Genomic DNA, 143,374 nt, shown 5'->3' on the forward strand with positions numbered 1-143,374 from the left:
ATGAAGATGAGCATTAATCAAAAACTACCCAGGCGGCCCATGGAAATTCTCGTTTCCAGGTTGCTGTAAGTCTGAACACACCACCCCCCATGCCCTGAAACACGGGGGTGGCTGCATCATGCTTCAGCAGAGACAGTGAAGGTGGTGAAAGCTGATGGGATGATGGATGGAGCTAAATAAAGGGCAATCCTTAAAGAAAACCTGTCAACCTTCCAGCAGGACAACGGCTTTCAGCATAAAGCCACATCCAAAATAAGAAGTTTCATTTGAAGCATATTCATGTGTTAGAATGGTCCAGTCAAAGTCCAGATCTAAACCAAATTGAGGAGATTTAATAGATTAATTTCCACAGATTTTCTCCACTCAGTCTGACTTTGCCTTTTAAAAAAATAATAATAATACTTTACCAAGTCATTCTGGATGACTTAGAAATGAGATGATTTAGTTGGTTAAAAAAAAGAAGTTTGTTTTTGCTTCCTTGCGGAAAGTCAGCTGTTACGAGATAGGAGCCATTTTAATTTGCAGCAGATTATGTAATGTCTGTTAAGATTCAATGTAGGCTTAACCCCCAAACCTACATGGCAACAGGTTTTCTTTTTCTTTCCCATGAGAATAACACCACAGCAAATAAGGGGACATGATTTTGGCAAATGTGGTTTGGAACGATAAGAGCATATCTCCTGTGCTGTGCAGTATTTATTTCTTTAGTCCATCCATGCAACTAAACAATTCCAAAACCAGAGGCACAGACATGAAATACCTCCACACATGGTCACTGCACAAATTCACCAGAAAAATAAAAAAAAAACACCATTCATCCTCACATCCCCTCTATCACAATTCCACGTCATGCATCCGTGAACAAACATTCGCATTCAGTTTCGTCAATTCAGACAAACTCATGCACAAAGACACACGCAGGGATCCATTTGCAAACAGATACCGCATTGTGTGTTTGAAAAGGTGGTGGTGGAGTTTCTAAAAATAAAATGTTAATGAAGTTAACAAATATTCTCTGCGTGCATAGAAACTGCTGTTCAACAAGTTTTGGTTCAATGTGGCTAGAAAGAACATCATCCCGACATTGCAAGATGTTACCTAAAGTAATATGTAAAGGTTTGTCCAAAAGTTTTTTGTTTTTTTTTTCAAAAAAGATGTTCAGCTTCCCTCCATTGCACGATCTGACCAGTAGCGTGGTCGTTGGAGGAGAGGTCATCCTGAACAAAGAGGCTTTTTGTCTCCGATTAACTCGTGCAGGATGACCAGAGATCCATCTTTGCAGAAGGAAACGAGGCAGATGTGACATGTTGTTTCTCATTAGTGGCATGCAGCTCACTTTCTCCTTCCGCCCCCCCCTTTGTTAAAAAAAAAACAACAAAAAAAAAACTCAGCTTTGAACGCATGTGTGACAGCTGGAGACGACTACTTGGCTAAGTGGAGGAAAATAAATCAAAGCACTTTCCATCTTTTTGTAATGATTTGTCTAATTCTTGTCCACAGAGGAGAAGAGATGGAGGGATGGGATGGGAGGAGGGGGGGAATTGAGGATGTGTCGGGAGATATCGAGGAGAGATGGGAACAGAGCAAGTCAAAGAGACGGTTGGGAGGGAACTGTGTCGTTAGACCAGCTGCACAGCAAATCTGTTTATTCTGCACAATTTGGCATCAAACACAACAGACTGCTGAGTGCTTGCTTCTGCTCGTGGAGCCCCATTAAAATGGAATTTATTGCTGCCTTAAGAGTAAGTCCAAATTACACATTTTCACCTCTCTGCTCCATTCCTCATTTGCACTCATTCTTCTTCTCCCTCTGTGGTGACGTCTTGTAGTTTTAGCCCCCCCTTCACCTCCCGATGTAGTTCGAGCTGCAACCGTGAAGGCTGCTCATTACGGAGCGATGCAGGCTGTCATGCCCTCATGCAAGTCACCCATCAGTACCAGCTCTGCTGTCACCCAAATGCCACTCAGGCTGAGATTTGAATCGAGTCTGTGCTGGAATCTCATGCGGCTTAAGCTTAGCCCATCCATTTATCCATTGTCCATAGTTGTGAAGCTCAGGGACAATAATGAATGATTTCCTAAGAATCTGAAAAGTCTGGCATGCTTGTGCATTCAGCCTGCTTGAGTCAGATATGTAGAAGCACTGCTGCAGGTTGGCTGGGGGATGTTTCTACAGGCTTTACACATTTTTAGTGACTGAGATATCGTCCTCGTTCTTTCTTGCAAAGTTGCTCAATTTTTAATCGGTTCTCTTAACTGGGTTTGGGTGTGAACTTTGGTTTAGATCAACACATGAATATGGGGTGTTCAAACTTTTTTGTCATGTGTGCCAAAATTGACAAGTCAACGGTACTCAAGGGCCAAGAAAATGTAAGTAAAAGTTGTAAAAGTCATCTGATTGTGTTGTTGTTTTGTCGAAATTGGATGTTATTCATTATAGATGTAAGACCTAAAAGAAATTGCATATTTTCTGTATTAAAGGAAAATTAACCTCATTTTCAAAATCTTTTGGACTTGATTGAACAAATTTATTGTAAGACAACGATTTGCGTCACTTTGTTTCATAACACTTAATATTAAGCCAAATGAACTAAGTTAAATTAAAAGTGACTTAGGGGCAGCAGCGTTGGCTTTTCAGTAAAAGTTTCTGCATAGACGTGGTACTGCTTATAAAAGTTTGGTTATAGAAAGACAAATGCTTTGTGTTGTACTCAACATTTTCTATTGTAAGAAAATGATGTTGGTAATAATTTTACCCTAATTAAAAACAAACAAAAAAATTGCTTAAAGTTTATCTCACTTGAGCTGTAAGTCTCTGCAGCTCCTCCAGAGATGCCACAGACCTCCTGGCTGCTTTTTAATCAGTGTTTTCATCGTTTTGCCGGTCAGTTCAGTGTGTTGGTGAGGCCTTATAAACTAACTTGGCTCCTAACATCTTGGATTTCTTTGATTTTCAAGATGCTGCTTGTTCACCAATGTTCTTCACCAAACCTCTGGGACCTCCACTAAATAGCAGCATTTATACTGTGAATGAATTACAATGCGACGGACGTTGCTTTCTACTTTGAAGGCAATTGTTTGCACTAGATTTTTTTTTAGGGGTAGCATAGTGGTAAAGCACACCACTGTGCTTACGAGTCACATGTGACAAAATGTATAAAAATCAAATGGTGTAAATACTGCAGCAAGGAATTGTAATTAGTCTGAAAACCATTTATTTTACAAGTGTAACCAAAACTTTTGGTGTAAAGACAGTATGAACTCTGGGCCCACATCTCTCTCCATAAATCTCCTCAGCCAATGATGAATTCATATTTAATGACCACAACCATCGTCTGGGAAGGAGGAGCATTCTTTCATTATTGCCTCTTTCCCCTGCTGCTTGGTCGAGATAATTGATTTCTCTGTGGTAACAAGGTATCGACTATCCACGGCAGCCAGCTAAGACTGTGGTTCGATTCAAAGGAGGAGTGGAGGGGTGTGGGGAGGAGGTGGAGAAAGAGTGGAACGAAGGATGAAGCTGAGAAAAGAGAGCTAGAGCGCTGAAAGCTAACAAGGCATACAATTATCTACAGTTTAGAAATACTCACATGTTTGAGGTGTGTGCATAGATCAGGGCAGGTTTTCTGTCTTTTACCAGAGTTTTAGCAGTAAGTGTAGTTTGGTTTAATGTAGCCGTTGGCCTGTGTTGAGTGGAAGTGCCAAATGCAAATGAGACGAATCATCTGTTCTCACTGAAGATGTGTTCAAAGAACAACCTGCCAAAGACATAAAAGATCTAAAATATGTAAGATAAATTATTTGTAAGTGAGCAAAGTGGGAGTTGTCATTTGATTTATCAAGTGCATATTATGTTGTTCAGAAGCTCGGTGTAAGTTTAGTGCATGACTTTTTCTTTTTTTTTTTAATCAGTGGAGTCATGATTGATGTTAATCTTTTTCAAGACTCTTAATGTGAAATATTATGATTTTTACTGAATAAACTTAAACAGTGCTCTTGAATGGTGAATGAAATCTGTAAACACAGAAAGACTTAGAACAATGTTAAGTCAAAAGATTTGCAACGTTTACCCTCAGAGGTAAAAGCGTGGTGGTGCAATAAAGACCCAATTTGCGGATTTATTTGTATCTTTCATATTTGTCAGAAGCCAATTCACTGCATATCCTCTTTCACAAAACAGTTGCCTCATGAAGCAGCAAATAGATCCAACGACCTTTTTATTCTTCCTCTATCAGTTAAATCACCAACTAAGTCATTTATCTCCCAATCAGACATTGTTAGTTTTAATCTTTTGTAAAAAAAAAAAAAAAAGAACCTGGCTAACCCTTATGCAAGTTAACTGCTGACAAGCCGTGACTTCAACACCAGGTCACTCAGACCGACTTACCACACTTAACACCGGCAGGTGGATTCAACCCCCTTGCCATTTCGGTTCTGTCAGAAAACACTCTGCGATGTCTAAAGAGCTGTCCAACTTCCATTTAGCTCAACTAACAGCCTGAAAATCTTTTTCTTTCTTTCCTTTTTCCACCAAACTTTTTAACTTTCCCACTCAGGAAAAGCAATGGTGACTGAAGTAGGAGAACAACGGAGGGAAGGTGGGAACATTAGGCATAAAGTCTGATAGAAACTGAACAGTAAACATAAAAATATGCATTATTGGTGCTGTTCCTATTAATCCATAAGGTTCTTTCAAACCGTACCCAATAGCTATTTTTTTCTGCTGCTCATTTCAAGCAATTGTGCTGCATCTATTGATTCTGATTCGCTTGAAACCTCTCGCAGGTGACAATGTTATTTCCATGAAGAAAAAAAAATATTCCGGTCAGAATTTAGTTTATTAATTAAATGATCAGATGATCAGATCAGTCTTCAAATTGCACTTATTGAACCGATGTCTCTGCGATGCTGCCAATATTTACCCTGAACTCAAGCAGACGCCTGCTACATGCTCCACACAGCAAGAGCCTGACATACATACAGTGCAATTCCAATTAAGTCAATAACCGCAATAATTAACTTTATGACTCGGGCAGTTATTGATTGCATTCATGATCCAAAAGAAGGTGCTTGTTCCGATCTCCTCTTTGGCACATCCGCCCGCAGTTCGCTGTATAAATAAATAGAGGAATTAAGCGAAGCTCTTGTTGTTACGCGTTTACCAGCTTACATTGTAATTTATTTAAGAGCTCTTAATTGGACTAGTTACTCATTTGGCCCTCGCCGGTCCCACAGCAAAACGGAGCTCGATCACTGCACGCTGGGGCATGCTGGAATATGGAGCCACAGAGACGCACTGTACACAGCCAGCTGTTTGATGTCTGCAGCATGCCAGCGTATGCTGCACCACACAGCATAAATAAACACAAAAATCCCCCGGTGAGAGGACAGATCGACACACAGGAGACCTTATTTCAGGCTAATCAACTATTAATGTTGATTTGAAATTCGGTTTCTTTTTTTCTTCTTCTTCTTCTTCTTTCTTTCTGCAGGCTCTTCTCTGCAGTTATTTCTGGCTGATTGGATGTTTTAAGCAGGAAGAAAGAAAGCGAGAACAGACGTATTTGGATGAAACTGAGCACCATATTTTCACCATCACCACTTCCCCACGCGCACACATGCTTGCACGCCCCCCAACAGCTGGACTCGAATCTCAGAGGACCAAATGGGTTGCTAAGGCGCGGTATTAAATGAGGCCACATAAATGTATGTCAGCGGGTTCTGCCTGGCTTAGCACTCTCCACAATAAGTGCTAATGGAATAACTATAAGATGTATAAATGATCCTTGCTTTAATTCATAATAATGTTGGACCTCATCGCCTGCCCATTCAGCCCAATAGATTATGGAAATAGCTCTAATGACTATTGGAACAATGAGCTGAAAGGCAATATCATTCAGGGACGCGTCAGCTTTGGAATAGCTGCCACTGTGCTTTTGCCCTTTCGCTGAAGATCCGAAATACCAATAGCCTTGCATTCAATTAAAAGAAGAGAAATTAAGAATTACACCCAAGCTTCGTGGAACATTAATAACACACTTTAATGTGGTAATAATTATCTGCGTCAAAAGGTGCAAAAGCCTTTTGTTCGGGTTGAATTACATTAAATAAAAACTAACATCTCCTATTGTGTATACCGACACAGCCTTAAATCAGAAGGCTTCCTCCCCCCACAGACCTACTTCATGCATGAAGACAAAGAAGCAGGATTACAATGTTTTATTTTTAGCTTGGCACTGGATGCAGAGACAAATGAATGTTAACCATTCAGTTGTGAAATCTTTGGTAAAAGTTATTTAGGTGAACAATGCCACAAAAAAGAATAAATGCATCTAAAAAATGGAATACAATATTTGCCAAACATGACCATACAATCAGGGCCTCACATAAAACTTTAGTTGATTTAGTTTTTTTAGTTATTTTTACGCGTCACGCATGCTAAACATCCCTACAACACTTTAAGGAGACAATAAAAGCAGCATGGGAGGATGTTATGTTATGCATTTTTTTCCATCATATGTATAGAGTAACACGTTAGTTAAACATATATGCAAATAAATTTGATGTCAAACAGAGCAGATGGAGGTTTCACTTTAATCTCACATGGGTGTGAGGCTTTGGTTTGCAGAAAAATATGCATGCAAGTATGTCTGAGTGATAATGTGCAGAATACATATAGTAAATCCTATTCACTCCTGAAGTATTGCATGTATTTAATGGTGCAACAGCACCCTCTAGTGGTCGAAGTTACCACAAAGAAAACGCCTCGTCATTATTAGAGTATTATAGCATTAGTAAAGTGTTCTAGAAATAAAAGTCATTATATTTTTATATAGCAAAACACATCAACAAAGAAAAAAAAAGTCTTACATATAAGAAAGAAAATACACTGGCCTCTAACAAAACAGTTCCCCATTCATTGTGTTAGTTGAGTATTTGATGTGCTGGCTTGACATTATGATCACATCTCACAAAAAGCATGATTTGTTTAAAATGATTGCTTGCTTACTAAAGGCTTCAATGTTTCTATAATTACAGAGAAGAAATCAACATTTTCAGGAACAAAGTATTAATGATTAAAGATTGTCAAATTATATGTTTGAAAGAAGAAAAAAACAAGGAAAGTTCTAAAAAAAAGAAAACAATCAAAACATTGTCACATGTGATTGCACAATCATTTCCCTTCCCTACATGATTAGACAAAATTATACTTTGTTTTTGCACTCAGTAACATTCATATGGATCAAAACGTTTTGGCTTTCCTGCCTTTACTTCAGCTGTGGGGAAGCGAAGAAGCTTCCCTGACGGCTGGAGGCTGACGAGGCTTTGCTCTTGCTCCCAAATCTAAGAGTTTGAAATCAAAGAGTTAAAAAATGGACAAACAATATTTGCAGTTTAGCATTAAAAATAATGTAGTTATACACTACACAACATAAAAAAAATAAATAAATACTGTGGATAAATGTCAACAGTTCTTGCTTTAATGCCCATAGTGAAGCTGTAGGAAAATTCAGATACTATTTATACTAATAATAATATTACATAGAATTGTCAATTTAAATATTCTGATTAGATTAGAAAAAACAGTCAAGTCTTGAACCTTTCCACATTTTTCCAGCTTACAACCCACAAACTGTAATGTACATTTTGTGATAGACCTTAATACCAGTTCAAGAGAGCAAACAACCTGACTTAAATGGAAAGATTTAGATGAAAGCATATTTGTGTATTTTATAATGTCCCAGTCCAAACCTAAATCCATTTGATGTGTGGCAAGACTAAAGAAAAAAAAAATTGTTTGCAGACACACTTCAGCCAGTCTGAAATAGTTTTGGCTACTTTGCAAAAAGGAATGGGTAAAATGTTTAGTTTCTAGATGACTAAATCTGGTCAAAACATTCTGACTGAAATGTACTTTCATTATTAACTCAGGGCTGCTAAACACAAATGTACCCCACACTTTCCAGATTTTTACTTTCAAAAAACTATTGAAAACCACAAATCCCTTTACTTTACAACAACGTACTAAATACGAACACAGACAATCGAAATGTGAACAAGTCAGAGTGTGAACACTTCTTCAAGGCACTGCAGTTATATTTTATCAATAGAAAAAAGCAATATATTAGAGTATAAAAGTGTATAAGTGCTTACATGGTGGTACTGGTGAGGGTCTGAATGACCCGCTGAGACAGTGAACTGGAGGACGGTGTTTTGGAAAGCATCTGGTGTTCTGGGGTCGTCACTGGTCCCAGTATGCTCACTGGAGATTCAACAAAGATGAAGAACTGGTGTCATTAACATAAAGAGCCGCTCTTTGCTTGGTACAGAGAAAATTGAAACTGGTGTTAGAGCCTTGGGGATTGACTGAGGTTTTGTGGGTTGATTTGCATATTGATGGTGCTGGGAGGAACTGAAACAAGAACACGAAACGCTTCCTTGAGTTGTCCCAAAAACTACAAGGAAACTTAGAGGTTGGGCTTTTTTGGGTTTGGCTCTCAAAACAGGAAAAAAAAAAGTCTTTTAATGCGACTGCATAAAGACAAATGTCTTTTTTACCATTAGTGTTTGGCCTGGTATGAGTTGACATGCACAATTTAATATGCGTTCTATTTTAGTTTCTTAAGTTTTTCCCCTTATTTTTCTTCTAAGTTAAATAATAGCAAGTTAAAGAAATTTCTGGTTGCCAAAACTCAGTACAAGTTAAACTGTGTGCATATGAAAGGAACTACAGTGAACAGACAGTCATAACTCCAGAGAAACTTTCACAGGCCTCCTGCTTGATTTAAGCACAAAACTGTATTAAAGTTTAAAAAAATAATCCCATGGAAACACTGACGAAAACCCCCTGAAACCGTTTTGTAATATGCAGTTAACAGGTTGACAGTGAAGCAGACAGGAGCCCTGAAGCGCACAATGGAAAGGCACCAGAAAGTCAGGAAGAATACAACAGGGAAAATCCATTCTATTCACCCAAATCTACTTAGCTAAAGTATCTCAAAACTCAAGAGATTCACTATTTATTTTATTTTATCTTATCAGTGTGCAGTGATCCACCTTTTTGGCTTGGAGTGTCGGTGTTCTGAGGTGTCTCCATGTCTATGTTATCGGGATGGGCAAACCGGCTCCAGTAGCTCCCAGGAATACTCAGCAGGCGCTCTACGATCTACGGAAATAGAAAATAAGCTGCTTTCTCTGTCCCACAACCTTCAGAGAGCCACAACACGTCAATCAAACCAAAAGTAAAAATATGAATTACCTCAGCTGTCAACATTAAACACTTCTAAGCTAAAGAATAAGGTTGAGAGTATTTTTGTTCCTGATTCACTTTAGCTCATACATTTTTTATTTATTCATTTATCTATTTCATTTTTAACCTTTCCATACAGAAGTCAAAAAAAGTAAAACACACAATGCTGCAAAAAAACAAAAACAAACAAAAAAATACCAAAAGAAAAGAACAAGACAAAACTAGTACAGAAATACACTAAATTTAAATTCCTGTCAATGTCAAGAACACAAAGTGTAGACCTCTTTACCCTTGGTTGTCTGCTGGTATCATGCAGGATGGTCATGGGGTCTGGGTCAGGAACAGCATGACCCACCAGCGTGGGACCAAAGACCCTGGCCAGGTTGCTTACATCCATCTTAGTGTCCGCACTCTGAGACACTCTAGAGATCAAATGCAAAGTTTTAAGTAAAATTAAAGTTTGTACAAGCCTGATAGTATGAAGCTTTGCACGCTGCTAAAACCTAAAAGTTGAAAATTACTTGTGCAGGTGAATCATCAGACAGGCCAGTGTGTCCCGGTTAGGTGGGGGAAGCTCACTGATGGCCCGATACAACAGGGCGAGGCTGTTGTCATCATCTTGTATCTCTACACAGAAACATACAGGTTCCATAAACTGTTGGACAATAAACAAAACAGCCAGTTATTGCTGAAAGTCTCAGAGACTCACCGGCTGCTTCCATGAAGACTTTGTTGAGGCGGAAGGTGAGAAGTGGCTCGGGCAGATTTCTTAAGAAGTCTTTGAGGACACCGGTGATGACATTGATGTCCTCGACTTTATTAAGAGAAGGCAAAGTTTTGCCTCGGTTTAGCTTCTCCTTTAGCTCCTTCACCTGGCGCTCATGGCCAGAGATTCTGTAAAGGCCAACCTGTAGGAACGGAAAGACTATCTGTACCTCAACCGGCATCGTGTTCAACTTGCGATACCATAGTAACACTCAGGACTAACAGGAGGGGAATCACTACGGGGGAGAAAATCACAGTGGATGCAGAAGCTATTTAGTGCTAAAGTTTTTCCACATTTTGTTATGTTACAACCTTATTACAAGATGGATGAAAATTATTTTTCTCTTCAAAAATTATATATGTAAACCCCTTAATGATAAACTGAAAATTGTCCCCATACATTTCCAGCCTTTGCTGACATTCTTCCAGGTGTGTCCTGTTTCCATTGATCATGTTCAGATGTTTTCATATTGCCTGGATTACACAAAAATGGCACTAATTTTTTCAAAATCCTTATTTTTCCTGCGGGTAACCGGTGGGTAACGTGAAAAAAGTGTATGGTCTGAAAACTCAAGCACAAGATTGTATGTTGTTCACCCGTCTAATGTAAGAATATAAATTCTCTGGTTTTATGAACATAAAATACAACTTCAAACCCAAGCATCATGACTGGGGAAAAAAAAACTGCTTATCGTCAAGGTAACACCATCTTTTCTGTAAAGCATGGTGGCTCATCATGTTGTCTAGAAAGACATCCCCAAATACAGCAGCCAAATGTATAGAAAGCCTGTTCTGGAACTCTAATTAAATCAACAAATTAGCTCCGTACACTTAAACTTCTCTGAAAGACTTAAAAATAATCGTCCAACTGCAGTTGAGAGAATTTGCAGCAGATAACGGTACAAAATAGTGATAATAAAAGCAAGGTGTGCCTTGCTTGCAATACTCAAGAAGATTTGAGGTAGTCTTTGTTGCAAATGTGCTCCAAAATATGTTGAGCAAAAGATAAATCCTGTCCCGTTTTTATTAAAAATATATTTTTTTTAAAAAGAGAAAATTACCGTACCTTTTTTCTTAATCATGACAGTTTGTGTATCGGGCATGTAGAAAAAATGAGATTAATTCATTTCATTACATAACAAAAAATAAATAAATCAAAATGCTGGGAATGGTCCACATGCACAAGTTCATAAAACTGTTTGTTGTTTTTGTTGTCTGACCTCATGAAGGCCTCTGCGTTCAATCTCTTTAATGCAGTAGATGACCAAGGCCGGGATCCTCGGGGAGGTTGCTGGAGCAAAGTCAGCCAGTGTACTCTGCGCAGAAAGGACATCTTAATGAGTACATGACCTGGAAATACTTGTTAGAGTCCATTTATCAAATCAGTGTGTATTTATATACAGTATCAAATCAACTTTATAAAACTAGCTTTAAGAGTGAGGTATAAACTAATAATTTAAAGACCTGTGTTATTATTTTTGCAGTTTATGTTGTTTTGTTCTTGTTTATGAAAGGAGTCGCCTGCCTGGTCAGGGTGGTCATTTATGCCCACAGGGGGGATATTTTGTAGTAAACGCAGTCAACCTCAGGAAAATACCAGGAAGACCGAACACATAAAAGCAAAGTTGCTCCATTTTGTTCTTTTATTCTCACAATGGATTTAGAAATGTCGGCAGCCTTTCAGAAATCTCAAAGTAAAAGGTAAACGTCTCCATTGTAATAAACATCAATCTGACTGAGAAGCTTTAGTTCAGTGCACCTGCCATGTAAAGGAAACATAAATGAAGCGATCAGAAACATACCTCTGTTCCCCTGACGGGCGTTTCAAGAGCCGAGGGATTACACGGCAGGGGGCAGTTATCCCGGCACTCTGGATGGGTCACAGTCCTGCAGTCCTGGCAGCGAAGATAAGTCTTGCCGAATTTTGTTCTTCTTCCACAAGGTGCACAGAACTCAGACTTGATCACCTGATATATAGATACGTAGTTTATTAAAAAGACTGAAAAACACCAATAAATAAAGAGAAGAACTTAGTCCAACCGTTTTTTGGATGAAGTGGTGCTTCTTCCCTCCTTTAATTCGAGGAGTCTGGAACTGAACTGGGGTTTCGGAGACCGGCGTGCTGGGGGCTTCACTGGCAGACTCAGAGTGGTCAGTGGTGGTTGTGTCAGCCATCGCTGGAGATAATCATTTGTTGGTCAAATGGCAAAGATCAGCCTAATTAAATTTAACCACACATTTCGCTTTCATTGATAATAAATCACACTGTAAGGAAGAAGTGAAATGAAAAGAAAAGTCCTCACCACTCCTTCTCCTGCTGCGGGTCCAGTAAGGCACCGTCTCAATGGTGGAGACCGCCTCAACGCCTCCACTCGCAGGCAGGGTGATCGTCGTTTTGGCCACGATAGACTCATTATTCTGAAGCATAATAAAGAAGACATTTTTATGCAATCTTCATCAAGAGCAAGCTGAACTTTTAAAGAACAAAAACAGGTTGTGTTTAAAATGTTGTGGAGCCCAGCGGGCTCCAGGGGGCAGCATTACTCTTTCTGATGGACAGCCTGTGGAGCGGGGCTTCTTCGATGCTTGTGAAGGACCGTCTGTGAGTTTTCTAGAGGAACGCTGAAGTTTCAAAAGTAAATTGTGCAAACCAAGAAAATAAGAAATTAGAGTCAGTGAACTGAATCAATAATTAGACCTCAAACAAAAAAACGACTAAACTATTAGGTCATCAGTGGGAGAAAACACGGTTGAAAACGATGAGTAATGACGTGACTCACTCGTTTCGGCCGTTTGCGGAGTCTCACATTCTTCATCACAGAAGAATCCCAGTCCTAAAGGAGAGAAGGTGGGGAAGTATAGAAATATTAAGCCACTTTATTAATGAGGTCCTTAAGTTATAGCTACTGTAACTATTTGACACAGAAAGCTTACCAGAGAGTCATCCGTTTGGTCATAGCTGATATCTGACAGCAAAGATGTTGATTCCTCAACTCTAGTTAGTCTGTAATATAAAATCAGCATCAGTGGACAAACCATGTGTGCTACTGGCTAGTTGGAGAAAGGCCACATTCAGGGTTAGAAGAAACTTTTCACACATTACAGTTGATTTACATGTCATGACGCAGAACAAAATATTGACTCTGGGAGGAGGAGATGCCCCTTAAAATTGTATTTCTGAAAGGTTTGGAAAAAAACTAAAATAAAAACAAAGTTTGTGGTATAATGTGACAAAATGTCAAAAAGTTCAAAAGGTGTGAATACTTTTGCTATTTGGAATTTTCTTTTCTTTTTTTTTTTTTTTATCAAACCTCCCACTTGGTATAATAGCACTACCTTGAGCGCTACACAAACTCCATTCCTTATTATCTAAGGAATTTGGCTGCAATTTCAAATGGTATTTAACGGCTACATTAAATACCATTTATGTGGAGGGAAAACACAAGGAAACATGCAGCAACTTTTCAGACCATGTTGCGTGACGCTGACCTTCGGCTGGAGTTGAGGTTGGTTTTGGTGCCTTGTGCTGCCTGCGAATGGGTGCTGAGAAAGGCCAGGGCTGACCGCTGCTCCTCACTAAGATGAACGCTGCTGCCATTATTCTCTGCGATCAGCATCTCCCGGATCAGCTGTAGCTGCTGCTCCTTTTATCGTCACAAAGCAGCAGGATGACAGCATAAATGACTTTTTCTGTTGTTGTTTTTTTTTTTAAATACAATGAACTATACAGAACTCTACAAACAGAAAACATAAGAAATCAGTTAGACACCAACTAGTTTCTCATAGACGGCCTCTGCCTTCTGTCGTCGACGGATCTCCACGTCCACCTGGTTTCGCGCGTGTTTTAGTTTGACCTCCAGTGCCCCCCTCTCCGTTTCCACTTTGGCCAATACTTCTTTGCAAGAAACCAGCTCTTCACCCGCCAACAGCCACTTCTTACGACAGTCTTCAAAGTTTACTGCCATCTGGAGGAACTCTGCAGTACAGGAGAAAGGTGCAACAGACTTACCAACAACATGCATTTTAAATAGCCAAACAAAATATAAAATCTAATTTATTATCACAACAACACTATGTAATACATCAAAATCGCAAAGATTGGATGACATTTTTTTTTAAGATTTTATCTTCACTTATGCTCTGCAACCCAGTCCTATATTTGGCCACTTTCAAGGACTTTCTCTGCACTGAAACTGAATTTAGTGACCAAGAGGCTAAAGCTTAGAAAGAATGTCGAAACACCGCCATGACGGAGAATAAAGATTTGAGTGTTGATGCAGCAAAATCACAAATATTGCAACTGAATTCAAGACAAGAGTAGCATGATCTTGCTTTTTAGAATGGGTCAAGAGAATGGCAACAGAGTTCTCTGATTCACAAATGCCATTTGAGAAGCACAAATAAAAAATAAAAGTTGTTATGGAAAAGAAATGCAAAGTTTATATAATGTGGCGAGAAAACAAAAGATAAAGTATGTGTCGTACTGTTTCCTTTTTTGCCGCACTTATCCAGACAGTGTAGCAAGATTTACTGCTGTAGCACTAAGCAAGCTAAGTAAACTACAGTCGGTAAATACCACACTGAGGTCTGGTGGTAACTTACGTGGTTCAATGTTCTCATTCAGAGCGTCCAGGTGAGCTTGGAGACTCTGAAACTGGTTGAACAGGTTGACAAGGGACATCTCCATGTTGTATCACTGCGTCTGTTGGCAAAAACAAATGAGTTATTGAGCTATGAATTTATCTTTTGTTGTACGTGATCTGTATCATTGTTTTCCAACTACATTGTTTTCCAGTAGCCCGAGTACCTGCTGGAAAGTACTATTTCAAACACTCCGTTTATGTACAGTTATAGCGCAAAATACATCGTAAAACTACGTTACACACATATTTAAGGCAGACACGAACTTTTTAAAATGAGCATAAAAAAAACAAAAGTTGCTAGTGTGCGTTAGCACCCAGCTAACTGTTTATCTCGACATTAATTAATCACGTCAAAAACCACAAATCAGTTACCTGTCCAATAGACAGTCCGTGGGATAGTTAGACGGACGTGTATAATATTTGTGTCCTCAGCGGAGGTCTGGTCGTGTGTTAGCACAGCATCAACACTGCCACGCCTGGCATAGCTTCCACATTCCTTCTGTTCAAAATCAGCGCCGGTTTTCTTCTTCGTCAGCTAAAAGCTGGCGTCAGGGAACTCTGCCGCCCCCACAGAGCCAGACTTGTAACTGCACAGAGGACGGCAATTAGTTTCTGTCAAGTGAATAGTTAAGGATTTTTTAGATGTAATTCTCTTAAAGGACTACGGTATTATAATAATGAATATCTTATCTACCTGTAGTAAGTAGATTTTTAATTTGGAGTATTTTTTATGGGTCTTCCGCACCTGGAAAGGTTTATCACTGTTCCATGCTTTCTCCACTTGTAGATAATGGGTCTTTCATTTTGGTTTACTGGAATCCCAAAGCCTTAGAAGTGGATTTGTAAGCATTTCCAGACTGACAGAGCTGAATGATTTTGTTTTACTTCTCTTCTAGGGTTTATTTTCAGGGCATTTTATAGGCGCTTTGAGGTCTTTTATTCTTCTTTGTGTGAGACGAGTTACATTTAAGTGGTCTCTTGATTATTCAAGTCAAACAGTAACGAGACCTAGTTGTGGCTCAAATACTAGGAAAAATGAGGTTAATCACATACGTGCAGGTTGGTTTGACTAGCTTTTTTCCTTTAATGTATGAAATCCATTTGATGACTGCCATAGAAATATCAGAAGATACTCAGAATATCTTTTGTCTCTTGCAAGTATTTGTTTGGTGATCTAAAACATTTCAGTGTGACAGAGAATTTTAAAAATATGTAATTTCAAGAGACTTTATTTTGAATCTAGTTTTTTTATTTGACAGTCTGGATCAACAATTGGCTTTGTAGCCTGTGTAAAGTTTACCTAAACATTAAAAACATCTGTAATAATGTTCCATTTTGTCTGGAACTTCTTAAACACCCCTGAAGGATTTACATCAAATCTAAAGACAGATGTATAATATAAATAGCTCCACTAATTAAAAAGGTACTCTTGACCTAGATTACTCCACCATGTTTACGTGTTTCAATGTAAGGTGAATTGCAGGGAGAAATTATGCATTTAAGCCTGTGAAGCAGCCAGTATTTGTGTGTCATTGTCTTTGTCCTGGCTCTTGGGATGCACAGGGCAGCTTCATTCATCAGCCACTGCTGGCATATCTGGGTGAAGCAACCACTATGCCATGCAGCATTTAATAAGAATAACACTCTCACCCACATGCAGAGTATTAATTGTCCAGATATACATGTATGTATCTAGTAAATCATTTGAACAATATGTTAATAGACTGCAGCTATTTTGTATGCATCTGTTTGATTTTTTCCTTGCAGTACATTAGTCATCTGATTTAGCCTCATACTGTTTTTTTCCCTCAAGTACAGCATCCCTACTGAGCAGTGCAGGTCCATTATTGTTGATTTGAGATAATAGGAACTGTCAGTCAATACAGCCTTTCTGTTTTTATCAATAATTCATGTCTAAAGGTACATTTCCTGCAGTCAAGGATCATTTAACTCCTAACACTCTGTTTTACACTAGTCACTGTCTGACTCTTCAAATCCGAGAGGATACTGTCAGTATGCAGTGGTGCCTTGCAAATGCATTCAATACTCTCTATGCTGATTCTCTCAAAGAAAGCCCTGTGCGATCAATTGCCTTCAGAAGTAACCTAATTTATATAGAGACCAGTCCAACTACGTAATCTGATGCACCTCTTTGGGGTAGAGAATATTAGTGAACAAACATCATAAAGACCAAGGACTACAACGGACAGGTCAGAAAGAAGAAGTTTGAAGCACATTTAAGCTTTGAGCATCTCCCATATCCTCTATCTAACATCAAAATATCTAAAAAGTATATCTCATCTGCAAACTTTGAAGGAGCTGCAGAGATCTACAGGTCAAGTGGGAGAGGCTGCTGATAAGAAAACTATATTAGTCATGCAACACTAATATAGCTTTCATGTGAGAGTCACGTTGAAAGAGAGCCAACAAAGGTCCAAGTTTGTTCCATCCCCTTTAAATCACATGGGAGACACAGCAAACAGGTGGAAGGTGCTTTGGCAAAATAAGGCCAAAACAGAGCAATTTGGTCAACATGCAAGGTGGAAAGTCAACAATGCATGCTGCTCTGCACACAATCCCCAGGACAAAACATTGTGGTGGGAACTCTTTTCTTCAACAAGGAAGCTGGTCAGACTTCACTAGAAGCTGGATGGAGCTACAGTAGATACAGGGGTTTGAAAACTGTATTTCGGTCCATCTGGCTTATGTAAAATCCATGTATCATTTCCTTCAACTTTACAATTATGCGCCATTTTAAGTTAATCTATCACATATCACATAAAATCCCAATAAAAAACGTCAAAAGTTGTGGTTTGAGTGTGACAAAATAAAGGTTTTTCCAATGAACATTTGTGGAGCACTTTTCGGAATAAGTCTGCAAAATAGTTGCCACTGTTTTGCCACTTTTATGCGGAAAGATATGATACATCAACATACCTACACAAAATTGTAAAGCATTGCAAACCAGTGATATTTACTGCAAAGGTACGATATAATACAACGAAAACTTCCTAGTTTCAAATAACTTTCAATTTTCCAGTGGGTGTAAAATGTAGCAGGATCCACTAATGCCTGGAAGTTGGAGTAGAAGCACCTGCAGATTGTGCTGACTCCTGGGTTTGCCCTCCTCAGTGGAACCATTGGAAGGGTAATGGATCCATAAACAGCCTCATGGGTAACACTTGGCAAATATGCAGCTGAGCTACTAAGGGCTGTATATTGGAGCAGAACACACCCACCTAACATACTTGTGGGTGTACACAAAGTAAAGAAAAAATCTTTAGGATATGAGAAACAATCAATGAATTTCTGCCTGTCCTTACTGGTTCTGTATGCTATAGTTTCTTTAATGAGAAAATCCCAGAAATGTGGGTCATTCTAAAATTGCAGCTTAAATAATAAGCTTTTCAACTTATATCACAACACTTATATAGATCTTAATAGCTTTGCAACAGGACTTAAACTTTTCCACATGAAGTTTCATTAAAACAATCACAACAGCAACAAAAACTGCAGAGACATGGATTGCTCTTAGCTTGAATTGCTAACACCAGTTATCCTGGCTGCCTGAAAATGTCAGAAAATTCCCCTGTTTTTTGAGATGGAACATGGCAAGAGCTGGGTTAAAAGTTGTTCCTAGAGGCAGTTTTTTATTTTAGAGGTAACTGGATCATTCATTATGGGTTCAATATTAACCACTTCTGTGTGTTAGAAGGGTTCTCATTTTCCACCAAATGCACTTCTCTTTGAAGTGAAAGCACACATCAGGGTGCTTGAAGTTTCCTCTTATTAGCTCAACATCAGTGTTACTTTGTATTTGCCGTGCAAAAACACAAATAATTCCTCTGAGTTTAGCACAATGGTTCTTGAACCATTGTTTGATTTTAGAGACGGTGGAATGCAATCCTGTTGTGCAACTATTCATTCACTTGGACCTTATTTAGGTGTACCTTCATAGTACCTGTCTGGATTTTTTTTCTTTATTCAGAACAATGATAATTCTTTTTTAGGGGGGTGTTCCATCTGAGATTCTGATACATATGAAATCATTTTGTGCAAATATATCCATGCGCAAATCTCCTAACATCATGTTGTTTTCTTTTGAGACCTGATGGCTATGAAGGCTTTTGATGTATGGTGAACTCATTATCATGTTCAAGAAACCAATTTATGACCATTTGAGCTTGGTGCATTATCATTCTGAGAACAGTCATCAGAAGAATGCTATACTTTGGTCATAGAGGAATGCACATAAGTACCAATAATCAGGTAGGCTATGGTTTTTAAACAATGTGTAATTTGTGCTAAGAGGCCCTGAGTGTGTCTGGAAAATATCCCCCATGCCATTATACCACTCCAACCACCAGCCTGAATCCTTAATTAGATCCATGCTTCAATGTTTACTCCAGATTTAAACCCTATTATCTGAATGCCACAGCTGAAATAAAGACTTATCAAACCAAACCACATTTTTAAAGTTTTTATTGCCCAGTTTTAGTGAGTCTGTCACACTAGCCTCGGTTTTCTGTTCTTAACTGATGGGGGCGACACCTGCTGTCTTCTCTTCAGTAGATTGTCTACTCCAAGGGTTTGACATTCTTTGATTGACTCAAGTGGGCTTTGAAAGCCTAAATCCTTTGAGTTACTTCCATAGCTCAATCTCAGACATCTTGTCAAATATACCTGTTTTCCTAAGTTAACCTTGTGACTGTTAGCAATTAATAGAATGTGGCCTACAGGTGAATGAAAACCAGAAGACTCTGATGGTCCTGAGTGAGTCTGCAGGTATGTAAAGAAGAGCTGGCCAAGTGAGTCCTGTCAAAAGATAATGTACACATTGGTGCACTTCAGTCTTCCCATCAATTGAGTTGCAAGTGGAATCTCCCACTCGGAGAGTGTTTACTGGAAGAGGCATCCGTTCTCCTTCACTGCTCCACATCCAAAGCATCATCGACAACAACCATCTTTGACTGTTGAAACCTGACCCATGGTAGACACCCTGCACCCTAGATAAGCGGATTAAACAGATTACGTTTCCTGTTTGAAAGAAATGGGAGAGAACTCTATAAAAATAATATTTTTATTGATTCCAGCCTGTTTGAGCAGTGTGTAATGTAGCTTAAAGGAAGTTCAAGTACATTCCAACTAAAAAAAACAACAACCCTCGTACACGCTATCCAATACTACAAATCACCCAGACTCTCACCTATTGGTAAAACTCTTATCTGACATAAGTGTGAAATTAGCCCTGGATTGTTCTTAAAAGAACAGTAGGCAGTGCTCAGTGCTGAAATACAATGCAAATGTACCAAAAGAATGGATAGAAAACAATAAAATAGATAGAAACCATTGTCAATTGGCTCAGTGTTGTTAGCTTCAATATGTTCAACCAGAACTGTTCTCATATATAATGAGTTCTGTTTGCAACCATCTGCTATGTTGATATCATACATCTTCAAATAAATCCCAGCAATGGGTAAAAAATGGTTACCCATTGGTGGTGAACAAATGGTTGAACATATTGAAATAATTTTCAGGTTGTTTTATTTCTGATGTAATAAGCCATGGTGTATCATGCTAAGAAATAGAAGAACTATTACAAATCACCAGTCTAGTTTTAGAGTCCAGGGTCTCTCGTTTATTAATCTTCATTAGGATGCCGTGCAAGTTTCCGAGTACATGACATGGCTACTGAAAGTTAAGAAGGAATAAAAGAAAATAGAATAGGCAAGAGATTATGTTCTCTGTGAGGGTGTTCATGTACCCATGGTGCAAATGAGAATGACAATGATGAGGATAATAGCCACAACAGTGGCAATGAGGGCAACCAGCTTGCATATCTTGAGTCGGCGGAGGTTAGCTTCTTTACGCCTGAGCAGACCATCGTAGCCTGGAGTGTAGATGTCATCCATCCAGAACTCCATGTTGTTAGGGTTCAGAGACTCCTGACCCTGAAAAATAAAATTTTATTTGTTTTTTCTTTATTGACAGACTAAGTTACTGATGTGATATAGGTACTATATAACAAAGAGAATATCAATAAATGCTTGTAACACTTATAGAGTCAATATTTCCTACCTGTAGGTCCAAAGGGGAGATTCGTGCCTCTCTATCATCTACTGTCCATATGGCTCTCCCTCTTCCCTCAGCCAGTCTGGGGTCAATGACCTTCCCAGACCTAAGCCCCCCTGTTAGGCTGCTATCTTTGTGACGGAACAGGGACGAGTTAAACACTTGTTCCACCATGCTGGTAGGCTTTTGGGAAAGCAGGTTAGTAGTGCTGTCTGACTGATCTCCCTGGAATAAAAACAGACCAAACATAGATTTTATATAAATCATAAGTAAATGCAACTAATTTTTTCAATTTAATCTTTCCAACATCCACATAATGAACCTCTATAAGGTACAGAAAGAATGGACACGGATGGATACAATATAGAAATTTGCAGACAATGCAAAAACAATTCAATTACTTTTGAGAAACTTAAAAGATACATAGATTGCATCATGATGGATTGTAGAAACTCATTAAAATATATAGTGTATTTTGCAGGCCATAAGTTACTCCAGCGTAAAAGACACACCAGTCAACAAATGCATCACGAAGGGGAACAAAGCATAAATAAGTTGAACTGGACTATAAGTCGCATTTATTTAGAAATTGTCATATGTGATGGGGACCTTGTCCATGTTGATGATATCACCCAGTGACTCTTTGTAGTTATCTGCTTTACAACAAACTTGCGGAAACTGTCAGCCTTGGCTTGGAAGTCTGCTGGCAATTTCTGACGCACTAATGTCTGTGTTATAAATGAGGGTAGTCCGAGTGGAGATGCATGCAGTGAGTTTATCGGCGTAATTTAGAGAGGTGATTGTGTGACAAAGCAGCAACACCAAGAAGGCCTGCTTGCAAAGTCATTTTTATTAATCTCCTTGGCAACTACCAGGATGTGGAGACGTAACTCCTGCCTCCCTTGGCAGCACATTCTTTAAACACCCAAATGTGGACACATTTCTTGAGCTTTGGCCATCTAGCCAGCCTGCAATTAACTTTCCGGCAGATGGAAATGTTAAATCCTGAGCTTATGTCAGTCAGTATGAATTTATGTTATGTCAAAACATCTGTCATGGAGATAAAAACAAAACCTATATAAGTTGCAGGATCAGCAAAATTATGAAAAAAAGCATTGCTTACAATCTGTAAAATATGTTATATAAGTTGACTGAGATAAGCAGAAGTTCATTTACCTGTCCAATTTTTCCTTGCGATGCTTTACCATTTTTATTTTTTGAAAACGACACCGACCAGTCTCTTGCAGAGTTAGGGATGTTCAGTTGTTTGCTATCAGAGGGACTTTTTTCATCAAGCTGGGTTTTGGAGGCACGTAGAGATGATGCGTCCTTCTTCCCTTCTTTCTGCCCTTTGGAATCTGTTTGACCTTTGCTGCTTTCCGTTTGATCCCCAGTGGTGTTCCATCGGCTCCAGTCCAGGCTACTTGTGCTGGTCCCTGGAAACAGATGTCCGGTTGCAGACAGTGGCTGAGGCTCTGATGAGTCAGAGGGAGTTATAGGGTGGCTCATAAAAGAGGACACACCACTGAGAGGTTCAAGCCATCTACCACCTGTGCTTTGACCACCACCAAGGACAGGCTGCTGGATCTTTTCATCCAATCGCTGTAAAGCAGAGAGTACCTGAGAAATCTCAGCCTTCACATCATTCAGTGACTCCAGTTGTCTTTCTATTTGACTCATACGAAGCAACAGCTTGCAGACGCTGGCCTTTAGCCCATCATCACTGCTCTCCAGGGAATGAAAAAGTCTTTGGAGTTGACCCAAGCGACCACGTCGAGCCTCAGGGGTGTCCTGGTTAGCAGTGCCATCGTTGGGGTGCAGCACTCCTGTGGATCCACACATGCTTATGTCATCTAAGAAGCGAAAGATTGCACTGATGTCATCTTCACCAAACTCAGGGTCATCTAATGAAGTCATGAAAGAGAGGCGATCAGCGTGAACCAGGCTCCGGAGTCTCCGGGTATCCGGTGGGTCAGTTTGTGTTCCCTGAGCCTTTAATTTATCACCTCCACTTGGCAATCCACTGTCTACACCCTCACCTCCCGAAGACCCACTTATTACAGGGGTAGATCGCCTTGGAAGTTGTGCTGTCTGTGATTCCATCCCCAAATCGATGCTGCCAATGCCTATCCGGTCCTCCAGGCTGTGACTCTTATTACTCCAGATAGCTCTCTGTGTCTTGGGTGGTCGAAGGTGTCGTGGAGATGGCTCTGGCATTGAGCCTGGTCCAAAATAGGTTGAATCCTGCAGATCATCAAAGCTCTCATGTTTAGCTTTAGCACGCTGTTCAGGTGACATATGAACTGCTGTAGGCGATGGATAAGGATTTGGGATCATTTCAAAGCTGTGATTGTCAAAGCCTGCATGCCCTGATTTAGGACTAGGAGACTCACTGCTGACTGTCACCTGTGGTATCAGAGGAGGCTGGTTGTGAAAGTCTTTCCTAAAGGCGCTTCTCTTCTGGTCAACTGATGATCCCGGTTCAGCTTCAAACACCTCCATTGCTGCAGATTCTCCACTTGACTCACTGTCCGTTTCCAGAGGCAGGTAGATATTCTTCATTACCTCATTAAGATTTGGACTGCTGGAGTATGAGTATGTAGTGTGAGGCAAGTCAAAAGATACAGCCCTCGTCCGGGTAGGAGGGGAGGACACAAATGAAATGGGATCCGGGGGAAGACTTCCGCGCTTGCGAGCAGAGTAATTTGATTTTGGAAAAAGCAAGTGCTGGTCGATGGGCCTCCCACTGGAGTCAATGTGAGTGCTTGCTCGTTCTCGACCAGGAATGTTCAAGGGGTGTAAACCAGGCAGATTGGGACCAGGCGACTGGTCGACAGGGATTACTGTCTGGGCTCTCATTGGATGGTTGCTTTCAGAGACCCCACCTGTCATCTGAATGAGATTGAAAATAGTCACAATGTCTGCAGCGACCCCTATGGGTGAAAGTCCCTGGCCTCTGGTGGAAACCCGATCTCGGAACAGAGTGGCGGGGAAACAGGGGTCCCTGCTGGCGGCAGCAAACAGCAAAGCCCTGAGCTCGACGAGGTGCTCGAGGTCGAAGCGGGTGCTGACCATGCGACAAAGGTCCTGGAATGTCAGCCACTGCCGCATGTTGGCCAGCTCCTCCAGGATGCCCAGGAGGACCACAGGATATTTCTGCTGCAAGTCAGCCATTGCAGCTCACCTGTTAGGGAGAGCAAATAGTAAGCAAAAAAATTAATATGTTGTAGCTTAATCTTGAAAGACTTGCCCTTTAAACTGTGCTTAGTGTAACTAATCATAACAAGTCCTTTTGTTGTAAATGACAGCCAAAAAGAAGCAGCCACCAACAATCAAAATGACACAAACGTCTCTATAGCGTAATTAGCAATATTACAATAGCAGATTTAAGTAAAACATAATAATCAATAGAATATTTAATTTCCGTACTCTGCAATTTTCTTCCAGCTATAATGCATCAACTGAACTGATACTGCAACCTTCTAAGCATAACTGCGGGAAAAATGCCTTTCCACTCCTCAGATGGAGTGAAGGAGCGACCTTATTTTGTGGTCCTAAAATAACTGGTCATCTGATTTAATGACGCCGTCACACTGCGCACATCTTTACCTCTCTGGACATCTTTATTCCACTTATTTCTATTAACAGCTTCAGGCCATAAGTGCCACTTTGCAACTGTACAATATAATGATGATTATTTGATACTGTATTTAAAGACAGCATAAGTTTAATTAGGACAAGCCATTACATCCAGCATTTAATGAAGGTACATCAACACATTTTTTGTTCTAGGATATCACTGAAAATCCAATAGAAGTTGTAAACATACAGCAACTCTAGCTCCATTTACTTGTGTCTATTTTTACTCACCTGAATCTACTGGCATAAATTTAAAGCCACTCTTGGATCCATCAACAAAATCCACATTAGTGTGTTTGCATATTCCAAGAAGCTCTGGCTGGGTCGGCTCATCATCCCCTCACGGTCCCTTCTCAGGCTTTCTCCGATTGTGAAAGCGAGAAGCCCAGAGCCCAGGCAGGAGAGGAGAAAATTAGAAATCAGGTCATCTTCCCACAAGTCCCTGCAGGCCCCAGAGGGACCTCAGAATACATCCAAATGGTTTCCCCTCATCACAGATCAGCAGCAACCACACTTGCAAAGTCGATCATACGAACACATCTAACTGAACACGCAGAAATAATCGTGGCAGGTCAACACGGACGTGTGAGTGGATCTGGTTTATATTTTCTCAGGGTACCATAACAAAAGCTGGTGATGGGTGCAAGCTTAGCAATACAATTGAAGGGGCAGATGAAAAATTGATGGTTGTTAATTGACACACATAAAACATCTGCGCTGACAGGAAACACAAAGGTCTGGGCTAAAATTTCCCACTAGATTCCTGCACACAGAGATGTCTGCCAGACTCACAGACTTTTCACTATTACTCTGCATTATCATCCATAAGGGCTTGTACTTAAAACTCCATTAGAGCAAGAAAAAGGGCGAGGCTTTCATCGTTGAGTAGCAGCACTCTGCTACAATCAGGAAGGACATCTCTAATTCATCTAACAACTCGCTGAGAACGAGGGCAGGGCATCCATCATCTCCATGCACTCAAAAATCAATGCAGTGAATGAGCCACGGTAGGGGTGTCAGTATGGCCAGTAATGCATTAGTGTCAAGTCCGCTGTATTGCAGTTTTAATCGCAAGATGAGAAGAAGAAACAGAGCTTGACAAGATCAGTCCACTTCATTATTTTTGACTTTTATTGTTTCCTGGTAGATAAAAAATACATCCAAACAAAGGATAAACTTACATTAACCTAATTCACATAAACTAGTTCAGTCCAGTTAGCATAAAAATATGAATACTATAAAAGTACTCCAATTGTCTTTTATAGAGAGAGATGAGATTCTTTCTCTTCTTTCTTCTTTGGCTTTGATTTCACCACAGGAGTTGCAAACAGTGGAGTCAAAGAAGGATTCAAGGCTGGATCTAATGCTGGGTTCAGGGCCAGAAGGTCAAGTATCTTGGCACTCTGTTCACCTGCTGAAAAACATGTGATGAAAGACAGGAGATACTGGTAGGTTCACCAGTTTGACATTTAGTTTGGCTATGTTGACATTTCCTGCCATACTACTCCCACATTTTTAAGTCCTATTCATAGGATTACAGATAAAGTGATGGGATGACTGGATGTTTCTCCAGTTGTATGAAGCACTGCCATCTGTTGATGCAAACTGGAAACTAAACAAGCTCCATCATCGCTTTAAAGCGGTTGTAAAACTACAGATGGTAAGCTGCGAACAGCTCGCTTGTTAAGCAGCAGAATGCAGGCTGGCTAGCATACACACTTTCAGCACAGGTTGCAAGTAATTTAAGGGTCTACTTGCAGAATAGAAGAATAGAAGGTTTGGTGATAACCCCACAACAATAATTCAGAAATGCCAGAATAGTTCTACAGTGGATTGTTTTAAAAGACAAAAAAATAAAAAAAATCAGCCTGAAAAAGAATGATAAAAGGAAAAGATAGCCCAAAGAATATTCGAAAAGCTTTCAAAAACTTTATGTTCAAGCTGCCCGTTTAACGTGGGTTAAATTCTGACATCTTTAAAGGTATACTGCAAGATTGAATTCGTCCAAGAGTCCAATGATCCAAGATTAAAGGATTCTCTCTGCAAAGTTTCAGGCAAGAGCTCCATATTATACTGAATTTCAATCATCTTCGCAATATCCATGTGTGCGTTATTACAATTGCAAGACTGCTCAGATGCTATACTTGTCAGGACATTATAGGTGAAGTGTCAGGCATGCAAACCCAGCAAGACATCAATATATTTGACCAACTGGATGAAGTCTAACTGCTAAAACCTAATGTTTACATTTAGTGGTTGAGATGCTACAGCTAATGGAAGGAAGTAGAGAAGTTGTGTGATGGTAAAGGAAGAGAATTATCCAAAAACTATGGATAATTGATTTTATCATTGCACCTTACTGTATATCAGTAGTATCACAATGAAATACTTAATTGATATTGTGTGTGCCCTAGTTTAGACAATAGAAATAAAAATATCAGAGAAAGTTTAAGTACATGTGACTTGTGATACAAATAGCAATGAAAGGATATTTACATTGTCACCGACCAAGTAATCACTCGATTTAAGTCCTATTGAGATACACTCTACTGCTATAGACAAAAACTTAATATGGACACAAAAGGTAGAAAAGCATATTTATGTATTGTACTTAGTTTCAATACTAAAAACATGATTTTACATCGTTCATTTCTGAACCTTTACATTGGACATGAATATAGCAACCAAAAATCTTTAGACCAACATCCAGAAATAATCAGGATTGCATAAATGTGTTTCTGTGTGTGGCAGAAAGAACATGAATTCTCTCAGTGTCAGAATGACCTTAAACTTTCCTACCCCTGGGTAAGATTGCTTACCAGAGTTGTCCTCCTCGCTGCTGGACTTCTGGTCTGCACTGTGGACAGAAACGCGGGCTATAGCTGCCAGCTCAGTAATGAAGCTTTCTTCTGCCTCCTAATGGATGCAGACACGCAGCGCTCTCAGTCAGCATCGTTGCAAGATAAACAAATTCACTCACCTGCCAACAAATGGAAAATTACAGTGGCACACCAACCATTAACTGGGCTTTAATCCGGTCCATGCTTTGGTCCAGCTCTACTTTTTTCTTCCTCAGCTCCTCGTAAATCCTCTCCTGATCCAGATGACTTTGCTGAAGGAGCGTTTTTTTATTCAGTTCCACCCTACCATGCATGAAAACAAGCACAAAGAGTTAATTATTCTTATTTACTTAACATAGTCCATCTAAAATTGTAACTACTGTTAGCGTTTTTCTGCACTGCCTCTCAAAATACTTTCTTTTCTATTTTATCCAATTACAACGGCAAACTTTAATATACTTTAGTGTGATTCTATGCTACAATTTTGCTCTATCACATAACACTCTTAAAATCCACTATGATGGTCTTGATTAACAGAATAATTCCTCTGATGAACTCTACCTTTGTTGAAACTCTGCAGAAGCGGGTCTCTTGCCCCAGTTCACAAGTTCTCTCAGCAAAGCTCTGCTCAGCTGGCTCCTGCCATCTTTCCTCTTATTCATCTCTGAAAAAGTTTGCAAAAACAAAAGGAAATAGTCAAGCGTCTTTTTTACTTTTTGGTTTAGCAATAGCGTTTTATACATATGGCAGCCTGCGTAAAAAAGGCAGAAAATCAGTCAATATACAACAGACATCAGAACATTTAGATCAAGAAGCTAAATATTGTGCTGGTAAGATAATCCTACCGTGGTTTATGTTTGACTGATCCAGCTGCAGATTACTAGAAATGTCTCGTAGGTCAGAGTAATAGATGTGAACCAACGCCCTGAGAGAATCTTTGGTCAAGTAGACACTCTCTGCTGCAGCCTCAGTCAGGTGATGCTAAGGTGAAGGGACAAAATGGAAATAAAAACCTGTTATGTTCTACATTTTGGTTCAAACCAATTACTCCTACTCTCAAATTAAGATATTCAAACAAGCCCCTACTTTCAGGCCCAGGTCATGTTTAGAGGAACTATGTGACTGTGTGGGCACAGCCTCCATCTTGTGATGGATGGCGTGGCTGAGGGCGTTGCCTAGAGCCAGCTGTGCATGGCTCTGAAGAAGCTCCGTGGCAGCTTCCAGCTCAGACAGGAACTCCTGCTGGAGGTTGTTCTCCAGTAGCTTGCTTTCTGGACCCAGGTGCCTCTCCGCGAGGCTGGCCCGGCTGTTCTGTATGGAGACAATCGGGGGGATTAAGACGGTGTGTCATCCCAGAGGAAACTTGTGCAATCAATCAATCAATCAAATTTTATTTGTATAGCACATTTCAGAAGCAAGGCATTTCAAAGTGCTTTACATCATTACAAACAGAAACACAATGCAATATAGAATCAACAATCAAAACACAGCATTAAGTCAAGTTCCATCAATAAATTTGTAATTGATTACATTTCAAATAGAATCCTAAACAGGTGGGTTTTTAGTCGAGATTTAAAAGAAGTCAGTGTTTCAGCTGTTTTACAGTTTTCTGGAAGTTTGTTCCAAATTTGTGGTGCATAGAAGCTGAAAGCTGCTTCTCCTCGTTTGGTTCTGGTTCTGGGGATGCAGAGCAGACCAGAACCGGAAGACCTGAGAGGTCTGGAAGGTTGATACAACAACAGCAGATCTTTAATGTATTGTGGTGCTAAGCCGTTCAGTGATTTGTAAACTAACAACAGTATTTTAAAGTCTATTCTTTGAGCTACAGGTTTCAGATAGAGATGCATCAACAACCGACTGCAGGCTAGAAACTAAAAATCCTATTTCTTTTTTTCTGATCAGTGAACACATCATTTATAAGTGCAAACAGATCGTGCATCACTTTTCCTACCTTGAGAGCTGAATCAACACAGGGTTGGGTTTTACTGGGCTCTTCCACTAGCAGAGCTCTGAAGTCAGTCTGACAGAGCACCTTTAGTTTGGAGAGCCTCATCTCTTTCAGCATCTGCAGACTGAAGTGCCGGACAGTAAAGGACCGCTCCATCAGCAGCGAGAGGTGCTTGTGTTTCTTCTCTATCAGTTTCCCTATGTCACTAAGAGAAAAATCATGCAGCATTAATAAGGGAACATATCTACACCGAAAAAAATCTACCGTTAATTTAAATGTGCGTTTATGTAGGTCTTCAGTGTGGTTGCAATGCTGACACTTCCTCCCACCCCCAAGTTTCACCTGCTAAGAGTGTAGCTCTGTCTGGCTACCATAGCTTGAATGATTTCCATCTGCTGCTCACCCAGATGTTTGAGACAAGTCTGACCCAGAGCCATCCCTTCAATCCACACCTACAAAAAGACAGACTGAGTTTCAAACTCTGTAAAGGAGCGAATTAAAATGAAAACAAGATAAATACATAATTTTCTTCATAGGAATCAGGCAGTCAAAGAGACATTTGATTCACAGCCTGGTGTCTACCGGCTGATCCCTCTCCAGCTCGGTCCTGATGTCGTCCAGTTGCTGCCTGGCGGTGCTCTCTGCCTGCTGCAGCTGATCAGCAAGCTTCTGCTCCACTTCCAGCCATAGACTCTCACAGTGCTCAGCAGTGAGGTTCAGCTGAGTGGGAACAGAGGCCAGAAAGATGTCCCTGGCTATCTCACTCAGCCTGTTCGACCAAAGGGCCCGAAGTTTCTGGAGGTGCAGGATTTCTCATCAGCTTAGCACATATACATGTACAAATACACACAGTAGGTAGGTAGACTGAGTGACACAGCTGCACATTTATAACGTGTTAAAAAAAGAAATCTTCAACAATGACTTGCAATAATATGCACTGATCAACAGTGAGAACTTTTTTTATGTTGTTTCATAAATCTACTAATCACAAATCTGAGCTATAGTTTATATAAAGAGCTTTTCCCCTTTTTTATATAATTATTAGCATGCAGGACCAGTTTTAGGTTAGTGTGAAGTATGATAGGAATAGAATAGAAACGCACCAATCAATTTTGTTATAGCTAATTTCTAAATCTCTGACTTGCCGATACCGACTTTTTGCGTATTTTGAATAGTCTTAGAAAAACAAAATTATTAACGCCATCTAGAAAATAGCAGACTTTAAATCGTCTCTCATCAACTCAAACTTCTGCACCAAAGAGTTATTGTTGGCTCACCTGGTAGCATAAGGAACTGATAGAATTTGCATGTCGCTGGAATGCACCTGCATATGTTAATGCTGTTTTTATATAGTCCATATGTATAATAATTGTCCTTTCTTCAAACAGTGTTCAGGCCCAAAGGTAAAGCTGCTTTCATATCGCTGAGTTACATTGTGGCCAATTTATAAACTATGAACTATTAGTAGAAAGTTATCTAGGAAAAGGAGGTTAACCCCTTATGTCCTAAATTTAAAATCTCCGCCTGAATACTTTTTTGCTTATTATAATTGTACGCAGTTCTTTAAATGTCCTGTAAGTAAATATATTTGCCCATATATCCATAACAGGAGCTTTCAATATCTAGCAAGTCATTTTAGCAATTTACGTTGCCCCTCAGATTAATTTCACTCCCTGCTACGATGGGAGTAAATTTACTGTAATAACCCCATTATTGGCTGGAGAGCGCAACGTCTCCCCTTTCAGAAACCGTTGGAATTTTTCAGATAGCGCAAAGTGTGGCAGAATTACGGTACTGCAAATTTGGCTGCACCGTCGCCGTTACGTTTAGGATTTATAGGGTTAAAGTAAAAGGTACTTGAAGAGCCTTGGTATTTCTATAAGTGTTTATACGGGTTTTTAACTTGAACAGATGTCAGCCTCTGACAACCAACAACACCTACAGCTCATGGGTCAGCTCTTCATAACCAGCAAACAATTAACTCACAATTGAATTGCTTTACCTTCCAAAGGCTGCAGAGGGTCTCTGCAATTTTGTTATCCTGGTGCAACTCCAAATCGGAAATCTCCTTCCTGTGTCTCATCAGTACCTCCTGGTAGATCTGAGGTCAGAGTTAGCTCAGAATCAGCTACAAGTTTCAATACATACAGCTTTAAAAAAGAAAAAAAAAAAGGCCAACAGATAATTATAACCCAGGAAACATGCAAAGTATTCTAACAGAGGTTTGCTCCTGCAGGTCACAGCGAGTCAGTCCCATCTCCAGAGCTTTACTCCTCTCATTCATCTGACTCTTCTGAAGCTTCTTCTTCTTGGACTCCTTTTTGCGGCACTTTTCAGTCACCAGCTCCCTTGTCTTCTTTGTACATTCTGTAAAATAAAAAAAGCAAACCCGGAAACAAAGCCCTTTTCATGATTATGCCTAAAACTATTTGCATAAATATAACATAAACAGGCTTCAATACAGGTAGAACATAGGAGTTTTAATTGAGCAATCAGTAACAGCTTCGCCACTCTACAGACTACTGAGATTATCCACATCAGTAATAAAATGACTAACAAAATCACTAAATGTGAGTAAAGAAATAAATAAGTGATAAACTGCTGGTTGGTTATGTGCTTCAAATCCAGATTACTGTTATCACTTCATTGAATACCCATAGTGCCTGCAGGACAGTTTCACAAGAGGCTGCATAAGAATCTGGGAGACATTATTATGAATGACATTGTGTGCTCTCCTAAAATAACCTGGCCTTATTGGAGGAGCGAAAGAGGAATCCCAGAAAATGCTCTATTTTAAAAGAGTAGGTCCTTAAAGTTAGAAAAGTAGGCTGAATGTTGAGCACTGCAAGATGCAGCCACAGAGGAGCTGAAAGACACACACGTTATTACACTGATGCGGTTATCCTTTTATATTTGGAGCTATTCCTTCATGATATGTTCAGGTTCTGCATCTTACCCTCAGTGCTCCGATGAAGTCCTTCGGTCAGAGCGGCCTGAATCTCAGAGAGAATCGTTTCCGCTGGGTTAAGCTTCGAGCTTTCACCGTTCGTCAGCTGCTCCAGTCTTGTGGCGATCAAACCCATTCTCAGAGTCACTTCCCACCTCAGCAAGGCAGGCTGGGACTGAACGAGCCCTGACAACTCCTCCCACCACAGCAACCTCTCCAATGTTCTCTAAAAATTTTTTTACAAGGATTTGTACAAGTGTTTTACGAATGTAAAAGAAATTCCAGTGCAACCAACTGTCTTCAGAAGTTAGATAATGTCAGAGAGCGACGATCTATCCACTGCTAGCCTGCCAAAATATGGCAATTCACCAAAGCTGGTTGGCTGGACAAGGAGATCAGCCAAAACAGCAATGCTAACTCTGGAGGAGCTGCAGAGATTCACGGCTCAGGTTGAAGAAAGGATTAAATGTTAGAGATATATCCCCAAAAAACCTTTAGATGTAATAGCAACAGGTGGCCATATGAAGTATGAACTAAGTTGGTTGAATACAAATGCATGCCACACTTTTCAGATTTGGATTTGCATGAAGCTTTGAGAACTGATAATTTTTTTCTTCCTCTTCGCAGCTATGCACCAACTAGTGTTGGAGTCTCTCTCTGAAACATTCTTTTTTCTTTCTTTCTTGGAATTCATGAAGTGTGAAATTCACTCAAAATTTTAAGAAATCAGACTAAATAATTCCTCAAAGGACTAGTAATCTGATCCAAAAAAGTATGAGACAAGGAAATGACACACCGACCAAAAATATACTGCGTTACCTTCAGATCAGCTTCCTGTAACATCGTCAGATGCTCCTCTACTGACAAGAGAGTCTGAACGATGGACAGGATGTCATCATGTGCTTCCTCAGGAGAGAAGCCACTTCTCCTCCTCAGCAGAAGCTGACACAAATCCTCCAGTTGTGAGCTGAAACTTTTAGACTATGAAGACACAATAATGTGAGTCACACTCCTTCTTTAAGCTATCTAGCAGATTTGCGACACTTTTTTGGGGAGGGGGGGGAATCAGGGCTCCAGTTACCGTTTGAAGGTTGCGTTCAAGGAGATCTTTCTGAGCTCTCTCAATCTCCTCCAGGGAACAGGAAGCATCCTGGATTGTCTCTTTGGTGGTTTGGCCCGTCATCAGCGGTTTTCTCAACTCATTCAGTTTCTTAAAATGAGAAATTAATTTCAATGCAACCAAATGAAGGCATGCGCATTCTTACAAAGTGCCACAGATTTTAAACATCTGTTTGTACCTTTTCTTGCATCATAAGTGTGTCCTTGGCGAAGTCTGCGTCGTTTTTGTCTTTTGGAAACCGAGAGCTGAATATAACTTTAAGCATCTGCAGAAAAATCTGAAGTGCGCAGTAAAACAACATGGTAATTAGCATCATTTGTGCACGTTTGTGATGCATATTGACAAATTAATCTACCATCACAAGCTCACCAGATACTTTTCTTCCTGAAGCTGGAAGCTGTGCTGTTGTACTTCCTGCAAAGCCAAACAGTACAGGCTGATCCTGCCTTCAAAGCTGTAAAGACAACACAGTTACCAGGATGCCGGGTTGTCTTGGTAACACGTAACCTCCAGAAGGTGTGTGGCTCCCACCCGGTGTGTGTCAGTGTGTGGGGGTAGTGGAAGACTCTGGTGAAACTCTGGTTCTGCAGGCTCTTAGGGAGCTTCATGTTGGAGATGAACTGACTGCTGTCATTGTTGTCCTGCTCCTGGCTGAGAGACTCTCCATCGGAGGATGAGGACGACTCCTCATTAGGCATCGGCGGCAACTTTGATTGCTCATGAAGGGATGGGTTTGACGCGCCGTCTGCTAAAGGCTGACGAGTACATGGAGAAAAAAGATTAAAAATGATAATTTTGTAACTGTATTGCCATTAAAATGCATGCTACGACTTGGAAAACAATTCATAACGCCACCATGGGACTTTGTGTGACAGACCAAAAGAAAGTAAACCATAATTGTTAAGTGAAAGGAAAAGTTAGCACAGATTTGGAAATTTTCTTTCACAAATAAACATCCTGTTTCTATTCAAGACCCCTTAAATCAGGGGTCTCAAACTCGCGGCCCGCGGGCCAACTGCGGCCCTCGGGACGATAGTTTGTGGCCCCCACCTTAATATGAAAGTTTAATGTTAGTGCGGCCACGAGTTTGATATAATTGGCACTTTTCAGTGTTGTGTGCAGAGCTGAACGAACTTACCAATCAAGGTGGAGTATATTGCTCTCGGGGGCGGGACATCGGCCAGGCCTATTTGCATTTTCTTTTTTAAAGGTTTTATTGGCTCTAGTGGCCTTTATTTGATAATTAATTGACAGGAAAGTGGGTAATGAGAGAAGGGGGAAGACATGCGGCAAAGGTCGCCAGGCCGGGAATCAAACCTGCGACGAGGACTAAGGCCTCCTTGTGTGGGTTGTGCTTAACCCCTGCGCCACCACAGCACATCCCTATTTGCATTCTCTATTTGTCATTATTTGCATGCGGTACATGCGCAATTTCCGCGGCTGCTCCCGCTTCACGTGCTTCAGCATCCAGTCTAGACCCGGAAGTTGCTGATCAGTGTAACGTAATTAAGGTTAGGCGCTGTAACGCTTGGGTTGTGTTTAAGGGAGGAAAGGAGGCGGCAGATTCGTCAGGACGGTCAAAAACTCACAACCACACTGGTACTGGGAATTCCACAGTGTTGTCCTGTAATAAATACGCTCTTCACCAACCTTACAAAGCCCGGTTGAACGGCTGCTATATTATCAGACATGAAAATTGAGCAGCGTAGAAAACAACCCGTAACATTACTAAAAAGTTAGGGAGCTAACATGTCCGTCTAGCACGTTTCTCCCACGCTCTCTACAGAGAAGCCGTGGCGCATACTTCTGACATCATTAGCAATACTAGAGTATCTTAAAGAGACACTACACAATTACGGCTGTTACAGCGCCTGACTACGGCCAAATATGGTAATAGGCAATCAGAAAGGTTCGGCTGAGGAGACCGTGTGTGTGAATGCGGCCCAGCCTCACCCAGACTCTACCTCCAGTGGCCCCCGGGTAAATTGAGTTTGAGACCCCTGCCTTAAATAATACTTTGCAGATACTATTATAAATCATCATCATGGGGAGCTGCGGGAACATCATGGAGTGAAGACGTGCTTCTCGAGGCTCCGCAAAAGCAGGGACAAAACATTTATTTTAAAGCACACCCCTCTTTATAAATCAGCCTCGCATATGTATATAATGGTGCGCTTCTAATCCCTGGTTCATTTGACACCTTTTTTGGTCGATAAGTCGTTTGTTTTAATAACTTTTTGTAACAGGCCGCGGTCGTCGCCTCGAACCTAGCCAGCGTGCACTAGCTACATAGCGCCCGACCCGGGCCCGAAACGGACTGGTTTGTCACTTTTGGGTTGATCCCTTGTCCCCTGCACGGTGGTACTAGGACTGATATTACTGCGGGCACGGGTGAGCATAAAAGAGTGGTTTCCGTCCTTGGATGGTCCATTGTGCTAAAGCTAATTATTGGTTGCGCTCGCTCGTGTCGCTGAACTGTGACGTCATCGTTTACGCCAACTTTCTTCGGCACTGTTTGGGACCATTTTCGGTTTTAAAGTACTGCGACTCTTGTAAAATGGACAAGAGGGAAACTAAGGGACCTCGTCAGAGACGTGCTGCCGCTGAGACGGGCTCTGGATCGGGCGCGCTCCGGATGGATGAGACGCCGCTGGGGAGCGACGAGCGTGGATCAGATACACCGCTCAGTGAGGCAACATTCATCAAAGCACTGCAAGGTCTGAAGCAAGACATTTGTGATACTTTTGACAAGAGGATCGACTCTCTTACTCTCACATTAAGGTCAGAAATTAAATCCGTGAAGGCTGAGCTTAATGCTAATATAAACTCCATCCAGTCTCTTGTTGAAACTCAGGGAGCCACAATCAAAGAGCTTGAGGTCTCTGCTACCTCTTGCAGTGATGATTTGTCCTCCCTGCAGACCTCTGTATCCGTTTTAGCAGGGGAAGTTAAACAACTACAGGCTAAATGTGAGGATCTGGAGGGGAGGTCAAGGCGTAATAATATTCGTCTCATCGGGCTGGCTGAAGGACTGGAACTGCCCAGTTCTAGAGAATTCATCTCACAGCTTCTGCGTGACCTTTTGGGATTGGAGGATGTGCCGCTTCTGGACCGAGCTCACAGATCTAGCAGGGAAAAACCTAAAGAAGGAGCTCCACCTCGACCAATTATCATCAGAGTGCATTATTTTCATGTGAAGGAACTGATTCTGCGCCGGGCAGGAGCTGCTGCACCTCTTCTCTATCAGGGCAGGAAAATTTTTATCTTTCCAGACTTTACGTCATCAGTGGCCAAAAAACGCTCACAATTTGGGAATGCCAAACGTCTCCTACACTCGTGCCCTGGCGTTAAGTTTGGTCTGTTCTACCCTGCTGAGTTAAGAATCACACTGCCAAATGGAGTTGTGCGCAAGTTTTCCGACCCCGAAGCTGCCACAGACTTTATTAAGAAACTGGGAGGTGGTGCTCCTTCTGACTAATAACTTTGACTTGGTTTGAGGCTGATGTTCGTTATTTCTGATTTATATTTGTGAAATGGTAACCTAACTGAAGGTTGGTTTTTTTTTTGTTTTTTTTTTGTGATTTCACAAAATGTAGGGGGTGCTTTTAGTACCAGATTTTGTTAATTTTTTATTTTTTTTTTTCTTACATATTTGATTCTAATCATTTACTTATCTTATTTATGATGTTTTATTTATTTTTGTTTAATTTTTAAAATTTATTTTATTTTATAAATATTACTATATTATTATATTATTTATATTTTATTAAATCTCCTTTTTTTTTTTTTTTTTTTTTTTTTCTTTCAAATACCTTTTTAGTTTTTCTATCCTTACTACTGATTTATTTCCTATATATACTTTATTTGTTTATTTATATTTCTGTGTGTGTATGGGTATGTAGATGCATATCTATTTATACACTTAATTAGATAATATAATTTGATCCACTTTTTTTTTTTGTTCCTGCTTTGCACTGGTGGGAGCTTGAGTTCTACTGGGTCCGTGGATGCTTGGGGAGAGGTATCTAGTAGTTAGCAAAAGGGGGTATGCGCGCATCTTGTTTGGGAAGATGCTTCAGCAATCAGGGGTAAGTTCTAACGTTCTTGTTTTGTCGTACTGTATTTCACATGTTATTTGGTCTTTAAGTGCTATCAATGGGTCATTCTTTACACAGATTGATGGATGTCACAAGCTAATTGTGATAATTTACTAAAGGGTCAGGTTTTCAAGTTTTGTAGCTGGAATTGTAAGGGTTTAAATCAACCCATTAAAAGGAGTAAAGTGCTCCATCATTTACAGCATTTGGGTGCTCAAATTGTGTTTTTACAAGAAACCCACTTGAAAATTTCAGATCATTCTAGACTCCGGAAGGGCTGGGTTGGCCAAATGTATCATTCAACTTTTCAAGGTAAATCTCGAGGTGCTGCTATTTTAATTCACAAATCAGTACCATTTGTGTCCTCTAACATTATTACTGATCCTAATGGTAGATACATTATTGTTTGTGGGAGCATCTTTAATACAAAATTAGTTTTGGCTAATGTGTACGCACCGAATTGGGACGATTATAATTTTTTTAGTTCCTTTTTTACCAAAATTCCAGATTTATCTTCACATTTTCTTATCTTGGCTGGCGATTTGAACTGTTGGCTGGGCCCTTTGGATCGGTCATCAAATAATGTTAACAGACAATCACATTCTTCCAAAGTTGTTAATAATTTTCTTAAAGAATTCTCAGTTATTGATGCCTGGCGCTTTCTTAACCCTACTCGTAAAGAATATACATTTTTCTCCCCAGTTCACCATACATACACTCGTATTGATTACATTCTTTTGGACAGCCGACTGATACCGCATATCCGATCTTGTTCTCACAATGCCATTGTAATTTCAGATCATGCTCCTGTGACATTGGACCTGGTGATGGGAGGTGGCTCTCCTTCTGTTGTTCCTTGGCGCTTGAACACACGTCTGTTGTCTGATGATAAGTTTGTTGCCTTTGTTACTTCAAAAATAGACTTCTTCATTGCCACAAATGATACTCCAGGTACATCACCCTCTCTCTTGTGGGAGACTTTTAAGGCTTTTATACGAGGACAGATTATATCCTACAGTAGTTTCGAAACTAAACAGAGAAAGGCAAAGTTGTCAGAACTTACAACTCGAATTCTGCAGTTGGATGAACTATACGCAGCTTCCCCCTCACCCGAGGCATACAATGTTAGGTTGTCTTTACAGGCAGAGTTTGACCGATTGGCATCAGTACAAGTGGAGGAGATGCTTTTGAAGTCGCAGCATGCCCAATATGAATATGGTGACAAGGCCAGTAAACTACTTTCTCACCAACTTCGTAACGCGTCAGCAACACATTTCATCCCACGGATCCAAACTCACAATGGCATTTCTTCGGATCCACAAATAATTAATAACCAGTTCCAAGAATTTTATTCGTCATTATACGTGTCTGAATGTCCATTTGATATTTTGTCTCTGGACTCTTTCTGTGATAACCTTGTTTTTCCTGTATTAGACCGAACTTATAGTCTTAAAATGGAAGAGCCCTTGGCTGTAGAAGAAGTTCTGCGTGCTCTTAATAATATGCAAAGTTCAAAATGCCCAGGACAGGATGGATTTCCTGTCGAATTTTATAAAAAGTTCAGTCTTAAATTGGCTCCCCTCCTACTGAACATGTTTAGGCACTCATTTGAAACTGGAACTCTCCCAGCATCCTTGTTACAGGCTTCTATTTCTTTGATCCTGAAGAAGGATAAAGATCCTTTATCTTGTGGCTCCTATCGCCCAATTTCTCTTTTAAATGTAGACTATAAAATTCTCGCCAAACTTTTAGCCCTCCGTTTAGAAACTGTCTTGCCATCTTTGATCAGTCCTAACCAGACTGGATTTATTAAGGGGAGATATGCCTTCTCCAATGTTAGACGGTTATTTAATGTGCTCTATAACCCCACAGATTCTTGTGAAGCTGAATTTGTGATTAGTCTGGATGCGGAGAAGGCGTTTGACAGGGTGGAGTGGGGTTACCTTTTTTATGTACTTCAACGTTTTGGATTTGGTAATAAGTTTGTTTCATGGATAAAGCTCTTATACACTTCCCCACTTGCCTCTGTCAAAACAAATTCCATTTACTCTAAATACTTTCCTCTTTTCAGAGGCACTAGACAGGGGTGCCCCATGTCCCCATTACTTTTTGCAATAGCTATAGAGCCATTGGCCATCTCACTTAGATCCAATACACATTTAAGTGGGGTCACAAGATCAGGCATTGAACAACGACTTTCCTTGTACGCCGACGACTTGCTTCTCTATATTTCTAAACCAGCCTCTTCAGTCCCTATTGTACTTTCAACTCTTGATCAATTTAGCCGCGTCTCTGGCTATAAACTAAACCTTGGTAAAAGTGAAATTTTTCCATTAAATTCGGTGGCTCGAAAATATTCACTTGCTTCTCTCCCATTTAGGGTTGCCCTTGATGGTTTTACATATTTAGGTGTTAAGGTCAAATGTAAACTTTGCGACCTTTTTAAATTTAACTTTGAGCCGTTGGTGGACAAGGTCAAACAAGACCTAGATAGATGGTCTTTGCTTCATTTATCCGTTGCTGGGAGAATTAATACGATTAAAATGAACGTGCTTCCCAAGTTTTCTTTTCTCTTTCAGTGTGTCCCTGTTTTTATCCCCGTTTCTTTTTTTAGTAAACTGGACCAAATCATCACTGGATTTATTTGGGATCATAAACCCTCTAGAATTCGTAAATCATATCTTAGGAGACCAAAAAGTGTGGGTGGAATGGCATGGCCGGACTTTATGTTTTATTATTGGGCATCCAATATTAGAATTCTTAATTATTGGTTAAAGGCAAATGATTTGGACAGTGCCCCGGCTTGGTTGGATTTGGAAGCCTCATCCTGTATTCGATCGTCTTTGTCTGCTTTAGTTTATGCTCCCAAATTGCTATCAGGAGCTGAAATTCCGAACAACAAAATGGTGAGAGTGACTCTGAAAATTTGGTTTCAGTTCCGCCGCTATTTTAAATTAAACTTTTTTTCTTTACAATCTCCTATCTTCAAGAATCCTTTATTCCGGCCCTCTATGATCGATAATGCTTTCTCCGTTTGGTTCTCTCATGGTATCAAAAGCTTTAGTGACCTCTATGAGGAGGGTACATTTGTCTCCTTTGATCAGCTTTCTGCAAAATTCGACCTCCCAAAGAGCCACTTTTTTCGTTACCTACAGGTCCGAAGTTATGTTAAGGAAAAAACTTCTCTCTTTCCCTCTAAACCTCCTGTTAATGATTTGGATAATCTTCTGTCACCTTCCCCACCGAAAAAGGGTCCTATTTCATGTTTGTATGAGAGATTGTGCTGTCTTCGTGAGTCCCCAATTCTCTCAATCAAAGCGGCATGGGAAGAGGACTTGGGTTTTCTGTTTCCAGATGACTTGTGGGATAGAATTCTTTACCGTGTTCATGGTTCGTCACTGTGTGCCAGACACGGACTAATTCAGTGTAAGGTCCTGCATCGCACTCACTGGACTAAGGCCAGGCTTTCTAAAATATACCCAAACGTTAGTCCGGAATGCGATCGTTGCCATCAAACACCTGCCTCACTGATCCATATGTTTTGGTCATGCCCATCACTAAAGCAATATTGGACAAACATTTTTGCAGCCTTGTCTGAAGTAGCTCATATGTCCATCCAGCCTGATCCACTAACTGCATTGTTTGGTGTACTTTCTGAGACGGTTTCTTTGTCAAGACTTGAGGCTGATCTGGTTTCATTTCTCACTTTGTTGGCGAGGCGTAGAATATTGCTGTGCTGGAAATCAGCTTTACCTCCCTCATTTGAAATCTGGATTAAAGATGCTTTACACTTTAGTAAACTTGATAAGATTAAATTTACCCTACGAGGTTCCACAACTAAATTTTTAAAGATTTGGCAGCCGTTTTTTGATTTTGTTCAGACATTGCCGTCCCGTATGGTGCCCAACTAAATTTTGCTTTTGCCTGACCTTTTTATTTACATTATCATATTATTTATCAAATTATTTATTTTGTCATTAATACCCATTGATGTACCTTTTTCTTAAATCCTTCCCCCTCCCCCCTTTTTTTTTTTTTTTTTTTCTTTTTTCTTTCTTTCACTATTAAGACCTATATTTATATCATTGTACTTTGCACACAAGACTAATGTCTTTTTTATTTCTTCTTCTAACATATCTACTTTTTGTTTTTTCTTGTTTTCTTTTCTTATTCCTCTGGATTTTATTTGGGAAGGCTTATCCATGTGTTCTGTACGACTTATGTTCGGTTCTGTTATAGAAAAAAAGTTTACATATCTTGTTCATATATTTTTGTACATTTTGTATTTTGATGTTAAAACCTAATAAAAAAAAAAATAAAAAAAAATAAATAAATCATCATCATGAAGAATAACTTACTGCTTGGCTTTCACATACTTTACTACCTACAAAATAACATGGAGTTAAATAATTTTGCCACTTAAATGTCTTTCAGTAAACAGTATTTTGAGTTCTTTTTGTTTCAATATTAATGTTTTCTACAAGCAAAACTATGCTATTGGTTAAAACACATGTTGCTTAGGTCGGGCCAAACGAGTATTTTGGTAAAAAATAAAAAAAAATTGGGGTTTTCAGTCATGCGTGAGAAGACAGAAGAAGGACTTACCCTGTATTTCTGGTTGATTGGGTAAACCACCTTGGCTCTGGAAGCAAATGCAGCCACATCACTATTCATAGGAGGACGCTTCTTTTCCTGCACATTGTACATGAACAATGGGAAAGTGACACTTCTAAAGATGTAGATACTGATGCAAGGTATGAACTAAAGATAAACAATACGATATTAGATCATCATGGATTAGAACATATCAACAACCTGGTGTTATTGTAGTGATTTCTTCAGAGGTTCACAAACTTTTCAGCTTCTGACCCCCAAATTAACAATGGAAGACACTTGATACTCTGTCTATCAGCTGATTATAAATGCATTATTGGTAATAATAGAGGTGACAACACAAGCAGCAACAAATATTAACACACTGATGCTTTTCGTTCTAAATACTGTATTTTTCTCTTATAAGACTTCCAGTAAAGTGTATTTTCTATTCTCTTATTTTCAACACTTTCTGTTCTGAAATGCTTAAAATAATTACGAGAGGATTATTGATGTCCTTTATATGTATATAAATTGATATCACCCAGCCTTGGGTTAAACTACTTTTAAATTTGCAGTAGGTATGATATTAGATCAAACTGAACATGACTTACTAATTAAGAGTGCTAAGAAAACATTTGCAGGGCTCCCTGAATGGATGGATGAATGGATAGGGGTGGTTAGGTTGTGCTGGAAAATTACTGTAAGTTAACACCTGCTGATCATGTTAACTTAAATGCTTGTGAACTCTCACCAAAAGAACTTGTTTGGGCTACACACACAAGGTTGGAAGTTGTTTTGCTGCAGCTGCAAGGGAACCAGACTGTATCTCCCATGTTTTGGATTCCTTACCTTGGTATAAAACCTATGTGTTGTCTCTGCGTGCCAGAGCTTTCACCCAGAACTGCTTAATTATTGATTGTCCTACAAGCTCTCTGTATTGTGCACGATATATGAATAAACCTGATTGAGTCATTTCACCTGACAGTGCTTGGAAAACAGTTTTATTTCCACGACATACAGTCGTGTACAGTCTGTACTGTAGGTCAATGGACAATTCAGTGGAGGACAAAGTGTGAATATTTTTATTTATATTATAATATTCATATTTATGATATGAATATTTTCCACTCTGATATGCGCGTCCAGATCTGGAAAACACAACATTTTAATTCCTGATTTTTCCAGAATAGAAACCCTTGTAAGTCACTTTGAGTGACAGGAAGCCAGATAAGCACCTTGTCATTGGCGGAGCCACTGGCGGCCTCCTTCTCTCTGTTGCTGACACAGTCACTCTGATTATTGTCAATATTTCCAACATCAGGTTCCAGCAGCCTCCTTGCGTTGTAAACCTGCAGGAAGACGGGTAAACGCAGCCTTTTATGTTTAAAGGAAATCATTAAGCGGGATAATGCTATTCGATTTGTACTCACTTGTCTGGTCAACAACAGAGGCTTCATGCAGAAGACATAGAGGAGAGCTGCAGCCAGGATACCGGACAGTCCGCCACACACTGCAGCCGCTGTCAGCAGTCCTGGATACACATGCAGCGACTCGGCGACACTAACCAGAACATCGGTGCTGCATTCCGGAGACACTTCCGCCGTTGTCATTTCAGACAGATTTAATCTACATAGACAAATCACGGACCTTGTCTGGGGTTCATACTGTAACACCTCAAAAGATCCGCAACTTCATCGCAGAAGCTGAAATCCTCGGACTCAAATCTTTCGTAGAGACGTTCATGTTGTTTAAATTCTTTAACTCACTTCAAAACTTTTCGTTTCTACTTTACAAAACAAAGTTCAAGCTGTAGTCGATGGACGGACCAGACTCACAAAGAGGGACGTTCGTGCGTCAATGCACAAAACCCAGCAAATTAGGTCTGAAATCTTAAGTGTGTTTTTTCAAAATAAAGGCACAAACAAATAGTGTGGATATGGCTTTCTGCTGCGATGGACTGGCGACCTTTCCAGGGTCACTGGGGATAACAGTGCAAGATGATCGATGGATGGATGGATGGATGGATGGATGGATGGATGGATGGATGGATGGATGGATGGATATGGCTTTCTGCTCAGGGCAGCATTGCCTGGTGGGGCACACGATGCAAAAAAAAAAAGTCAATCATGACATATTATATATTAATATCTTCCAACATTTGTTTTCAATTTTTCACAGAATAAAGTAAGTCATTAATGATTTAATATTTTATGAATTCTGGCACTTTGTGATAGGTTTCCTATCTTCTATTTGTGTGTTCTATTCATTGAGAGAAATTATCCACCTTTTGTATGTACAGTACAAGCCCTATAGGCTATTAGCTGTACACTTCAAAAGTAGATGACTCTGAAATTGGAATCTGGTTAGGGCTTTTAATCCCAGAATAATTAAAAGGCTATTTACGTCTCTTTAATTAGTCTGAGCTGCACTGGAGCATCTCAGATAATCATAAATACTAAGACTCAACTGAAAGTTTTGACACAGAGTCTTTGAACCCCATTTAAGATTTAAAAACGTTTTATTTTACATGTAAAAAGACACAAATAAGCATGTTCAAAGAATTATTATATTTTTTTTTTGGACATTAGAAAAGGAAGTCCCTAGGGGCCATTTATGCAAGAGCCTGATACCTGAACACTCAACGTCAATGTATGTTTTATTTTGAAAGATGTAACAGGAAGCTTCATGGTGTTGTCGTTGTTTTGATCATTTTTAAAGGAGTAGTCTGTTTTTTCCATCTTTTCCAACTTTTCGAGACATTTTTTTTTCCAACTATAATTTTGTCTACGCCGGAGAAGTCTGTTGTAAGCGGCGTGTCTATTACCATGCTGCGCCATTAGATTAAGACAACCAGGAACGATGTTCTTGTGCGCTACGCACCCTCATACATTTATTGCGAATAAAGCAAAGTTAAGTAAATATTTAGAGGATTTTAACCGCGGCGCAATGCAGAAACAAGACGGACAGTTAGCTAGCCGCTGGTAGCTCGCTAAATTACGGATGTTTCGGGTACACTTAATCGCACAAAGGCGCACATTATGCTCGTTTTTCTTGCATATCAAAGTTTTGTGTTTGTTTTCGCTCTCTTTGAATGTTGCCTGCGGTCACAACGTCAAACTGCGCGCCGGTGTCACGGAGGACAATGGTGAACATTATTGCTGTAACGGTACAAAATGGGACACAACACCTTTTACCTCAGGGAAATGTGGCGTAAGTAGCTTAGCTTGTTGTTGTCATTTGTTTGTGTTTACATATTTATTTTCGCCGTGTCGTTAAAGCCACAGAGTTGCGCAGTATGTAATTAGTTTATTACTTAATCCTTACAGTGGATGCTCTACTTAAGCAGTGTTATTTTTGACGATATCTACACCCGTCAGAATTGGCAGAAAGTATTGAAACGCTTACTTTTATTGACACACAAAGTGTAATTTCTTCCCATTCTCAATAACCCGCCTTTCACAGGGATATTTTAGTATTCTCCCATCAGAACATTTGTGAGGTCAAGCACTGATGTTGGACGAGAAGAACTGACTTGCAGTGCTTTGCTCTAAATCATACCACACATGTTTTGTCAAGTTGATGTCACTGTGTACTCAAGTCAAGTTCCTCCTAATCCAACTCGCTCATTAATGTCCAAATGGAGAGTCATGTTGAAAGCAAAAAGGCCACCAGCAAACTGTTTCCACATAGTCTGAAGCATGAAATTATCCGAATTGTTACTGTGTGCTGATGACAATGTTTGGAAATTATTTCTTTAATTATTTACTTGCATTGTCTGAATACTTTTGATATATTTATGTAATCCATGAAGGGTTTTTGTGTTCTTTTAGCTACACATTTTCTCAATTAATGTATAATAGTATTTTTCCCATTGGCAGAACCTCTGCACCCTTCATGCAATGCATCAAGACCAAGGAGGAACGTCAGCCGACCTAACGATGCTCAGGATTAATGGTTTGTGTTAGCAATAGCAGACAAATGCTGACTCTATATTTTTCTAAATACATGCTTGCATGTTTAATGTAAGACATTAAGACTTTTCAATAAAAATCTTCCAGTGCACTGGTAAAAACTAAGAAAAAATGCATTTAAATGAGTAATACTCTTAGAATTGACTGTCATTTCAGACATTTTAACTGTGTTTATTTCAAGTTTTCTCCAAATACTCTCTTCTGGTCTTTAGGTAAAATGGACAACGGGCTCCTGTCTGTTTATGGATGGGACCCATCTTTGTCGTCGGCTTCCCTAGAGCCATGGGGACATTCTATTTACTCCCCCTTTAGCTACATTTCAAACATGCTGCACCTCAGAAAGAGCAGAAGCACACTCATCAGACACACCCCACACCAGCCTCCTCCTCAGGTCATCTGTTTCTGATCTGAATGTTAAGCTTATTGGAATAATTTGATATATTTTTTAGAAATAGTCAGAAATTAAATTTTTTTTTTATTGGTTCCACAGGTTCAGAATGTTGTACCTCCATCTTTCTTCGAGGTTAGATTTTATAAGTGTGCCCAGGTACATCAGCCGTGTGCATTATAAATCTGTCAAACGTTTTGTTCTTTTGCTTGTCCATGAACTTTATTGGTAGAAAAAGACATACCTTTCCTTGTCAATCAATTCGACCTAGGTGAAGCTCGACACCGACCCCCCCCAGTTGACGTTCTTCCTGCTGATCCACAACCTGAGCCCCCTGGGTGGGACCAACCTGTCTCAGGTGGCCATAAGAGACTCCATATCTGGGATCAAACCCATCAAAACTGAAGGCAGGGTCGTCGAAAGAGGCTACCAGACGTTTGCTATCGATTCACTGCTGGGTGTGTGACTGCATCAGAATGTTCTATAGTATTATTAACATTTAAAACGTGTACTTTCTGGGAACCAGAAACTGATTTGGATTTTGTTGATTTAGCCGGATCTCATGTTGTGGTTAATTACACTGCTCACGTAAGGAGTCACAATAATGAGCTCCTTGATCTTCCTGCTTTCCTGACCTTCTCTAATGCATCACAGGTGAAAAAACATTTCTCCTTCTATTTAATCATATTTTATTTACTCTAACTAGTGCCTTTGCCAAACCAACTCTTTCAAAATCTCAACATTTGTTCAGAATAAAATGATAGGATTATTCACTGCAATCTTACTAAGTATGTTTTCTGTGTTTTGACCTTTTTACCCCACAGAATGACGTCAGTATGTTTGGGCCACTGAGAGCCAATCTGACACTGAGAGTAAATTCAACTGATAGGGTAAGTTACAAAGAGTGCCCTTTTTCTTGCATAATTAAGCATTTGTTTGTGAACTTTCTTTAAGTTTTCTCTTTCATGAGAATAAGAAATCTTGTCCTGTTGAAACTCTTTCCAGATTTATCCCAACCATGGAGTCCATTTTGCTGGATTTGTTGCTGGTTTCTTTATCACATTGGTGCTGCTGTTGCTGGGGGTTCTCGCCATTAAATTCACTAGTTCCAGAGAAAGATTTTGCCTTTTTCAGCGAAAGGTATCAAAATTCATAGTTATTGTTAAGTTATTCATTCATTTGTAAAAATATATATAGATATACAGGTAAAATCAGAAAAAAACAATATTTTTTCTTGACTGTCTAACATTAAGAGTTGTTGCCTTTTAAATAATATGACTTGTGCCAAGTGTTTTGGCTTGTAACCTTCTCTCTTTGTCCCCCACATGAAACTATTTTCATTGTGGCCAAATAGTTGAATTTTACTTTGATCAGACCAAAATAAGTGTTTGAGTTTTTACCATGACATAATCCACTCATTGCCCTCTAATCAAAACATTCTTAAAAAGCAGAAGCTTAAAAGCCATGGCATCATCATCATCATCATTCCCACACTGTTTAAAGACATATTCATTGTTGTATATGCAAACTTCTAAATTCATTATTCTGCCATTTAGCAAATACAAATCATTCTTACTGATCTAAAACTCGGGAAAAATTTGCTCTATTATCAGAAGGCAAGAATAAAAGTTTTTGTAAATATTCCAAAAGACTTAAATATGGTGTTTCAGCTGCAAGTATTTATTTTTTATGTGGTTTTAAAATGCACATATGTTTGTATTTATTTTCTGTGAATGTGTGATTTATTATTCATGCACTTGCTGCATTTTGTTCTGCAGAGAAACAGATGTCATTTGGACCCTGAGTATGCTGAGTCCAGCATGAGTGAGACAATCAAAGATGAGGCTGCATTTGAGGACAAGATGGTGGACGTCATGGTGCTGGAGGATCCACAGAACATGTACCAAGCTCTGGATAAGTCAGTAAACTAATCTTCTATTAAAACCCTCAATTTAACTCTGAGGATAATCAAACTGCTTTACTTTTTTCTGTTTTTCTTCCTGAAGCCTTGAAACGTCTTCCCTGCTACAAGCCTCCAGTAACCTGGAGGCCACCCGCATTCAGATGTACAAAGACCTGATGTCCTGCTTGCTTGGGGGGCTGCTGTCACGGGGCCAGATCAGCGCCCAGGCCCAGCAGAGGCTGCTCAGTGTGGTTCATGGTCAGCTGCTCGGAATGGAGGGCCGCCTGAAGGAAGAGCGGGGTGCCCGCATGGCTGCCCTGGCTGGACAGTGTAACCTGGAAACGCATGAAGAGATGGAGGCGGAGCATCAGGAACAAGCGGCTGAAAAGGCCGAGGCCGAGAGGCTTCGTCAGCATGCGGACCAGCAGGTAGCAAGAACGTGTTTTGATTGGAAGAAATACCCTTAAAATGACCCCATTCACTGACCTTCTGTCCGTGACGTTTCCAGGAGTTCCTCCAATGCAGCCGCCTCCTGGAGAAGCTGCACAAGCAGAGGCAGAGTCACCTTCGCCGCGTCCTCTTGGTCCAACGTGAGGACGCTTCAGCGAAAGTCCAGAGAGAGATCATCGAGTGGCGGCGGGTGGAGCTGCACAAGATCTTCTCCGAAGAGCTGGAGGAGGCCACGAGGATGGGCGAGTTAGAGAAGAGCACAGCAAAGAGACTGCAGCATGAGTACTTCACTTGTCAGGTGAACATCATTTTAGTAATTGATTATTCTATTGATTATTCTGATGATTAGTCAACCTTCTGCAGATTTTTCATTTAACAACTTAAGCTTATTTTATACAAGTTAAAAAACATATTACAAAATCCAAATAGAGTTAATCCAATTCCTTTTCCTCCTTTTTTTTTAAATCGAAAGCTTGTTGATTTCTGCAATCGATTCATCATGATAAATCTGATTGTTTCAGCCCTACACTGAGTTTCATAAGCATTTTGCCTTTCATGAAATTGTAATTGAACATGAATATGTTATGAACCTGGGATCCAGTTTTTACAACATTAGGAAGCTCTTTCTTTTAAATTTTTTTAACAGTAAAAAATTTTAATGAAAACAAACAGGAATTAAAAACACACAAAAAAAAGGTCTCCAGCAGGGCATGCACAGCAGATTCACAGATTTCTGAATCTTTGTGAGATGGCTTCAAAATTGTACTGAAGATAGAAACCATGGATGTATGACTGTCATTAAATACCACATCTACACATGTTTTTTAAATTTTATTTAAGAAAACATTTATTTTATTAATTCATTGCAGTATTATGTAACTTTCTGACCAGGATCAGCTGGAGGAAGTGCTGGATGTGGTTGTTGCCAATCAGCGGTACATCCTGACTGAACGCAGCGCTCAGAGGAAGTTCCTGGTGCACAGCCTGCACAGCCTCGAGGACCTGATCTCTGAAACTTTCTCCAGCGCCTCCAGCAACCTGGACAGCTGGTTCTCCCACATCAAGAGGTCGGCACTGCAGCCCATTTCTCCCCATCCCACTAACACCAGCATGTTCACTCAACACAGCGTTCAGATACTTCTCAAACCAACCTACATCACATTTGGGTGAATGTCATCATTTTTATACGTGGGAGTTGCAAAGATGCCCACAACTTGTTTCATTAGAGAGCCAATGAAACTTCTGGAAATCCTTTTCTGTCGTATTTTCCATTTACTTGTGTCCCACACAACAGCTGGCTCTATTCACCCATCACCCCTAACATGTATCGTAGAATCCTTACTTTCTGCCACACATTAAAATCACTGTGGATCCCAGACATTATTTGAAGTTGTTGCTTGCATTGACCACCAGTGGGAGCGCTGTACCTTCAGAGCAGCTGGATCAACTGCAAGAAAAGGCCCAGAAAGACCTCGTTATGGTGAGGCAAAGACTAGATGAGACCCTGAACCAGGAGAAGAGAGCGATGCGCTGTGGACTGATCAATAAGAGGAGAGAGCTCATCTCAAACATGGTGAGGAGATTAAATGAAGTTACTTCATTCAGTCAGTTCATTTGGGCACAGGCAGGGAGACCGGTTGTTAAAAACCATTTCTAAACTAAAATTGCATTGTTAGTAATCTCCTCGTTTCCTCCTTTCCAGTTGAGGGTCCACAAGCAGAGACAGAGGGATTTATCCAGCATTACCAAAAGTCTGGAAGAGAAGATGGACGAAGCGCACCATCTGCAGTGTTGGCAGAACTTACTGACCGCTCGCAGCCTGGAGCTCGCAGAGCTCATCAACAGTCTGGATGAGGAGGCTGCTGCTGACATCCGCAAGGTGCCCCTCTGACAGCAGACGCTGTAATATAATTGAGCTGGATGCTGAAATATGAACAAGGTGAACATCTTTGGTTCACCTTTTGCTTTCTCTTTAGGTGACGATGCGAGGGATCCAGGGAGTGATGGCTGATGTGAAAGCCATCCAGCCTTCCGCGGCTCAGGCCGTGCTGACGCTGCTGCCGCCGGGTGCCAAACACCCCATGCTGCAGGAGGAACCCGAGGCGGGGTCTGGCAAGTCTGCGGGGCACTGGCCTGGTGCTCTGCTGCAGGGCCAGGAGAGGCTTCATCGGGAAGGCAAGGCAGCGCTGCGCACCCTCAGCTGCACCAGGGAGTCTCTGCAGGAAGGCATGGAGCAAGAGCTGCGGAAACAGAAGGAGCTCAGGGCTCACTGGAGAGATTTCTTTCGGTCAGCAATGTGATAACATGAATCATGAAATCCAAATATAGGAAAAGCTGCATTAAAGGAAGTAAAGAAGAGCATTATTTTGTAGGAGTGCACTGGTTTGTCGGTGCCAATTCCATTAATTTTGGGAGATTGGTGATCGGTTGATACTTGCATGTGAAGCCAATCTTATTCCCCGATCTTATCAACCTCAGCAAGGTCTAAAAATTGACTGTTAGCTCCGCCCACCAAGTCATGCCAATTGGTAATCAGCGATCGGCCAGAAAACTGCAATCAGTTCACCCCTAGTATTTTGTATGATAGATTTTCTGTCATCACAATATGAATCCCTGTTTTCCACATTACATGTTGAGAAATTCTCCAGTAACTACTGGAGAATTTCCAGTATTAGCTGAAACTAGATGATTGACTGGCTAAAACAATGAATAATGGAAATAGCTTTTTTTTTTACCATTATTCAGCTCAGTTGTCAAGAAAGCTCTTACCTCAAATGTATAAAGTTTCCTGTTTATTTCCAACTTTTCCACTTAGGTGTCTGTGTTCGTCTCAGCTGACGCTGTCTGAGGACGACCGGCTGAGGATGAAGCTAGAGTTTCAGAAGAGTCTGTCTGTCATAGACCGCTGTCTGGTGCTTCCCCACGCCGTCTCCAGATCTAAACTCCACGCTGCTCTGGCTGAATGGAGAGCAAAGAGCGAAGAGGAGATGGTGAATAGTTAAACACATTTTACAGTGATCAGTTTATTTGCTTCTACAGACCCAGTTAAAAATCGTTGACTCTAGTGACCTCTGTTTTCTCAAAATATATACTCAAACAAGTGTTGTACATAACCTCTGTTTTAGAGCCGCAGGACTTGAATACTTTAAAGAATATGACAATAAATAGCACAAGTTAGTCTTCATGAAAGACAAAAAGCTTTTTGAGTCTGGAGTCCCTCTGCAGGGACATGCAGCAAAAGATAAACTTATTATGTGAAGAAAAGCAAGTCTTGTGCAGTTCCTGTGTGGCTCCCTAAAATAAAGCATTCTAGTGACAAAGTTGTTTGGAGAAATAAGAGTCCTGGAGCAACAACGCTGATTAGAACAGGAGCAGAAACTATAATATGCACCTTAATGTCGTAATTTTCTTAAATTAAAATTTCTATAGTCCTTTTCTTTAGCTGTAACTTCCAAACTCAGCTACCGTATTTTCCGGACTACAGAGCGCACCTCACTATAAGCCGCACCCACAAAGTTTAAAAAACAAAACAAAACTGAGGTTGTTTTGTCACAAAACAAAACAAAAGCAAACGTACATATATAAGCCGCTGGTATCTCCGCCGCTCTCGGTAAGGACGCATCCCTTCGTCTCCAATGCAGAACCATGGATTCGTTCACGCCGTGTTTACGTGCGGCAGCTCTACTACCCTCCTGTACTACCAGATCGATAGCCCTGAACTTAAAAGTGCCGTCTTATGAACTTCTTCGTGTGGTTTTCCATGATGAGGGGGTTGCTGCTAGCATGTGCGTGTTCTTTGATTTCCGATTTTGACTGCCAATGATTCACTTTCTGCTAAAGAGCCCCCTGGTGGTTGAAGAAAAAAAATGCACTGGGCTATAAACTGCATGGTTCAAAGCGTGGGGAAAAAGTAGCTGCTAATAGTCCGAAAAATGCGGTATATATCCAATTTTTCCTTGATATTTTCCATTAAGCCACATCTCTTAGTCTACATGAAAAGCTGATTCTGGCTTATGCTGCTTTAACTAGATGAGAAATGGTGAGCGGTGTACGCTGGGAGTACAAGACAGATGTAGCCTATTAGTACGTGGCTTCTGGATGACTCCGTGTTAAGAAATTAGACGTGACTTATAGGGTGGCTTCATTTCTAATCATAACATAACCCTCTACCTGGAGTTATTTCACAACAATACTTGTGGTTTCTGTTTTTTCTTTTGTTTTGTTTTTTTAGGAAAATATGCAATCAAAGGGGAGAAGCACGGAGGCCAGAAAGAAAGCAGATACATCTGAGGTGGTGCGTTTCCAAAAACGGCTCCAGGACAGGATTGATCTGTTTGAGAAAGAAAGGGAGATGGAGAACAGTGTTATGAACAAGGTAGTGCTGTCCTCTTTTTGATTCATTTTCAGGTGCTTTTACAACTAGTCCAATTGGAGTAACATTTACAATAAATTCTCTATATCAAACAATTGTTTGTGATTTTGGCAGGTGTTGGAGGAGATGCAGAGGGAGAGGGATGACTATTTGCTCTGTCAGGCAAACAACCTGGCAATGCAGATGGCTACAGTCGTCTTCCAGAAGGCTGAGCGATGGGCCAAAGTGTTGGAGACGTCCAAGGCCATGGTCACCCTGCAAAGCCAGCTCATCCAACAGCTCAGGGAGAGAAATGTCTCTGAACTACAGGATATGGCTCAGAGTATACACAGCCACTGCTTGGTAGGTAGATCCTGTCTGGAGAATCATCCATTGTCTCTTTGTATGCCTTTTAAACTAAAAGGGGTTTTAATTTTTGCAAATCTTGCAAAAGAGCCTAGAAGAAGCAGAACAACAGCTTCAATCGGAGAGGACAGAGCTGGACAGGCTAGGAGTACTGTCACACAAGATCCAGACCGTCTTTGAGGGAGAGGAGGCCAGAGAGGAAGATGACGTGTTCGAGCTCCAGCCCGATTGCAGCATGACGTCTATTCTCCAGGATGCGCTTCACAAGTGTGAGCAGGTCATTGCTTTGACGTTTGAAAGGTGAGCTATTGAGCTAACTTCTAAATATCTTTCATTTTCCCCCCCAAACTGCAACAAATAAACATATGTTAAACACACCCAATCTGTACGCCTCATTAAACAGGCTCTTTATCTACAAATGTACTTGTTTTTAGCTTTTTTTGTAGCACACCACATCACTGAGATGGCTCTCAGTATTAAATGTAATATTTTTGAACAGTGATGCATCAAAAAGGCTTTGATTTTACTGGATCGCAGTGCCGTGTGGGAGTAAGATCGACTGGTAGCGTTGAAATGATTTAGATTTTAGTTTGCAACATTGGCAATGGCAAAATCACATGTGGAGTTCCTCAAGGCTCCATCCTAAGACTGCTTGTATTCAGTATTTGTATACCTGCCTGCTCAGATTAGGAGGCATTACAGTATGTCTTACCATGCATATGTTGATGACATCTGACCAGACTCTAAGTGTCAGTAGGAGGATGGATCCGAATTTTCTCCATCGTAATAAAGAGGACAGAAGCCACAGAAGCCTGTGACCACAAGGTTAGAGAGTCAGTTCAGTTAGAAACCTCAGGGCCAGCAAGGTTGTGATCAAGCTTGCTAGTCTGCTAAGTATGTCAATCAGTTAGTACCTTAGGAAATTAGAATAATTGAGAGCTTCCTGTGACAAAACAACCTCAGCCCATAAGCTCTTCTCTAAACTTTACAGTGGACTTGGTTTTGTAAGGCAAATACCGTTCCCCTAGTAACTATGAAAATATGTCTGGTCTTTACTATCAGGACTGAAAACCTTCATCTTTTAGAGTAGCTTACTCATGAAGTTTTGGTTTTAATTATTCATTTGTTTTAAATTAGCATTCAACTGTCTGTGTATTTTAGTCTTAATAGTTTAAAAATTTGTTTTTAATGCTGTTTACTTTACATTTTTTCCTCTATCTTTATGTAAAAAAAAAGAGAACTTGGAGGTTGCCTTGTGTTTGGATGTTTCTATAGAAACGGTGTTAAAACGGTTTAGGGGTCAACTGAGGCTTTAGACATTCCCAGTGTTGAAACTGTTCTTCTCTTCAGGTTTCAAGAGATTTCCACCAGCAATCAAGTCAAGGAAGAATTAAAAGAACAGATCGAGCTCAAAAGGCTTTACTCAAACTGTGACCAGGTCGGATTTTATTCTCTGTTCATTTCTACATTAAATACGCGATGGAAATCCTGCTGATGGTTAACAGAGCGTAAAGAGAGTCTATACTTGACAGGATCTGGAGTTTACCTCCCAGCTGGTGAAGCAGAGTCGCGTCTCTGACGGCGTTCTCCTGGAGGTCCTGCGTCTCCTCCTCCCAAGTCTGCCCGAGAGTGAACTTCTCTCGCTCAGCGACGCGCTCTGCCGCAAACAACATCCCGTTTCTGCTTTTACAGAGCAAGAGCACTCTGGGTAAGAAGAGAGTCTGTGGTTTATTATCTGGCAAACGACCAAAGCCTCGTTTGGGTCACGTTCTTTTTGGATTTAATCAAACTGTATTGGATGACTTGATGAGAACAGGTTTGATTTATAGTGAGACTCATTTTGGTGCAGATGTGAAAAAAAAACATTTGAGATTTTTTCTGGCAATCTGATGTGATTAGGCAGCTCCAGAGGAATTCTTTGTTTTCCCTATCTTTTCTCCCTTAAGAACAACCTTTGCTCACCAAATCTATGTCCACGTCTGTGTTGTGTGTCAAACACAAAAACCATTCCGTCAATTTAAACAGAAACTCCAAACATTTTAACTTTCTTTCACATCAGTCAGTGCCTTTTGAAAGTAATCTTACTTATCAGAACCTGTCTTAGATGGCATCTAACCAGTTAAATCTCTCTGCTTGATTGTCTGTTTTTGAGATGTTTTTTTTTTAATAAACTTTTTCAGGATGGCAAGAGGGTGTTAAATCGGGTCAGTGTACACATTGGCAACAAACTGACATCGTGGAATGAATTGAAAATCAGCAACTTATTTTATTCTTTGATGGAAAGTGGGTAGAAGTGTTTTCTTTTGCTTTCTCTGCAGTGAAAAAGTGTGAAGACCACCAATTCATGGCTCTACACCTGTATCTTGTTGATCCTTTGCTGAGGAATATTTGCTAAGAATGGATTGAAATTAAAAACTCTTCAGAAAGCAGACTGAAAAAAAAATAAATCCAAAATAAGTGGACAATATGACCTTCATTTTGAAAAATAGAAGTGATAATGAAGTTCTTGAGGTTGTTACTCAGTAACTCAGAACCTTCTTGCTGCGAACACAGGTTGTACCAGTGTTACTTTGAGTTAACAAAAGCAATCTAGGACAGTCGAAGATCTTCTGTTTGACCCCCAAAATAATCATTTTTGCTTTAGTAGCCTTTGGAGTATTTCTCAAAAAGTCATTTTAACATATTCTAAAACAAAAGCAAATGGTTATCATTCAAAAACTGAGATTTATCTTGAGGCCTTGGCAAACTAACATGATATAAATTTAGTACGAAAAAAAAAAAACATATTGCAAAGTTTGAACTGCATGATAAATCTGTGGAGGAGTTTAAAGCAGTTCTCTTACTGAAAACAGAGCCAGCTGTTTCTTTCAGCCCTTTTGGCAACCAACAAATTAGCGCAAGCTAGCACACATCTTTCTACGAATCAGCTGCTTCGCGTTGCTTCTATTTCTAATAGATTCGTTAAAACAGTTTTCTAATCGAAGCTTGTTGAAACACAACCATCTACAAGTGAGATCTTTAATTTATATAACCTGGCTGCAGTCTGCTTCCCCTCAGCTAAGATGAAGAGATAAACTTTTTTACTCCTCATTTCGCTTCCTTCTCTTATCCTAATAGCCTGGAACGCTGTTTTATGTCTCCTGCTGAGTTTGGCTTGCCTTGCTGATGAGGAATGCCTCCAGCAGGAGTTTGCTTAGTAATCCAGCAGAAAATATTGTGTCTGGAAAACCATGCAGTATGTTTTCCCTTTCAAGGTCTTTCTTATTTTCAAAGTGTTCAGGAAAATGGCCTTTTCTAGCCATTTTATACTCCTGCTAAAGCGAGATGACGTGATCAGTAGGGTTTAGTACCAAGATGTACAAGAAATGAAGTAGAGATTCAGATAGTGTCACATTATGACAATGGTAAATGGACTGAACTTACATAGCGCTTTTCCAGTCATTTTGACCACTCAAAGCGCTTTATACTAGAGTCACATTCACCCAGTCGCACTCACACACACACACTTATACACCGATCGGTAGGCAATTTGGGGTTAAGTGCCACATCATGTGGCAGGTGGAATCGAACCTACAACCTTCCGATCGCAACACGACTACTCTACCATAGAGCCACAGTCGCCCTAAGTGTTGACAAGTGTTGATCCCCTGTTGATCCAGAAACTGAAATTAAGTTGTATTTGAATTTGCTTTGCTCAGATCAAAACTGACTGGCTAAAATTGAAAAAAAAAATGCTTTTGAAAACTGACTCTAACCCAGGACAAACTGTGCTAACTTAGCATTTGTTTACATCACTGTTCCTCTTATACATGTAATTTGTTTATCGTCAACTTTCGTCAGCTCTTTTGACATGACGAATTATATCTGACAACTTCATTTGTGTCCTATTCCAGCTCAAAATGCTCTACGTTCCTTGAAGTCCAATATAGTTCTATCAGTCTGCACTCAATTACTTTTTTATTTCATCTTTCAAGAAGATGAGATACAAAAATCAAATGTTTCAAATCAAATTAAGTTTCAAAATATTAAATTCAGTTGTGTTTTAGTGACAATTATTTCCAAACCAGTACATGGATTTCAGATTACTCTGATTCAGATTTAGTCTTTAAGTGCCTTTATTCATGTTGAGTCATCCCGATTGAATCTGAGCAACGTAAATTCAAATACAACTCATTCAAAATCAGCTTCTGATTTCACAATGTTCTGCTCATAATTTAGCTCCTCGCAAAGAAATGAACGGTGTAAAAGGTTTATGATTGACAGACGTCTGTCTGTGTCTCCCGCCTCTAACATGTGTTCTTCCTGGGCCTTTGGATTTCCAGATGATAAATTGAGCAGTACTCTGTGAGAAGAGAAGTAATATTGTTTTATCACCTGCTTTAAAATCCCCCAAAATGTTCTCCCTGACCCGTTTGCTGCGCTCCTTGGTCTTCTCAATACTGCTGGTTCACGAATGTTCCCTCAACAACCTGTGAAGCCTTCAGATAACAGCTGCATTTAAGATGAGATTAAATCCCTCACAGGTTGAATCTGTTGACTAATTAGTCTGATTTATGAAGACAATCTGTTGCAGTGATTTCATGAGATCCCAATAAAATACCGTGTGTGGTTGTAACGTGTCAAAAGGACAACAGGTTTTAGGGATATGAACATGCCTCGCGGTTGCAGACTTCCGTTTAGAGGTTTGCCGTAATGGGAACTTTTATTCCACTGGGCTGTGGACAAGAAAAGCTCCACTCATGGCTGCTTTTATGCTCTCAGAGTTTGACTTTTGCATCATGCAGTTCACGCCTCACTCTAGCTGTGTGAAGCGAACTGAATGTTTTTACTTTAAGAAGTGTCCCTGAAGTCATCTCTGAATGAGAACACCGCTTTGTGGGGGAAAGGCGCCTGACGGTAGAGACGTGACATTACAGTTTTTTGGTGTAAAGCCATTGAGTTGCTTTAAGACCACGATGATGACGATGCCTCTTTCTGCAGATGTGCCGGGGAGCAGAACAGAGCCGTTCCTGTCAGGCTGAGAGAAATTGCGGTGCGGAAAATCATCATTAATACGCCAAACGGCGCTGTGGAAAGAGAGAGGTGGGTTCAGCACGTTTCTGCGATTATCTTTGCTTTTAAATGAAGGCCGGATGTTCAGCTACCACCGAGAATAACTTGTGGATCAGTGGTTCGCCATCATCATTGACAAATCCCAAATTAAAGTGAAACATGGCTTTGATCAGAGGAATGTTTGTGGCTTGGCGCCAGTGGCCACAAAGCATGAGGTACGCACAGAAATACTCTGACCCAGCTAACAGCGGCCCCTTTGTTTTCCAACTCTGTCAGGCTGGAGGAAAAGAGACTGAGCGCGGTGGAAAAGCTGCTCCCTAGGTCCCGTCTCCTGCGTCCCAGAGATGCCGGACCGTTGCTAGCTGACGACAGAGGAGCTCGGGATGTTTTGACACCAGCCGCACTTGTTCCGCAGCTGCGGAGCGACACGGCGGAGGAAACGGCGCATGGCCCCGCAGGGGAAAGCGTGACCTCAGACTCCGCCTGCGGTGCGGTGGGCAGCCTCGCCACCGGAGAGCGCTTGTTTGTGTTTCGGGATCCACCGGAATCCAATAGCTCTGTTGTTGTCCCAGAAAGGAAAAAGAAGAGGAATTTTCTCAATTTCAAGAAAGGCTCAGTTGCTCCTGCAACCTGAGGCTAACACAGTGCCTTTTCTCATGTTTATGTTGTAAATATATTATATAAAAAAATAAATAAATAAATCACCAATAAATTCATAGTTTTACTTTGGAGCTGAAAGAGCATATTTTTGTACTTTTTATTATGTAGGCAGTGTCTGGCTTTGTTTCAATTAAAGGCAGCTGACTTCTTATGCCTAATGTCATTTATTTGCATTAGACACTGGAACATTTCAGAAAATGTTCATTTAGTTCAGTAATTCAGTTCAAACAGTGACGCATGTAAATATGGATTTGGTATAAACACACTAATGGAACTGAATAGCCTTGCTGGAAATATTACAATATCCAGTTTTGGCTTTTGTTTCTTAAAACATATTCTTTACTTCTTATCTCTTTAGCTGAAATATGTCTTGTTTTCTGCCTGGACAGCACTCCATAGTCTGCATTTACAAACCAGAACAGTCAAAAACTAAAAAAAATACTGGATCTGCTTTTTGCAGAGTAAGATTAACTCATTTCTACAGCTGTGATTTCCTTTCCAACAGTCAATCTGTTTTCCCTGCTGAGCCTTCCAGTTCTTCCACGTCATCCTCATTTTTCTTTTTTTTTTTTTTAACTCCGTCTCCATCCTTAAAAGTGGAGCCAGTCGTTCTCTCTGCAGCCTACTCGTTGAACTCCCGTACAGGCAGCCGGACCTCTCTGGAGCTGACAGACATGAGGCTGGGACTGACTGCTCTCCTCTGCTTCTTCAGCGTCGTGCTTCAGTGTGACTGCACTCCTCCGACCTGCTACTCCAGATCGCTTAGCCTGAGCAAAGAAATCATGACCCTGCTGGACAAGATCCACAATTCCTATCGCACCGTAAGAACGCTTCACTGCAGCAGTGGTCAAGTTAGACCCGAGGCTTTTACTTTGTCTAATTCTTGCTGTGTTGATTGGTTTGTAGAAAGCGTGTGCTGAAGTTCTACCTGTCATCCACATTGATGTGCATGTAAGTTGGAAAAGCATCTATAGAGGAAACCTGTGGGTTTTTTTTGTCTTTGTATAGTATTAAGGGTTGTTTCAGGTGAACATGATTGATTGTCAGATAAGAGCTACATTCAATCAAACTGTTTGGTTGTTTGCATCAAGGTTAAAACATCGAATTAAATGAAGCTGTTAGTTCAAAAACATACCATTATCTCTCTAGAACGCATGCATCACCAGCAAACTGCGTGACTTTCTCTACGTGGTGCTGAACCATCCCAGCCAGAGCTGCAGAGAGAAGCCCAGAATGGTCCTGTTGAAGCGGAAAACCCAGAACCTGTTCACCATCATCACCAGAATCTGTTACCGGGTGAGAGCCTCTCAGCCGTGTTTTCCTTACTTTTAAGCCGGAGTAGCTCGACCAAATGTAACCTTGCGTTTTTCTGCTGTTTTTGTTGTTTCTGTCCCCGTAGGACTTGGTGTTTTTCACAGACGACTGTGAGGCCATCGACACCGGACGCAGCAGCCCAAACCTGGCTGAAGACAGACTGCAGCTGCTGCAAGAGGACAGATGAGACAGCTCACACTCATTCACACAGACATATACCTTCGTAGAAATCTATTGTATCCAAATGTAGAGCAGTAAAAGGAAGCATATAACACCGAAGACGAGGCTGTTTAACGTCCTGCATGTTCGCTGGCTGAGGGCTGGGCGACAGGCTGCATGTCGGGGGACACGTGTGGTCACATTCCAGCAGCAAGCGGAGAACTTTCCACAGGAAATTAGCTGAATACCAGCCATGCCGATGAAAACCAAATAATAAACCAGTACAAGGTGCTTGTGTATGCAGCGTTGACCTCTGCTTATTTACCAGGGCTGATCAAAGGTTTGTGTGCAATTAGCAGGAATAGGTTGTGTTACTGGGAGCTCCCCAGTAACACAACTGTGATGTTTACAGGGTGGCCTCCTGTAAACAATTGAGGGCTTCGACATGGACGTCAAACATGTTGGAGAAGAAATGGAGTTTTCTTCCTCTTTCTTGTACCGTTTGTATCTCTCTGAATGTTCTTGAATAGGTTTTGCATCTAAGGAGCTGTGATGTTTCTGCTACTTTGTTATTATGAATAATAAGTACAACGACTGTTCACATCAATATGTATACACTCGCAATCAGTAGAGGTTGTTATTCTTTTCAAGTAATAAAAAAGTTCTTTTCCTATCAGTTTCCATGTCCGTGTTTTCTTTCCATCATTCTGCACTGCACATCATTCTCTAAAGTACACACTTCCATTAAAATGTGATGTTTTTGTTATGTAAAACAAAATCTCACATCTAAATCACTTCAAAACAAACAAATTGATTCAGACTCAGTAGCTGTATGCCGGACACTTGTGGGATGTAGCTCTTTTTTTTGCTGCCAAAATGTTTGGCACTAAAGGAGAAAATTATAAAACAGCACAGAATCAAAATGACCAGCTCTCATCTGATACGCAAACAATTAAAAATAACTACATTTATAATTCAGTCTTTACTTTATTGCTCTCTCAGCTGAATTAGTTACTTTTCATACCCCTTTGTATTTGTGCCAGTCACTAGGACATCATCCATTAGCATGCGCTACAATTTATACTATTTTTAGCTCAGAGATAAAGGGTTTTCACTGAAGTTTCCTGATAATGCACTGGCTTGTAAACTGAGCTAAAGTGCAAGAATGAAAGGATTTCTCACCAGAATATTCGCGAAATTGTTGTATTATATCCCCAAGAGATGATTTCTCCACACTAAGAAAACAGCAGATTTCTCGTTGGATTTCTTCCAAAATAGGTGTTGTGTTTTTCTTCTGTAGCTCATGTTCTCATCTAATGTTTTCTTCATCAGCTCACACAGGGGCTTGTGGTCTACCAATGAGTAGAGCGGACTGGGTAGATGTACTGTAGGTGTAAATCAGGCTTTGGTGCACAGAAGATTAAACTCTCCTTTGAAAAATGTGAAACCATTGAAAGAAACAGCAAAGGGCTTTTTAAGGAGATTTTCTGTTCTTTACTTTTGGGGAATATGTTGCTCTGACAAGAATATGAGAGCTGTGTTAAAATGCTGGTGAAAAATCAGTCAGATTAAATTTATTCTTCCTGTCTTTGAATAAACAGTGGAAAAGCCAATGAATTAACACTAAATGATGTAAATGGTAGGTTTTACGGAAGAAAACAAAATCTGATATGAGTTCAGTGCTGGGCTGGTTTAAACACAAGCTTGGTTGCATTCGCAATTTTGTGAACAGGGGCTATTAAACTCTCATCAAAACCTTTGTAAGTGTAACAGTTGATTTTTTTTTTCTTTTAAGTCAACTGGTTGTAAAAAAAAGTACCCAGTGATCCAAAATAGACAAACTTTAGTGCTTGGTATAGTTTGACATTTGTCCTGCATGAAAAAAAATTAATAAATCTTTTAGAAGACAAAATCTTATAAACCTTTTAACTATTTTGTTTAAATGCCTTTCGATTTGATTTAGGTGTTCAGCTATCTTTTTTTAGGAGTCTATCAACATCCCACTTATGGACATTATGAACTCTGCCTTCCCCAAGTTCTCCTAAAACCATTAGACAGTGCTTGTTGATTTCAGTCCTAACTTTTGCTGGCCTCTGCTGGCGGAACTGCGTTATTGCATTTCGATTCACGGGAAAAGTATGAGTCTGTTCTGGGCAAAACTAACACATATGGCAGACGGCTTTATCTGCTGGTTCCCTCTTGTCATAATTTTGGTCTATGCGTGTCACAATCGACTCAAGGCAAATGCAAATGAAGCTGCTGCGTAAGGCCTCCAGGCCGCCAGGGGCATCCCATAAATTCATGAATCTTAGGCATAGATCTAAAATCTTTAGATTTGCTTATTGATATAATGAAATGTAATCTTTCCTTTGTGTTTGAGCTCAGTTTGCTCACAAATACAGCAAGTATTATCCCTGATTGATTTTAAACATCTTACTGAAGCCATGTTAGCTTTGGTGATATTCTTAACAAGAAGAAGGGACATTCCAGTCCTCTCATCATCAAGATCTCTGTGGATAAAAGGAGCAGCTGGGTGACCACTCTGCCTGTGATGTGGAGTGAGGCCCTTCAGTGTGTTTTCTCTCTATTGAGTTCTTATGTTCTCTGGTCAGTTTTACTTCCTTGAGTTATCCCCTGCCCACATTTCACTCTCCCAGGTTCAAGCTAGTGCTGAAAATGCTTTCACATTAGACCTCTAGAGCCACATCCTCCTCGTGACATTAACTTACTTGGAAAACTCACCTTCTCCAAAGTCGTTCTCTGCAGTTCTGCTCACCACTGGTGTTGCCACCTGCCCAATCTATCAGTTCTGCTTCTCTCTGAAAGAACCACCTTTCCCCTGATGCCACATACATTCCCCCAGGTGCAAGGATCATTCTCTCCTCCTACAAAACTAAACCCACTAGCAGTTTCCCTGAACAGCTAGAGTGTCGTCTCCATAGACAACGCTCTAGAAAGGATTCCCAATCCTCTGCAGCATATTCTGGTCAAAGGTTCCCTGAATATATTTTTAGACAGAAAAGATCAATTTTGAATAGAGGACCCAGGTTTGTGGAATGTGTTGCCTCCATTTTTGGTGCTGTTTTGAATCTAAGTGTTTTAATGAACCAGCTGGAGTGTCATGTTTTGCAGTAGTAGAGTGGTGAGGTAGACGCAGTGGAAATGATGGTTTAATAAAGAATTAAGCACTAAATCCAGGCAGCACAGGTGAGCAGAAGGCTAAGAGCTCAGATACCAGAAGCGACTGGTAACTCAGCTAGACACAATGTCAATCGAGGACCCAACAACGAACAAGAGACACAGGTGTATTTAAATACACAGAGGGTAATCAAGGGAACTAGGCACAGCTGGGCTCAATCAAGGGTAGACAAAAGGAAACTCAAGATAGAAACCTAAATAAACACACAGAAAACTCAAATCCTTACATGGAGACTGAATTAGACTAGCTCTAAACTCGATTTTGGCTGTATGATTTTCAATGTATGTGTTTTGTGTCTACCTTTATGTTTTTCTGTTATTGTCTTGTTACGCCTATTTACAATGTAAATCACTTTGTGGTTTATTTGAACTATTTTATATACTTTCAAATAAAGTTTACTTCATTATCACTTACTTACATGATGGCACATTTTTTATTGTAAATAAACCCCTTACCATTTTCATCATGCATCACAAATGGATTTCTGGATTTTGGTCAGAAAATTTATCATGGATGTGACAGACCTCTTTTCCGATGCCGCCCTGGGCAATAGCCCACATGGCCCATTACACAAATTGCTGGTGGAGTCAGTTTCACTAATGCTTAAGCTGCTTTAAAAATGTCTGACCTCAACATATTGGAATAACAGAAATAAATACAAGAGCTAAAACAGTGGCTGTTATCTTCTTCCACCCTAGTGTACTCTACCACCCATCACATTAACCTTTGGTTATCTGATACTAATATTGCTGCAATGGCTAATAACCAAACGTTATTGATATATGTTTGCCTACCCTTTGGACACCTGGAAAAAGCAACCACATAGGTGACATTTATTCTCTGGTTCAGTTAAACACCACACCCCTTCCCAAATCACATACACAAGGATAACAAGATAGCAATAAGCATTGGCTATGCTTCTTAAAATTACTGGCACAGACTGATAGAAATATCAATGACGATTCACTGCATATCCTGATGTGACTTTTCACAATTTAAACGTACATTCAGATCTACTTTTGACCAAATGAGCCATGACTTATTGATTTAAAGGTACACGAAGTGGTGAAATCCTGAGGAGAAGAACGTTTTTTACGACTCTATTACTAAAAACAAGACTAGTTTCAGCTGAGTCAGGTCTTTAACAATAGAAACTATTCAAGGGTCACAGTGTTTGTTCTATAATAACGACTGAATCATCAGTTCACTGATGTCATTTAAAGAAATATACCAACTATTCTAAATATATACTAGTATACTTATATACTATACTAACCAGAACTAGTACTTATCTGATTCAATACTTACATTATTGCTTCTGCTGCTTTGTCTGAGTGGCTTCATTCCTCAATAATTCATGTAAAAATCTTCATTCTGACCCGAGTTTCCATGGTTATGTTTCACCACTGCAGTCTATCCCTTTAGCCAGCTTGGCCTTATGGTTGCTGTAGTAATCACACAGTTGATCCACCTTTTAAGTTAGAATCATGAGAGCTTTCAGGAACAGGTAGAGTTGCAGTCGTGGTCTTCTTTTGGCAGCAGGTTTAAGGTGCTCGGATTGATCAGCAGATGGTGCTAGTCAACCAAGTACCACATTTTTAATGCTTCATTAGCTTAAGACAAGACTTTATTGATTATTAATCCTCTCTGACTATGAACAGTGCCTTGAAAAAGTATTCACATCCTCTTAAGTTTTCCACATTTCATTAATCAACCATAACCTTCAAGGTATCTTGCTTAAATTTTGTTTAGTAGACCAAGACAAAGTGCTGCATAATTGTGAAGCAGATTGAGAAAGATACATGCCCTGTTGACCCTGGTACCTCTAAATAAAATCCAATGAACCCAATTGCCATGAAATGTAATGAGTAAAAAAAAAGAAAAAAATCCATCCATCTATAATTCCTTCTCAGCATAAACACTGTGAAACACGGTAGTGGCAGTAACAGTCTGTGGGGTTTACTATGGGCTGTCAGGTCACCACATGAAGGTAAGGCAAGGCAAGGCAACTTTATTTATATAGCACCTTTCAGCCAAAGACAATTCAAAGTGCTTGTACAAAGAAGTTAAAAACAACATACAACAGAATAAGGTGATACATCCATGTAAGACCTGACAAATTCTGAACACGTTGTAAAAGCACTATATATTTGAATAAAATCATTGTCAAATTTTAGCACTCCAATATTTAGTCTTTTCAAAATATTGATCAGTTCTTCGATACTTTTATCCATATCCGGCAGGCAGTTTGCCATGTTGAAAACTGTTTGATGGAAACAGAAACCGAGTCACATCCGCTCCGTGAAGAATCCCTAGAATCCATCAAACCAATTCTTACTTTGTTCCAAGTAGACCCTGCTTCTGAACCATCATGTCAGAGCTCCTCGCAGCTATAATAAACTGACCCTGAAAGGACTAAACTGTTAGTCAGCACCATGTGGCTTATTGAGAAAACCTGCCCACAGTACGCTCATAAAGCCTAATTGCTGTTCTTATTAATCATAATTATAGGGCAGCACAATGCACCTACTCTTAAAAGCAAAACTAGAACAGAACATTAAAACCGCAGGCGGCCGTGGCGATGTAATGTTCAGGTACTGCACCCAAAAAAAACCCCCCAAATGCTGTGCAATCAGTAATCATTCTCTGCTTTGTTAAAATAAAATTCCCTTGTAAAGAACACATCACAAACTTATTCACATTAAAGTAGCAGCCATGCGGTTTGAGATTCCGATTCTTTTATAGGGCTTTCAGGCAATTTTCCATCACATTTAGCGCTTTTATTGCATTTTTTTAGAGAAGTGTTGCCTCATTAGTGTGCATAAGGAAATGTTTCCCCCAATAGATGACCGGCACATTCTCTACTCTGTTTATAATAATTGTGCTCGTCAGTAAACCAGGCGATTGAGAGGCTGTGTTGTGGTAAACAGTGTTGTCCCCCTGCGTACACTAAATACACCTTATTAGGCTGTTGTTTTATATACTGATAAGGGCTAAGAGTATGTTTTCAGAAAATCCAAGACACTAGTGACAAGACTAAGTGTTCACTTTATCTCGCTGCGGAGCCTTGCTAAAGTCTCCCCCTCTACCGTTTCCACTTTTGGTGACACTATAGCCAAAGGTTCATCTATAATATTGGGATTTTAAGTAAAAAGAATATATGGTTTTGAACGTTCTTATTAAAAATATTAGGCAAAAGAGTGCCATTTGTTGTGTATTTATCCCACTGTACTCTGGTACGCCCAAATAACTTTCAGGGTGATCAAACCGTATTTGGATTAAAGTGGGTGATTAGTTATTCCAGTTTTTTTTGTTGTTTTTTTTAAAGATTTTCCAAAAAATAAAAATAAAAAATCCCACTGTCCTACTACTTTTAGAAGCATTTCTGCACCTGAATCAAATCCTCTCACCTCCTGATGTACCTCCACAGAACAATGCTGCCACCACCATGTTTCACTATGGAAATTGTGTGCTCAGAGGCATAGTGTTATTTTCCCACATTTTATTAGATGAAATGTTACCATTTTGTGTCATCTGACCACAGCATTTTGTTCCATGTGTTTGTCGTGACATACTGGAAGTCAGACTTATGACTTTCTTTGAACAGTAACTTTCCTCTCGCCACTTTTTGATTTTTGGCAGCTTATCAGTTGAGTTTGGACTTTTTCCTCACTTTTCTCTGATGCTTCTAATACAGCACAGCCATACGCCGAACTGGCGGTCATGTGTTTTGTGTTTCAAAGTTTTTTAGAGGGGTTTCATAGCATTTAGCTCTTTCATTGCCATTTACAGTAATGTTGTCTCAATAGCAAAGGACATTATCACGTTGTTCTTATTCTTCTCCCGCTAAAGACATCTTACATGGTTTTGGCTTACATAATGATGAATAATACATTTAAGTTTAATTTAGTGTGAAAAGATTTAACAAATTCATCTTTGAAAGCTTTATTCTTGTCTCTGCTAAGCACAAAAATGACTGAGCAAAGGGTAAGACATGTCAACCTTTCATGGCATGGAGGTCAAGACGGTGCTGCCCTCTAGTGGTATCCTTTACCTAATTTTCTCATCATTGCAGTAAGGTTAAATTTTTGTCAGCCTACATAGACCATCATATCCTATGTAGAATAACTCAAATAGCGTATACACTTGAAATAATAAAACAACTATATTGATTGTGTAATAATGTTTATCAATAATATTATATTCATCCGCTTAAATGAGGTTTCAGCAGCCGAATCACAATCACGCAAAAAAAAAAAAAAAAAAAAAAAAGTAGGTCGATTTACATCTCTTCTTATCTCTTCTTTTCTCTCAGAGCTGACTCCATGGTAAAAACCTACTGCGGTTTTTCATTTCTGAAAAAGTGCGTTGTGATATTGCTGTACATTCCCGTCAAAACGTGAACATCTGGTTTTCTGCAGGAGGCCAGGTTTTATTAGCCTCCTCGCTTTTAGCGGAGAGACATCCGCAAGAAATTGCCGATGATGGCTATCTTTGAGCCATGATTTATCACGTTCATGTGGAGTTATTATTATTATAGGCTGCACGCGGCGCTGGACAGGCATGCAGTTACACGCATGGACATAAACAAGTGAAATTGGCTCACTTTTTTTTTTTTTTTCAATTCAAATGATTTTATTTTTGCATTATAAGTGATTGTATTAGTTATATGGTTTTTATTTTGCTTTTAGGAAATCGTAATGAGATCAAAGAAGGGCTGGTAGTTGCGTGCATTATATGTATAATAATAATAATATGTGTGTTATGTAAATAAAATGAGCCTGTAGTGCACTAGTGGTTCCACATGTGTGTTTACTGCTGCGGTTCTGTTAATCTGCCTGTGGACAGAAGGTGGTGGTGTGGGATCTGCCTTGGAGGATGCCGGTTGTGAACCAGCGAAAGGCCAGTTCTTTAAAGTAATGCTGAAAAAGAAATACCGCTTGTGAGTTCTTATTTTATTTTATTTTATTTTTTTGGGGGATTTTATTGATATTTTTATGTTATTTCGTAAAAGTAAAATCACAAAATATGATTTTACAGTGTAATAAAAATTCGCGAATACGGTTGGTCTTTTCAAAAGTGAAGCCGTTTCGTACCTCCCTGATTCCATTTCGTACTCGTAAAACGACACCTAAACCACTGCTTCTCAATTGCTTTATTTGTTGTTAAGCAGTTGTGATGAATTAAAATATTTTTTCCCAAAAATACTCAAATATCACTTAATCTCACATTTAATGCCGAATTATTTTTCCCCCCGCATAATATGAGACTAAGCATAGCTTATTATGACCGAATTTCAAAGTCTTTGGGGTTATTTCAGTCATAGTGAGTCATGCATGTAATTGTGTACAGTATTAGGCCTAAAAGTGAAAAATTGCTCAGGGATCATTAGATGTTCTTCAATCACAAAATGAGGAAAAAGGTAAATCAACGGCTCATTTGATGAGTTTCTGAAAGAAATATGAGAGCTTGCTTTATTTGTCAGTCTCTTTCAATTATTTTTTTTTACATATAACTCTAAAAAAAAAAACACGGGCTTAGCGGGGAAAACAAGCTTTTGAAAAGACACTCTGGTTACATTTACAAGCTAAACTTGCCCATAATACTCCGTCCATTCAACGGTTAAAGTCGTCTTCTTTTTATAATCATTTATCCAAGATAATAACCTATTTGCCTCCTTTGGGGATCAAGAGGTTTTACCACGGAGTTAAGAGAAACCTCCTGTGATCTTTTCCACGACATAAACAAGCGACTTTTGTTTTGTGTTTGGCCCCTGGCAGAGAGCGGTGGGGGACAAAGGAATGAAAGGCTTCAGAAGAGAGGACCGGTCTCCTTTGGCTCCTTTGTGTCAAGTTTCTGCTCTTTTCAGAAGGAGCGTCCATCCGTGTGATTTGAACTTATTGTCGGGGATTATACGTTAGTTCGTGCCTGCATGCTGGACGAGACGGAGCGGAGGTGATCTGGGGAGCCGAGTCGAAGAAAAATAAAACATTTTTGAGATGAGTCTAAACGATAAATAATGAAAACGAACAAAAGGATTGTACCTGAATAAGTGAAAAGGCTCTTGCCCTGGTTGCTTGCTTTCACCACAGCGCTCTGAGCTGAGCGTGTTGCCCGTCCCAGTCCCCCGTTGACATTTTAGGAATGATAAAAGTTCCGCCTTGCCTGGAGCTACAGCCTCGCTGGAGCCGGCCTCTGTCTGCGGCAGATTGCCTTTGCTCATTACAGCAATTATTTTACTCCAGTTTAACCCCTGCCTGAATGGCAGGAAAGTCCGGAGAAAGCCTTTAAAAGCGCCGCGGAGCGGTCTGTAATCCCCCCACCCCGAACCCTCCTATCTGATCCCTCTCCTCTCATCCCCTGATGGCAGAAAACGACCTTAAGTTTCTGTTCGGATACTTTTCTGCCTGCGTTTACTCCAGGGCGTCAGAAACTCTCCTCCAGACTCACACCGACACATGGCTCAGTCCACCTCATGTTGTAATGAATTGCCACCCGGCTCACTTTACACCCTTAAACGCACGTAATGACAGTCACACGGCGGATTGTTTACGAGCAATTTCCACCCAAGAGAGGCAATTTTCAGAATGTATCTCTGCGGTTTGAAGTCAGCAAAAGTGATTGTCCACCACCCACTCTTCCTCCTGCTTCCATCTGGCGCCTCTAATATCTGGGTTAGGCGATTCAAAGGCGAAAAGAAAAACACGCACAGCTAAGAAAATATCGAGATGTACCGAACGATTGGCTTAAAATCGAACTGACCAGTTTCCCAATCGACCCTGATCGATCAGCAGATCAAATGTTCAATAAATCGAATCCTGCCACCACCATCATTCATTAAACGCATCAAAACTAAGAACATTTTCAGTCCTGAAAATCAGAAAGACTTCCTCTGAAACCTAAATACTCCTAGTGTTCAAGTTCCTTCATTTCAGTTTCAAAACCACTACCTCCAACAGGGGAATGTCGTTTTCTCAATTATACATTATAGGGAAAAAAAGTAATCGGTCAAAATTGGAAGAAACCGAAAAACTGGAATCGGTACAGAAACATTATCGTTGTAACTTGATCGCAGAAAAACATGGAATTTGATTAAATCCACTTCCAAACGACACTGAGATGAGCCGAAACAGAGACCACGACAGGGATCGAATGAGATCAGAAGTTTTCTTTGTGATATTTAAGTAACTCATTTTTTTACATATATCTTGTACTTAATGCACCTTGTTTTCATCTAATATACATTTTCCTGAAGATGTTTAAGTTTGACCAGCGAAAATGAGTCTCATCCTCCAACTTGTCAGATTTACACAAGTCTTTTGTGTAGACAAGTCTTTATAAAAAAGAAAAAGGAAAAAGTTGAAAATTTGCCCTTTTTCACTTCATAACCAGTGAATGTAGACATTGAAAGTCACACGCTTGGAAGAGTTCAGCTTTTTAACCCAAATCTCTTGTTTAAACTCTATAACCCTAAACATAATTTGTTTTCGGTTAAATGGCTCTAAAATATATTTAAAATAGGTTTAAGGAAGACCTTCTGCAGTTAAAATGAAAAAGCGCAATTTAAAACGAAAAACATGGGAAAAAAAGAATAAACAATTTATTGTTAAGTTATGTCACAAATATATTCAGAATATAAATGAGGATTTTTTTTTTTCAAATATACATTACTTTACAGTACACTTTCCCCTTCCAAAATAAGGGAACCAATGAAACAACAGACAGTGCTGTTATTAAAAAAAACAAGAATAAAAACAAACGCTGTGATTCTCCAGATTTTACGGACTAAATGAGACGCTGCGGTTGCGCATTTATATGAAAGTAAAACATGAAAACAAAACAGAAAAACACCGATTCCAAAGCTGTGGAGTTGTTAGTGTAGTTTGACATCAGCTTGTCTTTTTTTAAGCCCAGTCAAAGTTCGTAGGTACAAAAAAAGTATGTCAAGCTGCGCCTTGATCTCTGGGGAAAAAAAGGCTTGTCACCTTTCACCTGGCTGTCATGGACGCCCTGTTTAATGTCCACACTTGACTTTAAGGTCAAAACACGTTTGAAGGTTGCAAGTCGTCTTCCATATTTGCAAAAAAAAAAAAAAAAAAAAAAGGAAAAGAAAAAAAAAATCCATCTTCAGAGAATCTTATCTGACACAAATGACACACACACACTGTGGGAGTTTACTGGCCAGGTCGAAACGGAAGAGAACACAGCGTCGTCAGAGTGGGTCCGTTAGGAGGCCTTGCTCCCACCCTCCCTGACCAGACGCGACACTGACCTCCCCACCTGGATGCTTTTCTCATTTGTCGCATCATTGGTCCAAAAGGGGCCCAATCTCTCTTTAAAACGTAGTCCTGCTGGTGCCCTCTTTCTTTTGAGTGTCCCCCCCTCACCACTGTCAAGCCAGGTGGTACATACTGTATCCCACATGCGCGGCGTACAGTCCCACAGGAGACACCGGCAGCGAGTGCCTCTGGAACGGGTGCGACCCCGCGTAGGACGCCGGAACGTGTGCGCCGAGGGGGAAGGAGATCCCGAAGGCCGGGGGCAACATGGGCTTCGCTGCCATTTTCAGTTTTTCCAGCTCTGCCTCCTGGAGGCGCTTGGCCTTGGCTCTTCTGTTCTGGAACCAGATTTTCACCTGGGTCTCCGTGAGGTTGAGGGAGCTGGAGAACTCCGCGCGCTCCGCGATGGAGAGGTACTGCTTCTGGCGGAACTTCCTCTCCAGGGCCAGCAGCTGGGACGTGGTGAACGGAGTCCGAGGCTTTCTGTTTGTCTTGTGTTTGCGCAGCGGGCAGGCGGGAGGACTCAAGCGTCCTGCAACGACAACAAAGCGACCCGGTTACCAAAATAATAAAAAAATAATAATAATTTAAAAAAACATTTAGTACCTCTTCGAAACTGAACACTTTGCGAAAAAAGAAATTGGGTTGGCACATGCTGGTCTCTTAAATGTACGCGTTAGTTTTACATTATGTGCAATATAAACTCTACCCATGCGTAATTCTCACACCAAGCATTTTTAAGTGGGACTTACGTGGGGGTGTCGGGGAGAAACGTGGACTTTGGATCCACGAAGTCCTCTCTTGACTATCCGGACTCTCGGGTTTAATCAGCACATCGTCGGACATGTTCATAATGTCGCCGACAGAAAACGCAGAGTTCATCGGCAAAGCGGGAACAGAAGCGTCTAGACCGGCGAAGGCGCCCATCCGCGTCCCCTTCGCCAGTGACTGGGACGTCCCGGCCGCGCCGTCCGGAGATGGCACTTCTCTGCTGGGCTTCCTGTCAGCCATCAGCGCCTCCACGCTGAAAGGCAGGATCGCGACTTTGGGCTTCCCGGTCTCCTCTGCGGGGCTCAGGCTGGTCTGCATTTCGCCTCTATTGACGAGCACCGATCGGGGGGAGAGGTCTTCGCTTTTCACACCGGCGGTCAGTGCTGACATGGCGATCGATGGGGCCATACAGGTCCCGACTGTGCGCAAGTAAAATATATATATATATATATATATATAAAAGAGAGACGACTTTTTTTCCAAGTCTCGACTGTGACTGCGAGCCGTGGGAAGAGTTCTGCTAAAGTGACGGCATCCTCATGTTTATGCGGCCAGATTGGAGCGAAGAGCTGTATAATAAAGCAGGCGTGGAGAGAGAGGCGGCCAATCAGCGTGGACAGGGGGCCGGACCGAGTGAGATGTGGGGTTTAAAAAAGAAAAAAAAATCTGACAGAAGAAATATAGCAATATAACCGACTTCAAATGCACGTAAACAAAACAAACTCTTTATGATCCGTGGTTTAAATCAAGAGTAAGAGCTCCCAAATGGCGTTTTAGTCCTAATTATATCCGAGAACAGAAAGAATAAGATTCTTATACTGCTAAAACACACTGTTACATTTTAACCAGTGTGTTTGGACTGACTCCAATCGATGATTCTGCTGTATGTTATGTAAAGACAACTTTAAAATATGCTTGCTCAGCTAAATTACTGTAATTCTACATAGTTGTCGTTTTTGGCACCTGGTTTGTCCTTTTATGTCAAAATTAGGGAGTGAGGCCAAGCTACTTCAATCATAACATGTTAGTGAAAAAGACATAAAACTTTTAAAATCTATTCCAAGAAGTCGCCATTTTTTCTGAAACCAGCAGCTAGAAGGGTCATTTATGGGAGCTAATCAAATTAAGAAGATCAGCTTCTATTCTATTCTATTCATCTAACTAGGTTGACCTTGTCGTTCTTTTTTAGTACTGAAACGTGGACAGATTTCTTGGCACTCTTTGTTAAGACGAATAATAAATTCACATCTTATTGCAGTTGCATCATTGAACACAAAAGGTGTTTACTCTACAGAATTTGGCAAGAAAACAAAATATCACCAAAATTTGATGAGCAAAATTTAACACCAGCAAAAGTTGCAGGTTGCCAAGGTTTGGTTTGGTGTACAATTTCATTTGTCCAATAGGGCAGCCCTTTGGCTAATTTACAAGATTGAAGCACACACCTCCAAATTGTCCAGAGAGCATAGGTTATCTCCCTACTCTTCAGCTCACCAGTGGGAGAAGGTTGATATTGCCTCTGATAAGTCCTGAATAAGTATTAGAGGCATGACCCACTTACAGGTTTTTGGTAGAGATCACCAGATTTTTTTTTTCTTATTGAAATGAAAGAGTTCGGTCCAAGATTTCCTTCTGCATTCTGGTGAGGTTTCCATGGTTACTGGAAGAGAGGCCGCCCCCACAGCATCACAGATCCTCTACTGTGCTAAATTGCGCTTTCTTTTCCACATATCTATTTTCTGCTCTGCGCCAGACAGTCCCGTCAAGAGTTTTGCTGTCTAATAATGCATCATGAAAGTCTACATGTTTACGTTTGTGATGGTAGGGCAGAGAAGTATTTCTGTTCCAATTACTCCCAAACAAATGCATATCATATCCAATTCCCATTAAAGGACACCACAGTGCACAATAATCCTTGGTGAACATTTTTTGATGCAATGCCAGAATAAGTCTGTGGCCAGCCTTCTGTTTTCACTGATCCAGGTGTTTTAAATTTTTTAAATGACTTTTTTAATGACTGCAGGGTATGGACAGTTTTATGCAAGAAGAAATACTGACGTCAGTCTTCCTGGAATAGCATGTACTCATGTCTTTTTCAATTTGAAAGAAGGGATGAAGAAAAATAGGATTTTTACATCTATCTGTCTCTGTCTGTCTGTCTGTCTGTCTATCTGTCTATCTATCTATCTATCTATCTATCTATCTATCTATCTATCTATCTATCTATCTATCTATCTATCTATCTATCTATCTATCTATCTATCTATCTATCTATCTATCTATCTATCTATCTATCTATCTATCTATCTATCTATCTATCTATCTATAACTAACTAAACTCCCTTGCAGTGAAGGCAGGTAGAGTCTTTCTTTTTCTTTTTATTGCATCAGTTCTCAGGCTTTAGCGTCAGCACCGCTAATTACCACGCATAAACAATCTGTCACGATTTGTCAGTCTCTCTAATGGGCAGACAACTTATGTTGTTTTTAGGCGCCAGCAGCGGCCCGGATCAAAGGGCTGCACTTTTAGGGAGACTATTGGGAGAAAGGAAAAAAACAAAAAGAAAAACGTTTTCGCTCGCACCTCCTCCTCCTCCTCTTTCCTTTTCTCCTTCTCCTCCTCTTCCTCTGTCCGCCCTAGCCCAGGGACACTGAGCCATTCAGCCCGAGAAATTAGTCCGCCCTCTGCTGATCACATGCCGCTGCAGTCTATTCAAATGAGCGCCAGAGTCGTGTAGTGTCAGTCTACATGTATATGTGGAGGAAGCTGAGTCGGCGCCCACAGGTTTGCGCGAGCGGCGCAGGCAGCAGCTACGTAATGAAGGATTCCTGGAACTCGCGTAATTACATCGCCACACCGCCGCTGACCCGTGGCTGTGGATGGACGGAGAGCTGCTGGTGCGGCTCTCCGCGGTCAGAGGGACATCTCCCTCCTTTTTGGTGGTACGCCGCCTCATTAAGTCTGGGCTTGTTGCGGTGGTTTGAAATGGTTAAAACATATTTTTTTAAAAAGACCCGCTTCTCATAAAGTGCAATTAACATTCAAGGTGACAATGATTTGCGACCGAGGCGCCCGGCCGACCTTTCCTGCAAAGCAATAAAGATAGCCAGATAAGGTAAATAATCTGCTATTTGTGTGTGAGAGAGGCTTGTCGTGACCGGTTGAGAGAGACATGAAAACCGATGTTAGTTTTTAATGAGAACTTGACTTCTAAAGTCATGAAAATCAAGGTGCGTACCCGGGTTTTTTTTTTTGTGGTTTTTTTTACTTTAACAGCTGCAGGTGATTATTGTCTTAGTTTGCATTTGCAGATGATGCATGTGCTTTGTGCAGCTGTGCGTTTGGAAACACTTAAAAAAAAAACAGAACATGCAACACGGAACACTTTTAAAAGAGCCCCGATGCTCCAGGGCTCCGTCAGCCGACGGAAGACCTCTCTGCCTGGGGGCTCAAACACTTACCTGGTCCTTAGTGCAGGAGTGTGCCTTTACACTATAGGCTTCAGGAGGCATCAGCTGATGACTTCTGAAGCTCCGGATCAATTGGCCCCCGCCAGCTTGCATTGCCACTTCGTCCCTTCATACTTCCATTTCGCACATGTAAACAAACACGTTTCGTATTAATGTGAATAACCTATTGCTTACCAATTTATTATTCTTGGTCGTTGCAAGAATTGTGGAAAACATATTTGAATAAAAATGTTAAGAAATTGCTATTATCAAGTTGAAATGTACATTATTTTCTGAATACCCCATTACACTATTTACATTTACTCTGCTTTTGATCCACTTTAGGGCCAACTGACTCTTAAGAAATGTGACAATAACATTGTCACATCTGAATAGTTGTAAATATCTCCTGCTAATATTTACAGGACTTATAGTTCAAATTTCATTCAAAATCACAAGTGGAATCCAGAACATTATAATTCGCCAGCAGTCAGAATGAGTCGTTTACTACTAAAGGTTTAGTACCTTTAGTAGTACCTTTAGTAGTACCTTTAGTAAGGTACTAAACGACTATTTATTACTTAACTTAAAAAAAAAGATGCATAACAACAACAGAGGTATCAAATAAAAGGCGAGACATGACTAATGAGTAAAATAATTAAGGGGCGAATTGAGTTGACTAATGTTTGTAATGTTTGGCACGAAGCAGCCTCAGTTTAGGCGGCTCATATTTATGCAGAAAAAAAAGAATCAAATACGAAATTGTGTGTATGTTTGTTTTGTAACATTCTAAACATGTCGAGACGATTTTCATCTCTTAATTATAAACCAACAACAAATGTCTGCTTCACGGACACATTTTCTTCAGTCGTCACTTACACGCAATTTTATATATTTAAAAAAATAATGCATTTTTGAGCCCCTACCGGGCTTCACTGCAGACTTTTGTATATTTTAGCTTCATGTGGCAGCAGCGGGACTTTGGTGCCATTCAACCTCCCAAACTTGAGCCTTTATAAAAGAAAAAAAAAGAGAGAGAGAGAGAGAGAGGGACTGGTGTGCCACGGAGAAGACGATTACCATCCCGTTTTATTTAAATCCCGGGGCAACAAATGAGGGCCGAGTTAAGTTACAGAAAAAAGGTTTAAGGCCCATCGGGCCTTTCTTTAACTTCATAAACTACCTTTGATTCCTCCTCAGGGGGCAAGGGGCTGCAGACAAAGGTCTCATTGTTGCCGCCTCCGAAAGTTGTCTTAACCCTTTTCATGCGAGCTCTGTCAATTTAAACTGTAAAGACATGAAAAGAGAAGTGGATGTAAAAAGGAGTTGCTGTTGTTTTAGGTTAAATATTTGCTCTTGGTCCTTGTAAAGTGACTTTCATCCGGGGACAGTAACACTCACGCGCGGGCAGGTATGCTGTCTAATTTATTTACTTATTAATGAGAAGATTCAAGTGCACGTGCGAAGGAAAGGGACTTTCGCCGCTTCCGTGACTGTTTGAGTGGATTTCTCTTGGCGAGTTTCCCCCTGCGGAGAGATGGAAGCAGCAGCCTTCGGTCCGGCCCAAGGTCTCTATAATTATACATAATGGATCCTGTTTCAGAGCAATTAGCGCAATCAGGCGGAGCGGGCCACTTTGTTGCCACTAAGCAACAATGCCTCTCGGTCATTTAAGCTTCGGGATGCGCTCCAGCCAATCAGCGTGGCAGGTGTAGCTGTACCTGCGTGAACGTGCATCTACGGCAGAAAGAAAAAGTAGTCCCGGATTAGTTATTTCCAAATTCCTGGATTAATTGTTCGTGGCTTTAGGTGGCAGCATAAAGGATCCGTTTAATGTTGCGAATAACTGTTACAAAAAAAAAATCAAAAAAATACAATTAATGAGACTCTCGGTCTCTCTGTCTCTCTCTCTCTTAAAAAAGCACATCATATAGTTTTTAAAAATATAAAAATGGAAAATGTACTTTGCTTTATTTTTTTTAAATTAGTGTGAGCTATTATGTGTATAAGACGTTTAAGACGACTCCTATAGTGAGTTTTTTTACTAAAATAAATAACTTACTACATAAGCAAATAAATAAATAAATAAATAAATAAATAAATAAATAAATAAATAAATAAATAACTTTGGCCCATGTAAATTGCGACATTGATCCTCTCACAGTTTTGTGTTGGTTTCACAAAATGACCGGTGTAATATGGACCGGCTGCCAGTTCAAATGTGTGGAAACAACATTAACTTCCAGTTTGATGTGATAACCCAGCCCCTGTCCGCCATACTGTTTGGGTTCATATGGGAACTTTTTTCTTTTCTTCTTTTATTTATTTTTTTATTACAGACTTGGAGTTGTTCTTACGATCAAATATAAGTAACAATGAAATGGCTCACAAAAAGTCGGCATGGAATAATTTTGGACAAGAAAGAAAGTATTAAAAATGCCTCACTTGTTCCGCCAGTTCTTGTCAGTGTGACTGAAATGACACGTCTCCATCAAGTCACGACGGAAACAGAAGGCACAAGTTATTCACTTTATACTTTATGTCCAGATTTGAATGTTACAGATAATAAAGCTCGCAGAACAGCAAACAGGAAGAAGCAGAGAAATAAAGTCCCGATTTCGAGGCACGCCGAAAGAAATAAACTATTTTAAAGCTTCCACAAATAAACTCCTCCAAAAGTAGAAGAAGGTTTTTTTTTTTTTTTTTTTTTTTTTTACCTGCTCAAATGATTAACTTTCTAAGTCTATTAAACTGACCAAGAATAAAATACCTTTTATTCCCCATTTATCTTCCCTCACCTTTTCCCGAGCTGACAGGCTGGATGAACGCGTCCCTGTGGAAATGGGGATGATTAAAAACAAGAAAAAGAAAAAAAACCTTTGCGCTTCAGAGGAAAGGGAAGGAGAAGGCGGGGGGGGAACCCCTCTCTCTCAGCTCGGCTGTCGCCAGACTAGCGGGGGGCATATTGTCTGAGGAGAGGCGCTGCGCAGAAAAATGTGCCTGCAGAATCAGGCACGGTGATTTAAGAAGGTCCGAGGTGAGATACAGGTGGAAATGTTATCCAAACTTCAGGTTTGCGGTTGAAGGTTTTCAGAGAAAGTGTACAGTTCTGTTGTAATCGGCGCAGTCAGAGGTGCTTAAACTTTAACTGATCAATGAAGCACAATTTTAACTGTTAACATTTATGGACAACGCTGGTGCTCGGTCTGCGAGAAGGCTAATATTTGGGGTAAGAATCCAACTAAAAGCAACGGCGACCGCAAACAAGAATCCGTCGTTATAGCAACACTTGCAACACTTTATTTTGAGCTGGTGAGTTGGAATGTGATTGTAATTTTAACAGGAGTGACGGTTCCAGTATGTCCACCTCAAAAGAAATGAAAGTTGCTTCGAAACTGATCGGTGTTTGTGGGGGTCTGGTTGTTTAAGGACCCATATAAACTCCTACAAACCCTTTCTGTGAGTAAACAGAAAGGGTTTACTCACAGAAATGCATTATGCAGAAGAGGGGGGAAAAATGCAAAGTGCATTTAAAAATGCCATTATGTAATCAATCAAGTGTTTGATCTAACAACAGATATAAATTAAAATGTCGGAGAGATTTCCCTCCTTTTTGCTTTTTAGAGATTTCAACAGTTTGAAAGAAGTCGTGGTGTTTGGTTAATATTTCAGTTTAACAAGCCTAATATTGAGCTGTTTCATGTTGATTTTATTCTAAAGTATCTGGACATGATTATTCAGATATGTTCTCTGTTGAAATGCTTTTTATGTTGTCAGTTTAATAAATTATCATCAATGGATACACTTTTTTTTTTGTATATTATTTCAAAAATACTCCTATCACGATTATTACAATAAAAATGAAACATGTATTTAAAAATGTCAAATAATTCCTGGCGTTTTGCGTTTTTTTTACTCCCTTTACCCCTCGGTCATGCCCAGAAAGCCACAACACCCAGACATTTCGCTTTTAGCTGGTTAAATCACTTTTATCTTAGTATAAATAATATTTCTCATAAAATATGACAGATTTTTAATAGAAAGGATATTATTATTACAATTACTTTAAATAATAATAATAATAATAATAATAATAATAACGCTGGTAAATAAATTATCGGGAATTTTGTATTCAGTTTATTTATATAGCGCCAATTACAGGTGACGTCATCTCCAGGCGATTAGAGCGCAATTCGGTCCAAATTCCTTTTATATCAACTCAGTTCAATTCACATATACATTCAGTTTACATGAAACGATCATTTGGGTTCATTTTGGATTTAGCGGTCACATTACGGCCCAGTACTGTGCATTCGGTGCGTTGCTGAGAGGCTCCATAGGCTCCACGTCTCTTCATTATTCCAGCATCACTCACACGCTCCCGCCCAGCCTGATAGGATCAGCATCCCTCACGCTGTGACCCCTGCTTGACTTCCAAATCAAAATCATTTCACCGTGCCAGCAGCCGTATCACTCCCTGAGCCTGTCGCCCAAACGCGCTGTAAAATCCAGATAAAAACTGCTGCTTTTTTCTTTCTTTCTTTCTTTCTTTTTTTTTTTTTTTTTAAGATTTACAATATTTCATCGCTCAGCCATAGAAATCTCAATTAACCGCGGTGCAGCTTTTGGTGTGAAATTAAATGATCGCCTTCCCCTTTATTTCTCTCACGCCATTAAACATCCTTGCACGGTGAAATCGTTTGCAAATCACTGGTCTGGCTAACATGATATCTAAAAAGTGGATTGATTAACTAATGGCGAAGCGTTTGATAACTCCATCATTTCGGTGGGAGCCCCCAGACGCGGAGTGCGCTTGTTGATTAGAAATCAAATTAGCGCTAAATGCTTAATAAGCGCGAAACAAGCAATAGCTGCGGGAAACAAATCATCCCGGTGATTGGTCATTAAAAAGATGCTCGGTGATTGGCTAAATGAAGTGGAGCGGTGAAACGCCACCACACGCATTTGGAACTAATAAAAACATGTACAGTTTTATGCTTATTATTATTATTATTATTGTTGTTGTTGTTGTTATACTGTGTGAGAAGAGGTATTTATCAGTTATTACCTACCAATGCAGTAAAACGTTATGATAATAATGACAAGAAAATTATATTCTTTTTATTTAAGAGTCACTTCTTAATTATTTTTATTGTTTAGGAATGTTTTTGGAAAACAGCATTTAAAACAAAGATTTTTTTTTCATATTTACAAAGTTTACTCATTAAATAAATTTTGTTCTATAATTACAATAAAAATCCATATAATAGATTTTGGGGTATGCATATTTTCTTTGGTCAAATATATTTAAATACAGTTGTAGAGATTCAATATACACACATATATACATACATATATGTATATATACTGTATATATATATAGAGAGAGAGAGAGAGAGCTTGCCAAACTATTTTAAAAATATCTTGCTATCTTGCCTTGCCCTTGACACAATATACATAAACTATTCTTTAAAAAGTTTTAAGTTTTCCTGACCATCATGCTCTCTTTGCTTTTATCTTGTGGATTTGGTCAAAGAAAACCAAACCAGGGCAGAAGAGGATGGGGTGAAATCGAGGAAGGGGAGGTTTGTCTGAAAAATTTCAGGGCTGAGCTGCGCCGTGCCCATGTCCCTCTGACCAGTCTGCAGCAGACCTGGCTCCATTCTAATCTCACAAGTCTCAACCGTCTGCATCTCAAGTTTATCCAGAGGGGTTGAGGTTCCTGTATTGCCCCACCCCGACCCCTCTCCCCCAGTCACCACCCTTCCTTACCGACCTCCTGTCTTTCGTTCACCTCTTCGCACAACAACACACAGCCAGTGACCTTTCACTGACTCCTGCTGCCTAATCTTTTAAATGTGGGCAAAGCCTGAAATGATGAGGAGTTTCTGTTTCTTCATACAGGTGATGCTCTTCTGTGACCGACAGTATGGTAATCCTGAAAGCCCAAGACACCCAACCTTTGGAAATTACAGCACACGTCACGTCTAAAAATATGGATGTAGTAAACACATATTCTTAAATCCACATTTGAAATAGCTGCAGTGCTTTGAAGAAGTAAAACGATATCGGAAAATGTTGTACAATGCATTACCCAGAACTTGGAAGAGAACATGGTGGTGGCAGCATTATGCTGTGGTGGTGTTTTTCTTCAATGAGGAGAGGGAATCTGGTCAGAGTCAATGGAAATATTAATGGAGCTAAGAAAGGGGATTACATTGCACTACAACTACAGTGTATTGTTTTACGGTGTGTACTTTTAAATTGCATTAAACTGCAATAAGATGTTTGAAATTTTGCAACTGTAACGTGACTAAATACGGAGAGCTTCCACGGGTTGCACAGTATTTTGTTTTCTTTGATAGCAGTTAGAGTTGTAAACGTAAACCTGTTGACTCATAAAGACGTTGATTAGCAAGCAAGCCAATGCAACACACGTGTAGCATTTTTACAGTGACTTTTTTCTCAATTTTAATAATATTTTGATTTACTCTTACAGATTAGGAGTTCATCATTATGCAAAAAAAAAAAAAAAAAAAGAAGCTAAAAACCAAGACTACGCTCTAAACACATTCCCTGGACCAGAGAAAGACGTCCTCAAGGTAACAACACTTGGGAATACAGTATATCACAGTTCACATGTAAAATACACCGTCAAGTTTGGTAAACAAAACAGCACGATTACGTTAATGATTACTCCCTTTGCGTTTTACCACCTCTAAACATTTGGCATTATTAAACACACCTCTCCTTGGTACAATCTCCTATCAGTTATGTAAAGTCACTGCTCCGTAATGGACGCGCAGTCTGGACATCTCAGCAGTCCTCTCACAGTGAGCTCACTCAGGCAGCAGCTCTTGCTCTCCCTTCTTCTTCCCCTGGGCCCCAGTCCTCTCCTGTGGGAGACATATTTAATTTAATTAAGGCCTGTCAGCGCTATTGATTTTGGCACTTTCAATTATGGCCGGGCCTTTTATGGGCTCTCTTGGCTGCGGATCTACTGATCTGTGATGAGGGGGCCCTATCAGTGCCGGACCACATGGTTGCCGAGCCTCTTTGTCTTCCTTATGGCCCTGCGCTGTCTGCAGGAGACACTGACACATGGCTGCAGCTCCAGCCCCTCTTCCCTCCCGCTACCCATAATTAATCCCTCATTAGACAGGTCTTTATTGTTTAATTTGTGCAGTTCATAATCAAATTGGGCAGATTAATTGCTACAGAATTTAAAAACGTGGTGAAAAATGAGCACTTTTAATTGCCTTCAGGTTTTATGGCACCCAAGGATCTTTGCAAAGCTTTCACAGGAGCCGGGGACAAATATTTCACACGCTATAGAGTTTTACCAAGAGCGGATTTTGACTGATGAACTTTCTTTTAATTATTATTACTATTTTCTTGAAAGCGTTTCTACTTAGCTGAAGCTCATTAAAACATTACATGGAGGTAAATTCTCCCTCACATATGTAATTGCAAAAGTCAACCTTACAATTTCTTTTTAGTTTATTTCTAGGCTCGGACTTCTGCTTGTGTTTTCCGTTTGCCTGCTTCTGTGTCCTGTGTGTGGGGTGTGTGTTTGTTAATTCAAATTTTTAAAAAAAAAGTGAGCTAAGATGTGAAACAATATTAGTTGTAGTGGTAACAATAACTGAATGCGTTTGAGTTTACCGTTTCTGCCTCTCGTACGGTGAAGCAGAGGTGTTAGGTGTGACAATAAACGCAAAATGAGTGATTTGCTTGACACATTTTTACTGCATATATTTAAGTGGTAGCTAACATAACTGCAGCTCCTAACACATCATAAAAAAAACACTTTTGCACGCTTTGCAAAAGCACCTTGTAAATGGCCTTCTAAGCCCTATTTAAGTGAAAACAGAAATGAATATTGCAGTCACACTGCTTGCGTTAAGGTCTGCAGAGGTGAATGATAGAAACAAGGGTGCGCCTTTGTTTTAGGTGCCAAAAATCTGAATCTGTGCCAACAAGTCTGTTTTATAAAGTTTATAGGAACCAATAGTAAAGATGACACAAAGGCTTTTCAAACATATGTATGTTTTTCTTTATACAATTGCATAATATACAGCCTCTAGTGCTGTGGGATTCAGGTCTGAAGGGGAATGAGATAGTCCTGGAAAAGGTCGGAGTTCTGTCAGGTGAATCCTTTCTCTGCTGTTTTGGACATATGTTTTGGATCTTAATCCTGCTGAGAGACCCCAAGACAACCCGCTTTAAGGGTTCTGGCAGAGTCCACCAGATTTATTTTTCTAAAATATTTCAAAGAGTTCAAACTTCCCAGGGCCTTCAAAAGAGAAACAAGCCCGCAGCATCACAGATCCACCGCCGTATTCCTCCATATAGTGGGCATGAGGTTGTTTTTTTTTTACTCCGATTGGAGAACTTGTTCCTCAGGAGAACACAATCTCAGCCAAATTGTGTGTATCTAGGGGGAAAGTGTTCCAGCGGAGTTTTGGAAACTTCACACATTTATGTTTTTTTTATAATAGGAAAAAGCTAAACTATTTACAGTCCAGCTGGCGTGTAGATGATCTTGTTATGGAGACTTGATAACCCCAAGATGCCTCTTTGGTTTCCGCAGCTCTCCAACCAAAGGAGCCAAAACAAAACAATGAATCTTTCCCTCTATCTAAACTTCACCCCGGCTTCAGAAACTTCACATTTTAACTTTTTTACGTTGTATTGGTCCAGAATATTTAAAAAAAACTGCTTAGTGCTTTCCAAATGTATTAATCTCAGATGTTTTAAGTGTTTGAATTATTGCTCTGACTGCAGATATTTTTAAGTTTAAAACAACTAAGACCAGCATGTCACAAGTTGAAGTTGAAGGATTTTATGTTTATTTTATAGCTTTGTTTTGTACTTTAGGTTTTTTTTGTGTGTGTTTTTGTGTGAGTGGAGATTCTCTCTTATATTAATAATTTAATTATTTTATGCACACTGGGTTCTATTTCCGTCTGTTTTCTCTGTAGCATGCATTTCTAAGCTGCTTTGTCACTTTTAATCTGGCCTTTGTTGTTACTTTAGTGCTTGTTTACTTTCGCTATTGTTGTGTTTGCTCATATTTCTTTTATTTCTGCATTAGTTTAATGCTGCCCTGCAGCTGCTTCTCATTCAGTTAATCAGCTTCTCTTGTTCCAACTCCAGTAATCACTTCTTCCAGTATATAAAGTCCCTGTTTTCATCCCCCGCCCTGTAAGATTCTCCTGTTGTTTCCTGTTTTGTTTCCCATCGCTGCCGGTCTCTCGCAAGCCCATGTTTCTGCCTTGGCTTGTTGCATCGTGTCCTCGATGTTCTAAGTTTACATCTTTAAATACTTTGAAAGTGGCTCAGTGGCTTGAAATTTCCAAGTTGTGGGCATGATTCCAGCTTCCTCCTGTCAGTGTGCCCCTTGGCAAAGCTCTTTACCCAATCTTGCCTACCAGTCTGCATTTCGGTGCATGAATGTGTGTCCCTTGGTGAGTGTGTGTGTGGCTCTCGTGTGAAGTTTTTTGATTGGTTAGTATGAATTCAGTTTATTTACCAAATAAACTTCTCATTTTATTCTGCCAGCATCCTGCCTGCATTCTGGTCCTCCACCAACAAACTCAATGACAGACCCCATGTCTGCATTAGTGTAATCAGATGTTTCTTCTGTTTTTATTTTTGAAAAATTGTATCGTGTCCATTAGATTAAAGTGAAGTCACGTATTTGTACATTTATTTTAGCAAAGATGTGTGTGGTCCTTATGTATAATTTCTTTCTAATCGGTTCAAAATAAGCGTTTGCTCTTTCTAAAATTTTCAGTGAGAGATCATGTGACTATAATAAAACGTCGAAGCTTTCGGTGTGGTGCATGATCACAATAAAATCTGTATTTCTTTTCATTTTTATACACTTTTAAAACTAAACGTGCTAATAGTGACTTTAGCAAAAACTGATATACATCTAAAACACTGGCTCTTGAACAAAAATAAACAAGCACAAAAAAAACAAAAAAACACATAGTGAAAAATTACTTTTAAATTCCCAGGCAGGCAAGTACTTTTATACCTATAAACCCTGTACATGGTCAGCGTACTAGGTGTGTGTACGCGCGCATAGTCGGCAGGGTGGCTGGGTGTGTATCTAAAGCATCACATTTCAATGACATCATTTAATGAGAGCATTGATGTCAAAAGTAGGGTAATTGCGTCTGTTGTCGTGTCACCATACACCTTGGCAATTATGGTGTCACTCAATGATTAAGGCTCATTATCTCCGCGAGAGGCCGGCAGTCCAAACAATGGAGTCGCACAAACCTGCTTTACTAATTGCTAGCAGACACAAGTAGACTTCTGGAGCCAGCTGAAGTGGTGTATATTTAGCTTCTGTTGAGTGTGTCTGCGTGGGAATTATAAGGGCGAGTTACACAAATATGATTATTAAATTTCACCTGATGGACAGATGAGCATACTGAGAGCTACAAGTGTGCTATTTAGAGATGAATGTGGCTGTTAACTGCAGTGTTGGGGGACAGGATTGGATGGCTTAGTGGAAAATGCTAAGAGCCACTTGAAAGCTGGAATTAAGGGTAACTTAAGAGAAAATATTAACCTCTTTTTTTCTTTCTTCTGAGGATGAAAAGTTGGCTCTACCTTGACTTATTCAACCCAGGCTTTGGGACCCAAGTGAGGTACTTATGATGGAATCTCTTTTGGATGTGATTTTATTTATTAAACTCATTGGTTCCACATTCAGAGAGTGAGGTTTTTCCCATGCATGGACGAGCTGGTACTGTCCGGTGTTTTGTTGGCTCACTTACCCTCTCTGCCCTCTCTCCATCACCGAAGACCTTATAAGGGCGCACAGATTCCTCTGGGTTTTAGGGTTCATATTATTCTTCTATCCTCCTATTCAATATCTCTGATGATTATCTTTGCTGAGGCCCATGACTTTGGGTTTGGCTCTTTTATGCAGAGCAGGATCTCGGTTCATGTTTTTTGTGTCATAGCGTAACCGTTGTGCATTTGGTTTGGACGCCAATGGATGATTGTTGGCTTTTGCTGTGAACTATTACAAACTTGTTTGGAGACATGCATATTTGGTTACAAAAGGTACAGATGTTTTACAGAAGGATTGGCTTTTAAAGTTGTGACTGGTGACAAACTAGCTCAGTCAGTATCATTAGTAAACCGCTATCTATCCAAAACTTTATTCAGCAGGTCATCATGGTGTTCAGTTGACTTGATAAGTGTTTCTTCTTATCATGAGAAAGTAGTGTATCAAAGCAAAAATACTGTTGGTAACACATTTTATCTTCCAGACATGTTACGGATAGAGTTAGGGGTTAGGGTTAGGGTTACTCTATAGGCAATACAAACTTAAGGTTGTAACATTTAAATGTATTTAATTCTTTTCTTTTTTTTTACCAGCAATCTCAAGTGCAAAAAAAGACATGTTTAGTCAGTGTCTTCTTCACTGACCAAAACATTATGTTGACTGAATATAACCTTACAAAATGTTATATTAAATCACAATTGAGAAAGAGAGTAAAAGAAAGACTGTGAAGTTTATGCACCTTTTAAGTTATTTAAAAATTGGGTATAAAATAAGCATATGTAAAGAATTAAGTCTTTCAAAGCAAGAATATATTGAGGGTTTCTGTTTCAGCTTTATGTCAGACTTAAATATCAAATTAAGAATATTAGACATAGATATCCTGATTAAATACATTATCCAGTTTTCAAATGGTGAACACAACTCCCTGCACAATCAAGTAATAACTTAGACGGAACTTGACTGACAAGGTAAAGTATGTAAAGAATTCAAAAACAAAAGAGAAGCAAAGCAGTTTACATCTGTCAGTCTATAAAAAAGTTGCAAAGTCTTTTTTAGGGGCTTGGGACTTAACAGCACAGTGAGAGTCATTTTCATAGAGAAAACATTGAAGCGATGATCCTTCCCAGAAGTGGCCAGTGGACCAAAATTACTTTAGGATTTCATGGACGACTCATCCAGGAGGTTACAAAAGAGCCCCCAGCGTAGAAAGTACTGCAAAAGTCACTTCACTTCACTTAAAGTTCAGTGTTCATGATTCAATAACATCAATAACATGATTCAGAAACTGGGGCAAATGGCATCCATGGAGTAGTACCAAGTCCAAAAACACTGCTGAATAACACATAAACCCGTCACACATTGCACAAACAACATCTTAAAGATCCCCAAGACTTAAGGGATGATATTCTGTGTATTGTCAAGATAAAGGTGAAACATTTTATATGTGCAACCTGTCTTATGTGGGGTAAAACTAAAGTAGCATTTCAGAACAAAGTACATCATGTCTAGAGTCAAACATGGAAATGGTAATATTATGCTGTTTGGCTTCTGTGCCGCTTAAGGACATGGTAAATTTTTTTTATAACTAATGAAACTATAAATTCTACTCACTAGCAGAAAAAAAATCAATTCCTGCATGTGTTTGGGTTACGATGGTCTCTAAAGCACAACAGGAAGTCCAACTTTCAAAAATTAGGGTTTACCAGTGGCCTAGTCAAAGTCTGGACTTCACTCCAGTTGAGTTGCAGTGTCATGAAGATAAAAGTTCTGTTCATGCTTGAAAATCTTCATATGCGGCTGAATGAAAACAATTCTGCAAAGACATGTGGGTGATAATCCTTCTTAAATGATATTATTGCTAGTTATGCTAGCTAACGTTGACAGGGCTAAAATAAAAAAAAATTCTCTAAAATAATCACAAATAGTTTCAAAAATCTGCTTTTTTAAAATCGAGACCTTCGAGCGCTTGAGAAAACGTTTAGGCTCCTTATTAGATAGAGTTCCCAAGCTAATTGTTTCTGAGCGAGGCTGCGTTTACGAAGCTGCGCTCCTTGCTGTGTGGTGGAGCCGCTGAGGCTGCACAAACATCTCCTCGGAGGCCTCTGCTCCTTGTTTAATGAAACCTTGCAGGGGCCCCGCGAATGCACACAGAGAGGCTCAGCACAATCTGATGGACAGTGTCACTGGGGCCATGCCAATTATGTTTTCAGTGAAAGCCCACCGGCCCCTCTCCTTGCCTTTAGCTGGAACCCGCCGTCTCACACCTCCTCCCCTCTGCTGAGACATAGAATAACAGGACAGAGATATGATTACTAATCTGGCCCCGAGAACCCCAAACACCAAACAGTAAAGATGTTGAGGGTTTGTTTGTTCAGTCATCAGGCAGTGTTTTAAACTGAAGCGAGGGTCTGGGGGAGATGATGGCCTAACGAGGGCTCGCTGCTCACCATGTTTGTTTTTGTTCTGATTGGATTGCGTGAGGCTTGATGGGTCTCTGAGTGCTCGCTGGTCTCATTATGGGTGGAGCGATCTACTTTTAATGGCAGCAATTTGTTGGGTCTTCCCAGACTTGGTGTCATGGGCTGTACACAAGGATCACAGAGACTTGCTTGGTTCTGGACAAAGCAAGGAAACTCAGTAAACAAGTTTCCAAGCTGGGTGGCTCTACGATCCTCCTTTTTCCGGATCTGTCTGCAGAACCGGCAGGTCAGCCGCTTGCCCCACAGAGGTGTATCTGCCACCCTTTTCAAGCACGTAAAACCTTTAGAAGGATATGAATGGCAAACTTTAAGCTGGAGTTCTTATGGCTTACTTTGAATAGTGGATTTCTTCTTACTGAAGGCCAGATTTGTGGAGACCCTTCCCTCCTGAGCAGGGAATCTCTGCACCTCCTCCAAAGCTTTCTTGGCTCATTGGTTTGCGGTTGTGCCATACTCTTTCTATTTGTAGGATACTGGCTTGACCAGAGCTCTGTGACATATTTAAAGCTTTGGATATTGTTTTGTAAGCTATCTTTGCTTTTACTTTCTCCCTGACCTGACTGCTGTGTTCTTTGGCCTTCATGATGCTGTTGGTTCATTAAAGCTCTTCGACAAACATGTAAGCCCTTCACGGATCAGCTGAGAGTAAGCTTCACTCAGATGGACTCTATAACCACGTGACTACATTTGAGGGCATCGGAGTAAAGAGGGGTAACTACAAATGAATGCTGTACTTTTCAAATGTTTTTTTGGGAAAAAGTATTTTTGTTACATGTTTTCCGTCTACAACGCCACACTAGGCCAAATACGCACATTTTTCAGGTGTACACTAGAACTAATTTTTTCTTCAATCATTGTTTAGAAAAGGACATTTCTAACCTGGAATACGATGCAATTTGTGCCATATTCAATTTACTTTTAACTGTAGTGAATCTGACTTTAACCCCTGAATAGCTACTTTTGACCAAGTCCAGCTAAGACGGAAACCAAAGCCCAAAGATTTAGATAAAACGGGCTTTAAGGGAAGGGCATCCACATCTAACCTCAGCTACAGACTCAAAGCTGCTGTACTTTTACAGCTTTAGATTTATATTCACGTCCAGATATAAAAAGAAAATGAGCGAATTAGCGTCTCAGCACCAGTAAATCAGTTTGTGTGGCTGCTCACAAGCTGTTCCGATGCACTGCTCTGCTGTGTGACTGAGCTGCATTCAGTTCATTGAGGACCAAAGGCAGAGAGAGACAATGCCACAATCAGAAACTGAGCAAAGGGTTGCGCCGAAGCCTGAGAGACTATTAACTCTGACCAAACAAAGCTCTGCGTGAGACTTGTCATTAGTCATGCCTATCTCAATGCACCGTTTTAAAGTTGAGTATTGGACAAAGTTGGTGAAAGCAATAACAGTGAACCATATTTTCTTGAAGTTTCCCTGTTATTTCTTTTTTTACTATAAATATGCATCTGAACACATTTATATCTTTTTGTGAATAATTTCTTAAGTAATGAATTTGTTTCTCAACTGCATCAAAATTGAACAAGTAAACAAACAATCAATCTAGTATGATTTTTATTGTCAATTTGTTATCCTTGCTTTTGTGTGAAGCTTTGGCTAACCGAAGTTTATAGTTCTTTTGGATTTCTCATTAGGGACTTTAGAAAAGAATATATGAATTGTAGTCAAGATATTTTTTTATATCTTATCAGTAGTGATTTATATTAGAAGCCAAGTCGACCTGGTACCATGTGTGAGAAAGTTATCCAGAGAGCTGCCAAAATTTTCAATTCTCGCATTTGACTGAAAGCTCAAAGAATAAAACTGTATTCCCCTTCAGCTTTTCTGTTTTCTACTGTGGCTTTGCTCTCTCTCCCTCTCCTGCAGCCTGAAAGAACCACACCAGTCTCTAGATGTGTCCCAGGGAATAAAGTTTCCTTTTTAAATAAAACATCTTGAAAGGTCTACTGTTCTTTGCTCAGTAACAATTTCCACACCAAAGAGTGTTGATTTTACTTTTATTGTCCTGTTTGGAAAAAGAAATGTTTCTAGCCCTGAACAGTCAGTAATTATTCATGTTAGAGGCACCTTCCCACTTTCGGGTCACCAGTCGTTGCTGAAAAAAGCCCTTTTCTTACATTTGATACCAAAAGCACCAAGTTTGCATCGATGTTTTCTCCTTTCTGTTCTGGCCCTTGACCGGCAAAGAAAGGATGAAGCTATGCATCGACAAAGGCAAGAAAAGGCCTTTGTCAGAGCAGCACAGGGGCTCAGAGTGGAAGACACATCTTTATCTTTGCGTAACAGGATTAGTGAGTCCGTGAAAGGCATATAAAGTGAAACGATTAGAGGTGGTGTCAGTTTCACTTTGCAGTTCACAGAGTCCCCACCTCTCCCATGCTGGCAGCACAGCACTGCCTCAGAGCCACGATCGCCTCGTCCACTTGTGAACTCTTTAAAGGTGTATATTCCTGCGAAACAAGGATCTGTTCATCCCTCCCACCCCCCGCGGTATACAGCTCATTGGGCATAAGAAACACAATTAAATTCAGCTAAAGCATGACCACCGACTGCTCAGCTGTGGCCTAACAGGCTTAAGAGGGGGGAAATAAATCTAATTGCGTGTTATTGCCCTGAAGTTAATCCCTCATGGCTTGACATTAGAGCGAATTTCGGTAGATGAGGGGACCTCTGTGGATCAGTGACAGCTAAAGGGGGGGATTTTATTATAACAAAGCCAAAGAACCGCACTTGACACTTGACAGTTGATGAAAACCACTAGAAAGCCTCTTAAGTGGCCACAAGTCTTATCAAGTGCACGCTCTTGTGTGAAGAGAGTCGACGTATCACAGGCGAAGCGATGATGTCAGCGCCACCTCGCCGATGGATATACAGTTTCATTTGTGTTTTCATTTAGGGTGCCGAGGATTGCGAAGGTTTGGCAGCTTTCCATCGCCTGCAGGCGTGGGAGATTGGAGGCGGCACTGAGTATTAATTGTTTCATTACACAGTTTTGAAACATATTAGTTGGGATTAAAATGTAATTACTTTGTTTGCCAATGACACCTGATTTCTAAGAGCTGTTCTAAACGAGCCCAAGCCATAAAAAGGAAAAAAACAAAACCATTTAACTTGCAGCTTGGCTTGTGAAATTGTTTCCAGTCCTATGAACAGATTGCATTTTTCCCAGCATAATGGGCCTCACTTTTGCCCTTTTGTACAAGCTATTAAGTTGTTAAAACTATCAAGTCAGAGGTTGGGCATTTAAGCAGACAACCACATGCATCGATAATCTCTTTTCTATTATTTCAGCTAAACAAGACTTGGCCTCTCTCAAGGTTTTTCTCCATGCGTACAAATACCTTTCATCTGTGCACACGGTCATAAATGTGATGGTGCGAGATGGCTAATAGCTGGCGGTGTAAATAGAACCCAGACGGCTGAGCTCCGAAGTAGATGGAAGCAGTTTTCTATCTTATTTACTTTGGAATGAGCAGGAAAACCACCTATTTACTCCCAAGTCCTTCCTCCTCAGAAAATATAAGCCTGCCTTTGATTTAGCGAGCACTTAAAAACTCACTTTTCACAATGAGTACTAATGGCTCACCCCTGGATGGCGGCCCTGCGGTGGTGGAGAGTTTCAGCATTTTGACGGCTCACAGGCACACCAAACAGACGAGAAGGTTAACCTCAGCTGACGCCTGATTTAGCCGATTCAAGCTGGTGCTCATGCAGCCTGGTGGACACTGATGCATCCAAACAACCTAAATGGTTGGATCATGGACTGGTTGGTGGTTTGTGGTTATTCTTCCAGTAAGGCACTTTGTTTAGCCCATTGAGTGAAGGCAAAGCTATCCCATTAGAGTGTTATATGACGGTCTAATATTCCCCACCTGTTTGGGTCGAGCAGAATTGCATAGAAAAGAAGCAAAACCAAAGGAAATAGGGAATCATTAACAGATAATTAGGATAGAACTAAACTTCAGTTTTGCATTTATCAAGCAAGACCAGTCATCTTCTTCTGACTTGCTTCCCTGAGGACGCTGAGAAAACAGAACAATCATTGTCAACCTGTTCACTGGTTCTTCCCAAAGAAAAACTTTTACAGACTTTCAAAATAGATACCCAGAGTTTTTTTTTCCAGTTCTCTGGGGTGTTTTATTTTACATTCCTGTTTTAAAACATCTAAATTTCTGAAACATTTACTATTGCACAAAGCAAAACATCTTATTTTTACATCAAATTTTACAGTTTCTAATATAATTAGCTTACACGAACCCTCTAGCAACTCATTATATTGCTAGTTTATGTTTTAAAATGGACAAAATAAAAATGATAAAAAATACTAGACCTTTTTTAGGGTGGTTTCTTGATGTTTGATGTCTGTAAACTGAGCAGAGAGAGAAGTGCTGGGACTGACTGAGTGTAGGGTGTGGAACAGGAAGTGCTTCTTTTCTAAGAACACGCTGGAGAAACAGTTTGGCGATGTCATGTCCCGTGTTGGATCTCTGTAATAAAAGACACACAAAAAAGTCATGTCTTCCTGACTGCTCACGGACCTGATTCCCAAAATCAGTGCATTATCATCCCACATTGTGACTTGGAAATATTTGTCTACTTTGCCTTGTTCTCTAAATCTAGCAGATTATCAGAACTCCTCTTGTCCTCCGTCCTCTTCAGGTGGTCAGAGACTTTCTGTCAGATTTACTTCTGCACTCTTGCAAAGTCTTTGCAAAAATAAAATTTTCCTGTCATAAAGTCATCAGAAGAAAGCACACAGCATGTTCTAGATTTGCTCTAACTTGACAAAAAAAAAACAACAAACCCTCAAATTTATCTGGAGAGAAGTAGTTTCACTGCATAATTCTGTCCAAATTGAACAGTGGTCATGTTGTTCTTTTGGTGATGCCAAACCTTTCAAATTGTGGCCATGAACTTCAAGTCTTGGTTCCTACAACATTATTTTACACCGTTCAGGAGCATTTTTGCTAGTCCTGGATGCTCTCTTTGAATGAAAAGCCTTCTGTCTCACAACCCTACATGCTGGTCTAGGAAATATGGTGAGATTGTTGTCATACTCAGAACACGACCAGTCCATGTAGGACAGTATCGCTCTGGGCTCTTCCTGACCAGCTCCCACCTCTTCTTTCCCAAACTTTTGGGGAAATGTACAGTTCTTGTAACACCAGTTTCCTCCAATGATTGATAAATGTTTTCTTCGTTCCTTCCCTCTTCAACCTTCCCTTGACTGACACCCTTACAGAACAAGATGTTTTGCAAATGTAACACAATTTGATAAGGTCCTACCAGGACAGCTGAACTTTATTTCATGCTAATCTGATTCACAAGAATTGTTATTGGAAACTCAAAAGATTAAATGGTGACACTGAACCAAATTAAATCAGGTTACTGCAGCCTTTAATTTCTTTTTATACTTTTATCTCTAACAGATTTGTTTGCCTGTCAGTTAAATTTGACAACAAATGTTAATTATACATTGCACGTCAGAGAAATTAGCTACTAACAGAGATTATTTCCAAAAGGATAAGAAAAAGCATCTGATGAAACTTCATGAAAATAGTGTTTATTGTTTAAAAATGTTTATTAAAATGAACAACTACTTCAACTCAGCTGATTTTATAGTAAAGAACCTCCTTTCAAGCAGGTAGTGCTGAGGTTGTGATTGCTACCTGGTCACCTTCCTCCTTAATCTAAAATGTTCTCTGCTCAAAGACCCTGCTTAGTGTTTAGATACTTATCTTTTGCTCTCCGTTTCTTCTTTTCTGTGTTCAGGCAGGCGGCAGATGAGCTCTGAAGCAAGTGGACGGACCTTCTTGGCTGTCGCTCCGAATGTTAATGACACCCAAGGAGAGCCCCTGGAATTTTCCCTAACACTGATAAAACCCAGATTTAGTGCCGCTCATAAAACACATGGCAAATTGTGCACTTATAGGGATCCACTGCAGGACCTGGGAATAGGAACTGGCTCCACTAAATTTCCATCTCAAATACCACCGCCAGGCGATGAGGATTTCTTTTCCACCCTCTTTCAGCTCGGTGGGTGGGTGGAAATTTTGATCCTAATCACTCCTTCTAAAAGGGAAAACAGTATTAGGTTATTTTAAAATTAGTTTTTATAATAGGCTTATTGGGTAAAACATGCAGAAAAATCTCTATTTAAATTTTAATTTACTGATAAGACTACATCACCGGTTCACAGTGCAGTGTCTAAATATCAGTCTTCTAAATCATGCTATGGGCTTAAATATATATATATACATATATATATATATATGTATATATATACTGTATATACATATAGTTTGAAAATCTGCAAGCTAAGAGGCAATTAGTGTTATCATTGGATTAGCTGGTTCATAAGTCTCCTTTCCGCTCTCATAAGCCTGGAAGAAAAGTCCTTTCACATGCAATTGAACCCAAAGTTCATATCCTTACGCATCCTGCTAATTATCTCAATATCCTGTTAGCGTTTTAACTGGAGCGGTCTGGGCTACTATGAATGCAGAATTTACTAAGACGCAATAACAAAACAGTGTACAGGACTGTTTCTTCTACAGTTTTGTTAATTCCAACATATTATAACTTATTGTTCATTTTGATACTTTTTATGTCTGTTTCAGTCCTGAAGGAAGCATGAGGTGTGTTTGTGCAATCACTGTTCCTCTCACACCTTTTCTTGTTTTGTCACATTACAAGAAACAACCTAGAACAAACTATAACAGATATGTGGGACCGACTGCATTTTTAGGACCTACTTCATTGGGAATGCAAGCGTTCCAAGTCAGGCTCAAAACACAATGTCAGACGACTTCCAGTCACTGGGGGGTGGAGGCAGTGGTGGTCACACAAGAAAGACTTCGCCTTTTGTAAAAACTTACAACAAGGCCTGAGCTTACTGGTAGCTTTAGAGAAAATAGCGTCATTGAAAACAACAGTGTTGTCTAACAATGAGGTGCTTTTGTGTTTGTTGTGTTTAAGTCGATTGTTTATCCAGACTCTGGGGCCGCCCTCCGTGGATAACACCACCCACACAGAGCTGCTATGCAGTTATAATGAAAGAACAAAATCCTGAACCAAGTAGAGTCGAGTTTAACTCCATTGAATATGTATCAGTGGAAAAGTTATTCTTATCCAAAAATTGCCCCACCTGACCTTTGGATCTCTGCCACTGCCCCAGAGTTACTACGGCCTTCTATGTTGCTTCTCTGACTCATAATCCACTTGCCTGTCAGTTTAGGTAAGGTCATGGCTTCGTAGGTTTGCTGTTGTTGTACTTGTTCTATTTTTGGGTCATGGACTGAACAGTGCTGCTTGAGATTTTCAAGGCTTTGGTATAAACCTGCATGAAACTTCTTCACAACTTTCCCCCTGATCTGTCTACTGTGTTCCTTGTTCTTCATTACATTGGCTGGTCCTTAATGATTTCTAACAAACCAGGATATTCATACAGTGATTGAATTACATACCCCGTTTAGTAGACATTTTTCTAGATTTTTATTTGTAAAACATGTTGTAAGTAATGTATATTTTACCTCGTACTTCACAATTTTAGACTTTTTGTAAGTGTATTTCATAAAACCCCAATAAAATACATTGAAGTTTGAGTTTGCAACATCATGAAATGAGAACCACTTTGAAGTGTTTTTATTATTTTTTGCAAAACACTGCATTTCTTCCTCCTGCCCTGTCTCTAAAGAATAAAGGAAACAAGAATATTATTACCCTGAGAAGTCAAGCGAGTAACAGCAGCCACAATTATCGTTTCAACGTTTAGTCCTGACCCTGAAAAATGGTTTGCAGTAAAAAATAAAAAAAAAAATGGAAGAAAAGAAAGTGAAGAAATAAATAGGGAAATGTCATCAGGGAGTTTTACATGTGGGTGAAATATACATAAAAGTGAATACATTGATTTATATTTCAGTCCTCGTAGAGAGAACAGCAGTACAGAGGCTGACGGGGGGGGGAGTAACCGAGCGAAGCTGAGTGAAAGAGAGCAGGAACCTCTTCTGGTATCTAAATGATTACAATGAGACCCTTTCAAGCCGTGGCGGCCAGCGCTGCGACTTGATATGATTTTTATCAGATGCTGAAATGCTACATTACCAAGTGGGCAGTAAATTATGTCTAAACCAATTACAGTGGGACCCTGTGCGGCCCAGCAGCCAGGAGGGGAGGGAAAGAGTTCTGGGTCAGAGGCAGAGATTGGGGGGAGGAATGAGAGGAGGACATGATAGGGTGGGTTTTTGGAGGAGATGAGGGCTGGAGTTTGTCTTGATTAGTGGAGTCTGGGGGGTGCATGCGAGTCTGGCGATAAGGCGGCTTCCAGGCAGAGAGTGTAGCCGCACGTGAGAGAAAATGCACAATAAAACGGCAAGGATGTGCAGACGGAGGTCTTTGTGGTGTTGGTGGGAATCTGCGTAATTAGTGAAGGAACGAGCTTTTAGGTGATCAAAGAAATCAGAGGAGAGCCGTTTCTTTAAAGCTGGTCTCGGCGAACGTGAGAGCAATAAGTTACATCCAGTTGCTTAAGGCCTGTCAAATAAAACATCTGAGTCAGTGTCAAATGCAATTCATGATGAATCTTCTTGATGACTGCGATGATGACAAAAATGTAAAGTCTATTGCTTGTTTCCTAATTGGTGACTGTATTATGCTTCTGTGGTGTAAAGTACTTTGAACTGCCTTGTTGCTGAAATGTGCTATGACTTGATCGGTGAATCAGGAGACATTCACTTGTTTTATTGCTAAGTATATACATCTAAATTAAATCTGTAAATAGTGCTGTGTTCTGACAATTTTACAAAAGATGTATCTATTATTATTAATTCCAGGTGGAAAATTAAATAAGATTTATCTACATAAAAATTTTGATTAAATATGTTGAACCAAAACTGCTTTATCTTTAACAAAAACAAATACAATAAAATGATTTAAAATTATTTTTATTTTTTGCTGGAATGAGATGTTTTCTAAGTAATCTGGGTTGAATAAGTAATTCTTTTAAATGGTAATGTAACACAATTTCTAAAGAGAAACAGCATATACTGAGAGGTTGTAATATGCATATGCCTAAGCAAATATAAAGCAGAAAATACCTGAATATAGAAATTGGCCTTTATAAATCTGTGGTAAATCCCATAATTCATAAGTCTGCCCAAAGATTAGTACATAATATTTATTAGCATGTCAGTTCTCTGATGGCCTCACGATTTCCTCAGAGAAAATTAGTGAACAAAAAGCATCTTTTTAATGCAAAGTCTTGCTTGCATAAAATGTCTTGCCACCACTTTACAAAATGCCATGTGTAGAAGAAAACCAGCATTGTAAGTCACACTGAACACAATAACTTCACAATAAAAACATAATGCTGGAAGCATCATGCTGTCAGAAGTTTTTTGCAGGAGGGAAACAGGGAAACTGAAAGGCGTTGGTATGAAGATGGATGGAGCTAAATAGAGAGCACACACAAAAACAACCCTGAGCATCCCAACAGAGCTACAACAAAATAGTTTAGCCATGTAAACTGGCCTAGTCAAAGTCCAGACCAAATTCCAATCGCGAATCTGTAGCAAAATTTCAAAGGTCCATATGCAAATGCCCACCACACAGGTCAGACTTGAATTTGTACAGAAGTTAGAAAAAAATATCAAATTCCTTCTACCACCACAACTACTAACTATTTTCTGTTTAAATAATCGAAAGAAAAATATAATCACAAGTTGTCAAAAAGTGGAACTCTCAAACCACTGTGAGGTCCCTAATGACGGCAATACATGGTAAGCAAGTGCAAAAGTTCTATCTGTGTCAGTATGTGTACGTCTTATCCTGCCCATCAGCTCTAATTTGTTTATCCCCATCCCATAAACAAAATTATAGTGAAAATGGGTGATCACAAAGTGGAATGGGTCTCCCTCTCATTTACTCTGACAATCAAGATAAAGCGGAGATATTTGTCTGAGCATCTTTATTGGCCTACCCTTTGAAGACCAATTCAAGAACTTTATCTAGTCACTTTTGAGGCGCAGCTGCTTCCACAGAGCTGCCTGGCAAGAAGCTATGAAGGTACGACAAGCAGACAGCAGCAGATCAAAGGTAAACATTTTATCCAAGTCATAATGAATAAATAGTGTCAATCAGAGTCTCCATTGATAAACCAATTTATCCCTCAAGACACATTTTCTTCTTGTGTGCTTCAATTATTTTACTAAAACGCATTCAGCTTTGATCCATTGATGATAGAAAACCCTTATCATACGCGTCGCTGTCGTGCAAACAGCGCACATTTGCCTTTATCTAATTTGCAGCCTGTTTTAATATTAAAGAGGGTCTTTAAAGCTAACATGAAAATCCCCGGCCTTTGAAATGTTTACTCTGCTTTTTCCCATATCCGCTCCGTCTGCGGCCTCCCACCCCTCGTTCGCCGTATTCCCGGATGAGAGCGGCTCGGAGCCAACGATAGACTGCAGATGAAAGGGAGAAAAGAAGGGGAGAAAACGGTAATGAAGCAGAGGGAAGAGACAAGGGGGTCCCGACGGGGCCGCCGCCGCCTCGTGGGGCTTGTTGTGCTGTCAGGCCACGCCAGGCCCCCACGTCCACAGCTCCCTGTGGGGAAGACGTGTCAGACGATGTTCTGGGTCAGCCATGGGAAGAGAGCATGTCTGAGCAGATAAAGGCTTTCCGCCAAATTACCACTGATATGTTTGATGTCGGAGAGAGTAAATTAAAAAAAAGAAGGAAACTAACGTGAACAAGACATAACTAACTGAATTATCAAGATTTGGAGCATCAAACATAATCACAGATGGAGAATTTCCAAGGAGAACATGAAGGTGCCCAACTTGGAGTTATTTGAAGCATCTTCCACGTTTATCAGGGCTTTTCTTAACTGTGTTAACCTCGTGGCTTTAGTGAATGGCAGTCGGCATCATGCTACGTCATCCTGTGCGCAGCTCTGCTTTTGCTCAACAATTTACCACTTTAGAAGGACCAATGGCCAATCTGCAGACAATCGTCCCCCTGTAACACTATCTGGGCCTCGTTGATAAAATGCAGATGTGGCTCCTCTCAATGTGAATTTGTGACCCATTAGGTTGGACCCCTCCTCTTTCCTCAGCACTCCCATCGCTCCTCTTGGCAGAGACTCCAGAGCAGTCCTTTCACAGGCATTCCCCAAAAGCAGGTATGTGGATAGTATCAGGCTAACGAGTCACAATGGTGAATTTGTTCAACAAGGAGCAGCGCATTACTTAAATCCAAGTGTGGCTCTCCCTCTCTTTGAGATCTGCTGACCAGATTGGCGCGGTCTCCCCAGCGTCTAGTTTTGGGACGAACAAAAGGTGAATTCAAGCGCTCCCTTTGAGCCTCACAAGACCTGACTCTGCTTACTCCATTGATGTCAGGTCCACCCAGAAATGTCTCCATTGGCTGGTTGTTGATGCTGGTCCTTAGTGACTTTGAAAGGCTCTGAGCAGAGAAGCCATAAGAAGCCATAAGACTAAGTACTACTTGTTTAAATCAATGGGGACATTAAACTGTATTTATGAAAACATTTTCATGTCTTTCTGTGACAACAAGTCATTTTGTGCTTCCAAATAAGAATATATTTGCAATATTAGCAGGACTGTAAGAAGTCTACTGAAGCCAAAAGACCCTTTTGATCATTTAATATTATCAAGCGATGGTTTATATCGCTTTCTCAGGCTTAATCACAAGCGGGGTACCTCAAGGTTTCATCTTGGGGTCCGTCTTATTAAATACATACATGCTCCCACAAGCTCAGATCATTACAAGTAGTAAGATTAGTTTCCATAACTATGCAGATGATACACAGGTCTACATTGCAATGTTATCAGGTGACTATGAACCCATTCAAATGTCGAGCAGATGCGTGAATGTGCCTTAACTTTCTTCAGCTGAAGAGAAACAAAGCCAAAGTAAATACTTTTGCACCTAAACAGGAACGATCAGGAATCACACAACTTCAGCTATTACAACTAGAAACCACCAGGCCCAAAATAAAGGTGCGGTGATGAACTCAGGCCTGAATCTCCAGAGACACAAAAAGACAATTACAAAGTCAGCCTTCTATCATCTGGAGAGCATTTATAGGATCAAAGATCATTCAAAAATAGATATGATCTGTCAGATTCATATGAATAATAATCATTATTATTATTATTGTTAAACCACTGAGCACTGACTGTAACAATATTGAAATTGGTTAATGATGCTTGAATTATCATATGCTTAGAAAGGAGTATTTGATCATTTGTATTTGGAAAATCAAAATTATTTAGACCGGTCCAATCTGAGCTGGATGATTCAGCTCGGAAAAGTTATCCTTTAAAACAGAACTTGAGATTTTCGAGATCTGTGTTCTGTGAATAGAAGATATTAATTTGAGCTGTTTGTTGTTTTATTGTGTTTTTTGTTTTATTTTGGGGTTTTTGTGTGCTTTTTTTAATTCATAGGTCATCATGCAGAGCACCACTGCTATTGAAGAACTGCCACTGCTTCTTATATTACATAATACAGCACTTCCTGCTTGGTAGGTCATTGAATAAGCTAAAACTGGTTTAGTTTATGTGACATTGTTATCGAACTGTTGTAAATATAACCTTCTGAAAATTGTTTATTGCCAGAAAATCTAGTAATCACCAACATGATCGAACCGTATTGTCCCAAACTGACCTGATGGTTCAGATTCTGAAGAGTCATCCTCATCTGTGGCTGAGAGCAGCCAACCTGTCATAGACTGCACTCTCCTCCGCTCTGCTGTGAAAGGAGCGAGTCTAAGTCAAAGACTCGGGCAACAGAGGACAGCATTATGGATGAGCAGCCTGTTGGGGGAAAAAAAAAAAAGAAGGCCCGTGACAGTTTAATTGGTCAAATTAGTCATGATATTCAAGCTGTCTCTGTTGACCAGTCAGCAACCGACGTGTGCACTGGTTCAGGCCGGGCCAACTTCAAAACTTTGTGCAGATTGCAAATGAGACACATTGAGCTATCCCTTTCCTGCCAACAGTCCACGGTCCAGTGGCTCACAACACTTTTTGCTAGTTCAGCTTATTTAAAAAAAAAAATAAAAAATGTTACTACTTTCTTGCTACATGGAAAAAGCTGAAAACTCCTTTATAATGTCTGTCAGTCCCTTCAGTCTCCAACATAAACAGGTGTTCCACCCAACCTCGTGTATTTACTTATGTCAAAGCTGTGCTTACATATACAGACACTCAACACACTTTTCACATTCTCCTCAGTGTTTCAGTAGAGCAGCAATTGGCATCGGTGTCTGCGGCCGGCTACACTGTTTCAAAAAGACAAATTAAAACCGTCTAATTTTCCCGCTGAAAGACTTGCTCTGTATCAAAGGTGTCAGGGCCTGAAACCAGGCGTTAACTCCCTCCAGATCCCTCTGAGACACGCGCGCAAAAAAGTGCACGCTCGTGCTAAAGTTTATGCTCAGCTGCTACAAAAAATATCTCAAGCTGTCATTTAAATCCCCGCAGCACGGTTTACATGGCTGTAAAACACACCGGACTGCGTGCAGCTATGGCTTGTAATAAGTGCTGATGACAGTAATAGGAGCTTTTGTGGGTATGAGTGTGTGATTGTTAAAATTAATCCAAAGAGAGGAATTTCCCTGGATTCGTCAGTGGATCCGTTTAACATTGTAAGAAATTTACAGTTCTGGCCTAATATGGCAACAAAGACGTGGACGACTCTTAAAAATACTGGACTGGGAGTGTAACTTTGAATTTGTCATGAAGTGCAGTGTGAGGTGGTGAGGCAGACGCGGTGGAACCAGGTTGTAGTGAAAAATTTTGATATTTAATCATGAGAATCCAACAAAAGTCCAAAAACCAGGCAACACTGCAGAGCGGAAAACAGGGCTCAACACAGGTAGCACTAGCTACACGAAATGGACATGAATGAAAAAACCACACCACTGACTGTTGGTAGACAAGGACCCGACAAAGACACAGACACACAGGTGACACTAAATACACAGGAGGTAATCAGGGAATGAGAAACACCTGGGAGTAATCGAGGGGAGACAGGACAACGAAGAGACTCAAGGACACCGAAAACTCAGAAATAAACACAGAAAAACAAAGATCACAACAGAATTTAATCTAATCCAAATGCTGCGAAATTCATACATACAGATTCAAAAATATGCAGCCCTATTGGAATCAATTGGGTTAATTTCAGGTTCATTAAATTTTCATCAACCTCGATGTTTTAAATTACCAACCTAATTTTAACAACAGGCGAAGATGAACAAGGTAAATATGAAATGCAGTTTTCAGGTGTCTGTGTTAATGTTAAGTCTTAGTTCAACAATAAGAAACGGAATAGGCTTGAGAGAGATCCATGGCCAAGGCCACTGCTGACCAAAACGTTTGCTGGACAAATATCCTGTGGACTGACGAGAGAGAAGTGGAACTTTTTGAAAGTTTTTGTCACTTATGTACTTACACGTATTATAAAATGCACAGAGTTGCATTGAACTCAGTCTTACATGAGGTGGTGCTGCCATTATTGATGGAGCCATGAATTCTGCTGGTTATGCAGCAGAACGATATACCAAATCCACCTTAAAATGGCTTCATTCTAACATTTTGTGCAGGTTTTGGAGGTAGCTAGTGAATTTGCCTTACATACAATTCTTAACCTGTGGTATGATTTCAAACGGTCCATTCACATTCAAAATGCCTCCGATGCAGCTGAAAACAATTTTCCAAAATGGAGCGAGTGATTGTTTGATGGGAGTTCTTGCTGCTAAGGAAGACACCAGGTATTAGTTTTTAGATCTAGGAGGCATTTACTATTCGCACTGGCACTTCTTTTTTCCCCTTCATAAATAAAATCCCCATTCTAAAATTGCAATTTGTTTTAACTAAGGTCAGAGTAGCTGCAGATATACATCATTAAAATCATAGAATTTCAAAGACGTCACTGCCCTGATCAGATCTGTAGTTTGAACAGCTTATTTGACCTAAACACGTTTTTCTCCTCTCTTGATCCAAATTTTATTGCTAGACTAAGCTAACTAGCGAGCTTTTAGGCTCCTGCTCCATTTGACATCAAACCTGGGGCCCTTATTATCACACTGCCAGAGAGAAATAAACATTTTGTAAAGGCTTTCTGAAAACATGACTAAAACAAGGCGGTACTTGTGATGAAAGAGGAGAAGAGGATGAGTCAGAGAGGAGGGAGAACGCTAAGGTTGCACGTTTAAATGCCTTAAATGATTATCCCAAGTCAGAAACAAAGGCCCGGAGATTGAATGTGTGACGGAGCTTTTTGGCCTCCAGCCACTTCCAACAGATGAAGAAAGCACAGAAGAAAACCCAGGCTGTCCCTTCCACTTACCTCCTCCCCTCCATCCTCCCTCCTCCGAGTCTTTCCATATAAATGCCTGGCAGTTTTACGCATGGCTGGGAGCAATTTCCCACAATGTGTAAATTAGTCAATCTCCCAAGTCAGTAAAGTGGGCTTTGATGGCGAGGACATTAATGAAGTGTACCATTAGGCCTCACATTTGTATTCTTAGGGGCTCTCCAAGCTTTTGATGTTGCAGGGCCCCATGGCTTATTATCCACATGCCAGCGCTGCATGCCTCTGTTACTCAGATGGGAGGGAGGGAAGGAGGGAGAAAACTGCAATGTCGGACATTTAATGCTCCCTCTCTTCTGCGGCTGCCCCCTCTGGAGTGTCCACGCTGTCTCACTGGCCATTTCAATTTGCGGGGAGAAGGATAGAAAAGGACCAAGGTGGCAGGGAGAGAGGCGCGGTCCGAGAGCCTGACTTCTCACTGACACTTCAAAGCGCTGTCTGGAGTAAATTGCTGCGGATCGCTTCATTCAGAGTGGAAGGGTTCTCCCTTCGTGGATGACAGTTGCGTGGTGACAAAGTTCAATTGGCACTGGTAGGACTGGAGAAGGTGGAGGCGGGGAGGGCCCAGATCAAAGTGGGACCATTGTAATGGTTTTGTTCCGTGGAAAATCGCTTTTTGTCCCCGGCCTTTTCAAGCCAACTCCTGGCTCCAGTCAGAGTAAATGGGATTTGTAACTCCCTTGTGTGGGTGGAAGGGGCGTAGAGAGGGAAGGAGGGAGGGAGGGGGCAGATTCTTAGCCTCGGGGTAAGGAACTCACCCCCCCTCCTTCCTTTACCCCCCCTGACAATGCAAGGCCAAAGAAGTTGATGTTATCGAGTCTTTCATCTGAACTGGGCATCATAATCTTCGCAGAAAAAGTTTAGCAGAGCAGTTGTGTAATTACATCTAACATCATTACTAGAATGTCATGTGGCGATGACCTACTGTTTGTGCTTAAATCACTGCTGCGGACTCATTGTCGTCAACTTTAAATGAATAAAATGGTAACATCTATTTCTGAGCGCTCATGTCTCACATTCTCCTCTTTGTCTTATTGGTTCTAGCAGAAGATAAGAACATGATGCTCACTATAAGCTTTAAACTTCAAGAAATACTGACCGCTATGGGATGAATGTGGATCATTTATCTTCTATCGGGATAAATATAAGTTCACTAAAACAAAATATGTAATTTATTTCCACGAGTCAAGAGACAGCACAATCTCCAAAAATCTCTTGGAAAGGATTTTTTTTATTTATCAGACTCTGTTTGTTACTGAAGGCTGATTCTTTTCAAGCACACATTTAATAACAAGCTGTAAGTGCAATTTTTTTATCTCTAAAAAAGTAAATAAGCTTATAACAAATACCGAGGTCTTGTGAATCACTGTACTTTTAGTTAAATTGCTTAGATTCAATTTTGTTATTGCAGGCATCAGATGCCATTGTTTTCCACAAGCTAACTTTATCCTCTATACATAAATACAGAGGTTCATTGTCATGTTTAAAAACCTATTTGTTTTCAAGCAACAGCTGACGTTTCTCTGGTTGATCCATATCTGTCTATTAACCGGTGCAAGCCTGCTTAAAACAGTGCAGCTCCCCAGTTAATCAGCTTCCAAAATGAAACCACAAAAGTCGCCTTGAAAATAAAAGTCAGTTTTTCAAAACTGCAAAATTAACTCTATTTACAAGTTTGAGCTCCAATTTTCATGTGAGGCATAAATTCCCTGATCTGACCTAATTATCTTGTTAGAACTGTTTTTAAAATGGTGAATATTTTACATTTGACACCGTGTGTCAATGCCATATAGTAACGGTAAGAATTTTTAAAAAGTTTTTATTCTTTCTACACGGGCGTGAAAAGGGATTTGTTCCTTAGACATTGTTTTTCTTGGCCATTGAATGTTTCAGATCATAAAACAAGTCTTAATATTAAACAGATATTAAGTAATTATTTTCTTTATTTTTAATTATAATTGACCGTTAAACTGCTCATTATTCTTGGCGGCCATCAAGCATTTGCTTCTCATTCAGTCTTTCACATGGAAGAATGTGGCGGAGGAATTTTTAATTCGGCCTCAACGGAAGACGGCCATGAATGGGAGCGGAAGAAACTCTCCATGTTCGTGCATTTTCTGTTTTATTGTTGAATTAAGTGACACAGTTGAGGTCAGCGGTGCTTTAGATGAGTCACTGATGCTTTCTTGGAGTTATTTTGGTAAGCTCGCTGACTTCCACCACTGCTTCATGTTTCTCTTTGTGTCAGTAATGTGTCTAATAATGATGTTTAGCTGAAGTATCAAAACCTTAAAATAATTTTGTAAGGTTTCCTGGACCGATATTTGTCAGTGAATTTCTTCATTATGTTTTACTTTTAAAGATCCTTTTAGTCTACTTGATTTTTTTCCCAATAAATTCAAGAGATTTATTGATCGAACAGATCTGGCAGTAGTCTGGTTGAGGCCACTGAGCAAAAACCAGAGGTGGCTACTCACACCGTGGCAAATATATTTTCATATCAGACCAGTGCGGTTTGGACAGCTTTTTTGCTTAAAGAATGATCAATCATGAAGTAAAAACTGGTTTCTGTATTCGCTTAGGTTATCTTTGTTTTACGTTAGAATTCATTTTGATCACCTGAAATGTTGAAGTTAAAACAAAAACAGAAGAAATATGTATTACATTGTAAACCAACAGAGTAGACAGATATAACTATTAATAAGGAAGAAGCTGCTTCCCAACAAATTTTTTACATAACATCATTTTGGGGTCCCTGAGAGAATAAAGAAATGTTGATAAAGTGACAGACAAGATGTGAGGGTTCGTAAACACTATGAGAAAAGCGCAACTAGCTAACTGTTAGCTGCTACCCATGATGAAGTTCGTATCTGTTTTTGAAAAATCTGGACTGCTTTTCATCACCTATTGCTCACATTTTGAACAAATTAGCTCTTCAGATCTCAACTTAAAAACAAAACTCTCAAAGAATCCTTGAAACACGCTTCAAAACTTATTAAACATTTATTACTCTAAACACATAAAACCTTTTTCATGTCTATTTGGCATTAGGTCCTCCTTAAGTTAAGACTTGTCAAAACTACACGATAGACTTCTGATGCCTAGACTGAATGTTTTTACAGTAATTACAGGTTTATGACACCTTTATTAAAGTATTGTAAAAACCTCATGTCATCTTGTATTAAATCTGATGTCTTGTCATGTCTTATGATCAGCAAGTATTGTTACACCTGTTCCTCTTCTGGGTACTCATTTCCACCAGCTGCTTTTCAAAACTTTCTACGATTATACAAATTTATAGCAGCAAAAATGTCAAAAGAAAAAGGAGGAGGCTTTCCTATGATGGAAAATATCGGCTGGACAATTTGCAGTGGTTGTGAAATGAAAACGCACATTGTGTAAGGGTTACATAATGTTTTGATATTTTCATTCTCACTCTAATAGTGCAAGAGGAAATAAAAGTCTGCATGGCACACTGGTAGTTTTTGGTTGTTTTGGTTTTTTTGGCAACAAAATTAAAAGCATTTCGCAGTTTTCACATCAAATCTATACATTTCTGCGACTCAGTTGAAAACCAACCAAACTGAGAGGCATAAAGTGTGCATGTACATCTATGTCTCCACTCATGCGAGACTCTAGGATATTTTAGTAGCCAAGTGCGTCAGACAGTGCTCAGGCTCGGTCTATGTGATTGACTGTATGAGCTGCTGGCCAAACTCCCCTCACCCCCACCCAACACCACCACCTTTAAGCTTAGGGAGAAAAGTGTTATTTCTTCAAAAGCCCCATTTGAGAAACCCAGCAAGCCTGTAATTGCAAGGGAAAAGGCCGAACAACCTGCCAAACCAAACACTTGAGAGGGAATTTGAAATATTGTAAACAGTGGAGTAACCCACTCACTGTCGAGAGTGAGACCGAGCTGGGGGGTGGAGGGGGGTAAGAGAGGAGAGCCATGGGAGACGTGGGGGTGTTTGTGCACACAGTGTGAGAGAGAAATGCCTTCAGATTCACAAGTGGGAGTTATGACAACAGCTCACTGTCACCTTTGAAGCTCCAACATAAGGAGTCTGTTGAATAGTTGAAGACATCTTCTTTATACTTCTCTACAGATCTAAAACCTGACCCAGCTTTTCTTCATTCCCACACTGACGTTCTCATGTCAGCAACACCTCCTGCTCAACGGTCCTGAACAGTAAATGTAGTTTATGATCACCAGTACCCCCTTTTATGTGTTGACACAATATTTTTCTTGTGCTGTCAAATCAAAGTGGGGAATTATTATTCTAGCGCAACCCCGTTTTCCAGTCTCAGTGACCCGAGTCGTGCTTTCCTGAAGCTGGAACCATTAAAACTCCGTTTGGGTTCAATGCAACTCTGCAGTTTTATGAGCTTAAGCACCCCACCCGGCCTTCAACCCCCGCTGAACCACCGCCACCACCAATCCTGCGCCCTCCCCTCCGCTCTTTCCTCACTTGCTTTCTTTCATTCTCTCCTTTCAAAACCCCAAATCCCCCCGACACCAATTAGAAGGCAAAAACGGAAATCTTTGACCAAACATGACATTTACAGGCTAGAACTCGAGACTTTTAATAGCTACCCCAAACCCCTCCCACCCACACAACCCCCACCAACCCCAAGCTCAGGAGTTTGCGTGAATGCAAAGGGTCCACGGACTTTAGATTTGTGTCTTGGTTTTGTTTTGTTTTTTATATACTTGGTGTTTAGTCCGGCTACAAAAAATGTGGCATTGGTCCTTTGATTCATGTCACCCCGTGAAAGACCGCCACCCTCAGCCTCGATCTGTGCAAGTCGCCACAAAATTACGTTTACATGTGTTTGTACGGCTGAGCTTTACCACAGCATTAATTAAGATGGAAACACATCATTAACTTTGACGCCGCTCTAGCCCCCACCCCACGCCATACCCCCCCTCCACTGCTATGGGACTACAGAGAGTACACAAAACCATTGGGTAATTACTGATAATTAAATCAATTACAGGCAGTCTTCGACTCGCCAGCTCTGGGTGGCAGCAACTGTGTCGGGCACTACAAATATTTGAACAGCACAATCTAAATATTCTGTGCGAGCTACTTTCACTGTGGAGAAAACTTGTCCAGTGCCAGCCTGCTTGACCGTGGCCATGTGGGCGGCGCCAGCAGGCCGCACGACCCGTATGCGCTCGAGCGTTGATGAGGAAGAGGCAAAGTCAGCATTTCCTTCCTCCGGACGAAGCTCTGCAATTTCATCTCAATCATACTTTGCTTTGAACGGTTTTTGAACAACTGTAGAAAGAATTGTGGGGGTCATTATATTGGTTTTATTCCATTTTTTCCCCTCTAGATTGCTATCTGGTGCTCTTGCAGTCATGGCTGACAGAGAAGAGATAAAATGGGCCATTTACTGCCTCCTTAGAAGGTGGACTCAGGCACAGAGAGAGCGAGAGAGAAAAGAGAGAGACAGAGAGAAAGAGGCAGAGACAGCACACCAGGGAGACCGCAGGGTCCCGTAAAAGCATTCATACCACGTGAACCTTCAAACACTTTTATCACAGTACAGCTGCAAATGTCAAGGAATTTTAATGTAAATTTATGTGCTATCCAACATAAAGTACAGCATAATTGTGAAGTCTAGATTCCTACACATTTCGGATGTGAAAATTATTGACTTTTCAATACACTGAAGGAGCATTCTCCTATTTTGCATAAATGCAAGAGTTCATAGTAAGTTTATGCAAGGATATTTTGTACAGTAGTCAGACTTTCAATATGGAAACGGACGGACGGACGGACTGGATTGGATTGAACTGGATTGATGGAGACCCCTTTTAGATAATAATAATAATAATAAAGCCTGGAGATACATTATGTTTTTCTTTATTCAAACACATGCAGAGCCCTTGAATTGGGATCAAATTTAGGAAATAAAAAGTGATATTTGCTGTTGTATTCTGTCCCTTTTACTCTGACATTAATCAAGTCCTGTGCAAGACATCAACTAATACGTAAACAGAGTCAATCTGTGTTTATTTTGTTCTCAATAAAAATACATGTGTTCTGTAAAGGCCGTAGCCTTTTGTCAGAGAGGATTAGTTAAGACCAAGTGGGGGGGGGAACTGATTAGGGAAAATGGAGTGAAGAAGTTTAAACCAGGGTTGAGTAATAAAAAGATATCTCAAGCTTTGGTCATCTAGAGATGGAAAGCGTGTGGCCTACGTAGGCTTGGCATTGCACTTAAACACAAGGTAACTCTGGGGAAGCTGCAGAAGTCAAGTGTTTACAGAACAACTATTAGATACATCCTTCACAAATCCAACAATTGTGGGAGAACGGGGAAAAAAACAGAATCCATCGTTTCAGGAAAGTTTGCAGTTTGTCACAAGCCACATATCGAGCTCAGGACGTGGAAAAAGGTTTGGAAAGATTTAAAAACTGTGGCAATATTCTGCAGATCAAGGTGTCACTCTTTTTTTTCCCCCAAATAATCTCTTAAAGACAAAAGGCACACTGTTTCAACCATGGCAGCCACCACCTTTCGCTACCAATTTTTTTAATTGCTATTTACAATAAACCGATTCACTGAGGTCTAAAGACTGTGATTTGTGTTTCGACATGAGCTGCAACATGTCATGCAATTTCAAATCATTTTCTGTGGCTTGCTTCAGAGTGTGTTGGTTTTTAAGCATTCTTTTTTTTTTTTCTCCCAAGCTTTGTCCGGCAGTATGAACCGTCTATGATGTGGGCCAGCGAAATGGAGTGGGCAAGCTTATCAGATGCAGATTTGATGGTTACAGGGAGCCCACAGTGGGGAGTGGCCACCAATGTCTCTGTGTGGTTTTGATAAAGTTAGAGATTTATGCCCTCCCAACATTTACAGGCTTGGTCCCATTGTGGCGCTGCCTGCATAAACCTGCCGCCACCTCTGTCTCGACAAGCAGAGGAAAGTCGTCGGGGGGCTGATTTCGTTAATGGCACTGGTGCCTCGTTGAGCCGTCACACACACATACACACACACTGATCTGGCTGATAAAGCGTTTGCCGAGGAGAGGCAGAGATGTGACAGCAACACAGAGGAGTTCCCCAGGGTCTCTCTGTCGGACCACTTCTGCTTCATAAGGTTGTCAAATCACACACAGACATTAATACGGGGCCCAATTCACATTCTTTTGTCATGATGTAAGAACGAAAGTGCTTCGGGGGGACGAACAATCACGCATGCTGCTTTCGATGTGAATAAAACGAGAGACGAAGGCAAAGAAAGCAGGATTCAGGACCACTTGGCTGCTAATCTAAACACACTTAAATTTGATTTTTTTTTTTTTTTTGTAAACAAATACGGCATGAAGTATTCCTTTACAGGATCCTTCCTTATAGCGGAGTCTTTCTCCATTACAGACTGACATGTGTGCTAGATAGTCCACAGAGGCTCCATTCGGAAGAGCGAGGGTACAGAGGGCAGGAGGGGAAGCAGTGTGCCGCTGCGCTTGTCCCCCCTGGCTTATTGAATTACCTAAATGAGCAGAGGAGACCAGGCTGGGGCTCTTAGTCTTTTGAAGTTTACAAATCATTCTGACTGCTCTGGGGCTTTGAGGGGATGTCGCAAGGGAGGGAGCAAGTGGGGGGTGTCTTTTGATGCCTTAAATAAAAACATCAGGGAAACAAACAAACAAGGGGGAGAAGGGGAATAAAGATGAAGATGAAGAGGTGGTAAGGAAACACCATGTTACCCGTGGCATCCTGGGAATATGGGAATCCTGAGAAGCCGCTTCCTGTGTACGATGGGAAAATTGCATGAATCAACTGTTGTTGTCAGAGTAGTTAAGAGTCTCTGTGCGATTGTGTGTCGTTCCCCCCCCCCGGCCCCCCGTGCAAGCCACAGGCGGCAGTCGGGCAGCTTGGCACTCACACAGCAGATAAGTTTAACCAGCAGCCTCCAGGCCAGAAAGCTGAAGCCAACACGAAAGTGCCAAAGGCTTGAAAGATGACATTGACTGAAAAAAAGAAGAAGAAAAAAACGAGTCAATCAAGCGTCAACATTTGTGTTAAGGGATTTATCACTTCAGAATGAAAGACGTTCACGCCTTTTTTTAAGTTATTGTGCTGCCAATTTCTCCATTGCTGACGTCTGTGATGGACCGAGTTAAAAACAGGAGGAGTCACAGGACATATTAGAAAAATAGGGTTTTTTATTTTAACCCAAAGATTATAAATAACAAAAGATAAACTGAGCTCATAAAAGAAGTCAAAGAAACAAAACTGAACTCAGGCAAAAAATGTAAACAAACTGGCTGCACAAACAAACATAACTGACCTAACAAAGAAATGACACACAGGGGTTTATATACTGGCTGATCAGACCAATTAAGACACAATAGGGGTAACTAAACAGAATACAATTACAAATAACACAAAAACAAATAACAGTACAGCTAAGTTTGGCTAAACTAAAGACCCAAAACTGAAAATCAAAAAAATTAAACTTTAAATACTAATATTTACTTAAACACAAAACTTATCTACACAAAGAAACTACAAATTCCCCCTGCCAGCAGGAACTAGTGGTGGAGTCCAATCAGCATGTAAGCCTGCTGAGCCCTGGCCCCCATCCTTTGTCTGGCAACTCCAAGGCGGGTAAGTACCGGTGGGAATACAAACAGAATTAATCTTAAGCAAACAAAATTAATTTTAAGTTGATATAAATACATATGCTAACTAAATGTGCACGCTAACAAATAGAACAAATGCATTCAAATCAACTAATAAATGTTTTTATTGAAACTAAAGTGTTGTTGTGTTTATATGAAAAAATAGACTGTGCATAAAAAAAGAGTTACCGACATCAGAGTGTGGCCATGGATTTGGCCATCACACACTCCCCCACTTCCTGGTCTTCACTCTGGCACCGAGAAAGGTAATCAGCAGTGGTGTTGTCTTTGCAGGGGATGTAGTGAACCTTAAACCGAAATGGCTGCATAGCAAGATACCATCTGGTGATTCTCCCATTAGTGTCCTTCATTCTTTCTAGCCACTGGAGAGCTCTATGATCAGTCTGTAGGGTGCATTCTCTTCCGAGCAAATAATATTTAAATGAGTCAAGGGCCCATTTAATAGCCAAGGCTTCCTTCTCCACAGTTGCATATCGTCTCTCTCTTGGCAGCAGCTTGCGACTGATGTAGGCAACTGGATGTTGGTCCTCTGGTGGTCCCTGCAGAAGCACTGCCCTAAGACCCCTTTCAGAAACATCAGTCTGCAACAAAAAGTCTTTTGTAAAATCTGGTGAGTGCAAAACTGGATTTTTACTCAGGGATTGGCTAATGTCCTTAAAAGCTGCAACGGCATCTGCTGTCCACTGAATCTTGGTGGGACTTCTGGAACCCATCCTTTGTCTGGCAACTCCAAGGCGGGTAAGTACCGGTGGGAATACAAACAGAATTAATCTTAAGCAAACAAAATTCATTTTAAGTTGATATAAATACATATGCTAACTAAATGTGCGCGCTAACAAATAGAACAAATGCATTCAAATCAACTTATAAATGTTTTTATTGAAACTAAAGTGTTGTTGTGTTTATATGAAAAAATAGACTGTGCATAAAAAAAAGGGTTACCGACATCAGAGTGTGGCCATGGATTTGGCCATCACAACGTCACAGGTGGATGTGCTACAAAATATATGTAAGCAGTTAATATATAAATTATAAACTAGCTTACAAATCCAAACTAGTTGTTCCCAGAAGCTGAAGCTAAACTCAGAGCAAAGAATGTTGCTCATGATCAACAAGAGTCTTTTATAGATTTTTACATGGCCTTATATTTCTGTTATACAGTTGCTAACATTTTCATTTGTCAGTACTTGTTGCACTGGTGGGAACTGTTTCATGTAAACATAATGTCAGTTTAAAGTTTAACAAAGTAGCATTTGCATAAACCGCTTTGATTTTTTAGAAAATGAAGTTGTTTTAGGGTGGCAGCAGTCCTCTTCGGCCCAGGCCATCAGATCCGTCCTCCAGGACCAACTGATGTGGATTAAGGCCTCAGCTACTCCAAATGCTTGTTTTATTTCGCTATTTCTCCATCAGTTAAAAACTCAGTTTGTATCAGAAGACGACAGTAACATCGACATTAACCACATCTACACTCGTAAGATAAAGTTACTACTTCTAGATAATAAAAAAAGAAGAAAACGTGCCAGATTCTCCTAAAGATTCTCCTAAAGAAGTTGCTATTTAGACTTATTTCCACTTTTTGTACTAAGTCAGTCAGCAATCCCAGCAGTACTACACTAACAATGTTCCTATACTGATTGAAGAATGCTGGGAAATACACTTCTATTGGCCTGCATTGCTAATAGAAGTGGTCCCAGTCTTTAAGCATTCAGCGGGTATCTGATTTACAATTTGAATATGGATTAAACTGGGTAAGAAATTTTCAGTGGCATTTTTTAATTCAAATCCTGTTGACACATATTTACTTCCACATTTTCTCTTTATAGCCTAACATAAGAGCACTGTCAGTCCTTATGCCTATATTGAGAAGTAATGAATTAAGTGTGAGATTAAAGTTTGCATATCAGAAATCGGAGGCAGGACAAGGGATGAAAAAACAGAGTCAGGTAAGATTTTATTATTATTTATTTTTCATCTTTCAGCAGCATGACGTCTTTGAAAGCATCCATCGTAAAGACGAGAAACATTAGTAGCATTTCCAAAACAAAGTATGGAAAGTTGTTCACCTTGCCAAATTGTGTCATGTTTAAACAAACGTAGCATTTTTCGGAAACAAACAAAAGATGGTAACCTTCAGCTGAATTTTAGCTATGTAACCTTATAAACCCTTGATTCCTCAGAGAAGACCAATCAGTAATTGATTGTGTCTGGATATGATGGGAAAAGATAGCATGTTTTCAGTACAATCAGGGGCCTTTTCCAGGCTATTAAGTGGAACTAATTAATTATGGCATGAAAATGCGTTAAAATGTCTCTCTCCCACTGAAGAAAACATCTATTTCCAGAATGGAAAAGCAAGAAATGCAATTAGTGACATAATGGTAAAATAAGGCCGACTTGATTTAAACCATATTGTTCTTATTGCATGTCCCCATTTCCCATTTCCATTTCTCAAAGTACCCATGACAAAGTATTTTGCTTTCAAAACGATATTCGTCTTTTCCTCTGGCTGTCCCGCTTGCGGCTGATTGTTCAGATTTATATAAAACACCTGGATTCTAAATAATAATAATTTTTTTTTAAAAAAGCCTGAAAATAGGGAACGAGTGATTTTAGCAAACAGATTACCAGGAACTCAATCAACATCTGTCTGGGGACGGCAGGAATCTGTTTCAACTTTGTGACCCGCTGGCTCCGTGTCTCTGTGAGCATGCGACTCCACTTCTAATTGGACGACACAATGTCTGGGAGCTCTGAAGCTGGACAGAGCTCACGGCAAATTACCTCTCACTTCCTGTTCAATCTGAGGAAGGCGCTGGAGCCCTAACGGGAGCTGTTGGACTTTGAAAAGTGTTTTTGCTTTGCTTGGCGCCTAAAAGAAACCACGGTCATGTTGCTGTGAACACAAATTTACCTTTTTTGGAAAATTCATTTTCGCACACGCCTTATTTAGATTGCAAAAACAAAACACGGTATCGTGCATGAAACACATCCGACATTGCCAAGTAGTCCAAGTGAATTGAAACGACGTTTAAATGGGCCAAACGGGCACGTTTGATAGTTTTGTCTCCCTGTAAAGACAAAATTTACAATTTACCATTTACAAGTAAAAAAAAAAAAAAAAAAAAAGAAAACAATGATTGTAACATTAAGTCAGAAAAAAGATGAGATTTTAGAACTATATGCATGAGCATGTGAACATTGAAATTGTGTTAGGAGTGTTGTAGCTTAAATTTGCTCAAAGTAGGACTTGTTTAAAACACTTAGTTTTTAATAATATGTTAAATACTAAAAAAACTAATAATTTTTTAATTATTAGTTAATTGAGTTAATTGAAATGTCTAAAAGTATAAAGTGGCCAATTGAGATATAAAAATATTTTTATTCAAACAAAAATATATTTCTGTACATGTATTTGTGTTATGATGCCTGAATGGAGACAGGCATCAATGTAGCAGCACCAATTTAAAAAAAAAAAAATACATTTACTTTCAGCTTTTTTCCCTTCTTTTCATCCAAACTAGAATTTCAGAAATGATTCATATCCTCCCAATTATGAATGGAAAAATCTTTATTGCTATAACAGCAATCAAAGCTAACCAACATTTTGCGTGTTTCCACTGGTATCTGGTTCTCGGTGAGGACCTTCCAATCTCACATTTTTGAGGTTGGAAGGTCACTCTAATTTACATTCAGTTGGAAAAAACATCCTTCAATCCCTCCTTCCATTGTCTTTTGCTTTTCGGCCAGTGGGCCTAGGAAATAGGTCCAGGAAACAAAATTAATAAATCCCTCTCCCAAGTTTTTTTTTTTTTTTTTTTTTCCAGGCCAGAAGGACCTCCAGCATAATTTGGGTCTTCCCCAGGATCTCTTTCCAGTAGGAATTTCCACATAAACCTCTGAGGGGAGGTCCTCAAGAAACATCGGATCATGTGCCTTAAACAATTCAGTAAAGTCTTCTTGCTTTAAAGCTCTCAAGGACATCTGGCCACATGGTGAAGAAAACCTCGCCCTCAATCAGGAGTCTGGGTTACCCTCCTGGATCCTGGCTACCATGCACCTGATGCAGGTCGAGTCTTTTCTACTGGGGCTACCTTGTCTACAACTCTAAAAAGGCAGCAGGAGGCAACCTCCAGGTGGGTCCAGAACCAGCTGGGAGAAGAGTGGAGCCCTCATTGGCAGCAGGATGGCAAAAGAGGGTGGGTGGCGTAAAGATACAGCCATGTCAAGAGACAAAACGATACATGACAGTCACAAGAGTCGTGAAGAAATTTTAGCTACATTTAAGGGGAAACCAAGAAAGTGTAAAGATTTTTAAAAATCAAACTGAGTTTTACTTCTTCTCTTTTTAGCGTAAAAGCAGGGCTGATCGCACTCATCGTTTTGGATTATGAGCAACAGGTGATCAAATGCAGTCCAGGATCCATTAAAACCAAATGCTAATGGTTAGCGGCTCAGTAAGAGTTGCACTTTAAGAAGTTCATGTTGAGCGTGCACAAGCCGAACAGTGGTGTGATTTTTATATAACCCTCATAAATGGCTTATATACAGTAAGTGCCAGTATAAGACCACCTTCCAAATGGTCTGTTTTGAGTGAAAGGTGCCAAGTTAAAAAAATTTGGAGGTGCAAGACCAGCCACCGAACACCACATGAGGCCCATGTGCAGGAGCAGACGTGATTGGGGCATGCTCCATCAAGCCCGGTTCAATAAGTCAACCATAAATCTATCTTCAGCTTCTTGAAAATCATTCATATGTTGTTTGTTGCTCTGTCATCGCTCCTTTTTAAGTGGGTTCCCCCAAAAATGTAGAAACAGCGCAAAAGTGCCACAGGCTTCTTGCACTTGTTATTTATGTACGTAGTTACAAATGAAAAAGTCGCCGTATTCAAAATGTCAAGCTTGATTCCTTTGAACTGCAAATAAAGACAGACTACACTTTGACTGAAAAATACTGTGCGGCACAAGAACTGTCATCTCAAGTATGCATAGTTGAATATCATTTTGGCTTAAGTAAAGGTATATAGAGGTTATATTGTTCTTTGAAAGCCTGGCTGCACAAATAACATATTTGCAGTTATAAGGTGCCGTTTTTTAAAAGGGGTTGGTTGCAAAATAAAAAAAAATCTAATGAAAGATGATGAATGTACCAAAAAAAACAAAAGGTTCTCCTTTTTTTTTTTGCTGTGTCACTATCTCCCCGTTTTTCTTTCTCTTCAGGAGAATCAGTGCTCCCTCTGTGCTACTGTCTGGTGAAAGCAGAGTCCTCAGGAGGAGGATTGGTACTGACATCTGGCAGTTTGATAAAGTGGATTTGGTTTCTTAGGGGCAATTTCAGGCTGCTTTCCCCAGGCGCCAGGCCTACTCTGGTTAGTATATGACTTACATGTGTACGTTGCTGTGAGGGAGGGTCGAGAGTCTGTGTCTGAGTGTGTTGCAGAGAGATTGTCAGTTTGCAGAATATACAGTATTTGTAAGCAGGTACTAAATGCGTGTGTGTTTGTGTGCTTTTGTGGTTTTAGTGCATTGAGCTGAGAGGAAGCGGTTTGTCCAAATGGAAAACAGAAGTTCATCCACCGTGTTCATTAATGCAAACCTTTCATCACCCTCTCCCTCAAAGCATGGCGTCTCCCACCCCCTTCTTCTAATTTACTTTAAACACACACATTAGTCTCATCAATAAACTTTAATGGCTTTTTATGAGACAGAAGACTATTTCCCATTTTTCTTTCTGCAGGGCCTCCGAGTCCGGTCTAATCCATCGCTGAGGCGGCTGATCGGAGCTCTCTCCATGACATCCTCCGCCACCGCGGCTACGCACAGGCACGGCCCAAACACCGAGACCGGCCCTCACGCTCAAACACGCAGCAAGATTCGTTAACTAAGACTACAATCATTTTGACATATTTTTCTTGGCAAGAATGCTGTTTTAGTTGCTTTTTCATTCTTGTTTCAATCCGATACATAAACGGATCGAATGAATTTTAGAAAGAAAGTCACGAAGACATCAACGGCTAATCTAACAAAAAAAAAAATGAAGGTGTAGGACAACAACGTCGGTAAATTTGCAAATCGCACTGCTGACCCTTGAGTCGCTTCAGGTATAATAAAAGTTGCTGCGTCTGTCCTGAGCAGCTGATTTAGGAGCATGTTGTGGGTTTGAGGTGAGGCTTAGGACTGGGCCACATGAAAGCCAGGGAGAAGGTCAATTGCACAGGCCTGCTGTGGCTATGAAAACATCATGGGCGTTTTTTGTTTTTTTTTCTTCTTCTTCTTCTTCTTTTTTTCACCAGGGCTCACATGAAGTCCTTGGACTCACAAACAGGCTGCACATTCTGCAGTGCCACCATCAAAAGGAACATTTAGCCTAAAGTGTAAATAGAGGTTTTTCACCACCAGCCAATTTTTACGAACACTTAAAAACAGAAACACAGTTCAAGAGATTATAACAAGTTGATCATACGTACCTGGTACATCATGGTAGTTAACATGCAGTTACAACAATAATAAAAATAAAAAAAAACATTGTTGGAGGGGTGCTATATATGATTATCTCTCTATAATCAGTGTCTTACAAGTGGAATTTTTTTCTTAAAATAAAAGTTTCAAATTGCTTCTCTACTGATCTATAAGTAGTGCAATTACCATATAAATCCTCTGTTGTGTTTTGAAACATTATGTTTTGGTTTATGCTGTCATAAAACAGAGAATGTAAAAAATAGTTGAAACACCAATAATAAGATCCCAAATATACAGTTTATTACAGGCTGACTAATTATCATCAAGATTGTGTTTTTTTGTTGGGTTTTTATTGTAAATATTATATTATTCAGCTGTGGGGAGTTAATGGAGAAAACAGGTGCTGGTCACTTCAACTCTTCACGATTTCATATAGGAGATTGCATTTACAAAAGACTAGATTTTGTTGTTCTTTTGTTATAATTTAGTGACAGAATAGCAACCTTAATTTATTAGTGGCTTGACAAGAAGACAGAGCGAGAAGGAAGACATGCTACAAATGGCCGAGGAAATGAAACCTAGAACAGCTGAGTTGAGGATAATAGACTCCATATATGGTGAGCCTGTTTTATCTCTGAGCCATTCAAAGCATTGACTGGCTTATTTTTCAAAATGCCACCCTGGAGTAACAAGTTTTATCTGTGAAATAACCATGAGGGGGAATGAGAAGATAAGAGTTGGGTCAGAATCTTTGATATTTTAATTAGGGCTGCACCGAATGCAGTTTTCTGTCCGATCGCCGATTACCGATCTTCTAAAAAGCCTAACTTACCGATGCTAATTTTGGCCGATACCAGTTTTTTGTCTGAAATGTTGCTCAATATATCAAGAAAGTTGCTGAATTGGCAACAATGGGGTGACTAATGTTAACTGTAAATGTGCAGACATGACCTGGTCGGCCGGTTTGTCAGTCAAACCTCTCTCACAGGAGAAAAGAAAAGCACAGTGGTTGATTTTTAGACGTTTGCCGAGTTTAATAACATCGGTGCATAAGATCGGCTTCACATGTCAAAATCAGCCGATCACCGATCTCCCAAAATTAATGAAATCGGCACCAATAAATCGGCTGGCCGATAAATTGGTGCACCCCTAATTTTAATATCTCACCATTAAATATTCTGTTGGTGGGATGTCTCGATTTGGACAACCAATGTAAAGTAAATTCTGACCAGGGAGAGGTCAGTCTTTTACTTTAATAAATTAGAGTTATTATGGATCTTTGGTCATAATCTGTCATATTTTAAAAGCGACAGCCACCAAAAGGGAGCACAGAACTACATTCAATAGGAACAGAATAAAAAAGTTTTCAAATCAACAATGTGCAACTGAATTAAACTACATAATAGATTTTAAAGACCATTTATCTCTAGAATATGTGAAAATACTTAAGTACAAAAACTGGTTCGCCAGGTTTTATCTGCAGGGTTATTATAAAATGGTTTATGTGCAGGTGCACAAGTGGAAAGAAGGAAGGAACAAAATGGCAATGCGTCAGCTCAAATTAGTAAACTGACCTGAAGCCAAAGAAAAAAATGATACTTTTTTTTTTCCAAAATTCTAAAAATACAAATATTGGTGAGTGTTCAGAGTACAATGACTTCATAGATATTTAACGATCTGAGTAAAAGTGTTGGCAGCCACCTGCTACCTTGAGTGAAAACCACTTTATGATTCCAAGAACTATCTGACACACATACGGGTAAAAATTGATGTGAAAACATAATAAATAATGCATTTTTATTGTTAAGTTCGGTCCTTTTTTACTGGATCAATTTTAAAATAACCTGTTCCTGAGGACTGTTTGAAAATAATAATAATAATAATAATAATAATAATAATAATAATAATAACAGATTTATTGTATTGAAAGGAATTTTGTCTTTCAAATTTATTCTAAATTATATTAAATTCTAAGGAATAAATAAAATGTCTCCATATTTTCCTACTCTTCACAGGAACACACTGAGAGATAGCTGTGTGGTGGAGGAAAAAACCATAAAAGAAGAAGACGGAAAAAGTGCTTGATAATAGAAGAAAAAGCGGTCATGTACAGTGACTTTGTGCTCATTTAAAGAGGTAATTAGCTTTCAGGGGAAGCCTAAAACCAAATTATGCCAAACCCTCTTCCCGACTTCAAAAGCCACCACATTCCCTCTCTCCTCTTGTGTTTTAGTTTGGGTTTTTTTTTTTTTCTGGAGGTAAAGGACCTGGAGTCAGGCCTTACCTCACCCATGGCATTGAAGCAGGAATTAGGGGGCTTAGTTCTCTCAACTTGACCCCGCTCCTAATTACTTGTTGGATAAGTCTTTTGGCTCCTCATCGGGTGTTGTCATAACCTCCACTTGTCTGCTGTGTGTCCAAACAGGGAGAAAGGAAAACACGTTCCAGTAGAATGAGGAGCTTAGCCTCCGTGCTACATTCTCAGGAAATAAAATACGCCCCACCACAGACTCCTAGTGACCGGCGCAGGTTAGACTGAACTCTCTACCTCTGATTGTTGTCACTTTTCTTTGCGGATAATATGAAACAACAACAGGCATTTTGTGATCTTTTTTGGGTTTGTTTTTTTTTTGCCACATTGACGGGAAGAAAACGGGACAAAAATCGGAATATTTGAAGCAGACCGAGTGAGTGCAGGCAACCTTCGCTGGATTTTCAAAACAATCATATAGTCTAAGACATTTCAAAGCCTTTTTGGTCGCTTCCCTTGTAATTATGGTCTCCTAACAAACAATCATCAGTGCGCCATCTTTGATGGTAATGATGGATAATAACACTCTTACATTGGGAGACATATGATTCATCATAATCGAGTCTTTTAAGTATCTCTGATGCGACTTTGCCGTCAGCAGGAATGCAACTTGTTTTTGTTCTTTTATGAAGTAATTTGTTGCAGTGATGGTCGACTGAAAACATACCCACTTTGCTTTCTTTGTACAAAAGTCACACAACTTTCTACTTAAATGTAAGCTCAATATGCACCAAGTGCAAATTATAAAATGGAAAATGCAACTATATCTTTTTCATCTAGCGTTACACAGTGTCTTGCAGAAGCAGTTTAGGCCCTTGAAGATTTCCGCATCTTGTCATGCGACGGCCACAAACTTGAATGTAATTTATTTGGACTTTACCATTGTGCATATTTGTTAAGTGGAAGTTAAATTAGAAATGCTTTGAAATATCTTTTTTGGGGGGAAAAAAGAGAGAAAAATCTCAAGTGTGGCATGCTTATATGACCTGTTTTGGTTCTGATGTCTCTAAATAAGGTTGACTAACAAATCCCACCAATGAGTGATTTAATGTCAGAATGAATCCAGCTGTTCTCTGAATCTCTCAGATGTTAGTTAGAGAACATTAGTCAACAAACAGCATGAGGAAGATTAAAGGAGCACTGCAAATCTGTTCTTTGTGGAAGAGTAGAGTAGAGGGGGGGGCAAGCAATATTTGAAGGAAAGACGCTTGTGGAAGAAGGTGCTCTCATCGGTTGAGACAGAAAATTAACTTGAAGTCCCAAATGTAAAGCTCTGTAATTGCCAGAAAGCGCATCGCATCCAAAACACGCTAAGCAGGTAGCCACCACATGTGTCCACATGGTGACATATGGCGGTGGCAGCATCAGGATGCAGAGATGGTTTTATTCAGAAGCTAGTCAATGCTGATGGAAAGATGGGTGAAGAAAAGACGGGCAACCACGAAAGAAAATGTGTTTCTTCATAGTATATTCATGTCTCTGAATGACCTAACTAAATCCAATAAAGAATCCATGACAAAACTTGAACGTTGCTGTGCACAAACATTTTTCATTAAATCTGACTGAGCTTTAGCGATTTTCCAAAGAATTGGTAAAAAAAAAAAAGAAAAAGAAAAAAATATCTGGCTCTAAATCTGTAAAGCTAGTAGAGACTAAAAGACATACCGCTGTCATTGCAGTGAAAGGTGGTTACACAAAGCGTTGATTTGGGGAAACTCTGTATCGTTTTGGTTCGACTCTACCACTGCTTTGTGTTGATCCATCACATAAAACCCCCCCAATTAAATCAATTGAACTCTGTGGTCATAATATGACAATATGTGGAACAAGTTCAGCGAGTCTTTCCCTCACACTAACCCTGGGAAAGCACTCTTTGAGACGATAGATGTAGAATCATAACTCTGGACATGGATTATAAGACTTTTAAGTGAAAGCTCCCCAATTCTGCCTAAATAGGCCTACTGGCTGATGAAGAGCTTCAGTGCAGCGGGGCAATGCTCCTGGGGATGGAGTTTATTCCATTATTGTCTAATAGCTTCCATAACCATCACCCTTTACCCCCAATAAAGTCTCATTGGCTCGAGGATTGAGTCTGGATTACATGGTAGCTCTGCTAATAATGTCAAACACATGAAGAGACCTGACCCCGTGACTCGCTACAGCAAGCAGGAGGTTACCTTTTAACCGGAGTGTTAAAGGCGTCACACCGCCGTAACGGGGAGCGACACAGAAGGGTCTCGGCTTTCCCACAGACTTCCAAGGGTGAGGTGTCATGTAGCGCATCGCCAGCGTGTTATTTGCAGATTGTGAAACATGCACTTACAGAATGTAAAAAACAGTATTCAGAGTAATTGCCATGTGGTGCTTTGAAAAGAAACCGTCGGACAAGATATGAAAAGAAGAAAAGCACAACCTGAACGGCCCGGGGCTTTTAATAAATAGGAGTGAAGGCGTGTGTGCGTGCGTGGGTGTGTGTGTGTGTGCGTGTGCGCATACCTAAGTTTGTAGGTTACAGCACTGTACGGCTCCCCCGCCCCCCAGGCTGCATTGCAAGGCTGGTGCCAGAGAGTCTCACCTAGTCAGGTTAGCCTGGGAACACACTCCTACTGCAGGCATTTCATCCCTCTCCGTCTCTTCTCTCTCTCACACACACACACACACACACACACACTCTCTCGGGGCGTGCTCACGTCTTTACATGCGTGCACACAATGCTTCCCACATCATAAGCTAATGAGCCATTATAGTGTCATTAGTGTTTTATTTGCACCGCCCCGTCTTTCAGCAATCTGTCACAGTGTTGGCATGGCGCTGAGAGCCAAACAGCAGATTTCCACATGTACGTTTCCATCTTGCTACGCGTTCACGCACACACACACCCCCACACACCCACACACACACACACACGCACGCCTGCACAACACAACAACGCAGGTTTTCACTTTCTGCACGTGTTGTCCTGTCACTTTTTGAATAAGTACTTCTGTCTTCCTTATCCATGTACTCCATTCCCCACTTGTCAAAAGCGGACAGTGTCGGAATCCATCTCGGGGTCCACTGTGAATTTCGGGCCGTTTAAGATGTAAGTAGACCTGATGGTTGTTTGGTGAATGTCTGCTATAAATAAAAAAAGAAAAGTTTGTGTGTTTATGTAGACAAAAACACATTATCTTTGAACTCTGATTAGGTTTTCCAACACTTCTGACGTTTGTGCACCTAAATAGGAAAGCACGGATGGCACGACCACCCAACCAGAGCGGTCGCAGATGTAAAATAAGAACACGGATGCTCATTACGCCGTAGACAGCTTGACGCTTTTTCTTGGCCTGGTCTCACTTTGCCGTCTTGTGTCTCAAAAACTGAGCACACAAAAGCCAAAAAGAAGAGCAAAAAAAAAAAAAAAAGGTTGATGGAGAACTTTTGGCTCCAGCTCCGAGCATTATTTTTGCCTCATTAGCCGGATTAACCGATTCTGCTTTTCACCTCGGGGACTTTAACAACGCGGCAACAGATTAGAACATCTGTCAACGTTATTTCCTGCCTGCTGCCGTTGCATTAATTTCTCATGATGCTGCCTCTGTTTATTTCCAAATGCTCCCACACTTAAAAGGTGGGATCTTGTAAGCTAATACTCTTGTCAAAACAAGCAAATGAAACCGCAACGTACAAGCAAGAGTGATTGCCGCTGCACCTAAAACGGAGCGAGAGAAAGAGAGAGAGAGAAACAGAGAGAGAGAGAGCAGACGGGCTCTCCCAAGCGTTCAAGCTGAGGAATGCAGCTTGTTCTGCTGCTGCTCTGCCAAAGCACACAACCGCATTCTGCCACACATTCTTCAGTGTTAATCACTGAGTGATTTAATCAAAGTGCAAACTTTAAATGCAAAATAAACTCATTGAGCTGTTAGTGAGCGCTAACTTGCCAGGTTTCGTGATGAGAAGAGCGGCGTGTAGACGGTTTATGTGTGGGGTTTTTTTGTCTGTTTTTTTTTTTTTTTTTTTTTTTAGCCGCAAAACAATAAGTTATGACTTATAGCATTTGGAGATATCAGGATAAATCTGTCTCTCGGCTTTCTGTTCTTGTTAATCAGGGGTAATCTTAGAGAATGCTTGTATAAAAAAATACCCCCAGAGTTTGAAGGTTAGATGACGCATGTGCAGCATATGAGTTGTTAGTCACAAATCTGAGACTAAATGGCTTGTGGATTGTTGTGAAATGAAACCTGCATGAATTCTATTCTCCACAGCGGCTACATAGCAGGTATATGAAACCACAAAGCAAGATTGCAAAGTGTTGCTCCCTTGAAAAAACCGTAGCGATAAGGCCCAAATGCAGTTTTAACCCTAACCCTAACCCTACACATCTGATCCCAGCTCATCTCAGTAACCCGGCAGACAGCTTCCCGCACAAGCCGGAGACATCGCGGCTGGTTTTCATGCTCATTATAAAGCTGCTGTGATTTTGTTTTCTTGGTTTTTGAGCAGATTTCTCCCCATCTCCCCTCCAAAAAAAGGCCAAACTTTATATTCAGGAAAAATGTATGAGTATGCAGTTCAACAACAAAGCTCATTTGTTTCTAATTAGCACCACAATAGCAAAGATAAATCCTGCAGTGACTATGCTTTGTTTCTGTGGTTATACATGCGGATAACCGTCCCGAAATGTCAGAGGGTGACTCAGCATTGAGCAACAAGGTAGCACGGTGTCTTTCCGTGCCAAGGAGTCACTTTCTCTCCTCTTGGTGCGTTTCTTTGTGAGCGCTAGTCCCCCCTCTGCCACCGAGGTTGATTTTTCCCTTCTGTACGAACCCACAAGAGTCGTTGCTCTTTGCTGCCTTTGTGACAATGGTTAAGCAAGAATTAGGAGACCAACACAGGATTTTCACCATTAAAGCGCAGCTGTTATGGATGTGGCTTTTTCAGCTTTTGAGCTTGGCCTTTAATTACATTTGACTGATTGCTGTGATGCTGTTAAGTAAAAACATAATTAAAAAGCAATTCTAATTACAAACAGGAAGAAATAAAAAAAACAACAAAACAGCACCCAGCACTATCCCTTTCCCCCGTCCGTTTAGTACCAGGAAGCTTTTGTGAGTGCGGTATAAATTTAGCTCCATTCAGCGATGGCCTCGCTCTCATGGCCGGCACCCTTGTGAGTCAGAGTTTCAGCATTACCTGAAGAAAACTTGGCACAGCTACTAAGCAAGCAGTGGAAAATTAAAAGTCAAGTTAGTGCCTTTGGGTGTGAAACAATTATGGGTTTGTATTCATTACAATGGGGTACAAAGAGAACGAAAATTCCTGCGCTAAGTGTTTTACCATCGAAATGCCAGGAGTGAAATGAATGTAATTAAGCCCACAAATACCTCTGGCTTTTGTAGCAACGCTGTTTTGCTGACTTTGATGGCATGTGTGTACTTTGCTCAGGATAAAGGAGTCAATAAGAGGAGTTAAGAATGACCCCGCGGTTCAAAGGTGTGCTGCATGTGTTTTGTTGTTTACAAGTCCTGCAAAATGATTTGTAACTCTTGATTTTAAATCAGAGAAGGAAATTCATCCTGATGTTAAAAACTTTTTTTTCTCTCTATTCATTCCATAAACATCAAGTCTTTTCCTTATGGTGCAAGATGTTCAAACTGTCATTCAAACCCTCCTGTTTAGATTCACATTACATGGGTCTTAATCAGCCCCAACTCCCCTTCGCCTCTACTTTGTCCAAAATTTTTGCTACTGGACTCGTCACAGGCAGAAAAGGCATTACGTGGATCAGGTTTCAGCTTCTCTCTGGTGGTTGCCCATGAAATGTTGAGTTATTTTAAGATCCTTGCGTTGGTCTATAAAAAATTGCATAAATATTTGTTGAGCATTCGTTTAACGTGTCAAAAATAAAAGTGATCATAGTAGAAAACAAAAAAAAATGACATGTTTCTGCAGAGTCCAGATGCACAATATTTTAACACTCAAGCCTTGCGGGCCAAATGTGGCCCGCCAAACAATTTTGTGTGGCCCTGTAGAACCTTCGAGATCACACCTACGTGCTTTAATATTATTTTATCCATCAAATCACATCAGTTTCATCTGAACTGTGCCAAATTACATTCAAGGCAAAAATATGCTTTAACATTTAACTTTAAGAAAATCTAAGCAATGCAGATATTTTAATTGATATTTTAACAGTTTGTTAACAGATATGGTGGTTCTTTGATTTTTTTTATTTTTATTTTATTTTTTGAGTTTTGAATCATTTATTTTATTGCATAAAATATTTAAAAGTATATTTTAAAAAAAAGCTGGGAACAAATTGTAACCGATTGCTAATAACTGAATTTCAGTGATATATATATTTATATACATATAATATCGATATACAGTATATATATAAGTGTGTGTGTATGTGAGCCTTTGTGTGGATTAGTGTGTGTCTGTGTTTACTGCTGTGAGGTCCGGCGCTGGCTGACTGATGCCTACCTTGGTCGAACACCGTAGTTAACACAGTCACTCTGTCTCCACAGTGGGTGGAGTTGCCAGACTACATAACTTGGGCCCTGCAGCCCACTGTAATTACCCTTATTGAAGCTGTCACTCAATGAGCCGCCCTGATCTGGTCCCAGAGCGACCCGGTGTGAACATCAAGGAGAAGGGGCCCATGGGCCAGGCCCCAGGGCCCAGCAATGTGAAGAGCAGCTATCTGTTACCGCTTAGATAATGCTCTTGACTGTCCCTTCGGTTTTCAGCCATGCTTCCCTTTCGTAGCCTTTTCTCATCCTTTCCCCTTTAAGCCCAGAGATGTGTTTTGACAAACTGATTGTTCTCTTGCATGACGTGATGTAATGAGGGACACATGTTAGGTGCAAGGGGGGGGGAGAGAGAGAGACGAGAATTAAAGTCACATCAAAGAGAGGAAAATCAGATCTCAGGCAGGACCCAAACTGTAGAGAAAAAAAAGAGGACAATCAGGACTTTTAAACGTGTTTACACATCCTAATGAACATGTTTTCAATTGGGGGAAATGTGTGGCTCAGACACATGGTTATGCCGCAGCGTGGATTTGATAAAGATAAACCAAATAAACCTCGCTGTGTCCATAGCTATAAAGGTGTTTACAGTTTTGTGTTTCTGTTCTATTGACAAGTGACTTTCCAGTTCTGCCATGGGTTTATTAATGCTCCACGAGAAAACAAAAAGATCCGTAACTTTCCATGACACTTGTTTTCCCACAAGTTCCAAAGCATGAGCGGAGTTTAAGCTGCATCAAAATATCCTTGGGGGAGACGCTGCAGTAGCGTCTTAATTTCAGAGTGACCTCCTGATTATTCCAGATGCAACAATCTGCGTGGAACATGAACTGTTTATCCTGCGTCTGCTTTTCACAAAGAGAACGGTGTTGTTTTTATTGATCCCTATTAGTATTGTGCCATTCCCACTTTCACACTTATTTAATCACTTGACTTGTAAAAAGCCGTCAGACACACTGATCATGTAACACCCACAAACTCAAACCCTTGTTGGATTCTTAGGTGAGAGAGTATTATTTGAAAAATAAAAATCAGAAAATGTGCTTTGGACGCTCAGTTCTGTGAGTCTAGAAACTGAAACCTTCGCCCTTTCTTCTTCTTCATCATCATATTAGTTTTGAGAAAGCTTCTCCACTGCATTCTGATGTGGTCTTTGACTGGGCCATTTTAACACATTATTACCGATTTAAATTGTAGTTCTAGCTCTATATGTAATGCTCATACATCATCATGAACATGACTCTGCCACCACAGTGCTTCACTTTGAGGATGGTGTTTCCAGGTCTTAGTTTCCTGCTACTTGTAGCATTTTCCATCTAAAAATAAGTTCAAATGTTCATTTAATCTGTTCGGAGCATCTCTAACCACATATTTACTCTGTCCCCTACACAGCTTTCTTTATTAAACTCGAGATTTGTTCATTGCAGGACTAAATAATTACTTAAATCAATTTTTCCTCCTCAGCTGTGGATCCTGGGCCTCTTGTTTGCTTCTCAGATTAATACTCTCCTCTCCCAACTTGCCAGCATGTGCAAGCGTGCTCATGTGTTCGTAGGTTTTCAATTAAACAACATTGCATCTGGATGGTGAGCAATACTCAGTGAAATGTCCAAATATACTGAAATTGAATCATAAAAAAGTGCAAGAAGTCAAAAACAATCGGGATTAAAAGCGAATTTATTTATCTGCTGCATGCGCTAAGCAAAAGGAGGCGCCATCATAAATAACACACACATTTTCAATTGTTTTTTAGCTCTTTTTAGATATATACATGATAATACAAGAGTCTTGAATGTGTTTGCAGGTACATTCAACCAGTGTGTCTGTTCACCTCCACTTCAGTAAAGTTTCTAAACAAGATATTTTGATTTAAATGCAATCGAAATGTTACATTTCCAAGACCCAAGGGAGCAGTAGCACCATTTGGCAGCAACCAAACTGCTTTGCTACCCTGTCTTTTCAAATCAGCAGCTGTTTTGACTGCCTACCCCAAAAAAACAGACATTATGCTAAATTGGAATTTGACTTAATGATTGTCATTAAAGAGATACAGCAATTCACAACTGATGGTTTCATGATGACTGAAGTAGTGCGTTTTATTTAGCCATGTAATTAAAAAAATATATATATATATGAGTTTTTTCATGTCATATTCAAACTCCTTGATCAGAATTGTCTTTAAACATCTGAAATAACATATGACAATATATACAACCATAGCTAAAGAGGGAAGCTGTGCTGCAAGCAGTTGTGAACCAAACTGGCGGCCCATCCTGCAGAGCGGTCCAGTCTGAAATGGGCTGGCGTGGGCGGCTCATTCCACAGTGGAGCCAGAGTTGTTTAGAGGCCCTGTTGTGTCTGGAGCCTCTCAGGTCACTTTAATATCAGCCCAGGGCCTGAATCGGCCCCCATGTAGCTTCACCAATTACAGGAGGATCCCTCTCATCCTTCTTCTTCCTCCTCATCATGTTTCTCCTCGTCTGCCACTTTGTTGTGTCTACTAAACTGTGGTCCTCTACCTTCCTCTGCCTCCAGATCCCTTTGTAATTCCCTGTAATAGTTCATCTAACGTAAAACACGAGGAAAGTGATGCTGTGCAAGAACTATTTTACCCAAAAGCACAACTTACCTCACGTCTAAGCAATGCATCTTCTCAGCCTTCGTTGGCGACTTGATTGAGAGCAGTTGACCCACATATCATGAACTTTTCTGAGCTGTCTCTCCCTTAACTCAGTGTTTACTGTATCGCTGTTCTTCCCATAAACTCAGTTCCTGTGTGTGTGTATTCGGGTCTAATCGTTCTCGAGTCATCCCCGTGAGCTTGCGTGTATACAGTAATGCTTTCAGGGGATTAGGTCCTGCGTTGGATCTTTTAACTTCAGTCAGCGCTGCATCCTGATATCCTGGTGTGACTGGTTTGAGGGGGTAATTCACTCCACCAGAAATGCAGCCCTTTTAGAGGTTCCACATGTGCCTTGGCACCAGACAGAAGAGGGGCTGGTAGTGCTTCGTTAATAGAGGCAACATTCCTGCAGTGTTGTCAGGCAGTTTTATTAGCATTAGCTTTGCCCACAGGCTGTCAATTATACCTCATTTAGAGTCTGAAGCCTCCCCTTGGCTGTCAGAGAGCATATTGCTAACCACTAACTGCTTAATTATCAAATCAATAAAGACAATCTGGCAATACAAACTAATTGATCCACAAACCTAAATCACTGAATGTACTGGCAGCATCGTTTAAATCTATAAAATGCACAAACTGCCTTCGAAAGAGATTTTAAGACCAAGTTTGTGTTTTCCATGTGCGTTTTTGAAGAGACGGAATGACAATTTTTTCTTGCACATTTTCATCCTTGGAAAAAACGTCTCCTTTAATCCCCCAGCTGCTCCCAGGGTGGACTCATTTGGGGGCGAACTCCACCTAATACCTCTAAATCCTCCGTAATCGACATGTCAAATTTACTTGAAAAAAGAAAAGAAAAGAAAAGTTATTCCCCAGAGACTGACAAAACACAGCAAGATGATTCAGCAGGTAGAAAATGAAAAGCAGACTGACGGTCCCAGCAGGCATTTACCCCACCTCGGGTTTGATCTTCCCGGGTCAGGCGCGGCCACGACACTGCCGGGCTCCTGGCTGTTTTGATCTGAGTCTGTTGACAGGGTCAGCTGTAACACTCCAAGAGGTTGTCATGACTGACTGCAAAGAGCTTCTGGCTCATCTGTGCAATCATTTGTCTGCGTGTCATGTTGATGTTGACATCTGCTTGAAAAGGGGCCAAAAATCATTATGAGTTTAAACTGAAAATGCGGCTTGAAATTCGGTTCTCTGACTCGCCTTCAAATAGCTTCTCCGTGCATATTAACACAAGTCACGCTAATAAATACCTGGAATTTTTATATCATATTTAAAGCAATAAAACAAGTTCATTGATAGTTTATCTTTTACGTTTTCCTTTCCCAACATTGGGGAATTTGCTTTTGTAACCAGTCCCTTGTGACTCATTAATGTTGCTTTCTCTGGCCGTCTGGACGTGATTTGTTTGCACCAGTAAAAGCGCAGAGGAATTGCTTGTTTTAATGACCATGTTATCCACCATGGAAGCATGAAATTTAATGTATTTTTTTCCACTGAAACCTCCAACATCACCACAGGGTGAGATCTTGAAAAGGAATTACAATTAATTAGAAATGCATGTCATTGTTTGTGTCTGTGATTGAATATTTGGCTTCGATTAAACAAGCTGGTGTGGGTTTGGTCCGCAAGATTTCCTAGTGGGTTTATCACCACCTCTTTCTAATAATCCTTGTGATAACTTGACTAATTGTTGAAGGGCACTTGTCATCCATCAGATTTTGTAACAAAAACTTGTAAATCTTAAAACTAGGGAACAAAACTATATTATAACACCTGGATTTCAAAACAATTAAGTAATGTTGAATCGCACTTTTTGAAATCATGAACAGTTTGAGTTACATACAACAAAACAGCAAGTCACTATCATAAATGGACGATAACATCTGTAATGGTAATATCATTAAGTCTCTCTTTCTAATCACATAATGGACTGGTTTTTTTTTCAGCAAAAAGTGATTTTTAGGGGGACTTTGAATGAATATGTAGCTGTGTAGTGGTAACACGGAAAAAAACAATATAGTGAGCACTTTTCTCTAGATGATCCTCTTTACAGGATCTGCAGAGGTTTAATCTTGACAGCTGTTTATGAGCATGAAGTTTCTCAGATAAGATACTTTCTTTTGCAGTGGTTTTACTTTTTACATGTTCTCTGTCCCTTAGAAACATTTACTCATTTTCCTGTATGTTTAGTTATGGTCAGCTTAAGCAAAGTACAGACTTTGTGGAGAAAAGCTACACTACACTCTATATATAGCTTACATAATGTAAGATATTGTAGGTGCTAATGCCTCGGAAAAACCATGCTGGTCAGAACTGGAGCAGAAATAACCATATCTAGCCGATATTGCAGTAAGACTATGGCTTATGACAGAGTTTTATCACTTAATGTTCAGGAGGAGCGCAGCAGATGTCACAGTCGGACAGGAGAATTGTCCTGTCAGACCGTTAGTTCCCAAAACCACACAAAAACATTCATGACAGCGCACTTTGTACTGGGACCAGACTGGAAAAAGCTCATGGGTCCAAATGATCCCATCTGTTAAGTCTGCAGGAAGGTTAAACCTCCTCAGATCTCCAAGCTACAGCAATCAGAGCATTTCTGCTGACTTCTTACCAATCGCTAGTTAAATAGCAAAGTAATTATCTACTGTACGAACTTGTAGTTGAAATAAAGACTTTCTTTATCTTGGATGGATATTGAGTTGCACTGATTCCACAAATTTGAACCTTTTAAATGAAACATTGACATTTTCAGCTGCATTTTTCCCGGCTTTGTGCTCAATTTTCCTTTGCTTCCCTGTCGGTCACAGTCACTATTGTGACCGACAAACCTGAACACAGTTCAAGAGGAGAAATAATAAAGCAATGATCCGTGTGGTGCAAGTGGCAGTCAAAGGACGACCACAGCAAGAAGCAAAGACTCATCTTGCTGAAACATGCAAGTAACTGACATGTCAACAGCATGACAGGAAGTCCTCACTCTCTTATTTCTCGGTTGTTGGCCTTCTTTCCTCATGAAGCTGAGACGTGAAGAGTGAATGAAGAGCACTGCTGCCATCCTGCTGCAGATCAAATACAGACTGGGCGGCATGGGGGCGACATCAGTCAAAACAGAACCTGATCTCGGGGGCAATTACTAGTGTTTGCTTAATCTTTGGAACGTGCAGTCGAGAACCGGGGTCAATGACGCTGCTTGACTCTCCCTTTTAAACCAGGGCAGGAGTGGGGATCATTCCTCATTAGGACTTCCCAGTTTGGTGTGAGATTTGGAGGAGGTTTCAAGGGGGAGTGTCTGCACTAAAAGAGGATTTTATCTGTCCCCTTCATGTCAGGAAGACAACAACACTGTTCCTTTGTAAAATAGTAAATGGTTCATGTTTAAAAAAGAAACAGAAACAAAGTAAATGGGATTGACATATTAACTCATTTTAAACGTTACACAGCTTCTGTGTTGATGTTCAACGTCTTTGTTTTGGATCTCTGGCACCCTTTAACAGTTTTTTTATCATTGACCCACTGGCTCTATTTTCTTAACGATTTCGTTACCTGTTTGTTACCTCAGCTTCAATCAAAGCTATTTGAAACCTCAACCACCCACAGGCATTGTGCAATTAAAACATTGCGAGACCTGTTTTTTTCTTTCTTTCCTTTTTAACACCAGCCCACATTTAGATCACAGCATTGAGAGCCCTTGAGGCCTGTGTAAATTGCTTTATTACACTGATAATGATTTCTAATTACCTGCAGAAGTAATTGCAACAAATTCCACCCAGCCCTGGGGATACTGTGTGGTACTCAGTTAAATGATTGAAGAAGTAAATTTGAAGTTAAAGTTATTCTTACGGTTGCACTTTTCATGATCCAAACTTCTTTTATTGCACAACCACCTGTCAGGATGAAGTGTTGCATTTTCAAACAGCACCAAAATATGACAGCAAACTGAAACTTAAAAATCATCTGCATCTCGATGTTTAGCTGCCATTTTACTACTGATCTTGCATCTTACGTTGTAAAATCTGAACTTTTTATGTATGCATGTCTGAACATAAAGAAACAATGAAGAGAGTTAAGAAAAAAAAAAAACCTTGAAGTTTGCCATTCTGACTTCCAGATTTTTTTTTTCTAACATGAAAACCAGATTTCTTAATGTAAAAGTAATGGGAAAAAAGCAATAAAATTGCTTCAGGTTTAACAAAATTTTCATGTTCAATATTTAATCCATCCATCCATTTTCTTTACACCCTTTCCCTAGTGGGGTCGGGTGGGGTGCTGGTGCCTATCTCCAGCTAACTTTCTGGGCGAGAGGCAGGGTCACCCTGAACAGGTCTTCAATATTTAATATCTTTTGTAATAGAAATTACAAGTATTAGCTTTCTTGTTAAATAAGATTTTATTAAAATGTTAATTAATAGTGTACTCAGACTCTGATCCTAACAAACGAGTTTAGCATTCAACATGGCTGCAAATGAAATGTTCCATAGTCAAAGTTGTAAAGATGGCTTTGTCATCATTTCCAGACAGTTAAGTAAAAAACAAAAAATTAATTATGAGAGTTTTGGATGGGAGCTCTTTTAGATGAATATATTGCTTTTTCATATTTTACATCAAACATAGGCATTCTGTTTAAATAATTTATTATATCTCCAGGTCAGGGATGTGTTTGGCTTGTGCAGTTGTGGGGATGAGCTAGCAGGACAATCCCACTCAAAAGCCATAAGCTTCCCTCTGTCAGGATTGGGTTTTCTCTGTGTGTTTATTTTGAGTCTCCATGTTGTCCTGGCTAGCCCTCAATTGTTCCCAGGTGTGTCTCATTCCGTGATTACCCTCTGTGTATTTAATGCCACCTTATGTCTCTGTGTCTTTGTCGGGTCCTTGTCTTACTTGTCTGTTGTTTCGGGTTCGTCCTGTCGAGTATAATTTGGATTATTGCCAGTTGCTACCCTTGGTGAGCCTTAGCCTTACCGCTCATCCTGTGCTGCCTGGAATTGTGGATTATTTGTTCATGTTCATCATTAAATCATCATTTTCTCAGCCATACTGGGTCCTCAGCATCTGCCTCACCACCCTACAACCGCACCTCATGACACCCTCACCATCTAAGAGGTTTTCACACAGGATTGGTACAAAAATCATCATAATTTACAACCAGCAACCTTTCAGTCTTTAACTAGTTACACAATTTCTTCTCAAGAAAAGTACTCAACAATTCTTTAATCGTATGCTGATGGCCATCCTTGCACTTGTATGTTCAGGGTATGACTCTCTCCTGCTCCACCAGTTAATATGGGCCCCCTGGACAATTCTCTGATTAATGTTCTTTCTGCTCAGTCAAGTTTAGGTGGACAGTTCTCTACCATGTTTCCAGTTGGACCATATTAAGTCCATTCTCAGATGACTGGCTGAAAAATGTTTTGAAATCTAAATTTGTTTCCAAATGTCAGAAGACTGTTGATTTAGTGTGAGTAGCACAAACTCTGCTGTACTATGTGCATAAGCCCCACAAACCAACAGTATTTTAGGGACAGTAAATTTTACAAATTTTCCACTCTTGGTTCCAAGATCAGCAAAACATCAATCTAGAGAACTAAAACTGCTTATCCTAGTGGGATCACTGGTGAGGTACTCTGGTCGACATTGGGAAAGAGGACGGTACATCCTAGACAGGTTGCCAGGTTCATCATCAGGCAACACAGAGACGCAAATGGGAAACAACCATTCACACACACAAGAAAAGAAAATACACAAAAACAACTGTGTGAGAAAGACGGAGTATCCGGAAAGAACCCATGCAGAAGGACCCCAGGTAAGATTTGAACCCAGGACCATCTAACACTATATGTGAGCTCACATGTGTCCCATTTGAATGCATTTGCAGTTCAATCACAGATGTACTACCTGTTGCCAAAACTGATTTCAGTTAATCTTGAATTGCTTTTTATTATCACTGTTACTGTTATATATATACCACAAAACATCTACTTGGGACATTGTTTTATAACCTAACCCAGCACTGAACTTTTCTCTTGACTTATCTGCTTTGTTCCTTGCTCTTTACGAAGCTGCTTGTCCACTAATATTCTTCAACATAGCACCTCACCCTGAGAAAACGCGTGGAAGATTTTGTCTGCAATGGGACGGAAAGGGAAACAGTTTTGGGGGTCACATGGACTCTCTTCCAGCTAATGTTGAACAAGAGCAGGCAACTCAGTAAACACAAGGCCAACCCAGAGACCCTCAAGTAAAGGTGTAACCAGAAGCGCCAGACAACCACTGGAACTGAGTTTATTGTTCTTTTTTAAATAACATTGTATTGTAATTGTGTTAATATGACTTGGTCTATTTTTGAAAATAAAATCGACAGAAGAAAATCGACATTTTCTTGTGTACAAAATGGAAATGAAAACAAATAATGAAAAATGGTTTCATCAGAGGATTTTACAAAGTGTTTTAGTTTGTAAAATAGGGAAAAACAACCACGCATACACAAACTTCTGCCGAACATCTTGAAGACAGTTAATATGAAGATAAATGCCATCGCATCAAATTTTCCACAACACAAAATATAATTTGTGGCAGTTTGTGGCTCGTCAGAGAGTTTTGATTGAGTCAGTAAAATGTGGAAACTTAATTTAAGCTGTTGTTAGTATCAGCAGTTCTTTCAGCGTCTCCCTCTCTCTGACACAAACATCTTGTGGTCATGTAGTGTCTAACCCGTGGAATGAGAAGAGGTTTCACGCTGACAGGATGTCACTGCTCAGCGGGAGGCCTCTGACTAGAGAGAGCATCAAAGCACGACTAAATCAGCCTCCTTCCACCGCAACCGCCACATTCTTTCAAGGTGCATATCTGAGGGAAAGTATGTCCTTTGTAGATTTTTATGGCAAAATAAAAACGACTCTTTTAATGTCTTTTGCGATACATTTAAAGCAAAACTGTTTGTCTAAAGACAACAATTTAAAGAAACTTAGGAATTTAAAAAAATAAATAAAAATATTTTGTGAATTGTGTAAATTTTCACTCACAGACCAAAAGCTCCAGCTGTCTTCACTTTGTGCTTTTCCTTTGGCTCTTTTCATTACTTCACCAGCAGCAAAACAAAACCACTATCCTTAAAAAAGTCATATAACACTCAACACACATGCTATGGGGGCATGTTACAAGTTACTTTATACAGTTTGGAGTAGTAAAAGTTGTTATAGGATACTAAAGAGGATAAAACGAGACAATAATTTGACGACAGCTTCAATGGTAGAGGGAAATGGAGAAAATGATAAATGTGGGATTTTAAAACCTGGACGACAGCTTTGGTTTAGACAAACTTGTGAATTCTCAAGTAGTGGCGTAAAGGTGTAACTTCGGTTTTCTTGTTTCTGCTGTGAAAGACTGTCAGGGTAAATCAAAGAAAATGTAGAAAGGATTTTTTTTTTCATTTGATCTAATTGGAGCATACAGATGAAGAGAAGGAAATTTAATCCGACAATAGAGTCAAAATGTTGAGGAAAAGAAATGACAGTCAAAAATGTCAAAGGAATATTTCATGATTGAAATCAAAATGTTGAAAATAAAGAGCAATGCAACCTTAAAGAAGATAAATGCTGTTCGTTCACACAAGATGTCACTACAACAGCTCTTCACTTGGTGTACCGTCATATGATATGACGGTACATATTGCCTCAATATTTAGACATCATTCTGCATATAGTTCGTAAAAAATCCAGACATAACTCTATGTCTAGATAACTTTCAACATTTTATTGAAAAAGTATTTGGAGTTTTTTCCTTTTAGGTTTAATATAAAAATATTAAACTATTTGCTTCACATTTAAATTGTTTTTACACCTGGATGAGAGCGTCAGAGAGGGGACCAAATACCTGTTGCGCTACATGACGGAGGTTTTTTCTGATTTCGTTTTGGACTTATTTGAGAACCTGAAGTACAAATATGGCGACTTAAAAGCCATATTTGGAAACCTGGTTTCTTAGGCCTTTGCCCAGGTTATGGGGATCACTCAGGCAGAGTGTACTCAGGTATTTAACATGCTCTTCCTGAAGCATGTTATATCGGTGACCACGTCTCCTATGGATGAGGAAGAGCCCACAGAGTTTTTTAAGCTGGGTTTAGGGCTCAGTTCTTTGGTGGAACCTGTTATCAGTAATGTTCAAGAACTGATAACGATGAGAAGGAAAATCGAAGAACTGAGAAAGTCCTATGAGGAACAGAGAAAAGACACAATACTACTTTTTGTGAAGTCGATGTGTCAAGGCATCAGGGAGTCCAAGGCATGTTGCTGTATCGAGTATCTGAAAGAGGCATTGGAACAAAATCACTAACACTGAGGGACAGCCAATTGAAATCCAGCAGAAATGGCTGCCAAGCCTGACCAAAAAGGTTTTCAGTGACCCAACTAAAACCTTGGGCTGTTCTGCTGGATGGACTCTGGCTTTCATGGAGCATCAGGTAGTCGACGACATAATCGCGTTGTGTCTTGTAAGTCAGCTGTAAAAGCACCATAAAAAGAGGGGCAATTTTATTACAAGGCTTTTTTTCTGGTGCTGGTAAAATCTTGACACGGTATTTCACTAAATGAAAGCCAATAGTTTCATGCCTCTCTGTGCCTCCTTCGATTCCCACGAAAAGGTCCCTTAGCCCTCCGCTAGTCCTAAGGCTTCCAGCTGGCGCAGTCCCGGTGAGCCAGAGCCTTCAGCATTTATACATTTATAAAAAAATATTTAGAATTACTCTGCCATGTTTTTTACCTATAATTAAATAATTACCTTAGTAATTATTTTAAATCATATTCAATACATTTATAAAAGAGTTGGCAGCACTGTTACCTTGCAGCAAAAAGGCCCTGGGTTCAATACCCAGCCTGGGGTCTTTCTGCATGGAGGTTGCATGTTCTCCTTGTGCATGGTGGGTTCTCTCCGGGTACTCCGGCTTCCTTCCACAGCTCAAAAGCATGACTGTTAGGTTAATTCAACATTTCAGCTCTATGCTTCATATAGACGTTCTACATCTGTACCAATATTTCAATTAATTTTTCAGCATTTTTACCTATTTCTCATCCTTTTGACTTGAATCGTGTCACCAGCAAACAAACAAATACTCCCTCCACTTCATAGCCTTGACGCAGTCCTGCTGAGATTAATCTCTGGACTGCCATTGCCAACATCCCATGAAGGCCCGTGACCCTCTGCGACCCCCTCTCATCTCCAAAGTGCCAACTCAAGCCCGTCTCTATTCCACCAAGCCGGTCACACACCTAAACAGGAGCTGCTTTCACTGCCACTTAATTACACACCATTTTACTCCACAGTTTACCAGTCAAAAAGCAGGGTAGGGGGTGCAGTGTTGGGGGCGGAAGGGGTTCTCAGGGCCCCAGTATCCTTTCCATCAATGTGGGCAGCGCCAACAAAAGCCCCCATGACAGGGGATGAGTAGTTTAATGCAGTGGCCGTGCCTGCCGTTCAAAGTCGGCCCGTTCCTAATTGCCCTCAGAGATGGCAGATAATGGAGAGTCTTTGAAGTGAAAATGGCCCCAAAATGAAGGCTGAAAGGCAGATAGAGGGGGAGGACTGCCTTCAACAAGTGAGTCTGTCCACGAGGAGTGTATTCACCTTGGGGTTTTTTTATTGTTTTTTTTTTGGAAAGGGTGAAGGAGAGAAAGATATGATGAGCTCTGTTGCTTTAGAGGAGTGGGAGACAGGAGTCTGAGACGGACACTCAGCAGGGGTCCTTCTTCATCCGTCCCCCTCCTCTCTGCCCTTTCATCTCCACCATAACCTTCAGGCACCTGACTTGCTGCTCCGCTTTAAGTTTTCCTCCTTCTCCTCGTACTTCCCTTCCTCTCATCCTTTTTATAATGTCCTGTCCTACTTTTGTTCCCCTCCTTCTGCGCTGCTCTGTTTTTGTGACGGACCGACTGACAGTGGCACCGACACTCGGTCTGGCGTCGGTCAGGGTCTTCCCATACCAGCGACATGCTTGGGATTCTTTCAGCTGACTCCAGCAGACTTTCACATGACACTGGGGAGGGGGACACAAAGGACAGACGCACAAAGCTTTTCTCCTTTAACTACATGCTTCTTTTGTCATGCTGTTTGGTTTGATTATCTTCCTTTGTCATTATGGTGAAGTTGTGTCCTTTTCAGCGCTGCCTCATGCAGGTTAAGTTAGTTCACTGTTCAGGAGTGAGATTTGTTTAAAACAGAGAAAAATGAATGGGGTAAATTCCAGCTGGTCAACAGCAAAAATGGAGAACCGGAAGGAGAAAAAAAAATCTCTTCCAGTTGGTAAAAAGTAAACGTTATTTTCCTTACCTTACAGTCCCATTTGATGGAAAATAGAGTAAGATGTAGAATCAAGTCTTAGTTGTGAATTTAATTCTAAATATTTTATATTACTTCTTCACAATAAATACTTAAAAACTTCTTTCTTCTGCCTGCTCAGAGGAGAAGAAAAAAGCAGGTCTCCAGCCACACAGAATTTATTTAAAATAAACTTTGTTATTGCTTCTTTTCTTCTCCTCATCATCATCTGACCCCTGCTTCCCCCCTCCCCCATCTCCTGTCTGTTTGACTTCCACGTTTATGGTCCTTGTCAGCACGTACAGACAAAGCAGACACAAAAATTGCGTCTCTGCAGAGACCCATAGCGGCCCCTAGGGAGCAGGTGATGAAAATCACATCCCACTGACTTTGAGGTCGACAGTACAGAGAAATGATGGGCTTTCCTCTAACATTCCCAGATGGGACTGAATCCATTTTCACATCAAACCTGTATCGGTTCCTAAACATTAACAATTACAGTGGTCTCAACTGTCTCTAGAAATTCTCATCGGTGAGATCAGACGGTTTAAGCTGCATGTCACACGACCTGTCCTTGATACGCAATAAAACACCACAGATGAAACAACCCAGGCTAACTGTAATCTGCCTTTATCAGGCCTCATCAGCCGTCGCGATAGGACTTCCAGCCTTTTGTCTCCGTCTGAAACATGCCGTGGTTTTCGTAAAGCCTGCCATTTCAAAGACGGGAGCCTCTTTTCCTGACAAAGACCAGAGCCAGCAGGGCCCCGCTGAATGACAATACTTTGAAGAATCGGTTGGTATTTACTGCTGAGGAGACTTAGTGCATTAAGCCAAGAGAGGGATTGTTGCTCTGTTTGGCTTTGCTAATTGGCTGGAAGGCAATACGCTGCTGAGGGAGAGCTGGGATCAGAGGAGGAGAAAGGGGTAAAGACCGAACACAGGAATGGAAACAGCAGATTGAAGAGTTCATGGTTGGTTACCGTTCTGAGGCCTGATGAGAACATTAGGATTGTAATGAAATGTCAGACTCTCACAAGTGGTTCAGCCCTGTTTAGTCAGGGCTAAAGTGTATTTCCACATGCTGAATGAGGTCACGACCCACTTTTATCAGTATCCTCGGGGGCAACTATAATATTCACAAAGCATAGTAATCACCACAGAGGCAAACTAGCAGTTTTAGAGTCATCCACAATTCGTTGTGTCCCTTCACAGGCCAGCAGTAGTTTGGTGTGTGGAGTGGCATGATTGTGCCTAACCACAGATACTTGTCGTCTTAGTAATCGAGACAAATTGTGGGAAGGCTTAGCCTTCAGTGTCAACCACAGTCTTTTTTTAATTTATTTTTTATTCCATGCTGAAATAAAATGAGAATGAACAAGGAAAGTGGAAATGGTGAAAAAAATAGGGCTTTTGGGGGGATAAGCAGAACGTAACGGACCATCTCTGTGAGCTGTGAAGAACAAAGGCAAGCCTGTTTGAGAGATACATGAACTCTAAAAGACTCACGCACCCTTGCTAAAATGCCAAGTTTTATTGACGGAAA

At 40.2% G+C, this 143,374-nt stretch overlaps 6 protein-coding genes and 1 long non-coding RNA gene across 9 annotated transcripts; 3 read left to right on the plus strand and 4 right to left on the minus strand.

Annotated features, from left to right (window-relative positions):
- Positions 1–6,204: 6,204 nt before the first annotated feature.
- Positions 6,205–15,183, minus strand: LOC116709716 (rac GTPase-activating protein 1-like). The gene is made up of 17 exons (XM_032548351.1): positions 15,031–15,183; positions 14,618–14,717; positions 13,789–13,991; positions 13,505–13,659; positions 12,950–13,019; positions 12,796–12,849; positions 12,560–12,637; positions 12,319–12,433; positions 12,056–12,192; positions 11,818–11,982; positions 11,236–11,331; positions 9,960–10,158; positions 9,772–9,877; positions 9,540–9,672; positions 9,058–9,166; positions 8,155–8,263; positions 6,205–7,344 (listed from the first exon to the last, which is right to left on the minus strand). Exons 2-17 carry the CDS (start codon positions 14,700–14,702, stop codon positions 7,269–7,271), a joined length of 1,890 nt encoding a protein of 629 aa, XP_032404242.1. The 5' UTR covers positions 14,703–14,717; positions 15,031–15,183; the 3' UTR covers positions 6,205–7,268.
- Positions 15,184–19,724: 4,541 nt separating this feature from the next.
- Positions 19,725–25,373, minus strand: minar1 (membrane integral NOTCH2 associated receptor 1). The gene is made up of 4 exons (XM_032549086.1): positions 24,601–25,373; positions 21,907–23,914; positions 20,737–20,955; positions 19,725–20,609 (listed from the first exon to the last, which is right to left on the minus strand). The coding sequence occupies exons 2-4, from the start codon at positions 23,902–23,904 to the stop codon at positions 20,415–20,417; spliced, it is 2,412 nt and encodes an 803-aa protein (XP_032404977.1). The 5' UTR covers positions 23,905–23,914; positions 24,601–25,373; the 3' UTR covers positions 19,725–20,414.
- A 104-nt stretch (positions 25,374–25,477) lies between these two features.
- On the minus strand, positions 25,478–43,789 carry evc (EvC ciliary complex subunit 1). 3 transcript variants are annotated; one of them, XM_032549084.1, is made up of 20 exons: positions 43,348–43,789; positions 43,153–43,266; positions 41,927–42,013; positions 33,756–33,979; positions 33,594–33,678; positions 33,403–33,501; positions 33,186–33,314; positions 32,924–33,085; positions 32,114–32,330; positions 31,376–31,524; positions 31,160–31,258; positions 29,740–29,952; positions 29,500–29,609; positions 29,161–29,362; positions 28,296–28,520; positions 28,055–28,190; positions 27,771–27,873; positions 27,386–27,512; positions 27,189–27,285; positions 25,478–25,780 (listed from the first exon to the last, which is right to left on the minus strand). In XM_032549084.1, the coding sequence occupies exons 1-20, from the start codon at positions 43,525–43,527 to the stop codon at positions 25,629–25,631; spliced, it is 2,910 nt and encodes a 969-aa protein (XP_032404975.1). In that variant the 5' UTR covers positions 43,528–43,789; the 3' UTR covers positions 25,478–25,628. The 3 variants fall into 3 exon arrangements, with proteins under 3 accessions (XP_032404975.1, XP_032404974.1, XP_032404976.1); XM_032549083.1 differs by having other exon boundaries at positions 25,478–25,783; positions 43,348–43,788; XM_032549085.1 differs by lacking the exons at positions 41,927–42,013; positions 43,153–43,266; positions 43,348–43,789 and adding an exon at positions 34,363–34,380 and having other exon boundaries at positions 25,478–25,783.
- Positions 43,790–44,630: 841 nt separating this feature from the next.
- LOC116710194 (limbin) lies at positions 44,631–59,209 on the plus strand. The gene is made up of 23 exons (XM_032549082.1): positions 44,631–45,127; positions 45,796–45,871; positions 46,101–46,279; positions 46,379–46,435; positions 46,548–46,734; positions 46,830–46,930; positions 47,101–47,166; positions 47,282–47,416; positions 48,055–48,194; positions 48,283–48,607; positions 48,688–48,927; positions 49,521–49,696; positions 50,043–50,202; positions 50,332–50,508; positions 50,606–50,916; positions 51,445–51,619; positions 52,861–53,004; positions 53,116–53,343; positions 53,435–53,646; positions 54,697–54,784; positions 54,879–55,054; positions 58,327–58,428; positions 58,675–59,209. The coding sequence occupies exons 1-23, from the start codon at positions 44,918–44,920 to the stop codon at positions 59,030–59,032; spliced, it is 4,023 nt and encodes a 1,340-aa protein (XP_032404973.1). The 5' UTR covers positions 44,631–44,917; the 3' UTR covers positions 59,033–59,209.
- A 426-nt stretch (positions 59,210–59,635) lies between these two features.
- LOC116710198 (cytokine-like protein 1) lies at positions 59,636–61,207 on the plus strand. Its single transcript, XM_032549087.1, has 4 exons — positions 59,636–59,879; positions 59,965–60,009; positions 60,208–60,354; positions 60,458–61,207. The coding sequence occupies exons 1-4, from the start codon at positions 59,733–59,735 to the stop codon at positions 60,557–60,559; spliced, it is 441 nt and encodes a 146-aa protein (XP_032404978.1). The 5' UTR covers positions 59,636–59,732; the 3' UTR covers positions 60,560–61,207.
- Positions 61,208–71,306: 10,099 nt separating this feature from the next.
- On the minus strand, positions 71,307–73,188 carry msx1a (muscle segment homeobox 1a). Its single transcript, XM_032550459.1, has 2 exons — positions 72,762–73,188; positions 71,307–72,541 (listed from the first exon to the last, which is right to left on the minus strand). The coding sequence occupies exons 1-2, from the start codon at positions 73,186–73,188 to the stop codon at positions 72,123–72,125; spliced, it is 846 nt and encodes a 281-aa protein (XP_032406350.1). The 3' UTR covers positions 71,307–72,122.
- Positions 73,189–128,874: 55,686 nt separating this feature from the next.
- Positions 128,875–140,465, plus strand: LOC116710056 (uncharacterized). Its single transcript, XR_004337030.1, has 3 exons — positions 128,875–128,885; positions 130,976–130,978; positions 140,338–140,465. It is a non-coding gene; the product is annotated as an uncharacterized LOC116710056 (long non-coding RNA).
- The last annotated feature ends 2,909 nt before the right edge of the window (positions 140,466–143,374 follow it).

Source organism: Xiphophorus hellerii, chromosome 20, assembly GCF_003331165.1.
Source record: "Xiphophorus hellerii strain 12219 chromosome 20, Xiphophorus_hellerii-4.1, whole genome shotgun sequence".
Classification (NCBI taxonomy): Eukaryota; Metazoa; Chordata; class Actinopteri; order Cyprinodontiformes; family Poeciliidae; genus Xiphophorus; species Xiphophorus hellerii.

What these genes read in the sequence shown, in the direction of transcription:
- LOC116709716 (XM_032548351.1), bottom strand. Translation starts at nt 14,702, where the DNA reads ATGGAGATGTCCCTTGTCAACCTGTTCAACCAGTTTCAGAGTCTCCAA. An exon ending in AACCTCAACTCCAGCCGAAG is followed by an intron (nt 13,020 to 13,504) that starts GTCAGCGTCACG and finishes TTTATATTACAG; the next exon opens with ACTAACTAGAGTTGAGGAAT. An exon ending in CTGATGATTCACCTGCACAA is followed by an intron (nt 9,673 to 9,771) that starts GTAATTTTCAAC and finishes TTTGATCTCTAG; the next exon opens with AGTGTCTCAGAGTGCGGACA.
- minar1 (XM_032549086.1), bottom strand. Translation starts at nt 23,904, where the DNA reads ATGGCTGACTTGCAGCAGAAATATCCTGTGGTCCTCCTGGGCATCCTG. An exon ending in CGCAAGGAAAAATTGGACAG is followed by an intron (nt 20,956 to 21,906) that starts GTAAATGAACTT and finishes TTTTTATTCCAG; the next exon opens with GGAGATCAGTCAGACAGCAC. An exon ending in TCTCCCCTTTGGACCTACAG is followed by an intron (nt 20,610 to 20,736) that starts GTAGGAAATATT and finishes TTTATTTTTCAG; the next exon opens with GGTCAGGAGTCTCTGAACCC.
- evc (XM_032549083.1), bottom strand. Translation starts at nt 43,527, where the DNA reads ATGACAACGGCGGAAGTGTCTCCGGAATGCAGCACCGATGTTCTGGTT. An exon ending in CAATCAACCAGAAATACAGG is followed by an intron (nt 33,980 to 41,926) that starts GTAAGTCCTTCT and finishes TGTACTCGTCAG; the next exon opens with CCTTTAGCAGACGGCGCGTC. An exon ending in AACATGACCTGGGCCTGAAA is followed by an intron (nt 28,191 to 28,295) that starts GTAGGGGCTTGT and finishes CCTTCACCTTAG; the next exon opens with CATCACCTGACTGAGGCTGC.
- LOC116710194 (XM_032549082.1), top strand. Translation starts at nt 44,918, where the DNA reads ATGTTTCGGGTACACTTAATCGCACAAAGGCGCACATTATGCTCGTTT. An exon ending in GATTTTATAAGTGTGCCCAG is followed by an intron (nt 46,436 to 46,547) that starts GTACATCAGCCG and finishes AATTCGACCTAG; the next exon opens with GTGAAGCTCGACACCGACCC. An exon ending in TTTGCCTTTTTCAGCGAAAG is followed by an intron (nt 47,417 to 48,054) that starts GTATCAAAATTC and finishes TTTGTTCTGCAG; the next exon opens with AGAAACAGATGTCATTTGGA.
- LOC116710198 (XM_032549087.1), top strand. Translation starts at nt 59,733, where the DNA reads ATGAGGCTGGGACTGACTGCTCTCCTCTGCTTCTTCAGCGTCGTGCTT. An exon ending in TCCACAATTCCTATCGCACC is followed by an intron (nt 59,880 to 59,964) that starts GTAAGAACGCTT and finishes ATTGGTTTGTAG; the next exon opens with AAAGCGTGTGCTGAAGTTCT. An exon ending in TCACCAGAATCTGTTACCGG is followed by an intron (nt 60,355 to 60,457) that starts GTGAGAGCCTCT and finishes CTGTCCCCGTAG; the next exon opens with GACTTGGTGTTTTTCACAGA.
- msx1a (XM_032550459.1), bottom strand. Translation starts at nt 73,188, where the DNA reads ATGGCCCCATCGATCGCCATGTCAGCACTGACCGCCGGTGTGAAAAGC. An exon ending in TTTCTCCCCGACACCCCCAC is followed by an intron (nt 72,542 to 72,761) that starts GTAAGTCCCACT and finishes TTGTCGTTGCAG; the next exon opens with GACGCTTGAGTCCTCCCGCC.